At 47.9% G+C, this 142,580-nt stretch overlaps 2 protein-coding genes and 1 long non-coding RNA gene across 7 annotated transcripts; 1 reads left to right on the forward strand and 2 right to left on the reverse strand.

Moving 5' to 3' along the window:
* Positions 1-16,672: 16,672 nt before the first annotated feature.
* Positions 16,673-61,454, reverse strand: TOM1 (target of myb1 membrane trafficking protein). Of its 2 annotated transcripts, XM_061125412.1 has the most exons (16): positions 61,301-61,454; positions 44,283-44,367; positions 41,665-41,743; positions 40,368-40,517; positions 39,953-40,087; positions 39,697-39,843; positions 36,483-36,599; positions 34,160-34,293; positions 32,390-32,423; positions 31,902-31,995; positions 31,158-31,278; positions 28,573-28,648; positions 19,921-19,974; positions 18,624-18,683; positions 17,662-17,701; positions 16,673-17,582 (listed from the first exon to the last, which is right to left on the reverse strand). In XM_061125412.1, exons 1-16 carry the CDS (start codon positions 61,350-61,352, stop codon positions 17,428-17,430), a joined length of 1,533 nt encoding a protein of 510 aa, XP_060981395.1. In that variant the 5' UTR covers positions 61,353-61,454; the 3' UTR covers positions 16,673-17,427. The 2 variants fall into 2 exon arrangements, with proteins under 2 accessions (XP_060981395.1, XP_060981396.1); XM_061125413.1 differs by lacking the exon at positions 19,921-19,974.
* A 3,019-nt stretch (positions 61,455-64,473) lies between these two features.
* On the reverse strand, positions 64,474-98,491 carry HMGXB4 (HMG-box containing 4). Of its 4 annotated transcripts, XR_009689795.1 has the most exons (12): positions 98,375-98,491; positions 93,470-93,568; positions 92,672-92,820; positions 92,334-92,412; positions 90,590-91,548; positions 75,654-75,735; positions 74,651-74,715; positions 73,340-73,445; positions 72,712-72,881; positions 67,076-67,198; positions 66,472-66,604; positions 64,474-66,144 (listed from the first exon to the last, which is right to left on the reverse strand). XR_009689795.1 is itself a non-coding variant. In XM_061125409.1 (11 exons), exons 2-11 carry the CDS (start codon positions 93,498-93,500, stop codon positions 66,560-66,562), a joined length of 1,809 nt encoding a protein of 602 aa, XP_060981392.1. In that variant the 5' UTR covers positions 93,501-93,568; positions 98,375-98,491; the 3' UTR covers positions 64,474-66,559. The 4 variants fall into 4 exon arrangements, 3 of the variants coding, with proteins under 3 accessions (XP_060981392.1, XP_060981393.1, XP_060981394.1); XM_061125409.1 differs by having other exon boundaries at positions 64,474-66,604; XM_061125410.1 differs by lacking the exon at positions 93,470-93,568 and adding an exon at positions 92,112-92,226 and having other exon boundaries at positions 64,474-66,604; positions 98,375-98,488.
* Positions 98,492-98,569: 78 nt separating this feature from the next.
* On the forward strand, positions 98,570-120,158 carry LOC133043940 (uncharacterized). The gene is made up of 3 exons (XR_009689796.1): positions 98,570-98,657; positions 99,771-99,850; positions 119,637-120,158. It is a non-coding gene; the product is annotated as an uncharacterized LOC133043940 (long non-coding RNA).
* The last annotated feature ends 22,422 nt before the right edge of the window (positions 120,159-142,580 follow it).

Raw genomic sequence — 142,580 nt, forward strand, 5'->3', positions numbered from 1 at the left:
CACAAAGAGTTGGACACGACTGAAGTGTCTTAGCACGAAGCATGCACAGTGCATATCAAGGTTATATTTATACTATACCGTAACGTAAGCGTGTCATAACATTATGTCTTAAAAAAAAAAGACAGATGTATATAGCTTAATTTGAAAATTCTTTCCTTATCATACTAAGTGAAATAAGTCAGAGAAAGACAAATACCATGTGATATCACTTATATGTGGAATCTAAAATATGACACAAATAAACCTATCTATGAAACAGAAAGAGACTCACAGAGAAAATGGACTGTTGCCAAGTGGGGAGAAGGTGTACAGGAGAGATGGAGAGAAAGGTTGGTGTTAGCAAATGTAAGCTTGTACATAGAGAATGGATAAATGACCAGGCCCACTGTACAGCACAGAGAACTACATTCAATAGCCTATGACACTGACATATGTACACTACTACATATAAAATAGATCACTAGTGAGAAGCTACTGTATAGGGGAAAAAGAGGAAGGCACAATCTGTCTTTAGGACATAAATTCAGCTAACCTTAAAAATGCACTCCAGGACTTCCCTGGTGGTCTAGTGGTTAAGACTTCACCTTCCACTGCAGGGGGTGTGGGTTCAGTCCCTGGTCGGGGAGCTGAAATCTTACATGGCCAAAAACATAAAACATAAAACAGAAGCAATATCATAGCAAATTCAATAAAGACAAAAAAATTGCACTTCAATAGACACCGAAATTGAAAGAGTTAGTCGCTTAGTCGTGTCCAACCCTTTACAATGCCATGGGCTATAGCCTGTCAGGCTATAGGCTATAGGCTTCTCTGTCCAATGGATCCTCCAGGCAAGAATACTGGAGATGGTTGCCATTTCTTTCTCCTGGGGATCTTCCTGACCTGGCCTTGCAGGCAGATTTTTTTACCGTCTGAGCCACCAGTGAAGCCCACAGACATTAGGTGCAGACAAATACTGTTTGATTCCACTTCTACAAGATTCCTAGAATAGTCACATTCATAGAGTCAGAAAGTACACTGGTAAATGCGGGGGGCCAGGGGTGGGTGGGGAGGAGGGGTGGGAAGTTAGTGTTTAATGGGGACAGAGTTTCAGTTTAGGAAGGTGAAAAATCCAGGAGATGGGTGATGGCAAGAGTTTCACAACGGTGTGAATGTAGTTAGTGCCACTGAACTGTACAGTTAAATATGGTTAAACTGTATGTTTCATATTATGTGACTTTTACCACAATAAAAAAACATTAAAAAAATCCTGTGATAAACCATAATGGAAAAGAATATTTAAAAAGGAATGTATATATGTGTATATATATAATGCTAATTTCTTAGCTTTACAGAAATATATATTTAAGATATATATATATATATTCACTCTGCTGTACAGCTAAGAAATTAACACAATATTGTAAATCAACTATACTTCAATAAAAAAAAAACCTTTCTTTCTAAAAAATGCTAACCATCACCTGACAACACAGGGTTGCCACAAACCCTCAATTTGCAAAACAAGAAAAAAGAAAAAATGCCGTATCTGCATTCCCAGTGAAAAGAAGTATGCCTGTACTTTTTTCCAGCACTGTTTATAAGTAAATTGAAAATCTCATGACCCTTTATCTGTGAGAGCAAGGGCTCACAGTATCACCATCACAATGAAGTGACCACTGACTCCGTGACGTCCTTCAACATCTGTCCACATTCCATTTCCCCAGGAAGCCCCCAAAACTGTTCTTTAAATGACAGCTTCCTCCCTTCTAACCCAGTCAAGGTCCACATCTTCCTCTTGGTTGTCTTTTTAGTGTCTTTTGTGACATTAACTCACAAAGAATTGTTTTGAAGAGTCAGGTCAGTTGCCTTGAAAACGTATGTCCCATGTTTTAGATTTGTCTTTTTTTTCTTCTGATTAGATTCCGGCTAAGAATTTTGGGCATTGGCAAAAATACCATGTGGTCTTGTTAAACCCATAAGGTAAAATAAGGAAGCTGAGACCTGGCTAGTTGGTGGCAGAGTTTAGATGCATCTTATCATCAGATTTTTAATTTGCCTTTATTAGGCCTGTGATTGATTATGTAGGACTTTCAGGAAAAGTGCCTTTGTGTCAAGAGGGAGATGCTCACTAAACAAAGGAAAATAGGATTTATTACTATAAACGATGCTATTGCTTCCTTATAAAGCCTGGTGGTTAAACATATCTAGACCATATTACTAATTATGAATTCCATTAGTAATAAGCTGCATGATCTAGGCAAGTCTTTTATGTCTCTGAGCCTGGAGTATTTTTTAATCCTTAAAATGGGGATACTAATAGTGTCTACCTCCTAGCTTGTGTGAAATGAAATTATCCATGTCAGATATTCAGCATTGTGGCTGACTTGTTGCAATTGCTCAGTAAAAAGTAATTATTTCTGTGGATTTTTTTTTTATTTTTAACTATTTTCTTTTTAATAAAAAATGACATTAAAACAACTTTTTAAAAGAAGCTTTTCCATATGATGGGTCAACTCTTTTTTCCCTCAATCACCTCATTCTAGGACTTCCCTGGCAGTCCAGTGGCTAAGACTCTGCGCGCCCAATGCAGGGGACCCAAGTTTGATCCTTGGTCAGGGAATTAGATCCCATGTGCTACAACTAAGACTTGGCTAAGACAAATAAAAAAAATCACCCCATTCCTTTAAGCTATTTTTTTTAGTTTTAATATTTTTAATTGCAATATAGTTGATTTACAGGGTTGTGTTAATTTCTGCTACATAGCAAAGTGATTCAGATATATATTAATATATATATAAATACACATTCTTTTTTAAATATTGCTTTCCATTATGGTTTATCATAGGATATTGAATATAATTCTCTGTTATACAGTAGGACCTTGTTGTTTATCCATTCTATATATATGTGTGTATATATATATATATATCTAAAATGATCACATTGTACACCTTTAATACAAATGTCTATGTCAATTATATCTAAATAAAATTGGGGAAAAATAAGTAAAACAGTGGAGTGGCTGAGAGGAGGGATTGTTTCTTACCTCAGCGTCACCTGGCCCATCCTGACTGATACCCCCATAACCATCGGCACTCTTTTCCCAAGTGCCTCTTCTCCTGGCAGCCGCCTTATCTCTCCTTCCTCTGTGTCCTCGTCAGCCCACTTCTCTCCCATGGTCCTCCCCAAGTGCCTTTCAGCCTTCACACCTGCTGCTTCCTACACACTCAGGGGCTGGGACCTCAGTTCTGCCTGCCAACGAGGACTCCCATTTCACAGAAGAAGAAGCAGGGCCCACAGGGCTGGTGAGGAGAGATGGAGGCGGGAGGAGACCAGGGGAGACAGGGGTTGTGGTGAGGGGCATTCGTCTGTGTTCCCTGCAGAGGGGCACGTCTCTGACTGGACGAGGCAGCCGACTGGCCATCGCCTCAGTCTTCCCAGTGAACCGCCTGCTCCCCTCCCCACACGGGTGAGCGCATGTTGCTGCGCATCAGCAGAGCCTGTAGGGAGGTTCTTTAGAGGACTGGGGTGGGCTCTGGGTGGCACCCCTGAGATTCTAGATCTTTCTGGTCCCAGATGAGTTACTTACTGGGAAAGTCACTCACCTTTCGGGCTTCATTGAACTCCTCTGTGACACAGAGATTTTGGATTAGATGAGAAAACCTGAACTCAGAGGCCTCCAGGGGCCCAGCAGGCCGTGTGAGTAAGGGAAGCTAAGAGGTCGGGATGATTGCCTCATCCAAAGCGAGCTAGTCATGAGAGACATCCTCATTTACATATTAATTTTTCAAAGATGAATGAGAATTTTCACCTTTTCGCGTGTGTGTGGGGAACACTGACAAAAAACCCAGTTGAAAAAAAAATCCCCCGTGAGAGATGACAAGGCCTACAAACCGCCAGTGTGAACCCCCTGCGTTAGCTGGGTGTTTCCTTTCCTTCTGGTCTCCATCCGGTTTTTTGATTATTTGGTGGGTCTGTGATTCCTGGGGGATGAGGTGGGGTTGAACTTAGATGAGATTTCAGAGATGGCAATCCCTGCCTCCTGTCCTCCGGCACATCCCCAGGCTGTCCTGTCACTGAACCTTTCCAGGAGGCCACAGGTTGCACCCCACAAACATTCCAGGTGCTGAGTGTCCAGGAACCAGAGTCGTCCCGTGCTGCTGTTATCATCATCATATCAGCTAGGTGACGTCTTCAGGGACGAATCATCACGGGCCAGCCCTGCAGGCCTTTAGGGCTGGGCCAGGTTTCACTATCTGGAGGCCTGTAGCTTTGTACCTAAAAAAGAAAAAAACAAAGTCCTAGTGTTCCGTGTGTGTCGGGGACTACAAGGGCTCTGACTTATTCCTTGAGGCATCTTCAGCGCCTCAGAGCCTAGCACATAGTAAGCTCCTAGTAGGGGAGGGACACAGTGACTGTAGTCCCTTCGGGGCAGAGGCAGGACTTGAAACTGGAATTATTAAGCCCAGATTTCTTAGCTGGGGGGACAAGACTGAATGAAAACAAATCAGGATCAAAGAGGGTGAGGTGCACCCAAGGGTTTGCCTTAACTGTTAATTAGATTTTTAAGAGTAATCTTTAAATGGTTACTTTAAAAGTACTCGAAGTCACACAAGCTTATAAATTGTGAAGCCCAGAGGCAATGCACTTTTAAAAATTTGGATAAAAATACATAACATAAAATTTACCATTTTAACCATTTAAAAGTATATTTTCTTATTTGTCTGTTTTGGGTCTTAGTTGCAGCATGGGGGGATCTTTGATCTTCGTAGTGGCATGTGGGATCTAGCTCCCTGGCCAGGGACTGAACCCAGGCCCCCTGCTTTGGGAGCGAGGAGTCTTAGCCACTGGACTACCAGGGAAGTCCCTTTCAACCAATTTTAAGTGTAGCTTTTAGTGGCATTAAGTACATTCACATTCTGGAGCAACCATCACTACCATCCATCTCCGGAACATTTTCATCATCCTAAACTGAAACCTTGTTTCCATTAAAGAATAAGCCAATCAGATTTTACGGCTTAATGGTGGGTTGGTGTTGGAGGTCTGGCCAGGTGACATGGGCTTCTATGGGAAGTGGCAAGTGTCCCATCACTGGGGTGAGCAAAGACTGGGCGTCACATTAGGGCTTAGTTGATGGCAGTGGTCTATGACTCCATACTGGTATTTACCAGGATTCTGTCGGAGGATGAGACCAAAAATCTTACTCGTTGCTGAGTTGGGAGGTTTTGTTGTGTGGGGTTTTTGTGTGTTCTAGGGGACATGATTTCACCTGCAGTTACGTTGTTGTTGTTCAGTAGCTAAGTTGTGTCCAACTCTTTGAGACCCGATGGACTGTAGCATGCCAGGCTCCGCTGTCCTTCACTGTCTCCTGGAGTTTGCTCGATTTCATGTCCACTGAGTTGGTGATGTTATTTAACCATCTCATCCTCTGCTGCCCCCTTCTCCTCCTGTCTTCAATATTTTCCAGCATCAGGATCTTTCCCAATGAGCCAGATCTTTGCATCAGATAGCCAAAGTATTGGAGCTTGAGCTTCAGCGTCAGTCTTTGCAAGGAATATTCAGGACTGATTTCCTTTAGGACTGACTGGTTTGATCTCCTTGCTGTTCAAGTAACTCTCAAGAGTCTTCTCCAACACCACAGTTCAAAAGCATCAATTCTTTGGTGCTCAGCCTTCTTTGTAGTCCAACTCTCACATTTGTACCCTACTACTGGAAAAACCATAGCTTGACTATACAGACCTTTTTTGGCAAAGTGATGTCTCTGCTTTTTAATATACTATCTAGGTTTGTCATAGCTTTCCTTCCTAGAAGTGTTTTTTAATTTCATGGTTGCAGTCACTGTCTGCAGTGATTTTGGAGCCCAAGAAGACCTGCAGTTTACCCATATGAAAAACAAGCTGTCCAGTAAGGCTCCGTTATACCTTACACAACTCACAATCTCCTCAGGCCAGTCTGAGTCCAGCCCTCAGACATGGTGAGTTAATTCATGCTCCTGTATTAGAGTGGGCCATTTCCTAATCCAACGGATTTTCCCAACCCATGGATCAAACCTGAGTCTCTTGTGTCTCCTGCATTGGCAGGCAGATTCTTTACCACTGTGCCAACTGAGAAGTCTGCCCATTCCCTCCCCTTCCAGAAATAGATGCTAGCCCCCTCCACCCTGCAAGAGGGTGCATTGTATGGTAATATGGCAGACACTGTTGACCGTCTATTCAACAGCCATCAACAGCCCCCCCCCCCCCCACCGCCCCACCCCCTCAATGACAGACCTCCACTTCAGGATTCAAATGAAAACATACTCAGGGAAGGTGTGCCTAGCACCAGGACATGAATCATGATTATTCTAAGGCATGAATTCCAAGCCATCTTGTGATTATTCCATTCCTCTTTGCCAGTGTAATTGGTGTGGTAAATCTCACAATGAATGGATGACTTGGTCAGAAGTGGCTTGTCTGAGTTGAGCACTGAAGGGTGAGTGAGTTACCTGGGGGTTGGGGTGGGGTGGGGCAGTTTTAGAGAGAACAGCATGTACAAAGGCCCTGTGGTCAGTAGGGTGTGAAACTGCTGAGATGAGAAAAACTAGCCTGGGTGTCAAGAGTGCAGAGGATCTGGAGAGTGTGACAGGCCCCAGGGACCTTGCCAGTCAGGCCAGGAAGTGGGCCCTAACCTGAGAGCAAGTGGAGGGTTTCATGTTTGTGTATTGGGGTTTGGGGGTGCAGGTATTATAAAACATGGACAGATTTGCCTTTTACAATTATTTATCCTGGCTGAACATGAGGAATTCACTGGGTGGAAGGCAGAGCTGCTGGCTTTAATCCTCTAACTTTATGTCCAGTAAAAGTTCAAAATCCTCCAAAGTTTCAGAGATTCTTGGACACTTATGTTTTCACCACTTCCCCTGCCGCTCTCGCTTCTCCCTGAATTTCTGCTCTGTACGGTGCTGACTCAGACATGAAACTTGGTCCCTTCTCCATTTCCATAAAACCCCCATCTTGACAAACACTTGTGAGTGGAACATGAAGATCTTGGGGTCACAGAGAGGGGTGAAGTCACACCCAGAAGGCCCTTCACAGGGCATCTTAGATAGGTCTGTTCTGTCGGAACACTCAGGGGTATTCTGTCCCTTCCCCTCCCTCAGCCCAGGAGTTCATCTCCAGACCTTCCTCAACCCTTTGTCTGGTCACCCTGGCTCCTCTCTTCTCCTCCCCTTCTCTTCACTCTGGGCTCCCCTCCCCTCTCCAGGAGCGGGCTGTGGTCGGAATGTAGGATTCATCTTCCTCTGATACACGGAGCAGGCTGCCCTCCAAGCTTGCAGATCCCGAGTCACAGTTCACAAACCTGACTGTGACTTTTGCTCATTTTCTCCATCCCCTGCCTTTGATGGTGCCCAGCTTCCCATTTGCAGCCTTTTTGACACTTTCAGCACTTTTGTCAACTTTCTTTTTTTTTGGCCAAGCCTCTGTGGCATGTGGGATCTTAGTTCCCCAACCAGGGATGGAATCCGCCCCAGGGAGCTCGGAGTCTTAGCTACTGGACCCCCAGAGAAGTGCCTCTTGTTACTTTCAAGCATGAAAATGTTCAAAGTTAAATCTCACATCTGATTTCCACCCCACTCCTAGTCGTTTCTTAGCCCCGAGGTCCTTGCTAGAGAGATTTGGAAGGGGTGGGGTGGCTGGCTCCTTCACCCCCACTTCCCTCTGTTCTCTGGATCCCTTTCTTCTCTGGTGGGCTATTTTGGGGATGATAAAGACAGAAAGGTCCTCATCTCTTCTCAGTGGCTGCTGCCGTGGTCCTTACTGTGTGGTGTCCCTGTGTCTGTGGCCCTCACTGGGGGCCCTCGATGTCCCCTGTGTGGCAGGCATCTATGCAGTCTGGATAGACGGTGATGGAAGGAAGGAGGCTATGCTGGCATTTGTGTTGGATGAATGAATGGAGGGATGGTAGACGGACCAGTGGTGCATGGCTAGGGGGAACAGGACACTGAGAAATGGAGGCAAGGCTGGACGGCATTGGGAGTTCTCACCTGGAGGTCTCTGACCACCCTGCCTGGTCCTCAGGCACCTTGGCAGCATCTGAGAAGGCTCAGCAATGTTACTCTTGATCCTCAGTGGGTGGGCAATGGGTGGAGCTCTTGGTGGGACAGTAACTGGGGAGGGGTGAGGGGCAGAAGGGGTGGGGCTTCTCACCACAAGTCCAGGTTTAAAAGCTGAGATTCCCAAGTGTCATGGAGGGTGGGACAAATGAGACTCAAACAATTTGATAGCTTGGGTTTGCAGGTGTGATGTGTGCATGTGTGTTAAGCTGCTTGTCTGACTCTTTGTGAGCCCATGGACTAGCCCTCCAGGCTCCTCTGTTTATAGGATTCTCCACACAAAAATACTGGAGTGAGTTGCCATGCCCTCCTCTGGGGAATCTTCCTGACCCAGGGAGTGAATCAGAGTCTCTTATGTCTCCTGCATTGGCAGGAGGGTTCTTTACCACTAGTGCCACCTGGGAAGCCCCTGCAGGTGTCACAGAGAAGAACAAATCTGACTCCATATTGGATCTGTTTCTTCAATTTAACCTGTGTGTTCTATTGCTTTTGCTATAAGTTAGTCACTAAAAGAATGCTGCCTGTAGCCTGAAATATGGGATAATCCATTCTCAAGGCTCTGACCTTTAAAGGTATAACACTTTTCCATTCATATACAGATAAAAAGCTGCAGAACAGAGAATACATTTGTCTTGGGACTTCCCTGGTGATCCAGTGGCTAACACTCAATTCCAGTGTAGGTAGGTGGCCTGGATTTGATACCTAGTCAGGGAACTAGATCCCACATGCCACAACTAAGAGTTTGCATGCTGCAACAAAGGCCAGCACAGCCAAACAGATAATAGGTATTAAATATATATATATATATATTAGCAAGAGACAGGCCTGGAAAGAAGGGTCAGGAACATAGTGTCTGATGGTTGGGTCTGGAGGCAGGTGAAGGAGTACTTCCCCTAAAATACAAAACACATAAAAAACAAACAAAAAAGCATGTTTGTTTTGTTGGAGGTTTATAGGAACATCATGACCAGGTGTATAAGCTAGAACAAAGGATCCGGGCACCAACAAGTTTGCAACACTCAATCACACCCCCGTCTCTTTCACTAAAAAAGAAGTCTGAATTCTAACTCAGGTAAGATGGTTCTTTGGGATACTAGTCACCATCTTCTTGGTCTGCTGGTTTTCTTTTAATTTTTGCTTTTGTTTTTTTTCCAAATAAAGTCACTACTCTCTGTCCCGACAACTCATCTCTCAATTTATCAGCCTGTTGTGTGGTGAGCAGTACGAGCTTGGACTCAGTAACAGAATCGAGGAGGGAGGTGGGGAGCAGACTGTGTCCATGAGGGAGGGGCCAGTGCAGAAGCCAGGGGTCAAGAATGGTCATGTGTGGCAAAGGTGAAGGGCTTTGGCGCCTGTGGGCGCCTGGCACCATGCAGTAGTCCTCGGCTCCTGCCCTTTGGGTGGTGGGGCTGCCCCAAACAGTGGATGGGCCCAGAGGGGCTATTTCTGACTGGAGTGAGAAATTGCCTCACTATGTGATGCAGTCTGATTATGTCACACGAAAGGTAAAGCATTAACTCCTCAGTGCATTGCAAAATGGTTTGTAGGCAAAAAACCGAGACCAAAAAAACTTGCAAGTCAGGTCCTGGAGAAGCCGTGATAAAGGAAGTCCTTGGTGAGACGTTTACAACCTGCGGACCAGCTGGTCTCTGAGGTTTAACATTCTGTGGGAGCTGGGGTGCGGAGGGGGGCCAGGAGGTGTTTCCACGGAGGGACTCCCAACTGCTGTCCTCTCCCCACTTCCTGCCGGGCCGGATCTGTGGGCTACCTGATTTCTAATCCTGGTTGTGGCACAGATTTGTTTTGTGACTTTAGCCAAGTTTCTGCATCACTCTGGGCCCAAGAGACTCTACCTCACCCTGGCAGCCCGCTTACCGCAGGTGACCAGACACCCCTGCAGACTAAATGGTGCATCCAGCCCACTGTAGGGGCACACACACATTTATTTGTGCAAGCATGCACATGTGATGCACACACACGTGTGCACAGAGACTTGCACACGCTGACTCTGCTAGCCCCAAAGCAGCCCTAGGCATTGCCCCAGTATCAGAATAAAATGCACCTCATCTGACCCCCCCAGTAGGACGCTTTCCTCCAAGAAGAGGAGGACTCAGTGGGGCCAGTCCACTTCCCAGCGGTGTAACCTTGGATTGAGTAGTTGACCTTTCTGAGCCCACTTCTCTCCTCCACAAGATGGACATTCTTTTTTTAAAAAACAATATTTATTTATTTTTGTCTGTGCTGGGTGTGTGGGCTTCTCACTGAGGCAGCTTCTCGCCGCAGAGCACGGGCTCTCGGGCACAAGGGCTTCAGTCCTTGCAGCTTGTGGGCTCAGTAGCTGTGGCTCCCGGGCTTCAGAGCACAGGCTCAACAGTTGTGGTGCACAGGCTCAGCTGCCTGGATCAGGGATCGAACCTGTGTCTCCTGCATCAGCAGGTGGATTCTTTACCACAGAGTTGCTGGGGAAGCCGTGATTCCTTTCCTTTCCATCTCAGGAGCCCCAGGGCTGGGCCGCTCCCACCCCTACCCTGTGCAGCCCAAGGGCAGGTTGCTCTGCTGTTGCACCACTAGCTTCCTCTTTTCAGGGGCTATCCCAGGGCTGGGGCAGGGGGTGGTGAGTGCAAAGAAGTTCGCAGCTTGGGTTTCACTTCCTTTCTGCCCTTGCGGCTGCTAGCTCCCCACATGGCCCAGGGCCTCCCCTACCTGTTCTGCTGTCCTGGTCGGCAGGTATTTTCCCACTCCAGTGTGTCCCGGAGCAGGAGAAGAACCCTGAGACCCTGTGTTGCTACCTCTGTTATTAGGATTTCTAGCCTCATATACGGAGAAGGCAATGGCACCCCACTCCAGTACTCTTGCCTGGAATATCCCATGGGCGGAGGAGCCTGGTAGGCTGCAGTCCATGGGGTCCCGAAGAGTCGGATACGACTGAGCGACTTCACTTTCACTTTCATACACTGGAGAAGGAAATGGCAACCCACTGCAGTGTTCTTGCCTGGAGAATACCAGGGATGGGGGAGCCTGGTGGGCTGCCGTCTATGGGGTCGCACAGAGTCTGACACGACTGAAGCGACTTAGCAGCAGCAGCCTCATATATGTAATTTTTTCTTTCACAGGGAGGATTGTGGAGTTTGGGGGTTGAGGGAGCAGAAGAGCAGAGTGGGAGGGAGTCCCAGGATCACTTTGTCAATCTCCTTGGTTGACAGCTGGGGATACTGAGGCCCTGGGAGGGAAGGGCTTGCCTCAAACCATACTGTAAACCAGTGGCGGAGTGAGCCAGCCACTGTGTCTGCTGATTCCCTGCCAGTGCTAGGCCTGCACAGCCTCTAGCCTGACAAATAAGGCCCCCCGCCCTGGCCTTCCTGAGCTCCTGGGGTGGGCTGGGAGCTGCCTCTTCCTGGACAGGGAGGCAGGACACCTGCCCAGACAGGCCCCCTCCCCTCTCTGGGCTGCTGTTTCCCTGCCTGTGATACCACAGTGGCCCAGCCAGCTCTAACTCAGCATGAGGCCAGCTGGACTACGGGGGAAAGAGGTGCAGGCTGGCCTCTGGCAGGGGCTGGGAGAGGCCACATGAGTCCCGAGTCAGAGGGAAAGGGAGACGAAGGGGCCTGGTCCTGCTGCCCCAGGGTGGGCGGAAGGGAACCCCACCAGGTCACTCCCTTGGATCTGCTCTAAAACAGCAGGTGGCAATGGGGCCCAGGACAGCCCCTGGCCTAGGCTCTGGGTGTCTGTGGTCTCCTTGCTTCCACCTCCTTCCCGCTCTGCTCTGCCCCTGGTCCCCATGGCTGGTCTTTCCTCGACCTCCAAGCCAGATTGGCTCAAGGATGGATTAAACTGCCCTCAAACCCCTACCGGGGGCGGGGACATAGAGAGGGTGGAGGTGAGTGTGACACATGGTCACCCCTTTGCAGAACTGGTGTGGGTCATGGGTGATCCTGTTCTGGGACAGGGGCCAAAGCAGAGCAGGCATGCCCTAGGAAGATGGCCAGAGGGACTCTGTATATCTGAGCATGTGGGCTGAATTGTGTCTCCCTCAAATTCATCTGTTGAAGTCCTAGCCCCTAAGACTTCGAAACGTGACTGTATTTGCAGACAGGGTCTTTAAAGAGGTAATTAAGATAAAACGAGGTCACTAGTGAAGTGTGAGACACTGATCTGTGCCCGACTTTTTGCGACCTCACGGACTGTAGACCTCGTGGCCCTAATCCAGCACGACTGGTTTAAGAGGAAATGAGGACACAGATACACACAGAGGGAAGACGGCTGTCTGCAAACCAAGGAGAAAGGCCTCCAGACAAACAGCCCGCTGGTACTGTAACCCGCATGGCCTGGACCTATGAGATAAAACACTTCTGCTGTTTAAGCCCCCAGTCTGTGGAACCCTGTTACGGCAGTCCTATCACACAAACTCACTAAGGATTTTTGTGCTTTGTGATGTAAGTGGTAGGCAATGGTAGTTTGGAGGTGTAAATTCTAGATTTGTGCAAACCTTTGGATAGTTTGCGGGGACAACGGGACTCACACATTACCTTGGAGAGGCTTTCTCTGACCATCTTTTTTCTTTTATTAACCTTTTTGGCTGTTCTGCGTGGCAGGCAGGATCTGAGCTCCCAACCCAGGATCAAACCCAAGCCCGTTGCAGTGGAAGCAGGGAGTCTTAACCACTAGACTGCCAGGGAAGCCCCTGACCATGCTTCTTGAAGTGAAATCCCCTCTTCCTCTTCCGTCCTGAGTAATCGGTCCAGTCATGAGACAGTACCAGGCAAGGCAGGAAGCAGCCTCGGGGTGGGACTGTGCTGCGGTGGCCCCAGGTAGGCGGGGGTCTGAGCAGGGGTTCTGGTGGTCCATCCAGAGATGTCAGGACCCAAGGAAGGTGAGGACACCTTCAGGGCTGGGCCGGTGGGGGCAGAGGGTGATTGGTTACCCACGGGCCTGAGCAAATAGCTCTGTACATGAAGGGCAGCGGGAACCAGGCTCTGCAGTTAAAGGGGGTGGGCACAGAGAATGGAAAACTGGAGGGGATCTGTGGTGTTGGGCTGTGACTGTATACATTTGTGCTATCCTGCATATACAGGTAGAACTAGAAATACACACGGATCCGCACGCTGCGTCCACTGAGTGTCCCCACAGGAGTGAGTGCACGCTGTAACCTCGTGGGAGGCACTCGCAGCTTCGGGGAGCTCAGAGGGCCACTGCTCTGTGTTGCCCACCCAGGGCTCCCTTTTGCGGGTCCCTCCTCTTGTCAACTCGGAGGCGCTGGCCCCACTGGCCCTGGGACACGGGGTACTCCTGCCACCTTGTGGTCGCTGTGGGACACTGTCCTGAGCCAGAGTCACCCCTGCAGATGGTGGGGTGTGGGGGCGGGGGTGGGGTGGGGGGAGGGCTTTCCCAAGTGCCCGCCGTGACCACCCAAGGGGGTCATCCAGCAGGACCATCCAAGACCAGTGGGCAGACCCTGCTTCTCTCCCGCTGCTAGGATCAAGGCACCATGGCCCCACTCGGGCAGCAGCTCAGAACCAAGAGAGGGGCACGAGGGCCCTGTGTGGGAACCCAGGTTGTCTGGGAGGCAGCCAGCACCTTTGAGAGCTGGAAAGGCAATACTGGAGACTGAGCTGGGGTCTCTGAAATCACCCAGGATTTGACAGGGCAGTGCGCCTGGCTGAGTGTCTGATGCAGAGGCCATTCTGGATGCAGGTGGTACCATCCATGACGACGTGTTGGAACATTTCCTTGACAGGTGTTAGGCTACTGGTCCTCTTAATTAACCCTTGTAACAGTCCTATGAGGGAGTGGAGGCTCTGCCAGGGGGCTTTGAAGGCAGCTCTGGTCCGTACTTCCCCCCTCCCCACCCACCTAACTGGCTCCACTCAACCTTCCCAGGTCCCTGGTGGGGTACCATTTCCGAGGCAGTTGAACCCAGCAGGAGCCGCTGGCGCCTGGATAATCCTGCCCCTGCCTGCAGCTGGTCCTCCTATAAGTGGGGTCCCGCGGCTTCCTGCTGCTGCGACTGACCTGGGGCCTGTGGCCTCAAACACCAGTGCTGGCGGCTTCTGCCAGGGTTCCCTCACCCATCCCAGCCCCAGACGCCGTCTCTCTGGAGGAGCCCTTACGGCGGGGCTGCCCTGTGCTGCCCCCTCCAGGGGAAGCCTGGACACCTTCGAGGCCGGGCTCTCTGGGGCAGGCCCCACCTCACTGGCCTTGGGCCCTGTCTGACCTCCAGGCTCTGTTCCTTCATCAGCCTCTACTTTCTTCACGTCAGAGCAGGTGGTTCGTGTGGAACTTACACCTGTGTCTACTGCCCCCTGCCCTCCCACGGGGCCCACTGGGCCTGGCACATTCGCCTCTGGGTTCTCAGTACACAGAACCACATCTGGTTTGCCACTGGCGCTCTGGGGGTGCCCACACACAGGAAGGAACAGGCGACTTCAGCCATGCACAGGCCATGAGCCCCTGGAGCCCGCACGGAGGGTTTCCGGGCTCGCCGTCACTCACCTGGAGGAGCGGGGGGCAGAGAGGAGCAGAGGCAACAGCGCCCAGAGCACCGGGTCCCACCCTTCCCTCCCGGCTCACTGACTCCACAGGACCGTGGTGAGGTGTGGAAAGACCCAGGCCGGGGGGGGGGGGGGGGCGCCTGCAGCAGGAGTGTGGGGTGGCGAGAGCTGGGGGGCTGCAGGGAAGGAGCCTCAGTCTCCGGGGGACCCGGGTCAGAGGCCTGGAGGCTCAGTGAGCAGGCGGGACACCTGCCGGAGCTCAGCTCGTAGCTTGCCCCACCGTCTGTGTGAGCGTGCCTGGCGGCCGTCCAGTCAGGCCAAGGGTGGGGGTAACCCACCTATTATCACCACAGTCCTCTCATCTGACCACCAGAGGCTCCCAACCTCATGATACGCGTGGGTATTATGAAAAAGATGGTCACAAAACGCAGGTGCTTGGGGCTTCTCCCACACAGAATTCAGCTACAACCCCAGAGGCTGGAGGTCTGGTGCCCTGCTGCTGACCACTGGCCAGAACAGCCCAGGAAGGGGCCTCTGGAAGGTGTCTGCTGTCCTGAGTGCTGGCGGGGGCTGGCAGCCTGGTGAGCCAGGCTGCAGTCCCCAGCACCCGGCCACCTCTGGGTGACCTGAGGCAGGAGGAGATGGAGAGGTGCTGGGGACCATGGGACAGCATGGAACATCGACTCTGCCTGCTCCCCCATTCTGTCTGACCATCCTCGGGCAGGGCTGGCACGGGGGTCACTGCCAAGCAGCCAGGCAAGGCTGGACCGTGTCCAGGAGACACTTAGTTCATCTTGAGAACCAGAGCCTCCTCACTACCTGGACATTAGCGGACACAGCTAATTTATGCAGGCTGCAGGAGGGAATCTTCAAGCCCGCTGAGCTTGGTGTGACTGAAGGGTGGGCGCCTCCTTCTCCTAAAACGTTGTCAGACCAGGCTGACACTGGTTGCCCAGGGACAGGGATGCAGCTGCTCCCCAGGGGGTGGCGGGGAGAGAAAGGTGGTTCAGGTTGGGGAGACAGGTCAGAGGTCACATTCAGCCGTCTTTCTCCAGGCTGGCTTCTTGTCACGCTCCGAACCGAGGCCTGGACGATGAGCCCCCTCCTCCCTGCCTGGGGGATGGTCAAGCCTTTGGTCCCATGTACCTGCTTTGTAGCTACTCCCCTGGCCCCAGCTCCTCATGGAGGGCGGGGTGGACCTGGCCTCCTGGCACCCGGCCCCAGGCCACACCTCAGAACACACAGTCCACCTGCTGCTCTCAGGAGATGGGGGCTGCTGAGGCCCCAGACCCAGGCATTCTGACTTCTGCTCTCCTCCACAGGCTGACCTTTCAGGCGGGTCAACCGTTCCAGCCCCATACCAGCCCCCTTCCCTTCCACCACCAAGGGGCTGCTGGGTGGGGGCTCCCACGTGCCTCAAGCAGTGACTCTCGGGAGCCTGGCGTGAAGATTCCAGACCGGAAAAGGCTGTACTCTGAGACCAGGGCACCTGAGCTGCCACGGAGATGAGAGCTGACACCAGCACCTGACCTGTGGCCCAGCTCCTGAGCCGTGTGCCAAGGCCTCCACGCTGAGCCTCAGTGTTGCCATCTGAAAAATGGGGATGATGTGCTGAGGCATGAGGAAGTGCCCAGCACCTGATAAACAAGTGCATCTGGGGTGGCTCACAGGACCCAGAGTCAGAGACTCAGCCTCTGAAAATCGAGATGCAACTTTGCTCCACCCAGGGTTGTGGATCCGATGCCATGAGCTCACGGACAGCCTGGCACCTGGGCCTTCGACAGGATGGCTGCGTCCTCCCTGCAGGCTCAGTGCCCCGCCACACCCACACCTGTTCCATCTCTGTGATCACAGAGCTCCTGTTGCTGGGCAGGGGCTGAACTGAGGATGCAGACAGGTCACCCACAGACAGTAATGGGGCCGCCTGGCAGGAAAGTAGTGGCGGAGCCTGTGCTGGTGTGAGGTGTGTCTGGGTGCCCAGTCCTGCCACTGCACCTACCCCATCTGCAGATGTCGGTCTCGTGGGCAGCCCTCAGCCCAGCCCAGCCCAGCCGAGTCCCTGCCCCTGGTGAGGCCAAGTAGCTTTCTGCTGGAGACCGAACACTTCTAGTAGGGTGCTCTTCTACCTTTATTGGGGATGCGAAAGGCACCTCTCCCAGTCAAGAGGATCAACTGACAGGTGGGGGGCCCAGTGCCTGGCGGAGCCCTGTGAGGGAGGAACAGAGGAAGGAGGGCAAGGCAGTGTAGGTCACAGGGGTCCTAGGAGCCACAGGCATCGCCAGAAGCCCCCTGGCGGCCTGGGGCTGGTGAGGTCTCCCCGCATCACACGCAGCTTATCTGGACAGTGTGCTCTCAGTAGAGAGCCACAGGCCCTGCCCTCAACAGCTGGCCAACCCTTCGGGCTCCAAGGCAGGCACTGGGGAATGGGCCTGAGGCTGCGACAGAGACTTCTGCTGTCTCTAGCCCCTGGCCAGGCTTCGAGAGGCAGTGTGGGCTCTGAAGAGGACTCCTCTGGGGGCAGGTCCCGGGAGGGGATCACTCAGGACAAGGGGAGTCACGTTGGGCCACCAAGCGACCAGCCTCTCCAGCCCGGGGCCTTCCTGTCCTCAGCAAAGTCGAAGTGGTTGGTGGGGGTGGGAGGGGAGGAATGAGTGTCCAGGGCCCCAAAGTAGAACTCACTCACTCCCCCAGTTCATCCAGCTGCCTCCCACACTCCCAGGCAGCATGGCCCCAACCTCAAGGTGAAGAGAAGGACGCATGTGACAAGCCACCCCCAAGCAGCCTTAACACCAAAGGAGGGACAGGCCCCCGCCACGGGGTGTGGGAGCAGCCGGGGCTCGGGCAGCAGGGTGCCAGGCCACACACTCATAAGGCAAACAGCATGTCGTCGTCTTTCTCCTGGGTCTTCTTTCTCGGGGCAGTGCCAGGTGGGGGGCCTCGGGGCCCCTCGGTGGAGGGACTGGAGAGGTTGGGCAAACGATCGGCCACTTTGGCACGTTCTTCCAGGAACTTGTCGAATTCTAGAGCAACGAGAGGGAGGCTGGGGCTGGGCTCTGAGGCCAGAGCTGGGGAATGGTGGGCAGGGCCAGGGTCTACTACCTTCACTGGTGACGCCCTTGGGCTCCTCCACGTCATTCCCCTGACAAGGCAGAAGGAGAGAGGTTAGCTGCGGGCACAGCGGGGCGGGGCTCAGCTGCTGACCCAGAGGGTCCAGACCTCGGCCCCACCACTTTCTGAGCCACAGGGCCTTGGGTGGCACTTGACTCCTCTGAGCCTCAGTTCTCTGCCTGGGGACACTCATGGGGTTGTTGGCAAGCTAAAGTGGAGGACTTCTGGAAAGTGCCAGATGCAGGGTGTGGTGCCCTTGAGGGCACTAGTTCCTGCCCTTCCAGTGTCCAAAGGGATGGGCAGACTCGCCCACAGTGGAGAGGCTGACACCCAAGCCTGTGTCAGCTACACATGCTCAATGAGGGGCTGGGCAGGGGGTGAGCCTTCACCCACGAGGCAGAACGGATGGACCCTGGGCAGAAACACGGTCTCGGCCACTTGCAGAAGGCGGCCTTGGAGCCGGGAAGTGCCCAGGCACCTGGTCCTTGGGTGCTCAGAATAGGGGGTGGGCTGGCAGAGGCTGGGGAAGAAACCTGGAAGGGGGCCTGGACTGACTGCCCCTCCTGCACACTGGGGGTTCTGGAGGAGGCCGGGCCCCCTTCTCCTAGCACAGCACCCCTGACAGCTGCCCATCAGTCTCCGCTCCGCACAATGAGGCTCTCTCTGGGCACCACTCCCCGAGATACCGCAGGTGCTGAGCTCAGAGCTCTCACGTCCCTGCTGCCCTCGGCTGGCCTGTCTTGCCCACAGTGGGCCTTCACGTGGGCAGCAGGCTCGGGCAAGGGGAGGCCCCAGAGGCTGCGAGGAGTGCACTGGGCGCCCCCTAAGGTGAAGTACCGGGGAAGTGGCAGGGAAGGGGACACTAACCCTGCTCCCCTGCCCCCACACTGGTCACTTCCTCATGGGAAAATGAGGGCCCCAGTTGAGGTGGGTGAGGAGCGGGCCCCACTCACCACGTCCGTGGACAGCCACTTCTCGATGTCCTCCATGAGGCAGGCCTGGGTGACAGGGATCTGGAGGGGAGGGCAGGGGTGAGGCGGAAGGGCAGGGCCCCTCACCAGCTCTGGCCCTGGGGGAGGCGCCCAGCCCGAGCCCCTCACTCCTGGGACAGGGCCAGTTGACCTGCCCGGCCCCCTCAGGACAGTCCCTCCAAGACGGCTCCGGCCCAGCTCCCTGGGACTCTGAGGTCTCCCCGAGTTCTGCCCATGTGCCAGGCTGTGGGCAAGGGGGATGCGGGCCAGCAGGCCGAGCAGGGGATGGAGAGGGGCTCCTAACAGCTGACACGAGATTATTCTAAGCCCAGGAAGTGGGCAGCCAGCCAACAAGGCTGGGGCAGGGGCATGGCCGCGGGCTGTCCCCACAAGCCTCCGCAGACTCCGAGTTCCTGGTGGAAGTGGGCAGAGGAGGGCCAGTGAGGAGGCAGGGGCTGAGACGACCAGAGGAGGCCAGGCTAGTGGATCCAGAGGTGATGTATCACTGTGGCTGCCACACAGCCCTGCACAGGGCGGGGCTGAGGGCTGGTGTGGGGTCTTCCCACTTGAAAAACATCTGAAGAATCCGGAGGTTATGGGCCAGACTCCGGGGTCAGAGAGACCGGAAGCTGGCTGGGCCCCTGCACTTGGGAGCAGGTGATTTAGCTCCTCTCACCCTCACGGCTCGTCTGTCGTTAGACAGGATGACAGTACCTACCGTCCAGGTCCAGGTCGCTGTGAGGATTAAAGGGACGAGGGAGGTAAAGAGGGCAGCACCGCGCCCGGCACAGGGCAGACGCTCGGGAAATGTGAGCTACCACTCAGCTACTCTGAGAAACAGGGAGAGCGAGTCCTTCTCCAACCAAAGCCAGCCCAGGCCGCAAGCTCCGTCCTCAGCACCGAGACCCCGGAGGGGGCGGGGGCACCAGAGAAGCGGCAGAGTTGACTTCCCAGCAGCACCAGCAGCAGCAGCAAGTTCTCTGGGCTGCACCCTCCAGCTCCCTCTGCCGGCACTCGGCCCAGACCCAGATGCACCCCGGGCACCTCCCAGCTGCCAGAGGCACTGCCCAGGCCTTGCTCCGAGGCAGCACCAAGGGGCCGTGGAAGCAACAGCAGAGGGAGCGGGACTGTGCTGGGCGCCGGGTGGGGCCCACAGGCCCCTAGCCGGCCCCACAGGCCCTTGGCCCACCCCGCAGGCCCTCAGCCGACCCCACGCTCCTCTTGTGATGCCGGTACCACCTGGGCAGGCCGCCTGCGAGTGTTTCTGGCCCCTCCTCACCATGCCTTGTCTCACCATCCAGTCACTGAGGCTCTTCTCACTGCTGCCTCCCATCTGGGTGAGAGAGGGTCACGCTGAGGGTGGTGGGGAGGCCAGGCCACTGGTGTACTGGTAGCCTCCTCCAGCACAGGCCTGCTACTGCCTCAAGAGCCTGTATATGTATGTATGTATGTATGTATGTATGTATGTATGTATGTATGTATGTATGTATGTATGTGTGTGTGTGTGTGTGTGTGTGTGTGTGTATGCCCATGTTTGTGTAGATGTGGTGACCGGGGAAAGGGATCAGAAAGGTGTGGTGTGTGTGTGTGTGTGTCCATGTTTGTGTAGATGTGGTGACCGGGGAAAGGGATCAGAAAGGTGTGGTGTGTGTGTGTGTGTGTGTGTCCATGTTTGTGTAGATGTGGTGACCAGGGAAAGGGATCAGAAAGGTGTGGTGTGTGTGTGTGTGTGTGTGTCCATGTTTGTGTAGATGTGGTGACTGGGGAAAGGGATCAGGAAAGGTGTGGTGTGTATGTGTGTGTGTGTGTCCATGTTTGTGTAGATGTGGTGACCGGGGAAAGGGATCAGAAAGGTGTGGTGTGTGTGTGTGTGTGTCCATGTTTGTGTAGATGTGGTGACCGGGGAAAGGGATCAGGAAAGGTGTGGTGTGTGTGTGTGTGTGTGTGTGTCCATGTTTGTGTAGATGTGGTGACCGGGGAAAGGGATCAGGAAAGGTGTGGTGTGTGTGTGTGTCCATGTTTGTGTAGATGTGGTGACTGGGGAAAGGGATCAGGAAAGGTGTGGGGTGTGTGTGTGTGTGTGTCCATGTTTGTGTAGATGTGGTGACCGGGGAAAGGGATCAGGAAAGGTGTGGTGTGTGTGTGTGTGTGTGTGTGTGTGTCCATGTTTGTGTAGATGTGGTGACCGGGGAAAGGGATCAGGAAAGGTGTGGTGTGTGTGTGTGTGTGTGTGTGTCCATGTTTGTGTAGATGTGGTGACTGGGGAAAGGGATCAGAAAGGTGTGGTGTGTGTGTGTGTGTGTGTGTCCATGTTTGTGTAGATGTGGTGACCGGGGAAAGGGATCAGGAAAGGTGTGGTGTGTGTGTGGTGTGTGTGTGTCCATGTTTGTGTAGATGTGGTGACCGGGGAAAGGGATCAGAAAGGTGTGGTGTGTGTGTGTGTGTGTGTGTCCATGTTTGTGTAGATGTGGTGACTGGGGAAAGGGATCAGGAAAGGTGTGGTGTGTGTGTGTGTGTGTGTGTGTGTGTCCATGTTTGTGTAGATGTGGTGACCGGGGAAAGGAATCAGGAAAGGTGTGGTGTGTGTGTGTGTGTGTCCATGTTTGTGTAGATGTGGTGACCGGGGAAAGGGATCAGGAAAGGTGTGGGGTGTGTGTGTGTGTGTGTGTGTCCATGTTTGTGTAGATGTGGTGACTGGGGAAAGGGATCAGGAAAGGTGTGGTGTGTGTGTGTGTGTGTGTGTGTCCATGTTTGTGTAGATGTGGTGACTGGGGAAAGGGATCAGGAAAGGTGTGGTGTGTGTGTCTGTGTGTGTGTCCATGTTTGTGTAGATGTGGTGACCGGGGAAAGGAATCAGGAAAGGTGTGGTGTGTGTGTGTGTGTGTGTGTGTGTCCATGTTTGTGTAGATGTGGTGACTGGGGAAAGGGATCAGGAAAGGTGTGGTGTGTGTGTGTGTGTGTGTGTGTGTCCATGTTTGTGTAGATGTGGTGACCGGGGAAAGGGATCAGAAAGGTGTGGTGTGTGTGTGTGTGTGTGTCCATGTTTGTGTAGATGTGGTGACCGGGGAAAGGGATCAGGAAAGGTGTGGTGTGGTGTGTGTGTGTGTGTGTCCATGTTTGTGTAGATGTGGTGACTGGGGAAAGGGATCAGGAAAGGTGTGGTGTGTGTGTGGTGTGTGTGTGTCCATGTTTGTGTAGATGTGGTGACCGGGGAAAGGAATCAGGAAAGGTGTGGTGTGTGTGTGTGTGTGTGTGTGTGTCCATGTTTGTGTAGATGTGGTGACTGGGGAAAGGGATCAGGAAAGGTGTGGTGTGTGTGTGTGTGTGTGTGTGTCCATGTTTGTGTAGATGTGGTGACCGGGGAAAGGGATCAGAAAGGTGTGGTGTGTGTGTGTGTGTGTGTCCATGTTTGTGTAGATGTGGTGACCGGGGAAAGGGATCAGGAAAGGTGTGGTGTGTGTGTGTGTGTGTGTGTGTCCATGTTTGTGTAGATGTGGTGACCGGGGAAAGGGATCAGGAAAGGTGTGGTGTGTGTGTGTGTGTGTGTGTGTGTGTCCATGTTTGTGTAGATGTGGTGACCGGGGAAAGGGATCAGGAAAGGTGTGGTGTGTGTGTGTGTGTGTGTCCATGTTTGTGTAGATGTGGTGACCGGGGAAAGGGATCAGAAAGGTGTGGTGTGGTGTGTGTGTGTGTCCATGTTTGTGTAGATGTGGTGACCGGGGAAAGGGATCAGAAAGGTGTGGTGTGTGTGTGTGTGTGTGTCCATGTTTGTGTAGATGTGGTGACCGGGGAAAGGGATCAGGAAAGGTGTGGTGTGTGTGTGTGTGTGTGTGTGTCCATGTTTGTGTAGATGTGGTGACCGGGGAAAGGGATCAGGAAAGGTGTGGTGTGTGTGTGTGTGTGTCCATGTTTGTGTAGATGTGGTGACCGGGGAAAGGGATCAGGAAAGGTGTGGTGTGTGTGTGTGTGTGTGTGTGTCCATGTTTGTGTAGATGTGGTGACCGGGGAAAGGGATCAGGAAAGGTGTGGTGTGTGTGTGTGTGTGTGTGTGTGTGTCCATGTTTGTGTAGATGTGGTGACCGGGGAAAGGGATCAGGAAAGGTGTGGTGTGTGTGTGTGTGTGTGTGTGTCCATGTTTGTGTAGATGTGGTGACTGGGGAAAGGGATCAGAAAGGTGTGGTGTGTGTGTGTGTGTGTGTCCATGTTTGTGTAGATGTGGTGACCGGGGAAAGGGATCAGGAAAGGTGTGGGGTGTGTGTGTGTGTGTGTGTCCATGTTTGTGTAGATGTGGTGACTGGGGAAAGGGATCAGAAAGGTGTGGTGTGTGTGTGTGTGTGTGTGTCCATGTTTGTGTAGATGTGGTGACTGGGGAAAGGGATCAGGAAAGGTGTGGTGTGTGTGTGTGTGTGTGTGTGTCCATGTTTGTGTAGATGTGGTGACCGGGGAAAGGGATCAGGAAAGGTGTGGGGTGTGTGTGTGTGTGTGTGTCCATGTTTGTGTAGATGTGGTGACTGGGGAAAGGGATCAGAAAGGTGTGGTGTGTGTGTGTGTGTGTGTGTCCATGTTTGTGTAGATGTGGTGACCGGGGAAAGGGATCAGGAAAGGTGTGGTGTGTGTGTGTGTGTGTGTGTGTGTGTCCATGTTTGTGTAGATGTGGTGACTGGGGAAAGGGATCAGGAAAGGTGTGGTGTGTGTGTGTGTGTGTGTGTGTGTCCATGTTTGTGTAGATGTGGTGACCGGGGAAAGGGATCAGAAAGGTGTGGTGTGTGTGTGTGTGTGTGTCCATGTTTGTGTAGATGTGGTGACCGGGGAAAGGGATCAGGAGAGGTGTGGTGTGGTGTGTGTGTGTGTGTGTCCATGTTTGTGTAGATGTGGTGACTGGGGAAAGGGATCAGGAAAGGTGTGGTGTGTGTGTGGTGTGTGTGTGTCCATGTTTGTGTAGATGTGGTGACCGGGGAAAGGAATCAGGAAAGGTGTGGTGTGTGTGTGTGTGTGTGTGTGTGTCCATGTTTGTGTAGATGTGGTGACCGGGGAAAGGGATCAGGAAAGGTGTGGTGTGTGTGTGTGTGTGTGTGTGTCCATGTTTGTGTAGATGTGGTGACCGGGGAAAGGGATCAGGAAAGGTGTGGTGTGTGTGTGTGTGTGTGTGTGTGTGTCCATGTTTGTGTAGATGTGGTGACCGGGGAAAGGGATCAGGAAAGGTGTGGTGTGTGTGTGTGTGTGTGTCCATGTTTGTGTAGATGTGGTGACCGGGGAAAGGGATCAGGAAAGGTGTGGTGTGTGTGTGTGTGTGTCCATGTTTGTGTAGATGTGGTGACCGGGGAAAGGGATCAGAAAGGTGTGGTGTGTGTGTGTGTGTGTGTCCATGTTTGTGTAGATGTGGTGACCGGGGAAAGGGATCAGGAAAGGTGTGGTGTGTGTGTGTGTGTGTGTGTGTCCATGTTTGTGTAGATGTGGTGACCGGGGAAAGGGATCAGGAAAGGTGTGGTGTGTGTGTGTGTGTGTCCATGTTTGTGTAGATGTGGTGACCGGGGAAAGGGATCAGGAAAGGTGTGGGGTGTGTGTGTGTGTGTGTGTCCATGTTTGTGTAGATGTGGTGACCGGGGAAAGGGATCAGGAAAGGTGTGGTGTGTGTGTGTGTGTGTGTGTGTCCATGTTTGTGTAGATGTGGTGACCGGGGAAAGGGATCAGAAAGGTGTGGTGTGTGTGTGTGTGTGTGTCCATGTTTGTGTAGATGTGGTGACCGGGGAAAGGGATCAGGAAAGGTGTGGTGTGTGTGTGTGTGTGTGTCCATGTTTGTGTAGATGTGGTGACCGGGGAAAGGGATCAGGAAAGGTGTGGGGGGTGTGTGTCCATGTTTGTGTAGATGTGGTGACCGGGGAAAGGGATCAGGAAAGGTGTGGTGTGTGTGTGTGTGTGTGTGTGTGTCCATGTTTGTGTAGATGTGGTGACTGGGGAAAGGGATCAGGAAAGGTGTGGTGTGTGTGTGTGTGTGTGTGTCCATGTTTGTGTAGATGTGGTGACCGGGGAAAGGGATCAGAAAGGTGTGGTGTGTGTGTGTGTGTGTGTGTCCATGTTTGTGTAGATGTGGTGACCGGGGAAAGGAATCAGGAAAGGTGTGGTGTGTGTGTGTGTGTGTGTGTCCATGTTTGTGTAGATGTGGTGACCGGGGAAAGGGATCAGGAAAGGTGTGTGTGTGTGTGTGTGTGTGTCCATGTTTGTGTAGATGTGGTGACCGGGGAAAGGGATCAGGAAAGGTGTGGTGTGTGTGTGTGTGTGTGTGTGTGTCCATGTTTGTGTAGATGTGGTGACTGGGGAAAGGGATCAGGAAAGGTGTGGTGTGTGTGTGTGTGTGTGTGTCCATGTTTGTGTAGATGTGGTGACTGGGGAAAGGGATCAGGAAAGGTGTGGTGTGTGTGTGTGTGTGTGTGTGTGTCCATGTTTGTGTAGATGTGGTGACCGGGGAAAGGGATCAGGAAAGGTGTGGTGTGTGTGTGTGTGTGTGTGTCCATGTTTGTGTAGATGTGGTGACCGGGGAAAGGGATCAGAAAGGTGTGGTGTGTGTGTGTGTGTGTGTCCATGTTTGTGTAGATGTGGTGACCGGGGAAAGGAATCAGGAAAGGTGTGGTGTGTGTGTGTGTGTGTATGCCCATGTTTGTGTAGATGTGGTGACCGGGGAAAGGGATCAGGAAAGGTGTGGTGTGTGTGTGTGTGTGTGTGTGTGTCCATGTTTGTGTAGATGTGGTGACCAGGGAAAGGGATCAGGAAAGGTGTGGTGTGTGTGTGTGTGTGTCCATGTTTGTGTAGATGTGGTGACCGGGGAAAGGGATCAGGAAAGGTGTGGTGTGTGTGTGTGTGTGTCCATGTTTGTGTAGATGTGGTGACCGGGGAAAGGGATCAGAAAGGTGTGGTGTGTGTGTGTGTGTGTCCATGTTTGTGTAGATGTGGTGACCGGGGAAAGGGATCAGGAAAGGTGTGGTGTGTGTGTGTGTGTGTCCATGTTTGTGTAGATGTGGTGACTGGGGAAAGGGATCAGAAAGGTGTGGTGTGTGTGTGTGTGTGTGTGTCCATGTTTGTGTAGATGTGGTGACCGGGGAAAGGGATCAGAAAGGTGTGGTGTGTGTGTGTGTGTGTGTCCATGTTTGTGTAGATGTGGTGACCGGGGAAAGGAATCAGGAAAGGTGTGGTGTGTGTGTGGTGTGTGTGTGTCCATGTTTGTGTAGATGTGGTGACTGGGGAAAGGGATCAGGAAAGGTGTGGTGTGTGTGTGTGTGTGTGTGTCCATGTTTGTGTAGATGTGGTGACCGGGGAAAGGGATCAGAAAGGTGTGGTGTGTGTGTGTGTGTGTCCATGTTTGTGTAGATGTGGTGACCGGGGAAAGGGATCAGGAAAGGTGTGGTGTGTGTGTGTGTGTGTGTGTCCATGTTTGTGTAGATGTGGTGACCGGGGAAAGGGATCAGAAAGGTGTGGTGTGTGTGTGTGTGTGTGTCCATGTTTGTGTAGATGTGGTGACTGGGGAAAGGGATCAGGAAAGGTGTGGTGTGTGTGTGTGTGTGTGTGTCCATGTTTGTGTAGATGTGGTGACCGGGGAAAGGGATCAGAAAGGTGTGGTGTGTGTGTGTGTGTGTGTCCATGTTTGTGTAGATGTGGTGACCGGGGAAAGGGATCAGAAAGGTGTGGTGTGTGTGTGTGTGTGTGTGTCCATGTTTGTGTAGATGTGGTGACCGGGGAAAGGGATCAGGAAAGGTGTGGTGTGTGTGTGTGTGTGTGTCCATGTTTGTGTAGATGTGGTGACCGGGGAAAGGGATCAGGAAAGGTGTCTCCCCGTGGGGACCCCAGAGTCCTGGATGAGTGGGGCAAAGCCTCCCCCCCTTTCACCCCACAGATCCCGGGGGTGTGTGCTGAGCAATCCTAGGATGGAGTAGGCAGCCCCCCACTGGCTCTCAGGGCGTTCTGACGGGCACCCAGTGTCAGGAGCACTGCTGTACCTGTTTCCCCTCATGTTTGTCAATGGGCAAACAGGAGATGCCCAGGGCCCCAGAGAAGATGGATGGTGGAGGAAGCCTAGGGTCCTGGCTCCTGGCCCATCACCCCGTGATCGTCTTCCCAAGTCAGACAGACCCAGCCTGGGGCCTGGCACAGGCCATCCAGCATCCTTACCTCCTAGGACTCATCAACCCCTGGGGGCAAACACCAGCCGATCACCTACAGGGTTGGCACTTGATTCTTTTCTGTACTTCGCTGCCTGTTTTGACAGCTGAGAGGGAGAAAGCCTTAGCCCTCAGCCAGATTTGAGCATCTCGGGAGCAGATGTTTATGACCTGATTTGTGATTTCCTTTGGAGGAAGTCATACCCTGATTGGTGGAACTCACTTAAATCTCTCAAGTCATCAAAGATGAACTTGTCAGCATCTGCTTTTCTGCAGGCAGAGGTGTGTGTGTTTCCGCCCCAAGGCTGATGGCAGGTGGGGCAGCAGCCAGGAGACCTCGTCCCAGTGCTCGTCAGGTCCCTGAGCTGCTCTGTGCCCCTAGTGGGTGACATCTGTCCCCCATCACCCCAATTCTACAACAGGAAGGCATACTGCTGTGAGGTCAGTCTCTGCCCACGGGAGACCAGGCGGCGGGGGAGGGAAGTGCTCCCCAACTGTCCGGACTCATCTGGATTCTTGGAGCCAGAGTGATGGCCCATGGAAAAGGAAGGTTGAGCATGGGAGCAACCCTGCTCCGTGGAGCTCTGCAAGTCATCTGGGGCTCTCGTTACCAGCACTGGTTTCCATGCTGGACAGACCAACGGCTGTGAGATTGTGGGCAAATGACCTTAATTCTAAGCCCTGGTGTCTCCTCTGTAAGTGAGGACGACCACACTGCAGTGCTATGAAGTTAAAACGTTTCACTACATGCCAGGCACTGTGCAGAGGATGTGAGATCTGTGGTTTCACTCACCCTTCTCTGGGGCCTGGCTTTCTCCTGTGCAAAGGGGACACCTTCAGGGTTTGTGTGATGACTTAGTAAGTGGAGGACACAGAATGCTCACTCAGCAGGGGACACAGGGTGCAAGTGGGAGGCTCTGAGACTCGGGGCTCTCCGCGTGGTGGCAGATCTACAACACACCTAAGGGGGCATCTGAGCCACTCACTGGGCCTGCCCTGTTCTGACTTGGCAATGACTCCTGGGGCACTGGGGATGCACCTGGGAAACCCCCCCGCCGGCATCTCCTGCGCCCCCCGCCCCCCCCCCCTCCAGAGGACAGGACAGCTTCCACAGCCTCCTGACTGCTCTCCCAGCTTCCAGGCTGGGTCCTCCTAAAATGAAGCCAGATAAACGTCCCCCTTCCAACCCTTACCCCAGACTGCCCAGGGCTTCCACCTCAGGCAGGAGAAGCCAGTCCTCCCAGTTGCCCCTCAGGCTTCACCTCCCAGCGCCCAGTCCCACCTGCGCTCTGAAGCCCTGTGCTGTGACCAAGCCCCTCCTTGGCCCCGCTGTTCACTGCACCTACCTCTCTGGTGCCCGGGTCCTGAACGTCCTAACCACCTTTCTCTGCCTGAAAGGCATCCACAAACAGACTCAGAGGCACAGGAGCTGTCCTCGGAGCTCCTGCCAAGGGGGCGAGTGGCTGGCAGAGTGTGCTCAGTGTGGCGAGTGGCTTCACGTCACGCACACCAGCAGTTACATGGAATAAAAGCAGCGCCTTTGGGCGCCTCCCTGTGGTTTCAGGGTCTGTCCTCCAGTCCCTCTCTGTCCACATGCCTGCAGCTAACAGCTCTCTAGAGGGGCAGCGAGGCTGAATACCAGCTTAGATCCAAGTCAGTGCCAAGCCCCTCCCATCCACTCTCTCACATCTCCTGTCATAAACCAAGGGCACCACCAGGCAAGCACTGCCCAGCCTTCCTCTGGACAGGCCCCAGGGTGGCCGCAGGGCCCCTGTGCTTACCGCTCCAGTGCTCTGCTGCCGGGCATCCAGGGCTCCAGCCAGGCCATCTGTTGCTTGAGGGGCTTCATATTTTACCCTGAAATACAGAGGCCATCATGGCCATTACCTGCCACCCTCACTGTACCAGGCATGCCAGCTGACGTGAGGAGGGAGGGGGTTGGGTGGGCAAGGGCTGGACCCACATCCTGTGTGGACTTGGGAGGTGCCTGGGCAGGGTTTCTCGGAGGGGCACCAATCTGCAGGACTGCCTGGGGATGGAGGAAAGAGTCTCCTTTCCTGCCTTTGGGAACCTGGGTCAGACATGTGACCTGCATGACAGGCAGAGCAAGGCTGGAGAAGCGAGGGAAAGTGTTGGGGGCCAGAGACCAAGACCACCGACCTCCTGTTCCCGAATCTGGCCAGACTACAGGGATGAGCACAGCGTCCCAGACCCTGTGGTCATGGAGAGCTCATATCTAGACCCTCTCCAGAGCAGCCCCCACTGCATAATTTCAGAATCTGTGGTTCTGTGAAGGCTGCGTATGAATGGGGGAACCCCACTCTGCAGCTGAAAACAAACCTGCAGACGGTGGGTGAGGATTCTGCATGTACTTGGGGATGCCAGCCGCGGCGACTGGGAGGAAATGCTGGGGACACTGTACCCTCAGTGGTACAGTGGTACAGTGGGCAGAGGAGGACGGGGCGGGAGGTGTCTGGTGTGTCTCCAGTGAAGGCTCAGGGGGAGTGGGAGGAAAGTCCATGCTAACAAGGGGGCTGGTGTCTCCCTGGCTGCTACAGGGAGGGCATCCAGGGAGGCCTTGGGGACGTGGCCCTGCTGCTTGGGAAGAGCTGTCATTCTTGCCCTGAACTGCCGGTAGAGAGAAGGTGAGACTGGGTCAGTCTTTTTTTTTCTGGTGGTCATGCCATGATATGTGGGATCTAGTTTCCTGACAACGGATCAAACCTGTGCCCTCTGCATTGGAAATGTGGAGTCAATCACTGCACCATCCGGAAGTCCCTGGGTCAGTTGTTGAGGCGAAGATGAGACTCTTGGGATTCCAGCCTCAAAGGAAGGCCCTGCACCGTTAGGGAGGAGGGGTCTTCCTCCAGACGGGGTGGGTGGGGAGCTCCTCACACTCTGCTGGAGCTGGGCTGGACCAGCGCAAGCAGAGCACACGTAGCTCTGATAGTGCCAGCTTGCCTCCCGGGGACTGGGTAGGCTGGCACTTAAAGGGGCCTCTAGAATAAACCCCCAAATTCTCAGGCAGCCTCTCTGAAGAATGGAGGTAGCCAGGAGGGCGAGGGAATCGACGAGTTAACCGTGTCACACGGTTCACCACACAAGGGGGTTGGGGCGAACCAGAAAACTGGGTGTCTCACGCTACCCCTGCCTCTGACCCTTGGCATGAGCTGATCCACAGCCTAGCACTGCGTGGCCGTGATCCACGGGCAGGCTACCTCCCACCCCCAAGAGACTGCAGGCTCTTGAAAGCAAGCCCAGGGTGCTTTTCTCTGGCCTTCAGGGCTCCCCAGAGCAGGGACAGGACAGCGGCAAACCTCAGCCGGGCCGGGGCTCTCAGGCGGGCCGCCCTTCTGGCAGCAAGTCCCACCAGACTCATTAGCCTCCAGCCACACAGCAGCCTCACTGCGCCCCGACCTCCAAGGTGACCGTGCGCCGCTGGTCCCAGGGCACCTGGGCTTGGGAACACAGACTCCGCCCCAGACTCCCGGGTTCGGCTCACAGCGCAGGGCTGGTCGGCCAGGGGGTGGGGCTGTGAGCAGCCCTATGAGCCAGCCTGGCTACAGCCTGCCAGGTTTCACTCGCCAGTGTGGATGGGGGACCCCAGGCCCTCTGGAGGCCCCCCAACAGTCCCCAAGGGGGCCAGAATGGAGCCTGCCGAGAAGTCCCCTTAGTTCAGCACTCTCCGTGGCTGTCCATCCTGGTTGCCCCGGGGTTACAAGCAAAAGGCTGACAACAACCCCGAGCAAACCCTGTCCCCTGACCAGCCTGTACGGAGCTGGTCCTGGGAAGCTGGCCTGGTGGACACTTGGCCACGTGGCCTCCACTGCTGAAAGCATCTCCTTGAAAATGGACAGTCCTGGGAAGCATAGAGCCCCAGCTTGAGGGCAGGGTAGGCAGACTTGAGTGGGATAATGCAACTTCTCTGGAAATTAAGGCTGGTTACAGAATAGCAGAAATCACTGGACCAGCCCCGAGGGCTTGGTACATGGTGTACAGTGCAGTGGGGAGCTAGGCTGGGTTGGAGACGCTGTTTTAGAACCAGACAGTCTGGGGTTCCCAACGCTGTCAAACATTAGCAGATTGAGCCGGGGCAAATGACCAGCTTCTAAGAGCCGCTGTTTCCTCATCTGCTCAGCTGTGTAAGAGTCTGGGACCAAGCTGGTCATCACCCAGTGGGCGTCCCTCCCTCATCCACCCCAGGCTGTGTAGGGCTAGCTCGGGGGGAAGAACTCTGCCATCCTGAAGGCGTGCAGGTGGGATTGGTTGTGCCCACCCACACGGCGAGCTCAGGGACCTGAGAGAGGCCCCCGCTGACAGCGGGTGACCCAAACCGCAGGGGCCCAGGGTGGGCTTCAGCACTCACTCTTTGCGTTGGTCAGCCAGTGAGCTGCCCCGCGTCAGCGCAAACATGTCAAACTCGTCTTCCAGTCGGCCAGAGGCCTCCAGAGACTGCAGGCCAGCCCTCACGCTGCTGGAGCCCAGGTCTGTGGGGACAGAAAGACCGCATGAAGGGTCTGCCTGGCTGTCCTTGGACACTGAGTCGTGGCTAAGCTGCTTCCTGCCAGGCCCAGGTTGGTTCTGGAGAAGCTGGACAACTTGGAGTGGGGGCAGGGTGGGGCGTACGGATGGGACAGGCCACCTGCTGGCTGAGGGACACCGGGCACCTCACCTCCTCTCTCAGTTACTTCTGAGCAGGCAGCCGACAGCAGATTAAGTGACGGTGCTGATGGCTGACGTGTACCAGGAGCCCATCCTGGGCCTGGCCTGGTCTAAGCCTGCTCTGTACATAAGCTTATTCAGGAGAAAAGGGGCACAGGGTGTCCACGTGACGTGTCCAAGTTCACCAGATGATCCAGGGGCAATCACACAACAGTGGGGTTTCTCAGATCTAAGCAGGCTCAGCAGCTGTGGGGCTGCGAGGGAGAGTCCCCCATGATCTGTCCCAGCTGTGCAGCAAGATTTAGCAGGGGACCCAGGGGAAGTGGGGGCCGACATTCTGCTGTGGGCACTCCAGCTCCAACTGTGTAATGGGAGGGCACCCCAAGAGCTGCAGGGGTACCCATGCTATGTAATGTACCCCGGCCGGAGCCCCCAACACTGCACTTACTCATTTCTGCCAGCTGGGACGAGAGACTGCCGGTGGCTACAGGGTCAGGGCCCATGTCGATCAGGTCAGGGGCTGCCTCGGCCTCACTTGGGGCCTGTGGGGAGGGGAGAGGCCACTGTCACCCTCTGGCCAGAGCTGCAGCCTCATTCCCTTCTGCCCTGAAGCACGGGCACCTGCATTCTTTGCCTGAGGGTGTGTCATTAGGCTCCCTCCTCCCCTCCTCACCCCCAGCAGCTATGACTGGGAGTCAGGGAGTCTTTCTTCCTCCCCTTGGCCTATAGCTCAGCTGGACCTGCTGGGAGGTTTGCAAGGCCCTGGGGCATCAGCTGCTGGCAGAACCTTGTTTAGCCTAAAGGGACAGTGACAAAAACACTTAGAAGGAGCCTTCTCTAAGAGCCTGGCTAAGAAGACACATTCTAGCCAGGATACCGGGGGAGGGAGGTGGGCACAGCCCTTCCTGTCATTAATACGGAGAAGCTGCCTCTTACCTTGGTGGTCTGGCCTGTTCGGAGGCGTTCAAACCTATGGGACAGAAAAGACCTGGGTCAAGGAGACAAAGAGGGTCCTCAGCACAGCCAGGCCAGAGCTTTGCCCACTGCAGGGCTCGAAACCCACGGAATGGGTCACAAACAGGGTGATCACTGGCCAGGTTTGCCCTGGATGATCCAGTTTATGCTCTAGGGGAGTATTAGCAGGGTGCCTCTTTCACTGGCAAGTGTCCCAATTAGATGACCAATTATCTAGTTACCTTAGCTACAACCAGCATTAAACAAACAACAGGCACAGACTAGAGAGGAAAAGGAAAAGGGGTGCTCGCACATAGTAAAGGTGTGGATTTTTTTGGACCTTGTTTGGTAACATACTTCTGTGCATGTGGTGAATGTCTAAAGTGGTGTTAAGGAGGACACGTATCTCTTACACCACTTCACGGAGACACTTAAACCACCCTAGACAGGCCAAGTTGCTGCTGGGTGGGCTAAAGACCTCGATCTAGGATCTGCTCTTGTCCTGGTTCTGTCCCTCACTGTGTGACCCCAGCTTAATTACATCACCTCTGAACAATTAACAAGGGGGTGACAGTGCAACCTGCCTTCCAGGTGTGAGGATCAAGCAAAGACACTGAGGAGGAGTGATTATAAACCGGAAATAACCAAACATGAGGTCCGATGAGTGGGTGGCAGAGGGGTCCTGGTCACCTCGAGATTGGGCCCATGGGCCACCCCCAGCCCACACCCCTAGTGGCAGAGGCTCTTGGCTCCACCGGTCTAGTGAGCAGGAAAGGCTGGGCGGATGTTATCTGTTGCAGCCCCATCCCCTTCACCTGATTCAGAATCACTGAGCAAGTGTCTGCTGATGGATAAACATATGAAATGAACTGGGAGCCTGAGGCAGCAGGCATAATTAGCACTGGTGCAGTCAGCCTGCCTGCCGAGGCCCTTACGGGAATAACTGCACGGGCTGTCGGGTACCTACAAGGGATCACAGCTTCGCCGTACAGAGAGGAGAGTGGCGGTGTGCCGTCTCTGCAGGCCCAGCCCCTACATGCTCCTCTGGGGAGCTGCTTCCCATTTCCCATGACCCTGGTGGGACTGCCAGGATCAAGGGGGCCTCTCCCCTCCCACTCCTGTGGGCACAAGGAAGCTGAGCCAATCAGAGTGTCTCCCGGGGTGCTGACTCTTGGACAGAATGATACCCCCCAAGTGGGCAAGTGCTTGGAGCTCATGTATTCAGGGTGACACCCTGGGATCACGGTCCAGGCATTATTGTCCCGAGACCCCTGAGCCACCCTGGCATCTGCCCTTCTGCCCCCTTGGGAGGGCTCACTGTTTATTCTTCTTTGGGCTCTGAAAGCTACCCATTCAATAAAGGCTGTTCTCCTCATGACTTCTTTTTCTGCTTAAGTTAGCCAGAAGCACTTACCGAGTTTGCAATCAAGGAGCCCTAATTAAGTCATCACTTGTCCAAGGCCCCAGAGCCAGGCAGTGGGGGCAGGGTGGGGTGGGGGTGCAGGGACAGCACAGGCCTGTTTGGCCGTGGGCCCATGCGCTCAGCCACCACTGACGCCAGCCCGGAGGCGGGATGCAGGCACAGAGGTGACAGGAGAGTAGGGGCTGGGGGAGGGTGGGCACTGTGGCCTGCGCTGGATGAAGACAGTTGAGAGTGTGCACTGGGTGGCTGGCCTGGTGTTTGAGGGAGATGAAAGGTCAGAGGGTGTAAACAGAGGAGAAGGTGGGTTGGCGGGCCAGACGCGGGGCTACCGTTCGTGGCGCAGGAAGACGTTGTTGAGATTGTCATTGACGATGAGCAGCTCCTCGGTGAGCTGCTCGTTGGCTATGCGGGGGATGAGCTCCAGGACCCGCTGCTGCATGGCGCGGCACGTCCGGTTGAGCTCCTACCAGGGAAGGAAGAGAGACAACCATGGCCATGTGGAGCGAGGCTGTCCTTTCCGGACGCCCGGCCCTGGGCGCGCCATGGAGAAGCAGCGGTCTCCACACTGGACTTGAGGCTGCAGGGCACAGCTTTTGGACGAGCACCGGCGTCTCATTTCTAAGGGTGGAGCGCACTGGACACGACCAAACGGGAGCTGCGCTGTGGGTTAACCTGGCTCTGTCGACGGAGCTCCTGCCACCACCTCCAGTACGGGGAAAGGTCGACCTGGTGAGCTGGCTGTTGGAACACCTGCCACTTCTCAGGGGGCACTCAGGTTTTTTGTGACCAAAGCATAAAAAATGAACTGGATGATCCAACTATTATCCACAAACCCCGATCCTGAACTTCTGCCTCATTACTCTAATTTCTTTTTTTAATGCCTTTTATTTTGGAATAAATATGCAGAAAAGTTCCCAAGGTGAGAGAGCACAGGGGTTCCTGTAAACCCTTCACCCAGCCTCTCCTTACCTTAGTTCTGCCAAACTTAGCGTTGTCAAAACTAAGACCTTAACATGGGCACACTGCTATTAACTAAACTACAGGCTTGACTCAGGTTTCACTAGCTTTTCCACTAATGTCCTTTTCCCCTCTGTTCCACAGTCCCACACTGCATTTAGTCACCAGGTCACTGACTGACTTTTAATCAGTTAGTGTTATGTATTTAAGCTTGTTTGGGAAAAAGAAAAAAAAAAATTAGAAGCTGCAGCAATCACAGGCTTTTCATTTGTAGGACTGAGCACTTCCTTCCTCAGGGGCCCACCACCAGGTGGACGGGGACCCAGGTTAGAGTCTTGAGGTCTCAGCAAACAGCTGTTGGGCACTGTGGACTCAGCCACGAGCCAGACTTTTCTCTTGGCATCATGAAGACCACTGACTTCGGTTCTTTGCAGAGCATGTTGCCCCTCCCCAACTTAGACCCTCTCCCGGGATGTCTTCTCCCCGCTGAGCGTGGGGCAGGGCAGCCCGGACTCCTTCCAGCATCCCCTGGGCCTCTGCTCTCCTCCCCCCCATGACTAAGTACACTGCGCCTTTGTCCCCACTTCCTCGCCTGCCCCTCTCAAGAGCGGAAGAGCAGCAACTGGAGCCAGGGCCGTTAGTTCATACCCCAGCTCTGCTGATGACCAGCTCTGTGACCCTGGGCATGTCCCATGGCATCTCTTTGTCTCAGCAGTTTGCTGACCTGGGACATGGAGACAGTAAGAGTACCTACCTTACGGGGGGAAAGAGGAGGATTAAGTGAGTGAACCTGTATCACGTATCCACATCAGAACCTGGCACATGGGACATGCTCAGCACGTGTCAGTTGTCCAAGGGTCATCCCTGCCTGTCAGCCAGCCTTCTGAGGCCACAGAATCACTCACACCCGCATGGCCCTGGCATGAGACATCTGAAATTAACTGCACTACAGTAATCCTGTCGCTTCCCAACTCACTCAGGCTTTTGTCATTTACTCCTCATGTTTGTGGGTTCACTCAATGCTGAGACTCCAACTGCACTCCTGTCCCTGGCTCCTGCACTAAGGTAAGGGCCATACAACTCAGCTGGGCCCGGGGACAGAGAGATGACCCAGCTCCGCACACCAGAAACGTGAGGGTCTAGCAGGAAAGTCACCAACTGAGTTGATCACATCAAGCCCTCTGTCCCCTCACAGGTTCAGGTGACTCCTGGGCCTCGGGTGTCCCCAGGGATGACCTCCATGGGGAGGGTGCCTTTTCCCACATACAGCCCCTTCATGCCCAGCTTGGGGTGGGACCCTGGGGATATCACCTGACATACGGGAGCCCTGGCCCGTAGATCCCAGCTCACGCCTGCCTGCTAGGCTTCCTCTTATGATGGATGGAAACCTCAGCTTCCAGCTTTCCTCAAGACACTGTTTGGGAGCTATGTGGAACCAGGCATAGGAAGGGGAGTTTACATGCAAAGCCTTATTTAATTCTCACGCCAAATGGGTGCCTAAGCAATCTTACATATGAGGAAACTGAGACAACAGGGGCTTTACTGTTCACACCATCAAGTGGTAGAAGCTGAGTTCCAATGTGATGGAGCCCGAAGCCCCTGGTTTTAACCTCTCCCACTGTGACCCAGGAGCCCAGAGTCGCCATGGAAACTGCCTTGTGGGTGAGGAGCGGGGAGGCTGAGCCCGACACTCACCTGTAGCAGCTCCAGGTCCGCTGGCTCCGTCTGGGTGGGCACCAGCTCCGTCAGCATCTCTGACATCACCCTGACATTTCCGCTCACCATCTCCAGCTCGCTGTGCAGCTTCCCGATCTGGAACACACGGTTGGTCTTGCTGAGTGAGGCTAGGGTCCGGAGCCGCTGCCCCTCCCATAGCCTGGCACCATTAGCCCAACCTGCCGACACCCTCTCCAGGCTCCTGGGCCACAGCCTTGTGCCAGGAGGCCTGAGGGGGGCTTGTTCCCACCCCCACCAACCCGCTTACAGAGGTGCTACCGACCGTTACCATCTCCAAGCTGGGGTGCCCAGAGCAGGGAGAGGCCGGGAGGAAAGAAGCTGAGCACTCCAGCATCTCATGGGTGCCGGCGCCTAACGAGGCCCTGAAGGGCAGATCCCCCGAGGGGAGAGGAGGGAGGCCGTCCTCCCAGGACGGGGTTCTGTCTTGCTCCGGCCTGCTCTGGTGTCCCAGATTCTACCGAGTGTTAAGTCCCAGTGCCACCCCCCACCTGAACACGCATGTGAGAAGATTCTCAACAATCAGGGTCCCAGTCCTGGCGTGGGAAACAGCTGCACATCAGTCGCAGAGTCTCAGCACCCAGGTGAGGTGATGGAAGGGCCCTGGTGGAGCATCTCACACCGTGGGCTCTGCAGGGTGGCTCGTGTCCTCATGGACAACGCGGACACTGTGAATGTCCAGGAAGGGACCCCTGTGGATGTTGCCAAACATGACCTGGTTGGTGAACCCTTTGATCACAGGCTGTCTCATGAGTCTAAGATTTAGTGGCCTACGTTTTGGGAAATGCTGGATGTATTCTTAATTGGGTGACCCAGTTGATTTCAGAATACAAGTGTTATCATATAAATTCACGGTGCCTGTGAAGGCAGCTGCCATTCTGATCACCTCTAAGTGATAAGCATTTATCGAGTGTTGCTAGTTAACCCTGACCACAGTCTCATGAGACAGGTATCACTACTCCCACCCGTTATAGATGAAGAAGTGGGCCTGCAGACACAGTCACAGCAGTCTGCCAGCACCTTCCAGACCTGTGAAATGTTTGGTACATTTGGCCTGTTTAATGAAGGCTCTTGGTAGAAGCGAGTGGAAAAACGACTGATCACAATCCCTGTATGTCTGGGTCAGATGGGACCTAATTACAAGGAGTCTGGGAGTTACATCAACATGTCCCAAAAGACTGAAGGGCCCTCCGAAATTAAATAGACTACTCAGTCTTGTTTAGCAAGGACCTTCTTCCACTGGACATAATCAGTCTTAATTTACACAGAGGCCAGACTACAGGCAAACTGGTTAAAATTATAACCAGGTAAGATCAGTTTTGTCACCCTGCTTATTTAACTTATATGGAGAGTACATCATGAGAAATGATGGGCGGGATGAAGCACAAGGTGGAATCAAGATTGCTGGGAGAAATATCAATAACCTCAGATAAGCAGATGATACCATCCATATGGCAGAAAGCAAAGAAGAACTAAAGAGCCTCTTGATGAAAGTAAAAGAGGAGAGTGAAAAAGTTGGCTTAAAGCTCAACATTCAGAAAACTAAGATCATGGCATCTGGTCCCATCACTTCATGGCAAATAGATGTGGAAACAGTGGAAACAATGAGAGACTTTATTTTTCTGGGCTCCAAAATCACTGCAGATGGTGACTGCAGCCATGAAATTAAAAGATGCTTGCTCCTTAGAAGAAAAGTTATGACCAACCTAGACAGCATATTAAAAAGCAGAGACATTACTTTGCCAACAAAGGTCCATCTAGTCAAGGCTATGGTTTTTCCAGTGATCATGTATGGATGTGAGAGTTGGACTATAAAGAAAGCCGAGCACCGAAGAATCGACGCTTTTGAACTGTGGTGCTGGAGAAGACTCCTGAGAGTCTCTTAGACTGCAAGGAGATCCAACCAGTCCATCCGAAAGGAAATCAGTCCTGAATATTCATTGGAAGGACTGATGCTGAAGCTCAAATACCATTACTTTGGCCATCTGATGCGAAGAACTGACTCATTTGAAAAGACCCTGATGCTGGGAAAGACTGAAGGCGGTAGGAGAAGGGGATAACAGAGGATGGGATGGTTGGATAGCATCACTGACTCAATGGACATGAGTCTGAGTGGACTCCGGGAGTTGGTGATGGACAGGGAGGCCTGGCGTGCTGCAGTCTATGGGGTCGCAAAGAGTTGGACACGACTGAGCGACCGAACTGAACTGAGATCAGTTTTGGATCACAGGGTGATTTTACAACTTTTATGCACCTTTTATTATTGGGCCTATTATTTATTAGGAAAACTTTTCTAGTAATATTTGTAACTCTGGGGATTGACTTCATAACTTGCTAGAAGTACAGAATTAAATAGGTTTGGGTGTGAAGGCTATTGATAAGCTTATTTGTTTCTGAGGCTAAACAATACTGTAGACATTTGTAGAACACCTCAGAAGTGATACCCACGGTGCGCAGGCCATGACCGACTCCCATCCACAACTCAACTGACCAAACACCCAGAGATGCTGGACATGGCTGTGGATGTCCCTCGCAGGACAGAACCAATGGCGCTGGCCTCAGGGGCAGCAGGGACAAGCGGCATGGTCTGAAGAAGGAAGTCCTGCAAAGTTACTCATGGGGCGCCAGAAAACCCTGCCCAGGACTGGCCTCCAGGATCTTACGCTACACACAACCCCAATCCTCCTCTTAGGGCTTGATGGGAAGTATCATGGTGTGAGACAAGGGTTTAACAGTTTTTCTGTGCAGATGTTTGAGAACCATTATTTTAGTGAGAACCTCTATTCAAATGAAATCTTATGTGAGCACCTGAGCAAACCCTAGCAGGGAATGGAGCTGCGGTGGATGAGGGGCTGTTTGCTGAGTCTTTCCTCTTCCTGGCACTGCCCAGAAGGCTCCACAAAGGGTACAGTCTGGAGAAGGGCCTGGGTGCAGGGCGGAGCCTGCCTGGAGTCACAGACTTGGGCTTGAATCCTGGCCCTGTCTTCATTGGGCTGTGTGGCTCTGGGCAAGTTAACTGACCTCTCTAAGCCTCATCTCCCAAATAGTGAGCCCCTGTGGGGCTGCCTGAGGACTGGGTGGAGTACTTCCACACTGACAGGGCCCCCTCCCTAATGTGCGGGGAGGTGCCGGGCCTACGGCCTGACCTGCATGGCTGTGACCCAGGTCTGATTACCTGCTCAGGGGTTGGCGTTATGGGTGTGTCGCTGGGGAGGAGGGCCGAGGTGGGCAGGGGTGTGGTGTGTTGGTTGGAGTCCCCTCGATGGCTGGTGTCAGTGCCCATGGAATTCTGTCCTGACTGTGTCTCTGAGTTGAACACGGTCTAGAAGGCAACAGGCTGAATCAGCAAGGCTGGAAGGTCAGGGCCCCCCAGGAAACAGCCGCAGAACCCCTCTGGGGTGACCCCCGCCACCCCTGCCACTGCCCCTCACCCTCTGGGGCGTGTGGATGGGCGACAGCATGTCCAGGTCAGTCATGGGGAACTCCAGGCCTTTCCTCCGCAGATCCTCGTAGACGGCCACCACACCCGTCAAGTCGGGCGAGCTGCGGAACGCGTCAGCCCAGGACTGAGAGGGGACAAGGGGACAGGGTTGATAACCACTGCTCAGTGGCTCCTCTGCAAGCCTGCCTGCCACCCCCAGGGAGCAGAAATTCCCTCCTGGACTTGCTGGTCCTTTGGCAGCATCACCCGGGCAGCCAGGCCTCTGCCAACTAGGCTCCCTCATTCAGAAGTCCCGTCTGCAGATAAGCAAGACGGCCCCAGTGAGAGAAACCGAAGTGGACAGACAAGCAGCAGCATTGAGGGGGGCGCCTTCTCCCGACCTGCCCCGGGCTGCCCGCACTCACCTGGATGAGGGTGAGCACCTTGTCGTGCACGATGGTGGGCGGGTTGTTTTTGGGCAGGATGGTCCTCACTAGCACACCCTCCACAAAGTCCTGGCTGGCCACCAGCACGTGGAAGCGGTGCCCACAGTTCTTGACGCAGGTTTCCAAGACCTGGATGCCGTGTGGTGCCCATGAGCACCCGGCAGAGGAGGGGGAGCACTCAGGACCCCACCCTCACCCCCCACCCACGCCCCAGCATAGAGACCCAGCAGAGGGTGTGGTTTTCTAAAGTGAGACCCAGAACATGGAGGAGCAGGGACGATGTTGGATTCAGGGGCGGGTGGCTTGGGGGTGAGCCTGGGGTGGGCAGAGGGCTGAGTACTGGCTGGAGGTCCCAGGCTGAGTGGCCTTGGTGCCCACAGAATCCTGTTCTGAGGGCTTCTCTGAGCTGAGCACAATCTAGAGGGAGGTGGCTCTCCAGGTGGAAAGCAGAGAACTTTCACTGAAATGGTGATCCTGTGGCCTGGGAAAAAGGTGTTCAACTTCCCTCCCCACTCCTGCCCCCACTTCCTGGCAGGAGCTGCCTTTGACTTTCAGTTTAGTGGATTAATCCAGATATAAGTACTGCCTAGGGGAGGTAGAGACAGCACCCTCCCAAGCCCACTCCCCAGCCAAACCCATCCTGACTGCCAGGCTGCCAGCTCATGTCTGTCCTGCCCTGCTGTGGGCAAGGACTGGCCTTGGCCTCTGACACTTGCATTATGTTTATTTTTCAGGGCCAATTAGTCCACGTGTCAATGGGAACTCAGCTTGGGCACTGCCCCCCAGAGGCCTGTGTGCAGCGAGCTTCTGTGTCACCGGGCAGGCCCTCTGCCCATGTGCTCCATGACGGGCCCTCCATGGCCCTGCTGTGTCTGTTCCCCACACCAGCAGGCTGGAGAGAACTTTTCCAAATAGCCTCTCTTGTCACTCCATGTTGGCCAGCTGTGTAGACAGGCCAGTTTTTTGCCCACAGCCCCATAGCTCGGCCAGTAAAAAATCTGCCTGCAGTGTGGGGAACCTGGGTTCAATTCCTGGGTTGGGAAGATCCCTTGGAGAAGGAAATGGCAGCCCACTCCAGTGGGCTCCAGTTTCCTTGCCTGGAGAATCCCATGGACAGAGGAGCCTGGCGGGCTACAGTGCATGGGGTCACAAGAGTTGGGCATGACTTAGTGACTAAACTGCCACCATCTGGAAGAGGGGCCCCAGGATGGCTGGGAGTCCCGCCAGGCCCCTGGTGGACTGTGGTCCCCCATGGATGGACGGATGCGGCACTCACCGTGAGAGCTAACATCACCTCGTGGAAGTTCTTGTTCCCCACGATTCTCTTCTTCACGGCTCGGAAGGCATCTTTGGGACTGGGCAGACGGACAAAAGGAAGGATGGGTGGAGGATCACAACCTCCTTATCCAACAGGGAGGCTGCGTGCCTGACATCAGGAGGTGCTGGGAGACGGGAACGGCTCTCATCCACCCAGGGGGAGGGGGGTGGGTGGGTGTGGGAGCCAGGGAAGCCTCCTCCTTCTCCGAGGCCTGCAGCTGAGCGTGAAGGGTGGGATGGTGTCAGCTGCAAGGAGTGGGGGAAGCGGTTCAGGTAGTAGAGGCAGCAGTCTGGACCAGGCCCAGGTGGGGAGGAGATGAAAGGCCACCACGTGTGGGGCAGGTGAGGGAGGGGCTGGCGAGGCCTGTGGTCATGGTGGGGAGGGGAGCGCGGCAGCTGCTCTCCCTGCTCCACCTGCAACCCCACAGCTGTCCCCACGCCTCACCCCCGTGTCTCTGTCCCTCAGCCCTGCGCAGGGGAGATCCACAGTGTCTGGGCTACTCCGGCCTAAAAGCCTCTGTGGCCCACAACTTGCACACCTACCGAGTAAAAGCCCAGCTGAAATCCTGCTGATTCATGACCTTTTCCCAGTCCTCATCTCCCGGCTGCATTTGCCCTGGGGGCTGCCTGGCTAGAGAGGACGCCCCCTAGAGGCCGGGGTGGGGGGCGGCACTCTCCTCTGACACTGCCTTCCCAGAGCCCGGCGTGCTGCAGGAGCTCAAGCAACACTTCTAGGCTGGGGAGGGCGGGAGGGGGCTGTCAGTGCCAAATCCACCAGAGGCAGTGTAGGAGAGTCGGGAACCCTGACGGGGGCTCCCTGACAGGAGAGAAGGGGGCAGCCAAGGCTTCCCGGGAACAGACCTGCGTGGGGGGCGGTGGTGACATAGGTGACACGGGGTGAAGGACCACACGGCCCCGGCTGGGGAGGGACCCTGCCCCTGGGGTGTGAGGGCAGTTTTCAACCCAATGCCCTGGGGCAGCAACTCAGCCGCCCTTGGGGCTCCAGCCTGGAGAAGCTGGTTTCTGTTCCTGGCGTGGCCGCTCACCTGTGGCCACTTCAGTGCTCTGAAAGGGCGAGTCTCCAACTTCTTACCGAGTGAGCAGAGAAGGGGTGCAGCGCCGGGAACCAGCAGCTCTGGCCCGGGTCCTGCGGCTACGGGCCTGTGGGTCTAGTCCTAGTCTGGGGGCCCGCGGGCCTAGTTCCCCGCCAGGGCACAAAGGGGACGACAAGAAGGCCGCAACCCAAGGTGGCAGCAGACAACAGACAAAGGCTTAGATGACAAGCTCAGTGAAGTCAAGGGTCATGTCTGCCCCGCTCACTGCTGGATCCCCTGGGCCTTGGGCAGAGCCTGGAACTCAGGAGGTACTCACATCAACTGCAGCTGAACAAGTATGACCCCAGTTCTGCCAATGTCTACTGCGAGATGGGGACTTGTTTCTCTAAAGACACGGCAGTGACCTCCAGCCCCAAAATTCACGACCGGGCTCCATGAGGTTTTCTGTCTCAGTCCTTTCTCTCGGTGGACCCGCCACCTGCCCACCCCTCTCCTCCACACTTAGGAGTCCAGATGCAGGCGGGCGTGTCCTCTCCCAGCACCTTGGCGAGCCCAGGGCACACGGCCGGGGAAGTGGAAGGCTCTGGCAGCCACTGAGCGCTCCTGACTGGCCCTGACTGTGTGCCACAGATGCCCACAGCCTTCTTGGCTCCGAGGTGGGTGCTGTCCATCTGCTCCCTCCACATGGTGAGGGAGCCCTCACAGGGCAACTGGACCACCGCAGGGAGAAACAGGGGGAGCGCTGAGAGCCTGTTACAACTGCCGAGCCTCATTTTCCAGACAGAGGCCTCCTCTGGTAGCTCCTCCGGTGGTGGTCATCACACCCCTCCCACCTCATCCCTGGTTTTTCCTGAGGACAGTGACCCTGTCCCCTTCTCTGTTCCCCTCAGGGCCTTGGACAGAAAAGAGCTTTGTCTCTGAAGACAAAGACCTGGGGAGGTATACAGTGATTTGCCCAAGGTCACACGCCCGTGAGCAATGCTAGTCAGAGCCCAGGAGCTGGGACCACGGTGCCTCCCCCACACCACATGCTTCATTGGGATGCCCTGACCCCAAGCAGGAGGCCGTGCCCCACGCTCCAGAAACACTAACTCTGCCCAGCCTCTCTCGGTTCTGCTGCACATTCACTGGCCCCCCTGTGATCCCGACCTTCCGTGCTGCTTTCAGATCTTAAGGAAACAAAAGTCTGTCCCTGCTCACAGGGGAAGCTAGGCATCCCTGATGCATAGTCCCGCCCATGGCATGCAGAGGGGGCTCGGGGCCACCTCCATATTCTAAGAGCCTCTGGCTGGCTTTGTCCTGTGAAGATGCCACGCAGGTAATGTCCCTGCAAGAGGAAGTTGGCTGTGCTGCGGCCACTGGGTGGGCAGCACCCAGGGGCCAGCTGGCTGGCTGCCCACCCGGCATCTCTGGGCCTCTCACCCACCTGATGAGATGGTCAGACTAGATCACGGTTCTGAAATGTTTAAGATGATCTGCAGTGGCCGCCCCTCCTGCCTCCCTCCCCCGCCACGGTCCTCACCCTTCCTCGGTCTCATTGATGATGTCACAGATCTCCATGTTGAGCGCCCAGTCCTCGCTCTGCAGGGAGCCATCCGTGGCTTTCTCTGAGGACAAGAAATCACAGGTCACAGGGGGTGTGCAGGGGTCCCAGGTGGACAAACTCAGAGAGCGGGAGTGGGGAGGACAGCGCCTGCTCTCTGGGCACCGAGGTGGGCCAGCACCATGTATATGGAGTCACCTTCATCGTCCCATTTCGTCTCTTAATTCCTATAGTAGCCATGCGAGGCCAGAAGGGAAGCCCCGGCTGAGTCTACCATGTGGGCAAGCAGATGGATTCAGAGGCCTGGCCTCAGACTGCTTGTTTTTGACATGACAATACAGAGACAGGGTTTGGTTTTATGCTTGTAAATAAGTGTTCTTTCTTGACTTTTTAATTATCTTTGGACTTGGAAACCCTTCTTAGGTTCAAAGTGTAAAAAGTTCCAAAAAGGCATCGAATGGAGAGTCAATCCACCTGCCTCCCCTGCCCCCAGCTCCCTTTTCCTCTCTCAGTTTCCTCTCAAATCTCCCAGCGATGTTCTTTAGCTCCAGAGCCAAGGACACGGGGTTTTAAATCCTGACTCTGTTACCAAAAGACCTGTCCATGGCCTCCCGCTTTGAGTCAGCTCATCTACAGACAGGTGGACACCGAGCCGCCCCGCAGAACCGCCCAGGGGAATCTGGTAATGCAAACCAGCATCGACAGGTACTTGGTGCCAAATGGGTGCTCGTGAGTGGTGATGGGTCTTTTTCTTTTTTTTTAAATTGAGGCAAAAGTCACACAAAATAAAATTCACCATTTCAGTGGCATTTAGCATATTCACAAAGGTATACAACCACCCTGTCTGTCTGGATCTTAGGGTGAGGTCTCCAGGTAGCTGGCTACAAGATTCTCCAGGCCCAGTGAGGCTGTGTTTAGAGGGCCTTTGCTGTAAGATCTGCCAAGTGTGCTCTAGTGTGAGAGGTGCTGGGACAGCAAACAGGAAGGGAAAATCCTAGGATGTTCAAAAATATTCTTCAAGAGTGAAGTGCCAACCTTGTGTCACACTGCCTGTTTTCTCTGACCTTGCACCTTCTAGGTTCCATCCACACACAGACCTAGCTTTAAAAGAAGCTGCTAAAAAAAAAAATAAATAAATAAAAGAAGCTGCAGCAGAGCGCACATATCCTGCTCGTCTCAGGCGAGAGTCTGCCCTGCATGTTACACCTGCGCGTCTGTCAAGCACACGCATGAGTGTTAACCACTGGTTGGATCAGTGGTTAGGACACTAGTCAAGATCCCCCATCATGGCTGAGTTCTCAGCTTGAGAGCCCTGCTCCAGGCCAGGAGCACCCCTGCTTGTAGCCTCGGTGCATCCCCGGGCACTGCACAGTGGGGTGTTTCCCAGGAGCCCCGATGGACTAGGCACCTAGAGCTTATTACACACGATGGTGCAGGGGAGGTTCCCGCACCACCGTGCTCAGGGGGTGACATGCCAGGCCTGCTCTAGGCAGCGGGGATGCAATGTGGACAGATGGACATGGTCCCTGCCTTGTGGTACTCAAAGAGGCCGAGCTCTCGGGACAGATGAGTAGGCTCTGTGAGACTGGTCAGGGCTCTCCTCCAGCCAGCAGGCAGTCCTATCCTGGGGCAGAGCCTGGGCTGGGCTGGCATAGTGAGATCCCTAGAACAGTGGCTTCCATGCTCTTCGTTTGGAAACTGGCCTGACTTCAGCTCCACCCTGGGGCCCCCTTGGGTCCTGCAGGCTAGATGGAGGCCTGGGTAGCTCAGGTCATGAGCCAGACAGCTGGGCATCCAGGTATGGACCTGGCAGCAGGCAGGTTGCTTGGCTCCTGGGTTAGGGCTGTGGGAGGGAATGACAAAGGGCTCCCTTTAAAAGGGTGAAGAGGGACTTGCTCATCCCACAAGTATGTCCTGGGTGTGGCTTCTCTGGGCCACACGCCCTACCCCTGGGACTTACATGCCTACTGAACCACATATGAAGAACCAAAAGAGCTGACAAGTGACCCCGATGCAGGGGAGGGCCGGGTCTGGGGGGCAGTGGCTGATCAACCACACAGAACAGCACCTCCTTCAGAAGCCACATCTCAGTGACCCCCAGTCCCTGGGCGGGAAGGACTCATCAACCCAAGTCCTGACTGCCTCTAATGATCCACCGAGTTCTGCCAGCTCCAGCCCTGGACTCGCTCTCCATCCCAGCCTCTCCCTTCCCTGCCCTGCTCTCTGCCAGCCAGGCCACCTCCCCACCCTTGCCTCGCTCCCCTCACCCGTCCTCCATGCTAACCCAGAGTGAACTTTCTGGAACTTGAAAGTGATTGTGTCCTTCCAGTCCCAAATCCTTCAAAGGTCCCTTAGCCCCCTGCTGGACCCACAAGGCTCTTCCACAGTGGTGATATTTTCACTTCCCAAGTTATATTGCTAGGTAACACCCAGCTGTTCACATAAAGAAGGTGACTAGGCCCTGGCACCCATAACGTGGTCACTACTGCCCTCGTCTAACTAATGGGGAAGCTGAGACATGGAGAGGTCGCACGGTGCTGAGGGAGGGTGGTTATGGCTCCACCGCCCTACCCCCCATCGGGCGCCAGGGACTGGTTTTCCAGAAGGATGCGCCCAGACCACTCAGGCCATCTGCCCCCTCCTTCCGGACCCTGGCTCCACCAGCAGCCCTCAGTGGTTCCTCCATTGGTTCCTCCCTATGACTGCCCCCAGGGACTGCTGAAAACCACGGCACCTCCCTCCTCCTGGGGGAGAGAGCTGCAAAGTCTCAGAAGGGATTATGATCACTTTGGAAAGACAAGCGGATGTTGAGGGGGCAGATGGGATATTTATGAGAGAGAGAAAGCCATCCTGAGGAACCAGGGTTGGTGCAGTGGGACCCCTGGAGCGCGAGATGCCAACCTGAGCACAGGGCCAAGCTCTTTAGTCCTGAGTGCCAGCCATGGGCGGAGCCATTCAGAGGATGGAGCTTTTTGTAGGGGGTTTGGAGTAAAGGGGGTGCTGCAGTCAGTCTGAGCAGGTAGGAGGTGAGGAAGAGGCAGAAGGGAGACAAGAGACATCTGAGCAATTCCAGCAGAAGGGAGGTGTGCCCAGACCCCTCCCATCAGGACTGGGACAGTTCTAGGACTTCCTCAGTAAAGATGTCCAGAGACTTCCCTGGTGGGGTGGTCCAGTGGTTAAGACTCTGTGCTGCCAATGCAGGGGGCACCGGTTCTATTCCTGGTCAGGGAACTAAGATCCCGGATGTTGAGCAGCTTGACCAGAAGATTTAAAAAAATAATAATAAAGATAAAAGAAAAAAGAAAAGAAAAAAAGGTCCAAGGGGTAGGCATGCTCCATTAAAGGCAGAAATTTAAACCCACAGGAATCTGGGGATGTGTGTTTTGTTTTTAGTTTTAACCACAGAAGTAACTCAGCTGGCTATTTTAAGAAGGCGGAATAAAAACACTGACAATGGTTACTAGTTCCAAAAGAATGACAGCTGACTTCCCGAGCTCTCTGCTGTTGGCCGTGACCTTTGGAGGCCCTGGGGTGATCCTACCCTTGTCCCCCAGCTCCTGAGGAAGCAGGGCCCTATGAATCACCTGCTGCCGTCTGGGCGGGCAGGTGGAGGTTGGGGATCTTGGGGCGTCCGTCTGTCTGCTCAGCAGTCTGTCCTCTCTGTGAGGGGCTGGTGCCGGCACAGTCAGAGTGGTGGCACAGCTTTGGAGTGGGACAAGCCTGGCCTCACCTCGGAACTCGGAGACTCCGGGCAAGGATCTGAGCCTCAGAGTCTTGGTTTCCTCATCTGTGAAGCTGGAAGAAGACGGCCTCCCACACAGGAGATGGGACTTTTTGGCCTGACAATGTGCAGTGCGTCAGCTGAAGAGCAGCGGCAGGTCACTGCTGAGTCCCATGACCATGACCCGGGTTGAGAGCAGCAGACAGTGGCCACCACAGTCTCCAGCTGCAGGCCCCTGGAGCCAGCCTGCTCGACCCTGGGGCACCCTGGGTTTCTGGAGAGCCCACGCTCTCAGCCATGGGGGAAGCCCTGCTTCGCAGGAGGCCACTTCTGTGGGGCTCAGGGGACCTGTGGTCACCACTGTGGGTGCCCATCCCCCTGACCACCTCCTGCCAGGTCAGCCTGAGGGCAGCAGCCTAGAGCCGCCTCCCCGCCATCCTGCACGTTCCGTCTCTGGGTCCTCACGGGCCCGGCTGCTCAACGTGTCTCAGAGGTGCCCAGCTCCGTCATCACGGTCGCAGCTCTGGTTCCTGACCTGTCTCCCACCCAGCCCTGTACCATCACCTCCACACTCTCCTCTCCCAACATAAATCCAACCAGCGCTCTTCTCTGTCTAAATATTGTCCATGACACCCCACTGCCCGAGGGTTGAAAACCGGATCTCTTCAGGGGCTGAGAGGGACATCTGAGGCCGAGCTTGGCCACAATCTGCTGTGGTCTCCTCCCTCCCTCGGCTGGCCTGGTTCTTTCACGCATCAGGGCTTCTGCTTGGGGCGCCCGGCTCCCCTCCAGGTAGGCACCAGGTCACAGGTGATGGTGAGACCTCAGCCCTCACCACCACCACTTGCCGGCTTCTCAGCACAACCAAGCACAGCGCTCCACACTGCCCTCAGCACAGCCCCCGGCAGAGGGTGGGAGCACCGAGGGGCACAGAGAGGCCAGTGGCTCACCCACGGCCGTGCGGCGTGCGTGCTGCAGGGCGGAGGTTTGAACCCCAAGAGTCTCTCAGCTACTAGGTTGCGTGCCTCTCAGACATACTGAACACGTGTTATCTGGGCCCTGGGAGACACGGATGAGCAGAGCCGGCCAGGTCCTGCCTTCAGGAAGTCTGCAGCCTGGGGGGCAGCCACAGTGGCATCACAGAAGGGCAAAACGCCTGGACAGAAAAGTGCGGGTGCTGAGACAAGTGCGGGGGGTGCGGTTCAGATGTGCCAACGGGAGGGCCTGTGAGGCCCTAGCCCAGGGCTGGCCCCGCAGTGAGCCTCCAGACTCCAGCCGTGACCGGCTCATCCTGCCCCTCGGCATGACGCTGTGGACGACAGCGACCAGACCTTTCCTGCCCGTCAGCCGGGGACAAGGAGGTAAATACTGCAGTTACTGTAACGCACCCTCTACAGCCCACAGCACGTGCGGGGACAGCTCACACCCACACCCAGAAGTGGAGGGTGGGGGTGCGGAGCCGGTCCGGGAGCTCCGGACCTGTGCGCTCCCCACTGCTCTGCTCCCACCTGCCCCACTGCATGCCGAGCTCTGGGGATATCTCTGTCTCTCCGGGCCCACCCTCTGGCGGGACGGAGAGCAGAGGTCCAGCCAACGTTTGGGGAAGGACCAGCCGAGGCTCCAGGCCACCTCGCCACCCCAGGTCGTGCTGAGCACCCGCCCCACCGTGTCCTGGGGAAGATTCCTCGTGTGTCACTGACCTAAGCTCCCCTGTCCACTCTTGAGCCCCTCTGCTGCTGGGATGTGGCTTACAAATAACGACCTGTCAGAACTCAGTGGGTAGACTTTTCTTTCTAGATTCAAATGAAATATGGTTTGCAAACAGTAATGAAGTGTTTTAAAGGGTGAGGTCAACAGCTAAAGTCCCACCTTGACCATGACCAGGCCCGGGGCAGGGCTCACCGACCTGGGTAGAAGGAGAGGTAGCTGACCGTGATCAAGCAAGCAGTGACATGAGGCATCGGATCTACCCAGAGCTCCCACGGGTCCTCTTTCCAGATCTTCCTCCTATGACCAGCTCCCCTGCGAGGGTGCCCACAGATCACCTTCAGGAACTGTCACCTTTCCAGTGTAATCGGCCACCTACTCATATCGCTCAAAGGAACCATGGTGAACCCTTGAGGAGATTTCCCTTCTGGTCCTTACTGTTTTCAGGCTTTAAAAAACACACCAGCATCATTTTTTTTAAAGCGTGTAATGGTACTGTGATTATGGCTCATTTGTTTCTATGTACGATTCCTGTTCCATACCCTTAAGAGACACACAGAAATAGTTGTGAGTGAAATGAAAGGCTGTTTGGAATCCGCTGTAAGTAGTACCCACCCCTCAGCTCCCTGCTGCCTCCCACCCACTTCTGCCTCCATCCCTGGCCCAGGGCCCCTTTGCCCCTCTGTCCACCTCCCCACTGCCTCCCAGGTGCCCTCTTCCTGCCCTTCTCTTCTCCCTCCCACGACACACTCTGAGCGGCTCCCATTCGTCCAGCCCTGCGCCAGGTGCCAGAGGGGCAAAGATGAAGAACAGAATCCCTGCCCTTGGGGAGGCCGACAGCAGTCAGTGAAAACAGCTGGAGGCATGTGTTTAGTGCAAAAGGACAAGTGATGTGACTGAGGTCAGTCCAGGGCACTGGGGAGCCGGGGGTAGGGGTCAGCACCTGCAGGAGGAACCGGGAAGGTTCCAGTGAGGAGGTACTGTCTGGGCTGAGCACAGAGCATGAGCTGCTGGGCTGGAAAAGATGAAAAGGGACATTCCTGGGAGAGGAAGAGCTGAATGAAAGACTCCAAGATGAAACCTCAGGGGTGAAGAGGAGAAGAGGAGACACAAGGGGCTTGAGGGTCGGTCTGAAGGGCCCGAGGGAGGAAGACAAGGCTGTTCTGAGACCAGGAAAGATCCCGGAGTCGGAGGTGGGCTAAGGGTCCCGGAGGGAGTGGGGCAGCCAGAGGAGAAGGGCAGTGATGAAAACTGCCCGGAAGACCAGTCCTCGGAGCAGGACAGAAGGAATCGGGCATGGACACCCCTGGCCTGCCCCCTAGCAACTCCTCCCTCATCCCCACCCAAAACAACAACCCTGCTACCCACTAGCAGTGCCCAGTCCAGGAGTGGTCAAGCCACCCAGTCCTGACCCCTGGGGAGCATGGGGTGTCTGCGGGGCTCGGCTGTGTCGGCTGGGTGTCTGTCTGTCACATGCAGGCAGGGTACCCCAAAGCTTGGTGGTGGATGTGGTGTGGAGACTGGTCTTCTCCCCACTTCCTCCTCCGCTGCCCGGGCCTTCTACCTGGGCCCTGCTTCCTATGGGGCCTTGCCTCTGTGCTGGGCCAGCAGGACTCTGCGCAGACAAGACTACTAGCTCTGTTCAGTGTTACAGTGACTGCAGTATTTACTGCTTTGTTTCCGTCTCCTCCATTAGGCTGTGAGCTCCAGGGTGGAGACTGTGAGTCATGGAATTCTCTACACCAGGCTGGATGACGGGGCCTGTGAAAAACCTGCAGGACATGTTTGATGAATGACTGAATGAAGGATGAGGCCATATTCGCCAGGACAATAAGCCCTTAGAGCACTTTAACTTAAATGAACTACTCCCACCCTCTGGCCCTCGTAGACCCTTTAGTAGTGGCTGTGTAGGACTTCACTTGGCAGTCCTATGAACTTTTAATTTTTTTTTTTAACTTTTTCGGCCGTGCCGCGTGGATCTTACTTCTCTGACCCCTGCATTGGAAGTGTGCAGTCTTAACCACTGGACTGCCAGGAAGTCCCAGTCCTATGAATACTTTTAAAAACTACCTTGCGTGTGTGCTCAGTCACTTCAGTCCTATCAGACTCTGTGATCCCATGCACTGTAGCCTGCCAGACTCCTCTGTCCATGGGATTCTCCAGGCCAGGATAGTGGAGTGGGTTGCCACGTCCTCCTCCAGGGGATCTTCCCGACCCAGAGATTGAACCTGTGTCTCTTATGTCTCCTGACTTGCAGGTAGGTTCTTTACCACTAGTGCCATGTGGGAAGCCCTAAAAAGTACCACAGCCCTCTTTAACCTGACCTCCGCACCACATCCTCAGTTCCTGTGACCACTCCACTCTGACGTGACCTCCAGAGCCTTCACCATTCCCATCAGCCCCTTGGGACACTGGCCAGCTGAGCTGTCCTCCTGGAAACGCAGTGTGGAAACTCACGCACCTGTCCACATGGGAGGCGGTATCCGGGCTAACTCACCCTGTGACTACATTAGATGTTTCTTCACTCCACTGTGTGGACCTGACCCCTACAGAGTCTGTTGCTGTGAAAGACACTCTCCACTGGTGTCCTCTATTGAGGTGTTCTAATCTCCCTTGCAGTCAGAAGAGGCCCTGTGACCCAGCACTGGCCTCTGACGTTAGTGGAACTTTCTGGTGGCTCCCAGGGAAGGTTTTCCTCTCCCGGTAACAGAGGCAGTGCTGGGAGGTGCTAACTGTGCTCTGTTATGTGCAGTCCAGCAGAAGGAGGAAAGCAATATGCTAAAGGTTGGGGGTGGGTGGGTGGAGAAATGCAGAAAGAAGAATTACAAACAAACTCAAACTACATGGATTCTGGACCCACACATTTCCACTGTAAAAGAAACCCGCCAGGTCCCTGTCAATTCTAAGGGGAAGCAATGAGGTGGGAAAATTAGGAGAGTGGGATCTGGACACAGACAAATCCCAGTTCAAGTCCTGACGGGAGCACTCGCTGACTGTGTGACCGGAGTGAATTCCTTAACCTCTCTGTGCCGAGTTCCCCTCCGGCAGAACAGAGGAAAGGATAACTAAAGCACCGACCCTCAGAGGAAACGAGAGAAGGCACTTCATGTGCTCCGCGTCCCACCCAGCACAACAGTCAGCCCCCAAACACACGTTACCAACTGGAAATATCAACCCCCAAATCATTGCTTGGAAATTTCAAGCATCCCCCCAAAAATAGCTTTTCAAATCACACACATGCAGAAGCCATTCTTTCCCGCCCCAGCCAGCAAACCGTCCTGAAGCCCACTTTCCAGTGAATAGCTCTTTCCAGACCCAACATGGAAAGCTCGATCATTCTCCTAAGTTGCTGAGCCAGCCTTCCCCCAACCCTGGCTGCCTCTCCCCTGCCATTTTGTAACCACAGGCCACAAGAGGAACTCGAAAATACCTCGCAGAAGGCATAACTTTGGCAACCCACAATTTTAGAGTTGATACAGCTAACTATAGTACCTAACTGGAGAAAATTCCAATTTGCTGAAGGAGGGCTTTTGAAAAACTATTCAGGTAAGAAGGAGCAAAACTGTGAAAACAGAGGTTTGAAGGGGCTGGCCAAGGCATATATGACATTCTTTTTTCCTTCCCCCAACTCATGAATGCAAAAGATGTTACTGACATATGTAGGCATGTATGTATTTATGTACCTATCTATCTATAGAGAGATTTAAGGGATTGCTTGTGCTATTGTGGAGGCTTGGCAGGTTCAAAATCTGCAGGACAGACTAGCAGGAGACAGATGCAGTTCAAGTCCAGGGTCATCTGCTGGCAGAATCCCATCTTTTGGGGAGGCCAGTCTTTCTTCTATGCAACTGGTCAGATGAGGCCCATCCACATTATAGAGGGTAATCTGCTCTTCTCAAAGACAGACTTAAATGTTAATTTCATCTAAAAAAAATACTTTCACAGAAACATCTAGATTAATGTTTGGCTAAATATCTGTGTGGGCTTTCCTAGTGGCTCAGCCAGTGCAGGAGATGCAGGTTTGATCCCTGGGTTGGGAAGATCCCCTGGAGGAGGGCATGGCAACCCACTCCAGTCTTCTTGCTCGCAGAATCACCTAGACAGAGGAGCCTAGTGGGCTACAGTCCATGGGGTTGCAAAGGAGGTGACACAACTTAGTGACTAAACAACAACCACAAATATCTGGGTACCGCGACCTGGCCAAAACGGACACACGAAGGGAATCAACCAGGGTTTATCCTGCATCAGTGTATTCCAAGTTCCAGGTGAACAGAGGACATCTCTGCCTGGCCTTCGGTTCTCCTGGTCGCAGTCTCTGTGACTGGCTGGCTCCTCCCTCCCGATTCCCTCCTTCCCTTCTCTGCTTTCCCCGCAGGTGTGAAGCCCAATTCCTCCCCATGGCTCCTGCACAGCTGCTTGGCTCTTCATGGCACCCTGGGGTCTCTACCAGTTCTCAAATCTTCCATGTCCATGCAGGCACAATCCCCTTGGAGGTTCTGTCACTTGCCTGGGGACATAGCTGGGGAGGGGAGGAGCTGGTACTTGAACCCAAATCTTCTGATGCAGGGTCTGTGTTCTGAGCCTATTCAGATTGCTTACATCCGAGTGGCTGAAATGCACCACCTGGGATCACGAGCAAACCTGGGATCAGGTGGGCTCATGAACAAACATAAAGAAATTTTTAGAGTTGCCTATTTAATGTCGAGTAGCTTGTCAAAGTCATGATTTCAGGATGTAATTACACAGGATAAGGCCAACTTTAAAAAGGTAACTGAACAAAAGGAAAATACTACGAAAATAAAACTAAAGGTGGGACACAAAGGGCAGAAATCCGGAGAGAGCTAGCTTAGGCAGTGACTTACGTGATAAGGAGGTAAAGAGTTAACTTGTCCTGAATCCTCCTGCTTTTCATGGAGTGATGGCCCCAGGCTAATTAGAAGACTGAGAGTTTTTGTTTTTTTCTGTAACCAGAAGGGCGGAAATCCAGGACTTTACTCTTATTTCTTTGAGCTCAGGGAGGGAACAAAACCTATTTACCAGTTCCATCTGTAGGGTCAGGCAAAGGCTTTAATTCCCATGTGAGAACCGGCTCCACCCCACAGCCTGAAACCTGACCTGTCTGCGACTGTGGCTGCCACCCAGTCTGCGACTGCTCATTCCCAGTAACACCAAGACCAGACAGAGGCCGTGCTGGGGCCAGGGCCCTAAGTGGACACCCTGGCTCCCCAGCAACCTTAGACTCTGCCCCAGTAATGATGATAAGACCTGGGGAAAATCACAACAGCTGACAATTATGGACAATTACTGTCTGGTGGGCACTGGGCCAAGTGCTTCACGACGTGACCATATGAGAACCTCCCTACATGGCTGAACCTCCCAATCCTGACTGCTCCCTGCTATTATTATCCTTATTTTTTAGACAGGAAATTGGAGAACAGAGAGGTTAAGTAACTTGCTCCAGGTAACAAAGCAGATGATGGATAAACCAGGATTTGGACCACCTGGTCTGACCCAGGAACACACCCCATGCGGCCATCTGACTCAAAGCCCTTTCTAGATATTAGTCCCTGTTATCCTTAAGACCCAGATTTTGGGTTCTAACCTGGTGCCAGATCAAAGAATCGGAGCTTCAAGCTGCAAGGGCTCCCCATAGCAAAGAGTGGGAAGTGGTAGAGATTCTGACTCAGGAGGTCCAGAGTTGGAGCATTCTCAAGTATCTCTAACAGGGATGCCTTGGGACCCCATTCTGAAGCACACTGTCCTCTATCATTCTGCCTCTGGCCAAGAGGTCAGCAAACTATAAACTCATGTGCCAAAAGGAGTCTGCTTTTGCATGGCCCACAAGCTAAGAATGGTCTCTACAATTTCAAAGGGTTGAAAAAAAATTCCAAAGATCATTTCATAACATGAAAATACATGAAATTCCCACTTCAGTGTCCATAAGTGAAGTCTGATTGGAACACAGCCACGTCCCTTCACTGACATTGTCTGCTTTCGTGCTCTGAGGGCAGAGGCCAACAGATTGCAGCACAGGCCCTACAGCCCACAAAACTGAAAATATTTACTCTCTGGCCCTTTACAGAAAAAGTTTGCAAATCCTGGTCAAGTTTACCCTGCCAGCCACACAATAGCCTCCTTACAGCCTCCCCCCACTCCATACCTCCAGTGCTGGGGAGCTCACTACCAAACAACGCACCCAGTCCTGCTGTGAACCGTCCTGGCACGGAGCTCCTTGGAGTCATGGAATAGTTCCATCACCCCTCCACAGCGCCCATCCGTTTCTTTCTTCTCTCTAGTATCATCCTCCCCCCGTCCTCACTGTCCCCTCAGCTGTTCAGTCCTCTGTGAATGAGGGAGAATGTGGCCCCTAACAGAAAGCAGTGAGAAGGAAAGAGATGCAGTCAGGAGTGAACGTGAGCTGGACCCAGGTCTCCTGCCACCTAGCCTGGTGACCCCTTGACAGCACCTGAATGTCCGGTTTGGTTTCCACTCTTTGCTCCCCAAAGGGCAGCCCTCAGGGCCTGTGGTCTCCCACCCATGATGCCTTCTGGGAGCCCCCTGGCTTGGCCTTTGTAGGGCTAAGAGTGGCTCTCCCTGACTTTTCACCTCTCCCGTCCGCCCCAGGGCTCAGTCTTAGGCTCTGACCTTTCCTCCTGCTCCACAACAAGGGGGTGGTCCCTAGGCACTGCCTGTGTTTACAGTCTCTGCTGTTTGCAGCTGGCTCTCCTGGGTCAGCTGTGCCTCTAGTCAAAGTGCTGGGGTGAGCTGACAGCTGGAAGTGGAAAATTGGGTTCTTAAAACACAGCCAGCAAGAGCTGTCCTCAGAGAATACCTGGGATGGGTTTTTAAATCCTTGGAAGAAGAGGGCTGTGTCAACAGCAGCTAGTACTCACTATCTGGGGTCCTTTCAGCCACAGGCTGCTGCCCACTGGAAGCTTTCCTGATAGATAAAGCATCACCCACCATTTCAGTAAACAAAAGCACTTGTGGCCATCAAGCCTTTGGTTACAGAGGCACCCGCCCTCCACCAAAGTGCACCTTGAGCAGAGTTCAGGATGGAGAAAAAGAGTATACTGGGCCTAGATAGTGAAGATGCATACCAAAGGAATGCCTTCAAAAAGCCCAAACTCTTTCATCTTCCCACACAGAGAAAAGCACTAAAATCATTAATTTGTGATATCTGCTTTTTGTGATTAGCAGTCATCTTTTGATGTCTGACTGTGTCCACCCTCCCTCCCCCCTCCCCCCACCCCCAGCAAAAACTCATATATCTCCTGGCTCCCCACCCCCACCAAACCTGGAACAGTCCCTCGGAGCTATCTGAGAGACTGCCTCCCGGGCTGTAGTTCTCAGTGAGGGCTCCAGACAAAACATGATTCTCAACTTGTAGGTTGCGCATATTTAGTTGACAGGTGAGTGATCTGGAGGAGGAAATGGCACCCCACTCCAGTATTCTTGCCTGGGAAGTCTCATGGACAGAGCAATCTGGAGGGCTACAGTCCATGACGTCGCAGAGAGTTGGACACGACTGACCGACTGAGCACGAGAGACCTGGAAACATTCGGGGGCCCAGCGTGTGCCACAAGCAGAAAAGCAGGTCTGTGGGCCAAACAACAGCTGTGGATGCTGGAGGGCTGGGCTGCTCCAAATTTCAAACTGGCGTTGACCAGCCAGAGGCAGAGTGGTGAGGGTGCAAGAAAGGACCTCAGCTCTGCAAGCAGAGATCTGGGTCTGGGTCCCGACTCTAGAAAGCTGGGAAACCTTGGGAAGTGACACCTTCTTTCAGACTTACTTTTGGTGATTGGAAAAAAACAGCAAAACCTTGTAGGCTTGAAACCGACTCCCCCTAAAACTGAGTTCCTCTGTCAAGTTCATATTAATTTCTTTATCCAAAACTTTATTCCCTTTCTTGTCCCACACCTGTTCCCCCCAAGACTGAAGAGTATCAAAGAAAAGCGGGCTTTGAAACCCGCTGGTATTCTGCAGGGCCCGTCTGGGCATGAAAGCTTTTCAGTGCTCCCCATTTCTTGTTTATGCGGAAAAGGCTGCTGTCTCCTAAATCTTCCCTGAGTTTCAAAGGGCAGATTCAGTTACTCATTAGGGGAGGGAGGGAACCCGGAAACAAAAGAAAAGCAGTCAAGAAACAATAGTGCAACAATAAAAAAGAGTCCTAGTTCCTTCTCAAGGGATTTACTTGACAATCTGATACACATCTCTGAGTTCTACTATCAGAGCTGGGGCCCCACCCAGGTGGATGAGGGTGACTTCAAGCCTGCACAAGTTCGGACCCCGGACTGGATGGAACCAGAAAGCTGATGCCTAAGATTCCAGGAGCCCCTCCCACCAACCAATCAGAAGCAAGTTACAAACCCTGGAGTTCCACCCTCCTAATTTTGCCTTTACAAACTCCTCCCAGAAAACCAATGGGATTTTGGGTCTTTTGAGTATGCATAGCCCAATCTCCTTCCTTGGCCCCTGTAACAAACTTTTCTCTGCTCCAAACTCCCACTTTGGTTTGTTTGGCCTCACTGCACATCCAGCACACAAACCTGGGTTTGATAATAGGACTGTGATAACAAGTATGGCACCTGGTGTTTGCTCACAAACTGTTACGTTCCTTTTTTCCTTTCTTCCCTCCAGTAATGTGTCAGCACGATGCTAAGTACCTAGGGTCTGGATCAGTAAGATTTGGAATCTGTTCTCACAAAGCCTAGTCCAGCAGAGGAATCACATGCACAACTACTAACAGAATGCCTCGGTGCTTTATTAGTGTGACGTTGGTGAAAATAATAAAAATGATGACAATGTTTCCTGCAAACTGACAATGGGCCAGGCCCTCTCCGAGAGCATCTCACTTCACTCTCACAACCACTCTGAGAAATGAATGCTGCTATAACCACCATTCCACCCAGGAAGCAGAGGCTCAGAGCCCAAAGGCAGACAGGGAGTGAGCCTGAGGAGCTAGAGTGATAGGAGGGCACAAAAGCAATGGCTGGATCTGAAGGGGTCAACGAAGGCCTCATGGAATAGGTGATGATGCCTGGAGCTTTGAAGGAGGCACTGGCAGCAGGCATTCCAGGCAGAGCGAGCAGCAAGCAGAAAGGGGTGTGAATGGGTGACTGAAAACTTTCTGAGTCGAGAGACACTGAGCTCTGATTTACACCATCAGGACCTACAGTCAGCGCTGCCGACTGGACAGGGCTCTACGCTCAACAGGGGGATGAAGCTGGCAGGCGGGAGAAGAGATTATTTCAATCCTGCAGTTTATAGAAATGCAAGCAGCTCATACTAGGTCATTAGTAATTACAGCTGATCAGGGCTGTTGCTCCCCCACACCCCCGGGGGTGGAGGCGGGGGGGAGGGGCGGTGGGGAGAAAAGAAAAGGAATACTGAGGGTATTAACTCAAACAGCAGACATTATTCATTTAATTGTACTTTTAGAGCCTCTTCAGCTTTGCTTCAGATTTCAGGGACTCAGAGGGGTTCATCTCAGCTTTCTGACCATGTAACTGGGGTCTTGGGTGAGTCCTATTTTCCACCTTCCCTCTCTTGGCCTCAGTCTCCAGTGTAGAGTGAAGGGGATGGGCTAGGATGGAGGTTTTCAATCTGGTGGCCACCTCAGATCTATAGCCTTTGATGCTATAACAAGTCTTCCAGGGGATTCTGATGATAGCTCTGGATTAGAAGAGCCCCAGGATAAGGACTGTTCCTGCAGTAAAACATGGTCTGTGCTCTAAAGGAATAAGAGTTAGTAGCATGCTCTTTGGATTGAATATTTCTTGCCCAAAACAGGTAACCCTTCAGGGTAAGAAGAGAAGACTCAAGCCTGGAGTCCCAACAAGCTTTTCTAGAAAGCCTCTGGCATATTAGGCTGACTGTGAACCAGAATTTTTTTCTTTTTTGGGGGTGGGTGGGTAGGAAGTCTCAAGCTTGACATGTGATAAAAGCAGAGGTTTCTACAGTTGGAGAAATACAGACAAGAGATGAGCTGCCTTCTCTTTTCAGCTCCCAAACAATGACTCATCAGAGTGTGTGTGCGTGTGTGTGTCATCAGAGAGAGAGAGAGAGAGAGAGAGAGAGTGTGTGTGTGTGTGTGTGTGTGTGTGTAGCAGGTGGATGAGGGTCCTGAGAGAGCAGTTGCCCCTCTTAGGTCCAGGAACTTCCTGGTGTGTAAATTCTCTGCTGACAGCATCCTCTTGAATACATTTGATTACAAAACCTCAAAAGAGCCACAAACAGCCGGCGGGGGGCAATTTCAACACAGAGCTGGGTTAACAGACTTAAGTGAGGTTTGACTTCTAAGACAGCAAGAATGAAAAGAATGTCTTGTCTAAAAGATCCAGTTTTCCCAGTCTGGACTTAAGGCTAAAAATCATCAAAAAGATAGAGAGAGGCTTTTAGAGTACTTCCCTCGGTTTATTCAGGCAAGAAGGCACACCCAGACTGTTCTGGAGAAGTGTCCGGGCCATGGCCTGTGGCTTCACTGAGTTGGTGGGCAGGAGTGAGTGTCTGTGAGACCAACTGTTCAGCCATTCTCAGGATTTTGGAACCCTCATTTGGTGGTGTCTCAGTAACAATAATAAATATTACCACCTTCTTTAACAGAGCATCTGCCACGTGGAAGGCACTAAATCCTTCACACTTATGAACGAGTTTAACCTACACAACAACCCCAAGGAGGCAGGGATCATTATTATCCCCTAATCACAGGGGAGGGATCCTCTACAGACAGCCAACGCCGCACCATTAGTAAGTCTCCAGTCAACAGGTGCCAAGGGAGTCAGGAGACCTGGGCTCTGAGTGAGCCTGTGTCTCGCCCAGAGGGCTTGGCCCTCCCATCTGCTGAGAAATGAGGGAGGCCGAATCAGGTGGTTTTGAAGATCCCTTCCAGCTCCGAACCTGCGACTCCACGCGGTCCATTAGGGGCCGGTTGGTGAGGTGGCTACGGCCGGCAGTTCCTGAGCCTTTGGCCTGGTCTTCTTGTGGGGTGGACTCCCCAGCGTCTAGCCCCGGCTGGGCGGAGAAAAGGCTCCCAGCCGCCTGCCCGCAACATGCCCGCCCGGCCGCCAAGCCCCAGCCTCCTGGTCCTTGAGAATGGACTTCCAGCCCTTCTCAGGTATCCGCGTTCGCAGCTCCAGACGAGCCAGGAAGAAAATGGCAAGAGCCCAGGTGGTGCAACCCGTGCGGGGGAGGTGACGGCAGAAACCATCGAGGGACCCAAGGACTGCAAAAACCACGCAGTCCCTTTAACCCCCAAAACTTTCTGCCTGGATTCGCGACCCCAGCAGCTGCACATTGGCTGAGCCGCGACCGCCCGGGCCCGCCTCCTCTCTTTATTTATTGGCTGCCGTGGGCATCCATCACAAGCCGAGGCTTCCTAGTGGACAGCGGCTTTTGTCAATCAAAGCAGGCGGGAGGCAGGGCGGGGCCGGGTCTGGGAGAGACACGCCAGCCTCACTCCCCTCCCAGTCTCCCTCTGGCGTGTGACTCGGGACCTGGAGGTGCCCCGGGGGGCCGGGGTCGAGCGCGGAGTGCTGCGTTGGGGCTGCGCGGGGCCCCGCGGACTCACCGATGCGCTGTCCCACCGGAGAGCTGAACGGGTTCCCCAGGAGAAAGTCCATCGCCACTGCTGCTGCTGCCACCAAGCCGGGGAATCAGCTGACAGCAACCGCCAGCGCCGCGGACCCGTCACGTGACGCGCTGGACCGTCCTCGAGGAGGCGCGGCCGGGGCGGGGCAGAGGGAGTCTGGAGCCCGGAGCCCAGCCGCAGGCCCCGCCCCGGACGTGGAGTGTCGGCGCCCTGAGGCGGAGGGCGATGACCTCACTGCGGTTAACTCGGCGTCGGCGGACGTCACGCACTACATAGGGCGACTGCGGACCAGAGGGCGTGTGTTTCGTTAAGCCACGCCCTCCATGCTTCCTTAAGGATTTAGGGGCGCGGTCTTTGAACTCTTCACATCTGGAAAACCCAATCTCAGACCAGGGAAATGGCTTGGGTAAGGTTACCCAGCAAGCCGAGACCAAAGCTCTAGCTCTTAGTCTAAGCTCCTGGGACCTCAATATGACTACACACCCGCTGCTGGGGTTGACAGCCTCTCTGTCCTGCTGCCTCCCTACCCAGAGAGGACGCTTCCTGTTTGAGGCTGAGGTCTCCTGACTGCAAAATGCGTCATGTTTGCAGCCCAGATTCCCTTACCTCAAATAGGAGGCAAGGGCCAAGGTTTTTCGAGACCTTGACACCGAGACACACCTCAGTGAACTGCAGCTAGTTATTGGCTAGAGCTCAGGGTGGCAGAAAGCATGCAAATGTTATGAGTGGGTCCTAGGACACATCTCTGCCACTCATTTACTGTGTGATTCAAACAGCAGGCTTCCATTTTCTCTGAATTCTGGAATTAGATCAAGGACTTATAACCTTTATTTTTTTAGGTCACAGGTTCCTTTGAGAAATTGTACAAAGCATTGGAGCGTTTCTGAAGAAAAAGGGCGAGATAGAATTGTACCTCAGGGGGGTTCTGGGGTCCCTGAGGTACACCAGTGGACCCCAAGCTAAGAATCTCAAAGGCTTTCTCCAGCTTTGTAATTCAAATATCTTCTTCCATGTTCCCGTGTGCCATGTTTCAGCTGTGTCACTTACTCATTAGATATCTTATCGGTTATATTTTTTTGCTTCTAATGACATGTACTCCAAAAGATACAATAACCAGTGCTTTGGTAGTCTGAGCTACTGTGAGGTGCTTTAGTATTTATCGAACATATTTGTGAATTTTTAATTTGAAAGGCTAGTAAATTTCACAAATTTAGGATGATAGAAAACTTGAATTACAATTTTATCACTTCTGTATGTTAACTGAGCAATCAATAGGGTCTGACATCTTTACTGTATGATATAAAAACTTTATTGAAATCATGTACTCCTGTGCTTTGAAGTGTTTTAATAATGCTCATGAGACATGTTAATACATGCCCAGTCCCCCCAGTAGTCTATATGCTCCTTGAGGCTGGGATACTATGTCTGTTTCTCTCACTGTTGTCCAGCACTATGACTAATGCTTGAAAATTTAAATTAGTAATGGTATTTAGCCTATAAAGGGGGGATGTGCACTTATGATGATTTTCATGTCAGGTAGGTACCTTCTATGTTTTTTTTTCATTTAAGTATATTGCTTGTTAGTATGGAAAGTATTTGGCATGATTCTCCTTTGGATTCTTCCATTAATCTTTAATATCCCTATGTTAGATGACTAGAAGTTCTTGCCTTCTTGCATCATTCTGGTTTGAAGTGATTATAGGCAGATCGTGGCTTTACTACAGAGAATAGAACAGTCATAGTTTTATCCTTCATGGTAAGAAAGCAGAAACCACCCACATACCCCCAAACAGGGAGTGAAATTATATTAACTCCATGCAGACAGAAAGTTGTACAGCTATCAAATTAGAAATGGAAATGTGTAGATTTTGTCAATACAATAAATAGTAACGTAAATGGCAAACATTAAGTGCAGTATAAAACTATGTCTTCAAACTATTTCCTAACAGGGAACAAACTTGTTCAGTAAATAGTCTGTTTTAATTTTTTCTTTTAAGTATTTTAGCAATATCAATATCAAATGCCTTACTATGGATAAAAATGTTGAAGTCCCTTAAGACTGACAGTGCATAAATGTAATATAATTGATTATAACCTTTAAGTACTTTTAAACAAAAAAATTAAGATACTCTGCTTTCAAAATGTAAAGACCATAGTATGACAAGAAAAGTGAGGTCCCTATAGTAAAGTCCCGCTAGGACAAAAGAACACTTGGACAATGAAAAGGTCTGATAGTTTTCCTGCAATCACATTTGCTCAGGACTGCAGATAATGGAGGATTCTGATGAATTACATACACAATTTAAATTTGAAAGTGGCTTGGGGTAGAGGAGAGCCTCGGCTTCGGCTTCGGCCTTTGCTGTTCCAGTGTGCTTATTCTGGCTTTGCCATTTACTTAGCTGTTTAAACTCAGGGAAAGTGCTTTCCTGTATCTGTCTCATTTGTAAAAGGGGATAATGTTTATAAAGCTTTGGGGGAGGATTAAGTGTAATAAAATATGCACAACACTCTCTTCATTCAGCAATATGGTGATCTCTTTCTTGCTGCCTCTCTGTAAGAAGTGAGCCATACAGCCAATCATAATTTGCTATTTATGACTATTAACACTTTGTGTTTGCATTGAAAATTTTACCTTGAAAGGTCTAATCTCATATATTAGATGTTCACAGTATTACTAAACATACATGTCAGGCTGGCTGGCTGCAAGGCTTGGGAGACAGAGAAGTAACATTAACACTTTTATAGATGGGACTGCAGATACCTATAAAAATTAAGTGATTTATCCAATCCAGTGTAACTCAGCAAATCAGGACAGTACTGAAACACATGATTTAGCACACAAGTTGGATGCGACTCTTACACAAGACTGATAGATATCTGACTTAGGCCAACAATATAATGTGCATACAATTTCATTTGCCAGTGAATACAGCTACACTTACAGAGCCACTGGCTTTGCAGTTAGCAAAAGAGAAGATGAAAGTCCTCAATGTAAAAGTTAATAGAAACAGAGCAAGATATGTTAGGAAGATAGCTTTGATCAGACACTTGACCTCTATTCCAGATGGGCTTTTTTTGTTTAAATGTGAAAGAGGTTTAAATATTCATAGGAACTTTGGTTAGCCACAGGAAAAAGATAGCTGACACTGGACTACAAATATTAAAAATGTGATTTTTAATAATATAAGTACAAAATTTTATTTCTTTATACAACTGTAATGGGATTTGGATCAAACTGCTAGAATTTATTTAAAAAACAAAATAAAACAATGATATAAAAACTGCAAGAAGGTCTGAATCCAAAGTTTTTCCTCTAATAGTACCAAATACCACAAGGAACAGATTATCATACAAATGTGTACAAATTTTAAATACAAATACAACAGGGTTGGACTTTAAAGGAAAACAAACAAACACAAAGCAGGCTCTCGTCAGGACTTCATTAATGTGTACAAATGACGATGGCAGAACTGACTTCTTTCTGTCCTAATCCGTGTCTCCCAGGCCCCTTCCTCGATACCCTGTGTCCAACAGGAAAATGACATGGGTAGAGAGGAGGTGTGTGACAAGTGCTGACACACGAAAACAAACCAGGATTTCTGCTCTTCGTAATTTTGGTTCCCAGACATTCCTGTACCCTTCTGTTTCCCCAGTTCAATCTCAAAACTGCTCTGAGGTGAGAAAGGCATTCGGCAGCCAGAATACCTTTAACGAACACAGCCCTGTGACCACATGGATGAGAGGGAAGGAAGGAAGGATGGAAGGAGTTACACAGGATGCCGGCTGGGGGCACTATCCTCAAAGATCGACACTGATGCCTCAGTGCTCCATCCAGGCCAAGGGAAGCAAGCAGTCACCTCAGAGCTTGGTTTTGATGTGGACTCTTGCGCCAAATTTAAAAACAACCCTGAAGGGCTCAACTGTTTTCTTTGAAACTGGGAAGCAAAATCTGGTTCTTTGGAAATGAGGGCAGCTGGGAATGGTAACATTCCTTTTTATTTCACTTTCTTGACATTATTTAATTGTAAAGAACTAGAATCCCAACATAATGATTCTGTCTTGAGGCACGATACCTTAAAGTGTGGGTGATCTGGAATTTGCAGAGGAGGCCAGAGGAAGGAGGGGAGGAAGAAATGACAAATCTAGTCTCTTCCACATGCTGTTGCTGGTGGAGGCTCTTGTTTTTTAAATTATATATACAGAAATTTACAGGATAAATTAAAATCTAAGGGAGTTTAAAGAGTTAAATACACATAATTAAAACACATTCATACTCGCACATAAATAAACCTACATGAGAACACAGTACTTTTTTTTTTTTTTTTTGCAATTCGCTTATGTGTGGAATGCGAAACGCCATGTTTCTGGCCAGCAGGGGAGCCAATGAGAAGATCCCAGGAATCAGGCTGGGCAAAGCTCACCTTCCGTATCCGCCCAACAACCAGGCGGCACAACTGTGAGCTGAGCTGATGCTGCCCGTGGAAGATATCAGCTCTCAGTGCTGCAGACCAAATGCTCCGGGTCAGCTCGCAGCACAGACTGTGCAACTGGTGACTGATGGCTTGACCCACTCCAGGGCTCACAAAACTCCTTGGCCCAGACAGAGGCTGCCAGTGGTACCAATGATTACAATAAGTTTTGAGACGTGGACACCGATAGAGCAGGAATTGGAATGAACCCTCTACTAAGTTCACTTAGGCCATCACAATAACTTTCAGATGGGAACGATGTTATCGCCTCCCACCTAGGTCACTTCAAGTTGAAAAGCTTTGTATTTTCAGTTAACTGATGTCTTCCCATAATCTTTCCCATTACATTTCAGACTGTAAGACAGGTAAGGCAAATGGTCAGTGATGGGTCTGGAGGTACAACTGAGTTTGGAAAAAAATCACATTTTAGCCAACCTTACCACAATGCACTTGGCATCCAAAACTAGCCCCCAGCCCCCAAGTTACATTGATTTTTAAGGCAGATTTATCCACCACAGGAGAAGAAAGAATTCCAAGCCCATATTCATGCCAAGGTTTCTTCTTGGCTAAACCTTTGCTATTTCATAAAATTATTAAAAGCAAAGTACTTACAGTCCTATGTATATATTTTACATTTTACATATATATATATGTGCATATATATAAAAATTTAAAACCTACACCCAGAGGCCAGTGAAGGGATCTGGAACAGTCACATACACACAAGCCAGCAACAGGGCAGGATAAGGTTTCTGTCCCAAGAGTCTGCTCACAGTCCAGGCATGATGTAAGCAATGTTGTCGAGTGTGTTCGACTGCAAAACAAGGGGAAAAGTTTCAGTTGAAGAGTACTTTACCTTAGTTCCCCAAGACATATTTCTTTGTTTAGGGGAGAGAGATCAGAAAAGAAGTCTGGAGTTAGAGAGAACGGGGAGAGAAGATGGTATTCTGTTGTCTGTTATGCTGGGAGCTTTTCTGCTGACGTCTCCCATTAAGCCTAGTAAAACAGTGGCAGCAGACTCCTGTACTCTCTTCGTCTCTGGAACAGCAAATAGGAAACACAGGAGGTGCAGTACCTTAGGGGTTACACTGCTTCTCTCCAAAGGAGAGAAATCTTAGGAAATGGCGTGTTTGCGATTTCACTGAGGGTCCAGTGCACATTCAAGTCAGTGTCACGTTCCGTTGGCTGACAGCAGTGTGGTATCCAGGAAGCTTTAAGAGCTTGTGCCTGACACGGCTTCCAAGGCTCTGGCCCCTCCTAGATCCCAAGAAACAAGGAAACTTACCAAGACTTGTTTGGGACAGCCATTCAACTCAGGTAGTTGTGTGGTCAGACACGCCAAGGGGCCAAGCGCACAGATGATGGAGTCCAGAAGCACGGACAGACTGCCGGACACAGCCACCATGCCCTGAAAGGGAGAGCATGCAAGGAGGAGGGGTGCCTGCATCACACTCGCGGGGCCCCTCCCGGCCCTGGGCACTGCCTCGCACGGCTCTCTGAGTCTTGGGCAGTTCCAGGAAACTTGTGGCAGAAATGGAAGGTTTCCGCTTTGGAAACTCAATACATTCCAGGCTTCTTGTCTATATTCCTAACCCACTGTATCCTCTGGGAGACCCTGGGTTGGTCACTTAGGAAGAGTAGGGGGGGAAAAAGAAAAACAACCCTACACTTAAAAACATTAAAAAAAGCCTCACCTATTGTGGAGAACTGCTGGCAAGATTTGTAGAGGTCATGAATGCAAAAGATATTTTCTCACCAACTCCACAAATATAGTTCAAATGGGATAACCATGAGAATTCTACAAGTTAATGTTTAATATAAGCATACACACAAATTCTCCACATATGTAGCTTTTTGACAGGTGACGATACCACTTTTCTGTTCTTTTTAAAATTTAATCTCTCCTAGAATTCATATCGTTTGTTATCTCTGTGATTCAAAGAGATAAGAAATAAGATTGCTTGCTGCAAATACTGCTGCCGAGCTCTTGTGTAATCTGCTTCAACTAGGAGTACTGTGCGACTGTGTGACCTAGAAGGCAGTGTTGCAGAGTCCATCAGAGAAGGAGCTCTGGGCTTCAGACAGCTGGGTTCAGAACCTGGCTATCCCACTCACTGAAAGGCGCAAGTTGCTCTCTATGCTGTGCCTGTAAGACAGTACTAAGAGCATCTGCAGCACGGAGGGGATTAAGTGAGATAACAGATGTACAGTACTTGCGGGTGGTTCTTGCTACCTGGTAACTGCTCAGAAAGTATCCATAATGCTTACTACTATTACCAACATCTTCATCTCCAAAACTGCATTTCAGGCTTCCTGCTAGATCTTCCATTTTGGGCATTTCTCAATCTCAACACACTGTAAAGAGAAATAACCTACTGTTCCTCCTAGCATTCCTTCCTCTGCTAAAGTCATCATCACTCACACACCTGCCCAGTCTCAAGGCCTTGCCACCACTAACTTTTCTTTCCCTTCATTCGCCTCGTCCAATGTCTCCCCCTACTTCCAAGTCAGAAAATAAAGCAAAGGGTTATAAGAATGGACCCTGAGGTCATGCCACCAAACTCAAGGCTCCATTTCAGCACTTAAGGGCTAAACTCCACAGAGAGTTCCTTAATCTGAAAGTCTGTTCTTCCTTCTATAAAATAAGGGAACACAAATTCTGCTTTACAAACATGCAATGTGAATTAAATGAGAGACTCCATGTATAGCACTCCCAAAGCTACCTGGGTGAGCGTTCAATGAACGAGAGCAATTAATAGTATTGCTCCATACTTTTATAGTTAATTATAGGTAATATTTTCTGTTTCACTCTCCCAATAAGCATCCTGAGGGCAGGAACCAAGTCCTATTCTTTTTTATATCCTCCCAAAAACTACTGGGGTTCTGTATAGTGTAAGCCTCCAGTAAATATTTGAATTAAATTCAAATCTTTGTCATGTCTAGACTATTGTTATAACTTTCCCCTAATTCTGGTGTCTTCACTCTCAATCTAAAGTAGAAGATATTCTCAAAGAAAATCAAATGAGCGCTCTGATCACTCCTTCTACTCAAAACATCCCCGAAGCTCCTGAGTTGTCATTTCCTCCTGTGACTTGTACTGTGCCCTTCATATTTCAGCCTTCCCCCACCTTGTGCACTGGATGTTCCAGTTTTTCGTCATTTAAGCAATAAAACCCTTTGAAAATAAAACCTCAAGTGGAACCTTAATACATAAAACAGTTAAAAGACCTGGCGAAGGTAGGAATGGGGGTCGAGAGCCCCACTGGGTCTCTTCAGACCCATCTCTACAAAAGACGCCAGGGCTGAGAAGCACATGTGCACTGTTGTCTTGGTTTATGATGTCATCTCCATGATACAAGTCCTGCTTGTCCTTCCGGGTCCTGGTGGAACCCCACTTCCCTTTCAGAGCCTCTCCTGAACCCCTCACTGTGCTCTTGACTGCCGCTCTAACTGCTTCAGGTGGCAGAGCTCTAGAATGACAGCAGGCTGCACAGTGGGGCAAGCTGACCTTGTTCACAGTGAGTTGTGTAGACTTATAATAATGGTTATAATTTTATTAGGCTTCAGGTATTCAATTTTAAATAAGCAACTACATAAATCAATGCTCCTTGAAGTGTAGTAGTTTACTAATTTCAGATGGCATACAGGTGAACATTAATCAGTTGATAATGCACATCCATTTTTCCAATGTACATTAGTAAAAAGATTAGAATACCACACTTGTGATATCCAGGATATCATTGTGAAAGCATGGATAAATTTATTTAAATAAAAACACAGTAGATAACAGTGTAAGTGATCTGAGGAAATTGCAAAATTGTGAAGATATATGCAAATGATTAAAGTCTGGGGAAAAGTGGATTAGAAGGGGAATTACTGCTTACTGCTGACATGTTGTTTAGTCACTAAATTGTGTCCAATTCTTTGCAACCTCATGGACTGTAGCCTGCCAACCTCCTTTGTCCATGGAATTTCCCAGGCAAGAATACTGGAGTGGGTGGCCATTCCCTTCTTCAGGGGATCTTCCTGACCCAGGGACTGAGCCCTCGTCTCCTACAATGGCACGCAGCTTCTTTACCACTGAATCACCAGGGAAGTCCACTGCAGATACATATGGGGTCTCTCTTGGGGGTAGTGAAAACGATCTGGTATTAAACAGTAGTAATGGAGCCAGAAATCCGTGCATACACTAAAAGCCACTGAATTCTACATTTTAAAAGGGTAAACTTTATGGTTGTTGCTGTGTTAGTCACTCAGTTATGTTCAACTCTTTGCGAACCCATGGACTGTAGCCTGTCAGGCTCCTCTGTCCATGGAATGCTCCAGGCAGGAACACTGGAGTGGGTTGCCATTCCCTTCTCCAGGGATCTTCCCAACCCAGGGATGGAACCTGGGTCTCCTGCACTGCAGGCAGATTCTTCATAGTCTGAGCCATGAGAGTTATATCTCAATAAGACTGTTCCTTATGTTTTTTAAAAAAAGTGGAATAGAGGTGCAACATTCTTTTCCCTTTTTCTGTCAATATGGAGATGTAACCCTCCTGTGGCAACTGCTCACAGAAGCTGGCTTGTTTTATTTGCTAATTTTGTATCTATTTTATCTTTCCAGTTACATTGCAAGTTTCTTGATGATATGAAATCATGAGGAAGCTATTAGGAATTCTCCTCCCCCCAGTTTTTGGAATTATGCCTAAATACTCAGTAAGTATTTGCTAAACTAAAAGGAAACGGCAGGGAAAATGTGGAATATGGGAGGTGAATTTTATTGTTGTTCAGTCGCTCAGTCGTGTCCAACTCTGCAACCCCATGGACTGCAGGATGCCAGGCTTCCCTGTCCTTCATCATCTCCCAGAGTTTGCTCAAACTCATGTCCATTAAGTTGGTGATGCTATCCAACCATCTCTTCCTCTGTCATCCCCTTCTCTTGCCTTCAATCTTTCCCAGTATCAGGGTCTTTTCCAGTGAGTTTGGGCTCTTCGCATCAGGTGGCCAAAGAATTGGAGCTTCAGCTTCAGCATCAGTCCTTCCAATGAATATTCAGGATTGATTTCCTTTAGGATTCACTAGTTTGATCTCCTTGCAGTCCAAGGGACTCTCAAGAGTCTTCTCTGGCACCACAGTTTGAGGGCATCAGTTCTTCAGTGCTCAGCCTTTTTTACTATTCAGCTCTCACAACCATACATGACTACTGGAAAAACCATAGTACTGACTATACAGACCTTTGTTGGCAAAGTAATGTCTCTGCTTTTTAATACACTGTCTAGGTTTGACATTGCTTTTCTTCCAAGGAGCAAGTAACTTTTAATTTCATGGCTATAGTCACTGTAACTTTTTAGGAAACATAAGAACATCTCAATATGAAAAATAAGTAAGGATCCCAGAATGTTTTCTTCTAGAAATATCTATATCCATTCAAATATCTGAGCCTACCAGGAAGTGTCTGTTTTTGACAATTAACTAACTTTTGAGAAATTAGTCAAAGAACTTAGACAAAGCTTCATCTCTTGTGGCCTCTGATGTTTCATTTGTTAAATAATAATTCACCTTCCACACAAAAGCAAGTGGGTAGTTTTATATTTCTACACCGACTTCTCAGCTTAAAAATGGCTTTAGGAATGGAGACTTATTTCTTTGCTGAAATGTCCTACTAGGACCGAGCGGAAACCTGAAATCTTATACCACTGAGTTAGCCAGAGGGTAGTATGATTAGAAGTGGAATATGGTAACAGAAATGGAACATGACAGTTTTGCAGGTTAAGTGATCCTGAAACTGAAGCTTAAAAGGACGAAGATCTCCTTAGGGTACACAACATTGTATAATTCAAGTGCAGAGTAATGAAGAGCTTGGACACCTCAATCTCCCCATTTGCTACCTGTTTTCAAAGCTGTAGAGGAACTCTTACTCCCCTGGATAATCTAACCTGTCTATTCAAAACCTTGCTGGAAATGCACAGAAAAATCCTAACTCTCTTGTAAGTAAAAAAGATGAAAGTTTCCATGGGATTTGGACTCATTTTTCAAAAATAAAAGTGAGTTGTAGGGTTATATGTCAATTATCTCTCCATAAAACAGGGGGAGGGAAAGGAAGTATCAGGGTAATTTCCTTTTGTGTCATTGTTTCAATAGAAAAACAGAAAAGTATCAGTGTAAGCTTTGAGAGCCAGATTCCAAATCTTTAGGTGTTTCTATTACCATCCCTCTTCTTTAAAAAAATTTATTTATTTTTAATTGGAGGATAATGGCTTTACAATGTTGTGATGGCTTCTTCTATACAGCAATGTGAATCAGCCACAGGTATACACATCTCCCCTCCCTTTTGAACCTCCCCTCCACCCCGTACCTCATCCCACTCCTCTAGGCTGTTACAGAGCACCAGGCTGAGCTCCCTGTGTTACGCAGCAGCCTCCCACTAGAGCTATTTTATGTGTGGTAAGGTATGTATTTCAATTCTGCTTTCTCAGTTTGTCCCACCCTGTCGTTTCCCTGCTCTGTTCACAGGTCTGTTCTCTATTCTCGCCTGCAAACAGGTTCATCGGTAACATTTTTCTAGATTCCATATATATGCATTAATAAATGGTGTTTGTTTTTCTGATGTACTTCACTCTGTATAACAGGCTTTAGGTTCATCATCTCAGTACAACTGACTCAAATTCGTTCCTTTTTATGGCTGAGTAATGTTTCACTGCATATATGTACCACAACTTCTTTATCCATCCATCTGTCAATGGGCATCGAGGTTGCTTCCATGTCCTGGCTATTGTAAATAGTGCTGCAATGAACATGGCCACCCCTCTTTATCACTGGATCCCGAGCACCGGGCATAGCACAGCACACAGCAATCGCTCACTGCATGTCTGTGGAATGAGCACACGGATCCAGACTTCACCAGCAGCTGGAGGCTTGCTGCTGATGGTGCCCTTACCTCAGTTTCCTGCAGGCGGTGTCCGATGAGGCTGAGGGACTCTCCCAACAGCTGGAGGTGGGCAGCCACATCAATGGGCTCTGTCTCAGGAGCTTTGGCTGGGGAGGCAGGTAACAGCATGGCGGCGGGTGGGGATTTCTTCTGGGGTGACAGTACTCCCATAGAAGCAGCTGAGAACGGAGAAGAAAGAGAGAGATAAGCTTGCCCACGGCCTTGAACCACGAAACTGTTCTTCCCGGTTTTCCCTTTTTATGAGCTCCACCAGGCATATGCTGAAACTGTAGACTGTGGGTCGGATCTGGCTAATAACTTACTTTGTATGTCCTGTAAGCTAAGAATGATTTTAGATTTTTAAATGGTCGTTGTAGAAGAAATAAAGAAAAATATGTGACAGAGAACGCATATGGATCTCAGACCTAAAATATGTTTTCTCTGGTCCTTTACAGAAAAGTTTGCTGACTTCTGACTTAACATTTTCTAAATGTTGGGGGCAACCTTTAATACCTGGTGTCTGGATATCAAGATCTGCTTCTGATATAGGCCACTCTCCCCATTTCTTAGTAAAGAAGCAAAGTCTCACAGAGCCGTGGGGAAGAGACTGAAAAGAGGAGAAGGACATGGTCATTACCTTTCACTTTCACGGAACCTTCAGAGCTGGATGCTTTTCTTTTCACAGTTGTAGCTTCTGCTTTGTTCTGTTTGTGTTGTAGATACTGAGCTTTCTGCTTCCAAACCTGCAATCAGATCAGGGCAAAAATAAATTGCAAAGGGCAAAAAACTGAAAGAGAAAGCAGTGGAAGAACAGAATGAAGAAAAGAAAGGGAGCAGAGGAGGGGAGCAGACAGAGGGTTAGTGTTTATTTTTAAGCTGGAGGGTCAGTGCACAGGCTTTGGGCAGTAGTTACAATAGCATCTCAGGAGGACGAGGCATGTCCTTCAGTGCTAATGGTAGGATGGCAGCATTCACTCTGCGATCACTCTGACTAAGGCTGGAATGTGGAATCACAGAGGAAACCTCTGGCTCACCCTTATGTCCATCTGGTTTAAATATTTCTTCTAACCTGTCGGCTGGTGACACCAATAGTAGGATAACAATGACACAAAAAACAGAAATTAAATATAATCTACCTGGGTGAAAACTACATGTCATGTCACCTAGATGACCGGTACCTTAAATAAAGCAAAATGGAAATTCTAATTCCTAGACCACCTTCATATCATCTAACTGGAAAGTGACTGTGAGTGATTCAGGTATGACTATCACTGTCTTATTAGTGTTTTGATAGGGCAGTATATTATTTGGTAATGGTTGATGGAGATGATGACCCAGAACCTATCTTCCTAGTAAACACTGTCCCCATGTTTTTATTATTTGCTGTGACTATGGACATCTTTCCTCAGTTCTCAGACCACAGCTGTAGTCGGGGGCTCTGACTTTAGATTCTCTTTTAACGAGTTATCATTGCCCAAAGTAGGTCATCTTTTGGCTCAAATGTAAGGTTGCTGAGAAAAAAAATTGGATGAGGTTAGAAGACAGCCTCCCTGCAGCTAAATCCTCACCTAGAGTGAACTGGCACCAACTTGTTCACTGCTCTCTAAGCCATTTTCCACCAATCTGTAATTTTTCTTTTTTTTCTATTTTCAGTGTTTGGAATTTCGGGCTTCCCCAGTGGCTCAGAGGTAAAAGAATCTGCCTGCCAATGCTGGAGACATGGGTTTGATTCTTGGGTCAGGAAGATCTCCTGGAGAAGGATATGGCAACCCACTCCAGTATTCCTGCCTGGGAAATCCCATGGACAGAACAGCCTGGTGGGCTACATACAGTCCCTGGGGTTGCAAGAGTCGGACATGACTGAACAACTAAACAACAACAAAGGAGGATTACACACTTTGGAAGGCACAGAGCAATGAAAAATGTGTCTGTAATAAAGTCTGCTTACCAGTTTGTCCTTCTCTGGCAACTGCTTCCACACCTCAGCCAGTTTTTTACTCAGTTCCCCAAAATCTGGCACAAAAGAGTAAAAAATCCAGGAAAACTCAATACAGTAAAGTTTTAACCATAAACAAAACAGAATGCCAATAAGAACAAAAACTAGGAAGAGGGTTTTGAAGATCAGATTTAAATAGCCCAAGATTCTTTCAGAAAACCAAACCAAACCCCACCACTTCCCTTGGGTCTTTTATAGAAGGAAGGAGCTGTTTGGGTCGCTATGAGACAGGCTCAAAATCTCACACATCTACTCTTTAAGGATTTATGCCTGAAGCATCGTATTGGTATCTTTTAATATGATCCCATGAAACATGGCTTATCTACTTAGGTTAAAGAAAAAATGTTACGTAGAATTTGATTAGAAATGTTAAGGTTTTTATCAAATTTCTGAGAGCTCAGAAACAAAGGAGAATTTCCCTAGAGCAGCTCAGAAGCAATCTTTCAGATGTGTGATACCGTGCTCCCCACACTGCAGAGCAAGCTCACACTTTATAAAGCACATCCGAGTCTTTTCTGATGCTTCATGTGTGCCTCACAACAGCCCTGGTGAGAGGGTTGAGAAGCTAGTCCACATGCTAGGCAGATGAGATTTGTAGATGTTATCTGACTTGTTCAAGGGCTGGGGTGTAGTGTTCTCACCTTACCAACTTCTGATATAGAGACAAATAATGAACAATGTAATATGTCATCTCACTCCAACTCCATACCCAAGAGGCAGTTTAAGGAAAAAGTCAACTGTAGAATCTTGGAAAGAAACAACTGTATGTTTACATACTGTGCTTTTGGACGGGGTGTACTAAGACAAAATCTAAAGTGACTTGTACAGTTGAGAGAAATGAGATTTGTGTCCTTTCCAGACCATGGGAAGAACTTTGCCTGCTGACTGGATTAACTGCCTTGCTTCAAAGATACAAATGGAAAGTAAGAACACTAAAAATGAGAAATGTTCTCACCTATGCCTGGATGGTCAGCCACAATGGTAACACGGTACTCCTTGCAGAACACTTGGTAGGCCGACATGTTCTTCTTTTTTGGCTAGTGCCACATAAAAATAGAGCAGGGTAAGACTTAATTAGAAGCCAAGTTGAACAACTTTGCATCTATGAGAACAAAACAGAAAAGTGACCTGCACTTTTTCCTCAAGGGTCCTAAATTGCTAACCAGCTTTCCTTAAACAGGATAATTAATTTTTAAACCATGTTACTTATGACTCAGAGATGAGTATCAGTTTTACTTTTAGAAGGTAAAAACCAGATGCTGAATTATTTTTAGATTTTTCAGGTTGTTGCAGCTACTTGGTAATTGTTTGTAAAGCTCTTCATTCGTCCTACCAATGTTACCTAATTCGTTTAGAATTAAGTACTAAGCAAATCTTTACCTCTCCTGGGGTATCTATTTTTCATCTTTGAAAATAAGAACCACATAACTTTCCTTTACTTTGGGGCTAGAAAAATCAAAAGCCAAATTTATGTTCATATTGTGCCTTTGGTTTTAACTTCTTTCTTTTGGTTCTGTGGCATGTGGGATCCTAGTTCTCCAACCAGGGATTGAACCTGCACCCCCTGCATTGGATGTGCAAAGTCTTAACTACTGGATCACCAGGGAAGTCCCTGGCTTTGATTTCTAATCTTAAAATTTTCTTGATCCTGCTTTGACTGTCACCGTAGTTTACTGTTATTTTATTATTCACATTCTTGTGATCCAAGGTGAAAAGTAAATAAATAACTGAGGACAATTCTTTGGTACTCAATGTAAGATGAACCTCTTTCATGTCAACAAAGTGCTTTGTACTACTTGAAGCATGTTTATGCTTCACTGAAATATGACAATTCCAAAAGCAACACAGGATTTTTGAGAAACAAGCTTTTAAAACCAACAAAGTATATATAAAACAGAAGTTATTATACATTACTATGCATTCCATTTTACAATTATCCATAAACTTGAAAGAAAAAAGTTTTCCTACCTGAAAAGGCACATTAGATAGGACCCGTCCAAACTCCTCACTTTGAGGATGAAGAAAAGGAAACTCAGAAAAATAGTGACTTGTCTGGGTCCCACAGCTATGCTGGTTGTAACACCAGAATGGCTACAACCCAGGCACCTGACCTTTAGGTGTACTCACTGTGGGTCAAGGAAAAAAATACATTGCTTCCTTATAGAAAAAGTTACTATTTCAGAATAAAAGATTATCCCTTTATAACTTTTATCTAATACACTGAGATGTTTTCAGTGTGGCTTTCCTTACAACCTCATTTGTAAGTATCAAAGTGCAATGATTGGTCCTCCACCTCCTTCCAAGATAGTCCTTTCTGGTCCTGCAAGTTATTATAATGACATGAATGTTTGGTGCTTTAAAAGCTACTGGGGAAAAAAAAAATATACAGAAAAAAAAAAAAAAGCTGCTGGAAACTTTTGTTTGCCTCAAGAGTCAGATTTTACAACCAAAACTAAACAATAAACAACACAGTCCCTGTCTCATGACTTCAGAGCTGCACCTTGTTTAAACTGAAGTCTAATCATGCACTTTGTTCACCTGACTTAATTTTTAATGTTGTTTTCATAAAACCACTATCCTCAAAGGCCAAAGGCTAGCCAATACTTTTGCTGTTGTTCACTTGCTCAGTTGTGTCCAACTCTTTGTGACCCTATGGACTGCAGCATGTCAGGCTTCATTATCTCCTGGAGTGTGCTCAAACTCAAGTCCATTGAGTCGATGATGCCATCCAACTGTCTCATCCTCTGTCACCCCCTTCTCTTCCTGCCCTCAATCTTTCCCAGCATCAGGGTCTTTTTCAATGAGTCAGCTCTTTGCATCAAGTGGCCAAACCACTGAAGCTTCAGCTTCAGCATTAATCCTTTCAATGAATATTTAGGGTTGATTTCCTTTAGGATTGATTGGTTTGATCTCCTCACTGTCCTAGGGACTCTCAAGAGTCTTCTCTGGCATCATGGTTTGAAAGCATCAATTCTTCAGAGTTCAGCCTTCTTTATGGTCCAATTCTCACATAAATATATGATTACTAGAAAAACCATAGCTCCAACTATATGGGTCTATGTTGGCAAAGTGATGTCTCTGCTTTTTAATATGCTGTCTAGGTTTATCATAGCCAACACTTAAGACAATAAAAATAGCTGTGTGACAGCTCTGACTTGAATTCCCAAAGGAATTCTGAAACCATTTTTGAAGAATGGAAACAACCTTGAGACATCTCCCAAAGTACCTGCTTTGAATGAGATAGCACTTCTTTAGCTATAAAAATTATGGCATGTTTGTTATAAATTTACCTTCCAAAATTTCAGACCAGTCTTTTAAAAATAGCTTATTCATAGGACTGACATTTGGCCATATTATAAAACTTGTAAGGAGATTTAACAATGTTTCCTTAGACAAGTTATAAGACTGTGAAAGGTCTTATTGCCCTCTATTTCACAAGGCTATCTACAGCTATAACATAAAACTAAAATTACTTTTATAGAGTGAATCACAACTCTTACTCAATACATTAGATCCCAATCCTGAAGAAAGGAGTTCCTCTCATAGCTCTCATAAGGGCTTTATTCAATTGTGTAGAAAATAAAGCTGCATTTTTTGAGTACCTGTACTGGGTATGCTGCTGCTGCTGCTGCTAGGTTGCTTCAGTCCTGTCCGACTCTGTGCGACCCCATAGACGGCAGCCCACCAGGCTCCTCTGTCCCTGGGATTCTCCAGGCAAGAACACTGGAGTGGGTTGCCATTTCCTTCTCCAATGCATGAAAGTGAAAAGTGAAAGTGAGGTCACTCAGTCGTGCCTGACTCTTAGCGACCCCATTGATTGCAGCCCACCAGGCTCCTCCGTCCATGGGCGTTTCCAGGCAAGAGTACTGGAGTGGGGTGCCACTGCCTTCTCCGGTACTGGGTATAGTGAGTAGTTAAAAAGGATGAGCTTTTCGGGGCTGGTGCACTGGGAAGACCCAGAGGGATCAGGTGGAGAGGGAGGTGGGTGGGGGGATCGGGATGGGGAATACATGTAAACCCATGGTTGATTCATGTCAATGTAAGGCAAAAACCACTACAATATTGTAAAGTAGTTAGCCTCCAACTAATAAAAATAAACGGAAAAAAAAATCCCAGAAATCCATTTGGATAAAAAACCACGGGAAAGATTATAAATAAATTCAGAGGTGCTGAATTAAAAAGAAAAAAAAAAGATGAGCTTTTGAAGCCCAGATCTTATTCTCAGGCAGTCAAGTAGCATAAAATGGTGGAAAACTTTTGAAACATAGAGTTCGAAGGCCCACCATCTTTTCTCAGCTTCAGCTTATACTAACGATTTGATCCCCAATAAAACACAGAAGTGGATAGCTCTTCTGACATGTGATATTATAAGTATTTCAGTGGCAAAGAAGGAAAAGCAGAGACTAACAAGGAGGAGACTGCAAAGGAAACAAAGTAACCCATCAAAGTACTCTATCATTCATTTCTTAATATTTACTGAGCATCCACTATACGCTAGACATTGGGAATACAGCCAAGAACCAGACACAGAATCTAACAGAGGAGACAGATAAATGTGTCATCATAATACAATGTGACATTATAAGGGAAGTACTGGCTGCTACAAGAATATGCAATAGGACTGCCTCACCAATCAGGGAGTTGAAGAAGGTCCTCCTTTCTGGAGGAAAGGACATTTAACCTCGACCCTAAAGCTGGGTAGAATTAGCCAGGTGAAGAGTGGTACAAGTGTTCTAGGTTCTCAGCATGGTGACACTCATCAGAGAGGGAGGTAGGAGATGATGTCAGAGAAGCAGGGAGTACTCAGAGATGGATGCCATGTAAACTGTATTGAAGAGTAAGGGTTCTATCTGAAAGAGGCAATTATTTCAAGCAGGAAGTCACAAGGTCAGATTGCACTTTATGACCATGGAGAATGGACTGGAGAAGAGCAAGAGGGGAGGCAGGGAGTCCTGTGGAGGTGAGACAGCTGCTGCAAGAGCACCCAGGAGGGATGGATGAAGGCCCATGGCCAAGACAGTGGGGTTGGAGAGAAGCAGGTCAATTGAAAGGGAGGGAAAAGTTAACAGGATTTATCAGACACAATGTGGCCAAACAGAAAGACCCTAGGCTTTGGGGGCTGACAGAGCTAGGATGGAATCCTGACAGTACTAGTTGTACAAACTGCTTCATTTCCCTGAACTTTAGTTTCCCTGTAAGTAAAGCCTGGATGATACCACTGAGCTTGGATAATACTGTTTCCAGAGGTGGGAATTCATCAGCGTTTGGCACTTCAGGAGGTACTCAGTCATGTTACCTCTGTGGTAGGCAGGATCCTAAGATGGCACCCAAGATTTCTGCCCCTCTCGTGGACACGCCTTGTAAAACGCCCTCCCTTGACTGTGGACAGGACCGGTGAATACCAGAGGGTGTCACTCCCATGGATTGTATTATGTTATACGGCAAAAGGGGACTTTTTTTGATATTAATTAAGGTTCCTAAGAACCCGTTCAGATGTAATTAAGGTTCCTAAGCAAACTGAATCTGAGTGAATCAAAGAGAGATTATCCTGAGGGGGCCTGATGTTATCCAGTTCAGTTCAGTTCAGTTGCTCAGTCGTGTCCGACTCTTTGCGACCCCAAGGTGTTATCTGGTGAGACCTTAAAAGAGGTGAGACCCAACAGGAGACACTCCTCTGCTGGCCCTGAGCTTGGAGACAAGTTGCCATTAGTTCTACCACTGACAGGAACTGAACGCGGCCAACAGCCTGGCAGAGGACCTCTAGCCTCAGCTGAGAGCCCAGTTCTAGCCAACACGTGGATTTAGTCTTGTGAGGAATGAAGCAGATGGCTGAGAGGAGCCCTGGCTGGACTTCTGATCTGTAGCATGGTGAGGTGATATTAACGAATGGATACTGTAGTAATTTGCTATGCCATAATAGAAAAGTTAATTTCTATTTCCTCTATTTTTTTTTTTTTAACAATAGAGGTTATAGTATCCAAAAAGCCAGTTTGAGTTTTCTTAAAAATAGAAATTCTGGTGAAGGGGGGATAGGGTGAATCCATCTGACTTAAATCAGACAAAGAAAACAGCGGCAAGGCCTTTAAACATTTCATTTAAATAGTAAAGGTCTTAGTTTTAGTATTCTTCTGATGAAGCCAGTCCTGTTCAGAGATGCTACTGGAGTGAGTTCTGGGTGCTGTATCTCCTTTATTAATTGAGTGGCAGCCTCATATCCCCAGACACGCTAAGTGTTCCAGTCCTTTCAAATCTCCCTTTATTGGGCTTAAGGTAAAATGAAGTGGCATTACAGAGAAGATGTGAGTTCACAGTTCTATATTTGGCCATGAGAGAGAGAGGGAGCTATGGACTGATTAGTCTGGGTGATTCTGTTCTGAGAACCCAGTCCTTGGAGCGAGTTGACAGAAAGCATAAACCTGCTCTCCTCAGACAGCTCCTGTATGTCTCCCTCAGTGTGTGCGCCTCGATACTCAAGGGTGAGTCTGATGTTGGAGCTGACATAATTTAAAAAATAAAATTATGGCTTCTCAATATACATCAATGACTTCATCTGGTGAAGAATGGGCTGACATTCTGCTGGACTGAGCGTCTACTGGCCTTCAGCTTTCCTGGATTTTCAAGGGAAACTCTTAACAATTTTCACCTTATATGCTGACCTTAGAACCTAACCTTTGTGTTATAAGATGCAACTCCGGCCTAAGGATCCAAAGTTTGGAATTCAAATTGAGGGTCAAATTTTTTTCCAGGGCATAGCCATTTTTTTCTAAATTAACCATTAGAAATAACACAAATAATGGATGATCTCTAGACAGACAAAACATTTCCATATGATTCTAAACACAGGCCAGTAATTTCACCCAAGAAATGTTTTCTGCTGCGTAGCACAGTGTGTTAGAATCCTAGTTCCCCATCAGAGATGGAACCTGAGACCCCTGCACCGAAGCTCAGTCTTAACCCCTGGATCCCCAGGTAAACCCACACCCTGGACTTCTTATTTTTACAGTAGAAATAGGATTTTAATATATTCAAGTCTAGCATTTGCTATTTACAATAAATCACCACCCCTCCCCCACCCCCAAACTGGTAATGGAGAAGGAAATGGCAATCGATTCCAGAGTTCTTACCTGGGAAATCCCATGGATAGAGGAGCCTGGTGGGCTACAGTCCATGGGGTCTCAAAGAGTCAGAAATGACTTAGCAACTAAGTAACAAACCGGTAAACCTTTTTTCCCCCACTTATTATACAAATATTCAATCCTTCTCCCTACCCCCAAACTCTTGTGACTCATAGTGGTTACATCTGGAATAACTGTGGGCTCTCCTTTAACAAAATGTTAATACTTCGAAAACTTGGATACTTTATTACTAGTAGCAAATAACTACAACAAATCCACTTAAGCATGACTCAGGAGGTTGTAATTTTACAGCCAGACCTCCTTTTAAATGTCTGAAGACATGTGTCACAATATCAAGACCTTCCAAGAGCAACTTCTTCATGTGTTGTATAAAGCATTCATGCTGAACTCCTTTAGAGCACAGAACTCTTTGTGAAAGTCTGATAAAAACTGCTCTTTGAGCCCATCTAGGACTCTAGTTTAAGAACCTGTTTTTAAAGGGTAAAATATCTGGGGGTTAAGGCAAAACAGGCTCCGTCGGTAAAGAATCCATCTGCAATTCGGGAGACTGGGTTTGATCCCTGGGTTGGAAAGATCCCCTGGAAGAGGCGTGGCAACCCACTCCAGTATTCTTGCCTGGAGAATCCCCATGGACAGAGGAACACGGCAAAACATAATTTTTGAGTCTTCTAAATAAACTGGGCTTTCTTCTGCTGATGACGGAAACCAATCTCTTCACTGATGTTAGTACTGTGCAGGAGAGGAGACACAGTTACCAATGCTTTACCGGGGGAACTCTTCTACCACTCACAACAAGCCTACAAGGTAGGCGTCATCATTCCTGCCATTTTAAGATGAGAACCTGAGGCATTTACCCAGGAACTGGCAGGGCCACCATCTGATGCTCCTCTGGACTAACCTCACTGAGATCTCTAAACCTGTACTGGTCAAGGGAAAGGGTGCTGGAGCAGCCAAGTTCTCACACCAAAGCTTCTGTTCTAACCCTCTGAACGGGAATCCAATTCTGCTCTCTCTCGTATTACATCACTGAGTAGAATTTAAACATTCTTTCTGTGTCCTGTCATCAGAAAAACTTGGGGTCAAACCCTTGTACTGCCACTAAATAGGTATGCATCCGGGGGCAGGTTATTTCACTTTTTTGAGCTCCTTTCTGTGAAATGGACATGAAAATACCTACAACTCATTGGGCTCTTATGGAAATTCATCAGTACACCATAGGTAAGAAAACTCAGTGCAGTTCTTATAACATAAGAGCAACTCCATAGCAAAGTTCTTATTACCATTGTAATTTACTAATGCCTGCTTCCTGCCTTCCACATTGTTTCTTTTACCTTTTGGCTGGCTGGACTTCCTGTGGTTCTCTGAACACCCTACCACCTGTTGTGCCTTCACACGCATTCTCCACTCCTTGCCTGGAATGCCCACTCCTTTCCATCCGACAATTCCTATTTGGCCTGAAGATTTGGTTTGGGTGCTGCCTCCCTCCGAAAGCTTCCTGGTCACCCCCAGGCTCTCCTCGGCACTCGGCACTCATCTCTGCTGAGGTTCAACCCACTGGGTAGTTTCCAAGCCCTTTTACTACATCGAGAGCTCTTTGAGAGCTGACACTGTATCTGATCAGGGCCTGGCACAATGTAAGTGCAGAATAAATATGTACTTTATGCATAAACAAGTGCCAGAATTGTGTGTGAAAAGCACATTCATTTGTATTCCCTCATCTGCTTCTACGTGAAGCAGGCTGGGTGCTTGTTCGTTAAGACTGTGAAGAAAAGAATAGGGCCAGAGTGGCCTCTTGACGAATCTCCAGCTGATGTTCCCCCTTCCCCAGCGCCCATGAAGTGTTCCAAGGATCTGTTGTAAACTTGTTCTGTAACATTTGCTTTTGCTCCTTAGGGACCCTGTTTTCTTTCTGCTTCTTAACTGCTTTCCAAATAGATGCTAGTTGCAGAGGTAGCTTCCTAAAAGGTGGGTGTTAATATGAAAAAACAAAACAGAAACAAAACCATAAAAGCAGCACCCCCTTGCTTATTCTAATTTGTGAAATGAGTGGATGAAAAAAAAGTTTTGAAAACATGTTTTCAAGTATATTTTATGCTTCCAAGGAACCTGGGATGAAAACAACAGTTGCTGTAACAGCAGCTCTTGATTGAGCGACACCCTGTGCCAAGCATGTTACTCGTTTACCTGATTTACTCTAAGTAGCCCCATTTCACAAGTGAGTAGGGAAGTGAGGAAGCCATCTCCAGAGAACAAGTTGAGTAAGTAGCAACTAGAACAAGAACTCCCTGGAGTAGGAAATGGCAACCCGATCTGGTATGCTTGCCTGGGAAATGCCATGGACAGAGGAGCCTGGCAGGCCACAGTCCATGGAGCCGCAAAGACTTGGACGTGACTGAATGACTGAGCACAAGCAAGAACATGAACCGAAGTTGACTGAACTCAAGTCCAAGCTTTCAGCCACTTTATTACAACATCTGTCTGTCTCCATAGGGCCGATCTCAGACACCAGCACACTGTATCAGTCCCAGTTACCCTAGGACCTACAATTTAGCTTTGTTGAAGGCTTACTGTGGCACTGGGTAATCATCTTAAGTATCAGAAAGGCATGCACTATAGTGGAAAGAGTACAACATTAGGGTTAAAGAAACCTCTATTAAAACTCTGGCTCCAAAAAAAAAAAAAAAAAAAAAAAAAAAAACTCTGGCTCCACGCCTTGTCTTCTCAGCTTCCTCCTCTGTGAAAGGGAGCTAACCATACCTATCAGTCAAGACCCTTCTGTGTGCAAAAGGGCCTCAGAGAGCCTGGCACATGGCAGGCCCTCAGAGATGGTGCCTCCTCACTGGTACCACTTCTGGCTATTGTGACTCCTTTATGTAATACCATGACAAGACAAGTCTAGTTATCTCTCAGAATTTAGTTTATTCGTAGATCAATAGCAATGTCTGAGTGTGCCAGGCACTAGGCCAGCCTTCGTTTGCTTAGAGGAAATGAAAACACTCTGGAAACATAGAGATGAGTGAAGACATGCCTTTGAAGTGGCAATGTCACAGATCTTATTTCAAGTGGTAGTGAATGGGGTTTTCCTGATTTAGTAAAACCAAAAGTAAGGTATCTTTGGACTTCCCTGGTGGTCCTGTGGTTCAGAATCCTCCTTCCCGTGCAGGTGCCATGGGTTTGATCCCTGGTCGGGGAAGATTCCACATGCTTCAGCGCAACTAAGCCCAGGTACCTCAACTACTGAACCCACAAGCTGCCACTGCTGAAACCTGAGTGCCCAGAGCCCGTGCTTGGAAACAAGACAAGCCACCGCAATGAGAAGCCCGAGCACCGCAACTAGAGAGCCCCCACTTGCCGCAACTAGAGGAAGCCTGCACAAAACAATGAAGACCCAGCACAGCCACACACACAGCAAAGTGTCTTGGAAATGTTCCCATATCCTGCTCCTCCAGTATAAACCCAAAGACCCCCACTCCAACAGCATGATCTTAAAGGGGAAATGATGCTTCAAGGTACCACCTCACGATTTCTCTATTCCTCCTGGAAAGCAGGATTCAGTCACAAAGAAACAAGAGGCGAATAAAAAAGCGAAAAACCTCCTCCAAGATAAAACTCCACTCTGAAAGTGTCTCCATGAGGAAGACAGTCCACTCTCCCTTCTTCGTACCGACAGTCATGGTTCTTTAGGAAGAGCTCCCCCCACGTCACTTCTCCTTCCCGTGTGAACTCTGCCAACCTGGCTTCCACTCTCCCCATCACACCTGAACTTCTGTCTCCACGAGGCCCTCTCTGGTCTCTCCTCCAGCACCCACGGCCTCTTCCCTCCAGGGCCTTCATGTCTGTTGCATGATTCTGCTTTGGGCTCAATGACCTCTCATCCACTCACACGTCTCATTTACTGCCCACGAACACCCAACCCCTAACCTCAGTCTCAGGTGGTCCATCAAACTCAAAGGCCTCACTTTCCTAGTGCTCCCTGGAAAACCTACTAAGATGACGACTTGTCACTGATGACTTGTCAGTGACAACGGACAAGTATCGAATGCTCTTTGGCTAATGTGCCTAACACTGTGCAGTCAAGGGTTTCCAAACCTTGTTGGGTCACGGTGCCTGTGCAGGTCTTCAGGTAGTGTGTGTATATATATATATATATATATATATATATATATATATATATATATATATATATATATATATATGTATGTATATATAAAATATATATATATTTTAATTTCCTTGTTTAAAAAACATATTTACTTTTTTAGCTTTATGGCATGTGGGATCTCAGTTCCCCAACCTGCCTCCGACAGTACAAACCAGTGTCTTAAACACTGGACCACCAGCGAGCATATGGTTTTTATCACAGCAATCACTGAAAACCTAGCTTTGAAAAGATATGGCATTACGGAAAGGAATGGAGTATAAAAAGATGTTGAAATTGAGAATTACTTCATTCCAGTAGCTCAGAAGGTACTTGACAGATGGCAAGTATGGCTGTTTCTCCTGAAATTTTAATGTTGAAAAAAATCCCATGATACCCCTGTGAGTTTGTTGTTGGTGCCCCAGAGGGCCTTGGCACACAGAGGCCCTGAACACCTTTCCATGTATCGCCTCAATGAGCCCTTTAACGACCCTACCACGTCGGCCTATCCTCACCCCCAGCTTGTGGGTGGAGGGGTCATGCAGCGGGTCCCGCACTGCACAGCTTCTAAGCGGCAGAGCCAGGAGCGGAGCCCAGGGGCTGGCACCACTGAGCTCTGCTGCACCTCTAGATTCTTATGTCTTGGAATCTACACCTAACGTTTCTTCTTCCATATCAGACACTCTCTTGCCTCTCCACGTTTACTGCTGTCCTGGTCACAGAACCTAGGGTAGAAAGGGCACACAAGAGGCCTACCACCCTTCCACAGTGAGCTCCTCATGTGTGTTTTCTGCAGGCCAAGGGAAAGCTGTTCCTGAAGCCTTACTTTCTATCTTGAGGTGAATATTCAGATAGTTCTATTTTTTTTGGCTACACTGAGTAGCATGCAGGATCTCAGTTCTTCAACCAGGGATCAAACCTATGGACCCTGCGGTGGAGGTGCTGAGTCCTAACCACTGTACCACTGGGAAAGTCCCTCAGAGAGGCTTTCATTACTGACCTCTGACTACAGTAACTTCCTGGGTGATCTGCCTCAAGTCTCTCCTCGGTCTAAGCCACCAGGTATAGCTTCATCATTTTATTATTAAATTATCACTTACCGCATATTTAAACCTTGCTCAGAATCCAAAGTGCCATGGCCAAATCCCTCACTTTGGCATTGGAGATTCTTTACCATTTGTTTACAACCTACATTTTTGATGCTGTTTTCACCCACATATTCATTCATTTGACATGCGTCACAAAATGCCTACCAATGACATCAACAGGTTGAAAGCAATCACAGTAGGTGGCTAAAAGAGTCCCTAAGGAGCTAAGACATCCTCAAGGAGCTTACCATCTTCAATAGGGGGAATGGATCCACACAAAGACAAATCCAATATAGAGAAGAAAGTAAGTGCAGTAACTGCCCCTGGCAAAAGTGCTCTGGGGCTTCATCAGTTACTCATAACTGGAGCGTCAGGATATCTCAGAGGAGGTGGCATCTGATTGGGTCTTGAAGGGGAAGCAGAGCTTCATTATGTGAAGGAGAAAAAACAAGGGGAAGAAGGTCACTGCAAAATACAATCCAAGGAGTGGAGGTCAGACTGGGAGGAGCAAGTCTGGTTTCTGCACAGTTGCATGCAAATCAGACTACTAGCAGGTAAAGCTGAAAAGGGAGGTTTCAGGCTAAATCACCATTATGAATGCTTGGACAAGGGTTTGGACTTTGATATTTATTCATTCAACAAGCATTCATTGATTTTTGACAACGGGCCAGACTGCAGAGTATGTATTAGGGACAGAGTGGACAGCAAGACAGACATGATCTCGGTCCCCTTGGAGCTTATGGTTTAACATGAAGACAGTAAAAATTCACTGAGGATGTTGAGCGGACAACTGTCATCATCAAGTGATGCTTAAGTTCATTCTGACATCAGTGTAAGACTAATTAACTGCATGGGGAAAGACATGGAAAGAGGGCTATTTATTACATTAAGTACTGAGAGAGATGAGGCAGTGGTGATAGAGGGCATAAAAGTGTGGAAGTTATTAAAGAAGAAGAATATCAGGCTCAATCCTTAAGTGGAGGGAAATGTAAAAGTGAACTATAAGGTTGGAAAAAAACATCAGAAAAAGGGGGACTGACTGAGAAGGGGTACGAGAAATACCTCTGAGTATCTGTGACGAGGGTAGTACCTGTATCATGATAGAGGTTTGGTCACATAGGTGTGTGAACATATCAACACTCATCAGATGGTATACTTAACATTTGTGCATTTTTACCATATGTGAATTTTACCTAATAAAAACCCAGAAGACAAATATTGAGTTTAAGTTAATGATATGCAAACTCAAGTGTCTAAGGGTGAAGTGTATGATACCTACAACTTGTTTTAAGATACATTAACAAAGATAGATAAACAGATGGATGATGAAGCAAATGGCAAAATACTAACTACAGAATCTGAATGGGTGGCATATGGTGTTCACTGTACAATTCTTTAATACTTTTAGCTTGAAAAATTTCATAATAGAGTACTGAGAAAATAATAAGCATATAGATTTGAGTCTGGGTTGACTGGTAGGACATGAGGATTATAGGAGGAGATGGAGAGGGAGAGGAGGCAGGTTTAGGGGTCTGGTGATGAGCTCCATGAGTGACACATGGTCTGAGGCAGCCAACGCGTTCAGGTAGAAATATTATCAGACAATTGGAAAGACAGGACCAGAGTTCAGCTCTTTTGCTGTCCTGCTCCCTAAACATCTCTCTGCCTCCATGTGTTCCCTTCCACTGATAACCTTTTTCTCCTTTAAGCTTTCTGTGACCATCTTGCCTTCCTCACATTTACTAGGAGATTAATTAATGGCATCACTATGTATCACTAGAGTGGAAATTCTTGGAATAAACAGTATCTTACAGAGGAAATGCACTACTTCATGAAATAATTTTGGAATAAACAATGAATAAAACCTGCCCTGGAATTTGACTGTCCAGTTCTTGATGATCCTTAGATCAGAAGGTACAGTTTTTTCCTTTCTGATCTGTACATTTTCTTAAACGGCAATCTTACTAGTGGGGAAAATAACTTGTGCCTCAATTATAGGCCGAAATGAAACCACCAATCCCATATTCTTAATATAGTTGATTTTCTCTTTCTTAGTTGCTTTTCTTTTCTGAGTTTACCTGACATTTAACTTTGCAGGGGAAAGGAAGAAAATGGTTGCCCTTGGGTGGTAAAAACTGTGATTGATCTTTTTCTACTATTCTGAATTTCTAAGTTTCTAGACAAATAACATGCTACTTTGATAACTGGGGGGGGGGGGGGGGGGGGGAGTTTATCTTTTAAAGGACACAGCCATCAGCCCCCACAGTACAACTGCTAGAAAATTTCTTGAGTTGTGAGACAGAAATCAAACCAGGGAGGCTGATTTCTATTCCTCTCTTCTCAGTAAATGGTGAGCTTCCTGAGATCAAGAGCTATAGGCCCCCTGCTCCTCTTCCCACCTCTTAATTCGTATGGCAGCACTGGTCTTGGCACACAGAAAGCACTCACACGGTGAGAGCACGCATCTTTGACACTAAAAGGAACACCACACCACAGCCAGTAACAGTCAGGGGAAGCCATTACCTCATTTTGTCATTCTAATTTTAAAAATCTGTTTTTCAAGATGAATTCACAGAATGAATACCTTTTCATCTCTCTCAACTGCCTTAGGCAGACTGCTGCTGCTGCTGCTGCTAAGTCACTTCAGTCGTGTCCGACTCTGTGCGACCCCATAGACGGCAGCCCACCAGGCTCCCCCGTCCTTGGGATTCTCCAGGCAAGAACACTGGAGTAGGTTGCCATTTCCTTCTCCAATGCAGGAAAGTGAAAAGTGAAAGTGAAGTCGCTCAGTCATGTCCGACTCTTCGCGATCCCATGGACTGCAGCCTACCAGGCTCCTCTGTCCATGGGATTTTCCAGGCAAGAGTACTGGAGTGGGTTGCCATTGCCTTCTCCCTAGGCAGACTGCACTGCTGAGTAAAAGAAATTGGGTTTGGCTCCTTCTATGAATTCCAAGGGCCAGTCAGAAAAAACCTCGGTATTTCTAAACCCATGCTTGGCACAGTGGGAGAACAACTCTTTCAAGAAAACCCATGAATAATTAAGATGGCTCCTATTTTTGTACCACTGGTACTATTTTATGAGTGAACGTGTTAGTTACTCAGTCGTGTCCGACTCTTTGCAAACCAGGGAATGTAGCCTGTCAGGCTTCTCTGTCTGTGGGATTTCCAGGCCAAGAATACTGGAGTGGGTAGCCATTCTCTTATCCGGGGGATGTTCCCAACTCAGGGATTGAACCTGGATCTCCTGCACTGCAGGCATATTCTTTACTGTCTGAGCCATCAGAATTATATTTCAATAAGACTGTCGTTTCTGTTAAAAAAAAAAAAGTGGACTAGAGATTCTGCAATGTTCTTTCCTGAGCCATCAGGGAAGCCTGGCACTATTTTATACTTTGCATCATCCCAGTGGATTCATCTTGCTACATTCCCAATGGTTCACCTGCTTAATTCCAAGTCCACTTACTACAGTCAAGGAAAAAGCCTGCTTCACCTCTTGTCCTTCATCATACTTTAAAAACATGCCTTACCTTTTCTCCTCGGTCTCGCTCTCTGTCCTTCTCCTCTCTCTTCTTTTTCTTCTCGCTGTGCCCGTCTGTGTGGAGGCTGGGAAGCGGCGGGGGTGGGACGGCGGCTCCAGTGTAGGGGAGGCTGGGCGGGGGGACAGGCGGCGCGGGGCCCTCTCCCGCCACCGCCGCAGGGGGAAGCCCCAAACTCCTCTTGGACTTGGAGTGTCGCTTCTCTTTATGCTTCTCCTTGTCCTTCTTCTTTTTGCTCTTCTTTGACTTCTTTTTCTTCTTGATTTCCCGGTAAGAATCATCGATCACTAACTCCCCAGCCTCTAGCTCCCCGCCAGAGGAGGAGTCTGATTCTACCAGGATAGGTTCGAGCCCTGAAAGGTCAAGGTTAGCACTGTGGGATTCTGGGAACTGGGAGGCCTCAGAGCCACAGCCTTCGGGGCCAGGAGACGAACGTGGGTCTGAGGATGACTTGTGCTTCTTCCGGGCTGTTTTTAGAAAGCTCTGTAACTCGTGTCCTAGGAGTAAAGCACCCTGCTCATCCCGAGCTGACTTCTTAGAGGATTTTTTCACAGTCGCTTGTTGAGAGGGGTATTGAAAAGACTCCTCGTCAACGGAGCCACTCCCCTTCTCCTTGGGCGAGAGGATAAGTTTCATCTTTAAGCCGTCAGGCTCACGAAGGGTCAGTGTCTCTGTGTTCACGTAAAGCGGTTTCATTTTTTTGGATTTGTGGGAACTACCATCCTCCAGGGACAGCTCCCCACTGCTTCCGCTGACTTTCTTCCTGTGGTGTTCCTTCTTACTCTCCGAATGGCTTGAGGAACTGGACGACTTTTCTCCTGTCTTTTTGGAGGGTTTGGCACCTGTGGCCAGAGGGGAAGTGATTGCTTTCAATAGGTCCATAGCTGTATCAGCAGACTGTGGGCTGGACTTTTTCTTTTTCTTCTGTGACGGCTCCAAAGACGAAATATCTAGAAGTAATCAAGAGAAGTAATTGTCCCTATGGCAGAGTAACTTCCAACAAGTTTCCTCTCTCACCAAAAACCCCCAACTAAGATGAGGAAGAGGCTAACAGGAATGACTGGAGGGGAGGCCCTTCAACTGATTGTAAACATTCAGAGATGATGCCCACGTGCTTCTTGGCTTGGTAGATCCTGCCTCTGACCCTGGAGACAGTTTTTGCCACTCAAGATGTTTTTCTTCACTGAGTCTTCACAAGCCACCAAAGACAGCATGCTCAGAAGGATGGACCGTGGCTGCGGGGTTACGAGTAGTTACAACTTTAGATTACGCTGAAGACAAAGCATCATTTGTTTCTGGGTTCAGGACAAATCCATTCTAGCAAACAGTCGGTCTTGTCAGCTAAATACATAATATAGCTAAGAAAAGCTGGTCTTGTGAGTGGATACACGCTGGAGTGAGAAGGAACCCATAGGCGCAGGCTGGAGGGCCCAGGACTACAAATGGCAAGAGGGATGCTAATAACAATGGGCATAAGATAAGTGGATGATTGAGGGGAGAAGGAACCTGGTACCTGGTGTATCACAAATGAAGACTGTTCTTCTATGCTGAATCCTCCAAAATACCAGCCCTCCACCTCTCTCCTCCTTCACACTGGTTTATCGGCACTCAGAACAAGAACCACTGTCCTGTTAAATAGGCCACTGAGTCAGCAACATCTGGATCTCTCTCCCCTACCCCGACTCCAAGAACCAGTGAAGTGTCTGTCCCGCCTGCTGCTGCTCCCCAGCCTCACCTCCATAGTAGTAGTCATCGGAGGAGTGCTTCCTCTTTTTCCTGTGTGTGTCCGTCCCCAAGAAGTAAAGTTCACTGTCCTGGAATTCAAGAGGAAGGAGAGCTGAGCAACGAATAAGATGATGAGGCACAGGCACTTTGGAACCAATGTTGTTTTCTGACGATTTCTGACTTTGGAAAATAAAGTATCACACAGGAAATAGTAAAAAAAAAAAAAAAGATGTGAATGATGCTTATCTTTCTTTTTAAACGTTTTTCAAAGAAACATCTTTCTTCGAATACTAGGAAACACGCTATGAACTAGTTTAAACATTCCTAATTCAAATGTTTAGAATTTACCTTTAATTTCTTCTTGGAAGAATTCCTGACCTGAGCAGCGATTTCTTCCTCTTCCCTTAAAAAATCTTTGTAAGAACGTTTCTTTTCTCGTTGGCTTCGGCCAGCAGCTAGCCCTATGTCCTCAAAGCTGTGATCACCATCAAAGCAATCTGAGAAGCACAGGTTCGTTTGGGAAAGGAAACGAGAAAGTCAAGTAAGTCACGACTGCATCACCACCCATGAAATGCAACAGTCCCTCCATTTCCGAATTAGAATCATGTCATTTGGTAAGTCCACTGGAACACAGGGCTAGATCCGAGGGGATGAGCATTATGTCCTGATGAGCTGGCTGCAAATACAAGACTCAGACCTGAAGAAACAACGCTTCCATGCTATGCAAAGGCCCAAGGTGCATCCTGAGACCATGGTTTCTTAGTTGTGATTTGGCAGGTGGACACGAACTTGCAGAAGTAAGGCCGAAAAGAATAAGGATTCATGTGCTGTGCTGCTCTGTGGGCGTCCACTGTGTGATTCCTATCCCCAGGCTCCTGCACACTGGAGCTGGCAAGGACCACGAGTGCTGCTGGGGATCACCCCATAGACTACAGAGACTTATGGCTCAGACTCTTGTGTTAGAACCCTGTCCCGGTTTGCGTTTCCATGGGCCCAGTCTGGGGATGATGTGAAGTTTTACTAGTGCTCTGGGTCATCACTTGGGAGTCCAGGCTGTGATGGCCAGTCCTGGTCTCTATGTCCATGGGCTGCAAGGATTGAAGAGGACACCCCCTTTGGAATGCTTCTCAGGTTAAGGGGTCATACCTTCTTTCTTCACGGAGTCATCATAAGCCATGGCGGTCCTGCAGGGCCTTTGAGAATGGGTCCCTGTGTCCAGGCTCCTTCCCGTCTACAGGACCAGGTCTGAGAAACAAAGAAGGAAAACCCTCCTGTAATGCGAAATCACTGTGGAGAAGCAACCTTCCAGGTGGAAATGCGAAGTGATCCAAGGGCGGACTGGAAGGACAGCAAGGAATAAAGGAGGGTCTTGTCACCACCTCCTCTTTCTGTTTGTAAATATACTAGGGATGAAGCTGTAGCAAGTGCATTAGGCTTAATTTGATTTGATTCATGAATTAAAGCTGTCAGTTGGGGAAGTATATAAAATACCTCCCATTAAAAAAAAAAAAAAAACTTCAAAAATTCATAAGAACTTGTGAAATGCCAACAGGTCTAGTAACACTGAGACAGGGTGAAAGCCGACATGAAGTCAGAGGGTTAGGTTCAGTTATGGTCACAAAATGCACAGACAAAGCAGGATGCAGAGGAAGACAGATCATGCCACGCATTTGAGACCACAAGATCCTACTGGTTGAATTGGTGACAGGCTAAAATCTGTTGTATTGCAGTTTAAGCAGAAATGATAACATGACAGGGATAGTAAAAATCTTGACAGCATAATTTTTTGGTGTTTATTTTGTTGGGCTCTTTGAATTTGCTCAAAATTACAGAAGTGTAAAAGTAGGCACACTTCTTACATTAGTTGGCCATAAAACAGCTTTAATGCTATCAAGCCTTTCTTAAAGGCTACAGGTGAAAATGGGCTTCCCTTGTGGCTCAGCTGGTAAAGAATCTGACTGCAACGCAGGAGACCTGGGTTCGATCCCTGGGTTAAGATCCCCAGGAGACGGGAAAGGCTACCCACTCCAGTATTCTAGCTTGGAAAATTCCATGGACTGTATAGTCCATGGGATCGCAAAGAGTCAGACACAACTGAGCAACTTTCACTTTCACAGGTGAAAATAAGTAGGAATTGCCACCTGTCCACTGGTGATGAAATTTTTATCACTATTAAGATTTTCACTAATTTGAAGAACTATTAAAATTTAAGTGTTCTAAATACTGCTGTAAATTTGTTAAAATTACTTTTTTGGCATTCAACTTTATATGCCCATTTTGACTTTGAAGATGACGAGCCATAAACCGCACTCGAAGGTAAGGTTCTTCAAATATTTTTAGGACAGGAAATGTCACAATTCCTGCAGGAAAAGTTTTTGCAGGAAGTTTAAATTTTATATACTAAATATATTGAAAATGTCCTCATTCTGTTAGTGAAATGCTTAAAAGTTGATCTGATTATTTATTTCTTTTTTATTTTACCTTCATAACTATAGCGGGGTTTAGAAATGCTGAAGGACACTTCAATGAGATATTGACAATCCCTTTGAGGAAGGTACAGGTAATTGTGAAGTATGTAACTTTTGGGAAAGAAAAGATGAATGAACAAAGGAAACTTTCCTAAGAGTTACATTTAAAATAAACCAAAAGAAAAAAGACCTACTTGCACAAGTCAGATAAGATACAACGCACAGATAAGCTTATGTTGAAAATAGAAAAAGAAGTATTACCAGGAACTATTTACAAGTAACATTCAGAAATGTAAAAAAGCATTTCTCCAGTTCCCTAAGGAGTGGAAAGAAGAACAGACTTGGTCAAGGTAAGAGAAACTTGAGTGAAGTGAAGAAATGAAATGAACTGGGTTCTTTTACAAATAATTGGAGAACTGCTTACTCAAAGGGCTTTTCGCAGGAAATTATGGGGATATGAGGTCAGGTCTCATGTAGAAATTCATAATATAGCCAGTTTTTCATGTTCCAGTACTAAGAGTTAAACTTTCTCAAATAGAAATTACTGTTGCCCCCTGTCCACCCACACAGTGCAACTCCAGGAGGGGTCAGAGGAGGAGCATCATCATAGGGAATTACATCCATTCATTTAAAAACAGCATATCTGCTCACTGGCACTAAAGCATAGTAAGTTTATTAGAAGAGAATATGGACCCCATTCATTTTCATAGGCTGATAATGCCAAGAAATAGCACAACTTGTGACCTCAAGTTAAATGTTTTCCATGCCAAATGGATTCTGGCTAAGAACCTTCGAGAAATAATGGGCAAAAAAATCTGAAATATTCAACGCCAATGCGGCCACCAATCTGTGGTCAAGAACAAAATGCTCTTCTGTATGAAGTGAAGGCAGGTCCTGAGACTTATAACCAGGCCTTCCCTTTGGAAATATTAAAACTAACATAAAACAGAGCTGAACAACTAACAGTCAGAATAGGAGTAAGTAGCTCTGAAGACAGCTCCAGAAAGAAAACAATGATGTCACTTACTGGACTATGAAAAGGCACTCATAGTCTCTTAACTGACTGCTTTGAAAAACAACCAGTGGATGAAAAAACTGTACAAGGGAACAGAAAATTAGGAGCTGACCCTCAGAGGCACAGAAGAGCACAGAAAACACGTGCTGGTGTTGGCATTTTGTATTACAATTAGGTCTGCTACTATTTAATTTTTCTAAAGACACAGGAGGAGCATTTTGTAAATTACAAGATTAAATAACCTATAGTAAAAAATGAACGGGGCCTGAAGGCAAGTCCAACTCAGTAAAGAACTGGGACAGTCAAGAGCTTAAAAAACTAAAATTAGATACAATGGTCTCACTCACTCACAGCTTGGGCAGACTGATGGACCCTGAACTTCTAGGTTCTTTCAAGTGAGGATATTATTGCAGCCCAGGGGTTAGTTTTGGATGCTGACTCATAGAAGGAAGATGAAACCAGATAAAGAAGTCTCAAGCAACAGTGTGGAGGAAAGGCAGAGTTAGGGCAACATTTATATAAGATAACTCTCCTGATGTTCTTTCCAGGTCTTGAACATTATCCATGATAAATTCAGAGTCCCGGCTTAGGCAGCAGATTGTGAGGATTAATGAAATTGAAAAATATTAGGCTGGATATTCACATTAGAAAACAGAAGCCATAATTACATTAAATGTTGGCAAATGTAAAAACTCATTTAGATGTTAAAGCTCATTCTCTGGAACTCCATAAATTTTGGTGTGTATAGAATTCAAAATTGTCAACTTCAAGAGGCAGGATAATTTTACAATTATGTTCCTCTCAGTGGGTTAAGAAATGACAACAGAAGTAAAAGTTCATTATTTATGTTGCTTGTGGAAGTAAGAAATATGCCATCATGAAAAATGTGTACTTTTGGAAGGTGAAAATTATCAAACTTGTGGACTTCTCTTCAAGAGATGAAAAAGGAGACAGAGCGACTCTTCCACTTGTAGATAAGTATACCGTGATGTTTAGGCTTTGCTTTCGGAGTTATCAATCAGGAAAAAAGGGGAAATCATCAGGCATAGTATTTTGTTACTTTGAAAGGCCAAATTAAAAGTACTTTGGGAAGAAAAGTTTCAGAAGATGGTGTTTTGAGGTCATCTCAGCCCCAGCAATCACTAGCAAGCTTCTTCATCCCAAAATTTAAGTGTGTTTTGAAAAAGACAAAGTAAGCCTCGGAAACCCGGGCAGTAAGCGAAATCCTGAGGCGCGGGTCCAGTTCAGGAGGCAAGGCTTGTTCAAGATTTTCAAGATTCCACGTTCTCTTCTTCCAGCCTTTCTTTCAGGAACTCAAGCTGCCAGTCGGTGCAGGAAGAGGAAGATACACATACAGCTGTTGCCAGTTTCTGAATTGCTGCTGTTGTTACTTTGAGGATAAGAGCAGGGGATGCCTTCTCATTTTCGCCCAGATTTCCTCCAATCTCAGAACCCAGAGACTGGGAATTCTTGCCACTCCCTTCTCCACGAACCTACCTATGCAGCACTCACAGCCCCTGCCAGCTCTGGAAACTGCAGAGATCCCGACAGCCAGGGTTGGGGATTGAATCCTCTCATTGGGGTGCAATTGAGCGGAACCACGACCACCACACAGATCTGCTGACAACACACATTTCCAAAAAAAAAAAAACCCAGCGGTACAAATTTTGACAAGCCTTATCCAATCAACAGGCTCTACTCTAGATTCAGTGGTTTCGTTGTTGTTGTTTTTTTTTTTTTTTTAAATTCTGCTATGGGGTAATATAATCGGCCACCAACTTAGCCATCAGGTAGCAGAGAGATAAGATGGTTCTCCTCTTCTGCCCGATAGAAAAATTAAGCGAAATCTACAAGCAACAGCTTTGGGGGAAAATGGGTCTGGATGGAGCAGATCCCACTAAGGAAGGCACGTTCAAACTGGGTCGCACGCAAAGATTACATACCACACAGGTTATTGCTACAAAGAGCCCCCAAGACCACCATTTTTGTGGTCCCCGCGGCAAACCAACGGGATTCTCCTGGCAGTTTTGCAGCAACAGCTAGTTCAACAAAGCTGGGCGAAGAGGGGGAAAAAAAAGAAAGCTCGTCGCATCCACTCCTGCCAGCCGCGCCCCGGCCCTCCCGTCGCCCCGGCTCCCTTGCCCCTTGACAGCCCGGGATCCCGTGTCCCAGGTCCTGAGCCTCAAGGCGGCCGCGACCCGGGTTCCCGCGTCCCGGCGGCTCCAGGCGCCCCCGAGGGCGGAGACGGCCGGGCAGGGGGAGGGGCGGCCTCGGCCCGCGGGCCCCCGGGGCGGCCGCACGCCCCCTCCCGGCCCGCACTTTCCCGCCTTCCCCATTTGAACAGCTCCCGCCCGCCTTCCTCCTCCGGCCCGCTCCAGCCCCTTCCCGGGGGCGGACTGCGGCCGCTACTCCAGTCCCCGGCTCGGCCCCTGGGCTAGGCCGCGAAGGGCCCGGGGCGCTCTCGGGGCGGTGTCGCGGCCCGAGGCGGCGGGAGGCGGCGGGGCGGGGCCGCTGCCGCCTGGGGGTGGGGGCCTAGCTCGGCCTCGTGGGGGCTCCGCTCGCCGCTACCTTCACTAGGCTCGCCCGGATCCCGCCTCAGCGCCGCCGACCGCCGCCATCTTGGAGAAGGAGAGAAAAGCGCGAGCGACCAGGGAGCCTCAGTCGAGCGCAGAGCGCAGACTCTGCTTGGGAAGGGGAATCCCGCTGGTGCAAGAGCGCCGAGCGCATCGAATGAGACGCTGGGCTTGCTGAGCCCCGGAGCTAGTCTGTAGTAAGAATTTGTTCTGTGTCAGGCTTGGGCTAGAAGCTTTACGAATAGGACAGCATTTGATCCTCGCTGCATCGCTGTGAGGTAGGTTCTGTCACATTTTATAGATGAGAAATGGGGTTCAGAGGGAGGGGTTAAGTGACTTGCCCAAGGATACACAGGTAATTGGACTGCAAGACAGTCTACCAACCACTTATAAGACTTCTGATTCTTACTGAAGTGCTCTTTCCAAAAGACTCTGCTGTTTCCTTCGAGATATTTTTATACAATAACTCCTGTCTTTGCAAAACCGTGCAGATTAATATCAGTGCTGCTTGTCTGGAGTTTAACATCTGCATTTAGATGATTGGCGTATTTGGGATGAGGGAGGCAGAGTATATCTTTATAACAATGCACTGTAAAATAATTTGCATGGCAAGTCATCTGCATTTCTCCCCATAAATCGTTTGTATTTCAAAGTTAGAAACAGTTTACAGAGAAATGAAGAGTAAAGTGTTTTGTTTTGTTTTTTCCCCCATTTTGCTGTGGAGAATTTAGACCAATGGGTAGAAGTTACAGTGTGCAGCTCTTAGTTCAATATGAAGACGAATTAATTTTTCCAGCGCAGTTCAGTTATGTTTGACCACTTTGTAAGGTAGTGAGCTCCCTGTCACCAGAAGGAGTCCAAGCAGAAGCTAGTGTCGTAGTTTCTGTGGAGCAGGGAGTTTAGAGATATAGAATGGCTTCTAGAGTTGTGAAACCCATGAGACTCTATGCAAAATTATGTGTTTGCCCATATGTGTATTTTTCTGGGGTTTAGATCCTATCAAAGATTAGGAACCTCTATCCTAGCAGGCTGTTCATTCCAGAATTGGACAGGTGCTTGAAGACGATATAGTCATTCTTATCACTTTACAGACTTACAAATCGAGGTCAAGAGGAGCAGGGGATTTGTCTCAACCCATACTGTCAATTAGTGATCAGATTAGGATTAGATACCAGGTTATTGGACTCTTGGTTCACTGCTGTTTTCGCCATATCATGCTCTTTCTTCCTCTATGCTATGTAGAAGATCAGATTCTGTTTAATTACTACTCTTACAACTGTGAGATGCTGAGATATTAAAATACTTGAGACAGAGTTATTGAATATATCCCTCAAATGTAAACACACACACGCGCACACAAAATAACTCTAGTATAATGACCTTCTGCACAGCCCTTATCCTGCTCACCTAAAAGACTGGCAATGAGTTTCACCAAACTTCTGGGACACCTTACCTGACATTAGCATCCTTGGTAAGTATTTAAGAGTCTCAAGAATGTATTTCTCTCTTCTTCAATATTGGTCAGGATGTTTTTAGTTGTAAGTGACAGAAACCCAATTCAAAATAGCTCAGCAGAAAAGGAGAATTTATTGACTAACATTATTGAGGTGTCCAGTGCATTCAGCTGTGGCTGGATCCAGGGAGGAGCTCCAGCTGGTCTCTTGACATCTCACTTTGGTGCTTTCTTCTGAACTGGCTTTATTCTCAGGCTCCAGGTGGTGACTCCAATAGTTCCAGGCTTTATTATCTTTATTGCTAGCAACATCCCTGGAGAGAAAGTTTCTTTTTCCTGTTTGTTTTGGTAGATATCATGGGATTGACTCTTCTTTCCTGAATTGATGCATATGTCCAAACAGAAAGCAATCAGTATGAGCAAAGGCATGGGGTATGCTGATTGGTTAAATTAGGTCACATCCTCACCCAAGAGTAGGTCAGGCAGAACATTAAGGAAAATTAGAGATTGTTGTCAGAAAAACTGTAGGGAGAAACAGACAAACACAATTATATCAGATATTTCAACAACTCTCTCTCAATAACTGATAGAATACCTAAACACAAAATCAGAAATGCCACTAAAACCTTGAGCAGCATGTTAATTGGCTTCCATTCAGTTCAGTCACTCAGGCATGTCTGACTCTTTGCGACCCCATGGACTGTAGCACGCCAGGCCTCCCTGTCCATCACCAACTCCCGGAGTCCACTCAGACTCATTTCCATTGAGTCGGTGATGCCATCCAACCATCTCATCCTCTGTCGTCCCCTTCTCCTCCCGTCTTCAATCTTTCCCCACATCAGGGTCTTTTCAAATGAGTCAGCTCTTTGCATCAGGTGGCCAAAGTATTGGAGTTTCAGCTTCAACATCAGTCCTTCCAATGAATATTTAGGACTGATTTCCTTAGGATTGACTGGTTTGATCTCCTTGCAGTCCAAGGGACTCTCAAGAGTCTTCTCCAACACCACAGTTCAAAAGCATCAATTTTTCAGCACTCAGCTTTCTTTATAGTCCAACTCTCACATCTGTACATGACCACTGGAAAAACCATAGCCTTGACTAGAAGGACCTTTATTGGCAAAGTAACATCTCTGCTTCTTAATATGCTGTCTAGGTTGGTCATAACTTTTCTCCCAAGGAGTAAGCATCTTTTAATTTCGTGGCTGCAGTCACCATCTGCAGTGATTTTGGAGCCCCCAGAAAATAAAGTCTGCCGCTGTTTCCACTGTTTCTCCATCTAATTGCCATGAAGTGATGGGACCAGATGCCGTGATCTTTTTTTCTGAATGTTGATCTTTAAGCCAGCTTTTTCACTCTCTTCTTTCACTTTCATCAAGAGGCTCTTTAGTTCTTCACGTTCAGCCATAAGGGTGGTTTCGTCTGTATATCTGAGGTTATTGATATTTCTCCCAGCAATCTTGATTCCAGCTTGTGCTTCCTCCAGTCCAGTGTTTCTCATGATGTACTCTGCATGTAAGTTAAATAAGCAGGGTGACAATATACAGCCTGGACATACTGCTTTTCCTATTTGGAACCAGTCTGTTGTTCCATGTCCAGTTCAAACTGTTGCTTCCTGACCTGCATACGGATTTCTAAAGAGGCAGGTTAGGTGGTCTGGTATTCCCATCTCTTTCAGAATTTTCCACAGTTTGTTGTGATCCACACAGTCAAAGGCTTTGGCATAGTCAATAAAGCAGAAATAGATGTTTTTCTGGAACTCTCTTGCTTTTTTGATGATCCAGCGATGTTGGCAATTTGATCTCTGGTTCCTCTGCCTTTTCTAAATCCAGCTTGAACATCTGAAAGTTCATGGTTCACATATTGCTGAAACCTGGCTTGGAGAGTTTTGAGCATTACTTTACTAGCATGTGCCACCCAACAACATACATGCTTTGTAAGAGCACATGGAGCATTTACTGAGATAGAGCCATAAAAAAAGTCTTAATAAATTTAGAAAGGATTCAAGTCATGTAAAATATGTTCTCACTATAATGGAACTAAGCTAGAAATCAGTGACATAGAGATAATGTCTCTATGGAAAATTCCCAACTATCTGGAGATTAAATAGTGTACCTTCAAATCATGCAGACATCCAAAAATGAGTCAAAAGGGAAATTAGGAAGTATATTGAACTGAATGAAAACAAAAAACACAAAGCATATAAAAATGTGTGGGATGCAGTTAAAGTAGGGCTCCGAGGAAGATTTATAGTACTAAAATGTATGGTACTGAAAAGGTCAGCAAAAGACAGGTCTCAAAGTTTCAAGTCAATAACATCAACTTTCACTTTAAGAAATTATCAGTGGGTTGGTGGCTTCCCTGGTGGTCCAGTGGTTGGGACTCTGCTTCTACTGCAGGGGTACGGGTTCAATCCCTGGTTGGGGAATTAAGATCTTGCATGCTGCACAGTGCAGCCAAAAAAAAAAAAAAAAATTAGAGAAATTAATTAAAATTAAAGTCAAAATAAGCAGAAGCGAGGAAATAATAGAGGAAGGGCAGAAATCATTAAAATGGAAAGCAGACGAACGATAGAGAAAAGAAATGAAACTGAAAAACTGATTCCAGGGCTGGGGAAGAGAAAGTACAAATGAGCCTGAAGCATTCTGCAGTACCAGAAAGTAAGAGTTCTTCACAAAGAGAAATGGAGGGCGTGTGGGAGGGGGGGGGGGCGGGGCGGGGTGAGGCTATGTCAAAGGGACAGATGAATTGACCTGAAAGAGCTCCCAATGGTCAGAGCTGGAGCAATTCAAGAAACTAACTAAATGGTATCTATTGGATCATAACCAAGGTTATAAAATAAATATACAGGAGTTCGTAATGATATCAATGATTGAATAGAGAAATAAATGGGGGAAAGAGACAAATATGCATTGTAGAAAAATCCCAAGTAATATATGCAGGCACTCCTGGCCCCCACCAGGAGGTTGAGCTTAATTCCCACCTTTCCATTTGAGAGTTGGCTAGACTTAGTGACTCAGTTCTGAAGACTACAGTCGTGGAGAGAGAAGGTAGTAATTGTAGATGTCGAATTCTGACAAGCAGTACCTTAACCAAGTGATACTAGTTACCTTTGATATGACAGGATGAGAAAGACACTTTACCTTGAGGTATTCTTCCCCTGGCTTCTCAGGTGGCTTAGTGGTAGAGAATCTGCCTGTCACTGCAGGAGACGCAGATTTGATCCCTGGGTCAGGAAGATCTCCTGGAGTAGGAAATGGCAACCTGCTCTAGTATTCTTGCCTGGAAAATTCCATGGACAGAGGAACCTGATGGACTACAGTCCATGGGGTCGCAAAGAGTCAGACACAACCAAGTGACTGAGCACACATTCTTCCCTTAAATCCATCACTGCAGCCAAATCACGATAAAATACATCAGATACACCCAAATTGAGGGACAATCTCCAAAACACCTGACCAGTACTCCTCAAGGCCGTCAAGGTCGTGAAAAATGAGGGAAGGCTGAAAAACAGTCGCAGACCAGAAGACACGAACACAACAAAATGCAAAGTGGTAATCTTTACAGTGTATTGGATCCTGGAACAGAACGAGGACATTAATAGAAAACCTGGAACATCCAAAGTCTAGACTTTCATTAATAATAATGTATCATTGTTGGTTTCTTATATTTTGACAAATATACAACAGTAATGCGACATAGTAACACAAGGGGAACCTGAAACTGCAGAGTGAGGGCTGTGTGAGAACTTCCTCAACTATCTTTGCAAGTTTTCTGTAAGCCTAAAATTATTCCAAATAAAGGTTTATTTTCAAAAGGTTGTCCTTTGAGAAGATCTATAAAATGGGTAAATTTCTAGCTGGACTGATCAGAGAAAAAAAAGAAAGAAGGCATGAAATACCAAACTCAGAAACCCAGCTGCAAAGTGCGCACACACAAATTTTGCCTTCACTGTCCATCTGTGTTGATACACGTACATGAAGTGATTTATTTTCATAGCTGCTTAGTATTCTATGGTGGCAGTGTACCAGATTTTATTTTTTCATTTTCATCACTTTGGGCATTTACATTGTATCCGTTTAAAAAATTATTAGAGACTTCCCTAGTGGCCCAATGGCTAAGATTCAGAGCTCCTGATTCAGGGGGCTGATTCAATTCCTGATCGGGGAACTATATCCCACATGCTGCAACTAAGAGTTTGAGTGTTGCAACTAAAGATCCTGAATTCCGAATCTCTCACATACCACAACTAAGACCCAGCACAGCCAAATAAATAAATACTGAAAAACGGTTATAAGCAGTAGTGCAGCAATCTTGTTTGAGTGCCCTGTGCAATTGTGAGAGCTTCCTCGAGAAGTCTGCTAGGAGTGAAAATGCTATGCGTGTGTGCTAAGTCGCTTCAGTTGTGTGTGATTTTTTGCGACCTTATGGACTGTAGCCCACCAGCCTCTCTGTCCATGGGATTCTCCAGGCAAGAAACTGGAGTGGGTTGCCATGCCCTCCTCCAGGGGATCTTCCTGACCCAGGGATTGAACCCTCATTATGTCTCCTGCATTGGCAGGTGAGTTCTTTACCACTAGCAAAGTTCTTTACCACCTGGGAAGCCTGGAAATACTATAACCTAGTGCATATCATTACCTTTACCGATATCACCAGGTTACTTTCAAAGAGGTTGAATGAACTTCTGTGTTTTTCCTATACTTGGCTTCCCGAGTTCTATTCTGTCTCTGCTTGGGGGCTTCCATCTCTTTCCCTCCTCTCCATGCCTTCCACCTATGAGATGACTAATTAAGGTTAGTTTGGTCATGTATGGATGTGAGAGTTGGACTGTGAAGAAAGCTGAGCACCAAAGAATTAATGCTTTTGAACTGTGGTGTTGGAGAAGGTTCTTGAGAGTCCCTTGGACTGTAAGGAGATCCAACCAGTCCATCCTAAAGGAGATCAGTCCTGGGGATTCATTGGAAGGACTGATGCTAAAGCTGAAACTCCAGTACTTTGATCACCTCATGCGAAGAGTTGACTCATTGGAAAAAACCCTGATGCTGGGAGGGATTGGGGGCAGGAGGAGAAGGGGACGACAGAGGATGAGATGGCTGGATGGCATCACTGACTCTATGGGCATGAGTTTGAGTAAGCTCCGGGAGTTGGTGATGGACAGGGAGGCCTGGTGTGCTGCGATTCATGAGGTCTCAAAGAGTCGGACATGACTGAATGACTGAACTGAACTGAGATGATGGAAACACCCAGACCTCCTGAAATACATTAATAACCTCTTGAATTTTGCTGTTTCAAAATATGAGCAAAGCTTCAACCTCCTGGTGAAGTCCAGTGTAAGAAAAATCAACATGGTGCACATATCTGGCAATTTTATATACGACCCAATAAACTGAAGGACACTTTCACAGATACCAAATTATTTGCTTGGTCATATGAGACATACATTGTATTCTCATGAGTACTCCTTTTATACTGGCTGGCCTCATCCTACTGGTTTTTTAGATACGAGGAGTGACTTATCCAAGGTCCCACAGTAAACTGATGGCAGTACTGAGATGAGAGGGCTTCCCAGGTGGCTCAGTGGTAAAGAACCCGCCTGCTGATGTAGGAGATGCGGGTTTGATCTCTGGATTGGGAAGATCCCTTGGAGAAGGAAATGGCAACCCACTCTGGTATACTTGCCTGGAAAATCCCATGGACAGAGGAGCCTGGTGGGCTTCAATCCATGGGGTCACAGAAGAATCAGATACAACTGAGCAACTGAGTACCACCACCACCATCACCAAGATGAGAACTCACTTTCTCTCGACCCCACTAGAACTCAAGTCATTCCCCATCCCATCTTTGTGTCTGAAGGCTGATAACTCTGGTTCAGTGCCCAGGGATGCAGAGAGTGTGTCCTGACGTTCTTCATTGCATGGAGCCAAGCACAGCTGCATATATAAACCTGCTCAAATGGCAACTGCTCTGAGCCCTCAGTTTATTTAGAGGAGGGGTCCAGTTTTCCCTCAGGTCACCTAAATGCTCAGAGGTCCTGTCGCATACCCGTGATTTGGCTTTCATTCTGCCACTCCTGGTCCCCAACAGCCCTCCCTGTTCTCCCGCCATCCTGCCCCTTCCTTGTGACCCTTGCTTGGCCTTCCTCCTTCTCTCTGTGTTACGCTCAGCCGGGGAGTCACATGGGTCCCCAAGGGTCCCAGCTCTTTAGTGATGAGTTCCCAGAGGATGATGGCAGTCTTGTCTTGTCCCCCTGGCACGCCCACAGTGCCATATGGCTGGACCATCACCTCTCCTCAAGGACAGAATCTCAGTGCGGAGTCTAGGTCATTGATTCATCCTCGTGCTCCTCAGTTCCCAACCCCTCACTGGAAGGTGAACTTCCTCCCAGCAACTTCCTTTCCCGCAACCAAGCTCCAGTTGGGGCTACCCAGTCTGTAAGACATGTTTTAATAACTTTTAAACTACAGAGGGAAAGAATCAGAGTTCTCTTCCTTATTCCTGGGGCTCTTCTTGTATGTAAAACTGTGGCTACAGATAAATAAAATGCAAATGGGAGGGATGACATCCTGTTACTTTCCAGTCTGGCTCTAAATCCCAGGTGCTTGCTGAGCACTGTCTTCCTGTGACTTTAAAAATATACTTTATTCTCACTAGCCCCCAAACCCACTCATCTCCCAGTCTTTCTTACTGGCCAAATTGGTGGCACCGTTTGAGGGTGAAAATAAACAATGATAGTAGCAGATTCCCTGGAGGAGGGCATGGCAACCCACTCCAGTAGTCTTGTCTGGAGAATCCCCATGGACAGGGGAGCCTGGTGGGCTGCAGTCCATGGGGTCACAAAGAGTTGGACCCAACTGAGTGACTAAGCATAGTATGGCCCAGCATAGTAGCAAATTACAGCCCCATAATAAAGGAAGAATCACTGAGTCCACTGATAAAGGTAAATAAGTAAATTAAAAAATGGGCTGGAAGAGAAAGCTCTGCCTTATGAGAAAAATCAAATAAACAGAAAAAAGATGGCATTAGACAATCATTATTTGGCAACTATTATAGTTACAACTGAGATGAGAGTGGGCAAAGGATGCTGATATAGTGGGTAAAGTTGAGGGGTCAAAGATGTTACACAATCTCAAATTAGCTCTCCACAAGGTACTTATTATTTACAAAGGAAAACCCAGAAACATTACTGGGGCAACCTGGCAAAGGCCACTTTAGCCAGGCATCAACGTTAACATCACCAGCAAACAGACAACTTGACATCATGTGCTTCCCAACACAAGGCACTGAGAAGAAAACATCCCTCTCATGTTATTTTTACCAAAGATGCACAACCCAAATCTAATTACGAGGAAACATCAGACAAATCCAAAATGAAAAATGTTCTACAATATTAGCCTGTCCTTTTAAAAATGTCAATGCCAGGGAAATCTCTGTGCCTCCCTCTCAATTTTGTTGTAAGCATAAAACAGCTCTAAAAAAGTCTTAAAAAATGCCAGTGTTGTAAAGTATGCACGTGCATGTATGCACGTGAGATTGAGAAGCTGGCTCAAATTCGTGGGGACAAAAAGACATAATGATTGAATGTCATGCATGATCCTGGGTTTTCTTTTGTATTGCTGTTCAGTTGCTAAGTTGTGTCTGACTCTTTGCAACCCCATGGACTGCAGCAGCCAGGCTTCCCTGTCCATCACCAACTCCCGGAGCTTCCTCAAACTCATGTCCACCAAGTCGGTGATGCCATCCAACCATCTCATCCTCTGTCATCCCCTTCTCCTCCTGCCTTTAATCTTTCCCAGCATCAGGGTCTTTTTCCAGTGACTCAGTTCTTTGCATCAGGTGGCCAAAGTATTGGAGCTTCAGCATCACTCCTTCCAATGAATATTCAGGACTGATTTCTTTTATGATTGACTGGTTGGATCTCCTTGCAGTCCAGGGGACTCTCAAAAGTCTTCTCCAGCACCACAATTTGAAAGCATCAATTCTTTGATACGCAGCCTTCTTTATGGCTCAATTTTCACATCCCTACATGACCACTGGGAAAACCATAGCTTTGACTACATGCACCTTTGTCTCTGCTTTTTAATATGCTATCTAGATTTGTCATAGTTTTTTTCCAAGGAGTCTTTTAATTTCATGGCTGCAGTCACCATCTGTGGTGATTTTGGAGCCCAAGAAAGTAAAATTTGTCACAGTTTCCACTTTCCCCCCATCTATTTGACATGAAGTATTGAAACTGGATGCATGATTGGGAGAGTTGGTAAAACTGAAATAGGGTTTGCAGAGTAGATAATAATATTTATTGCATTTATGTTAATTGTCTGTTTTTGATCACTGAACTGTGATTATAGAAGAGCTTGTCCTTGTTCTTTTTTTTTTTGTTGTGCTGAGTCTTCATTGCTACGTGCACAGTTTCTCTAGCTGCAGCGAGTGGGGATTACTCTCTGGTTGTGATGCTCGGACTTATTGCGGTGGCTTCTCTTGTTGTGGAGCACAGGCTCTAGGCCTGCCGGCTCATGTTATTTAATCTTAGAACCACCCTGGAAGTAAACATTTAATTTAATCACATTCAGATGCATATTATTTACAGGAAAGGAGATTGAAACTCGGAAGTGTGAAGTTACTTGCCTCAGACTCAACAACAGGAAACTGTACATCTAGGTGCTGATCTCTGAGCCTCTAGTAATAATTACACAATTCCGGGGTCAGAAGGTGGAGGTGATCAGAAACGTCTGGGAAGCCATCGGCGAAACTGGCCTGCCTGGCTTTGTTGGTAGCAGAGTCAGAGCTTCGGGGCTCTCTGAGGCGTTTCTCCTCATGTCCACTAGAGGACACTGCTGGCCCAATTTAGAAGTATTGGTACTCTCCAGCTTAGGTGTGGTCACAGTAGAATTGCTGTTAAAGCCCAAAACGCTTAAGCTTCTGGGTCTCTCACTTGCGCAAACCTCTTCTACTTTTGTACAGTTTTACATTCATAATTTTATATTATTTTTCCATGATAGGATTCTCTCAATAATCATCAGACCACTCCAAATGTGAATTTACTCCAACTCTTGCAAATACTTTAATAATCAAGGGCTGGGAGCTTTGGGACACTGATGCTCATGAGCAGCACAGAGTCTCTCTCCATGGGACGAGGCTGTCCCCTCGGGTACTCTGCCCTATTTGACCGTGATTCCTGGTCTGCAGCACATAGTCTGTAGTTGTCTATACATGTTTGTTGAGTGAATAAACGAGGGGCAGACATCTACCAGTGCCACTGATTTTATCTTTTCCTCTTTCTCCTCTTTGGGTCTCAGTTTCTCAACTTCAGAAGCGGGAGGATGAGATCTAGAATTCATATGAGGCTCCTTCCTTCCAGGCAGAGATTTATTCTCGATTCTCTCCCTCTTCTTTCTCCTTTTTTTCTCCTCTGCTGCCTCCCATCTGACTTTTTATTTCTCTATTTCTGCCCCCTTCCACCTCTGCCCTCAGCCTCTGCCTCCTGGTGAGAGATCTCTTCCTGGTTTGCAGACAGTTGTCTTCTCTTTGTGTCCTCACATGGCAGGAAGGGAGCACTGGTGTGCCTTCCTCTTCTTATAAGGTCACTAGTCGAATCACGAGGGCTCTACCCTCATGACCTCATGTAAACTTAACTATCTCCTAAAGAGATAACTTAGGAGATAATTAAAGGTGTCAGCTTCAAGCATCATCACATTGGTTCAACATAGGAATTTTAGGGGGGCATGATTCAGTTCTTAGCAGCTTGTTAAATGGTGATGATTTATCTCTGTCCACTAAAATCTGTTTCTACTTCTCTATTCCTTATCTAGGGAAAAACAGTCACTCTTTTCATCCCTAATTCCCTCCTCCTCTCATGTCCAGTCAGGTGTCAAGTCTTATTAATTACATCTCCTAAGCGTCTCCCACATTTTCCCTTTCTGTCTCTGTACAGCTTCTCTATGTCAAACCCTCATCATTCATATCAGCTAGGATTGAGTACCAGGAAACTCTGCTGCAGTGGCTTTAAAAAGTAAAGGGTATGTTTCTCATGTGCAAAAGGAAGTTTGGGACAGGCAGTTCAGGATTGGAACAGAAGCCCAAGGATGTCACCCGGGACCCTGGCTCCTCCTGCTTTTTCTCTTCTGCCCTCTTCAGTGTTGGTATTGGTTCTCATGATCACAACACAGTTGCTGCTTCTCCAAGCATCACATCCACATTCTGGGCTATCACTTCTAATTGAAAGCCTTTGTCTTTTTATTTAGGAAGGGAATCCCTCTCTTCCATCTATGTCTCATTGGCCAGAACTGTGTCAAGTAACACCCCCTGGCTGCAGGGGGAATCTGAGGAAGTGAGTGTTTCACTTTCCAGGCTCTATAGGAGAGGGAAGCAGGGGAAAGGGGGATGCAAATGGCTTCAGGTAGCCAATCTTGGCATCTGCTATGTCATCCCTCAGCCCAGCAGCCTCTAAATTGATCTTTCTGTCTCCATTCTCACAGAGTGTTCCCATTGATGGTATGTCTGTCTTAAGGGCATAAGAAACCATTATATCCAGCAAATCAATTACAGTACAAATGCAACAGTAATACTTATGGTAAATGTCTATTAGATGTGTCCTGGTGTGTCAAATGGGCTTCCCTGATAGCTCAGTTGGTAAAGAATCCACCTGCAATGCAGGAGATCCCTGTTCAATTCAGGACCCCAGCTCAAACATTCAGGACTTGTGAGGTGTAGTCCTAAAAGTCATTTTATTATTGTCTCTCCCCATCCCTCTAAATTTGACTTTGTCCCTTCCCTGCCCTGGAGGAAAACTCTGGCGGTCCCTTATGGCTCTGCAGGTCAGCTGAGGCAAGGGAGACCCTATGGTCCCTTTAAGGTACAAAATAGAGCCTTGGTTCAGAAATTGGAACATGCAGTCTGGGCTTCCCAGGTGGCTGAGCGGTTAAGAATCTGCCTGCCAGTGCAGGAGCTACAGGAGACCTGGGCTTGACCCCTGGGTTGAGAAGATCCCCAGGAGAAGGAAATGGCAACCCACTCCAGTATTCTGGAGAATCCAATGGACAGAGGAGCCTGGCGGGCTAAAGTCCATGGGGTTCCAAAGAGCTGGGCACAACTGAGCATGCATTCACTTACATACATCCAATCTAGATCTATTCAATATTAGCACTTCAGTGGGTTTCCAAGGTAAGTCACCTCCCTCTGCCTCCCCCATCCAGCTGGATTGACTGCAGACAGGGCTGTGGCTTTGGGAAGGGAATGGTCCTTCTCTTTTCTTCTTATGGATAACTGCTATTTCTGGCTCCTCTGAGGCTGTGGAGCATTAGGTAGGGGAATGTGAAGGGAAGAAGGAAAGGGGAGTCAGGAAAGGTCTATTTGCCTGGTAGCATCATCACATGCCTTCCTGACCTTTGGACTGGCTGATGGAGCTGACCCTCTGCCAGACACTGGATAGATTTTCCAGGGATCCCCCTGCTGCCCTCCACTCCTATTCTGTTCCCCTGGACATTGCTGCCCCATCAGCTCCTGGCTTTCCCATGATCCACTGCCACAGACCCTCGTGGTTGGTAGAAGGCTCCTGACTGCAAACCCTGGGTCCTTTCCCAGAGGCAGACACTGAGACCAGCCTTTGTATCCACGTGGTTTATTAAGGAGATGAAACCTGTAAGCTTATAGGGGAAAAGTGGACAGGGAAGGGGAAGAAGCCAGGGTGCAGGCGAGAGACATCGGGAGAAACCCCAGCATCAGTCTGGTTCCGTGGGAAGCTCTGGAGTCGATATGAAACCTGAGAGCACTTCCCCACTCAGAGCAAGATGCTGGTCTTTCATAGTGTCACACCAGAGAGCAGCCCCTGGTCCCGGGTGGGAGGCTGCAGAGCTGCAAAGCTACCTCAGTAGCCCAAGAGTGGGCTTCCAAAGAGAGTTTGCACGTGTCGCTTTTGTAATCAAGGCATCTCGCAACGGAGGGATGGGCACACGGGATAGGTAGGAGCTATCTCTGTGTTTGTGTTAGTTGCTTCAGTCATGCCCGACTCTTTGCCACCCTGTGGACTGCAGCCTGCCAGGCTCCTCTTGTCTATGGTTATTTCCCAGGCAGGAATCCTGGAGTGGGTAACCATTCCCTCTTCCAGGGGATCTTTCTGACCCGGAGTAGGGCACCAACAGTGTCCCCAGTACCATCCCTACTTGGATGGTTTTATTTTATTTCCCAAGTTGGTTTGTCCACCCATCAGCCCCCTTGTTTATCTTCATACCTCAGCCCTTCCTGGCAGTTTACCTTCAAAACCCCTCGCTAGAGGCTGAACCCAGTTGCACTGGAGGAAAAGCCTGTCATGAGCCTGAGGCCACCCCCCACCCCCACCCTTCTCCCAACATCCGTCACAACTCATCACCTTCCCCGTAAACTCAGGCGTACACTTTGTGTATTTCCATAATGTTGTCAGCTGCCCATATAGCATCGAGAATATATTTCCCCATTTTAGAGTGCTGGTAACTCAATTTATAGCGATTTATTCCACAAAAGCAGACAGTAACTCAACTGATGATGGGGGGGGGGGCAACCCTACCTACCTACCACCGTCTCTCTGTGCTGGAAATCAAAATGGTAATTCATGGAATAGATTACGGCAAGTAATAGGCTTGGTCTGCAGACGTGTGAGCTGAGTTAAATGCCTTTTAAGTAAATCTCAGCGTGAGTTATCTGTTCACTCAGACGTGCCTGCATGGAGACAGAGGGAGGCTGTGTGGACAGACGGGCACACGCTGTAACTTTCATTATCACACACTGAGGTTCTTTGTTAATAACCACAGTCAGAGGGACTGCACATTTTCTGATCACTGTGACAGGTGGCTACCAGTGTGAGGTTGAGGCATTCATTCGTTCATTTGATCATTCATTCCCCAAGCCTCTGTGAGGCCCAATATGCACCAGGCATTGTGCTGGGCCTTGGAGGCACAGAGATGCAGAGATGGATCGACAAGGTCCAGCCCCTGCAGAGCTTACAGTCCGGTGGGAGGAGATGAAATAATAAACAGGTCAGGTGACCAGATATTCATGTGCTATGAGATTTGGCAAGGTCACAGGCTCTGGCGTCAGACTGCTAAGATTCGAATCTGGCTCCTGCCATTTACTTGGGGAAGATACTTACCTTCAGTTTCCTCATCTGTAAAGTGGATAGAAATAGTGCCTATTTGATAAAGTGGATAGAAATACAGGATGGGAGGTTTAAAGGACACATGCATGGCAGAATGCCTGGTGACACTTAATTTTCTGGCTGTCATGATTGCTGACATCTGTGTAGGGCCAGCATCAGAAGGGTTAAGAATGGTTTGATGGAGTGGGTGATGCTTGTTCGGAGATTTGAGTGGTTCTCGTGCATCTAAGCCGGGAAAAGGAGCTAAGAGCAGGGAAGCAGGATGAACAAAGTTCCGAGTGAAGGGTGGGTGGTGGGGCGCTTTAGGAAGGTGCTGGTGTCTGTCTGGGTCTGCTCGGGATGTCAGAACAATGGACCACAGACTGGTGACTTTAACAACAATTATTTTCTCACAGGTCTGGAAGCTAGAAGTCAATGACCAAGGTTCTGGCTGATTTTGTTTCTTAATGAGCACTCTCTTCCTGGCTTGCAGATGGCTGCCTTCTTGCTGTATCCTCGTATGGCCTTTTCTCTGAGCAGGTGGGGAGACAGAGGAAGAGACTGATGTCTCTTTCTCTTCTTATAAAGGATACCATGCCTGTTGGATTAGGGCTTCACCCTTACGACCTAATTTAACCTTAATTACTTCCCTCAAGGCCCCACCTCTGAATACGGTCACACTGGGGATTAGGGCTTCCACATATAAGTTTTGGAGAACACAAACATTCAGTCCATAACAGAGCCGTTGGAAAACTGGGCCTAAGAACCATGTTTCTCCACTTATTAGAGGTGTGGGCTTAGGTCAATTATGGCTAACTCTTGGGATTTTTGCGTGAATTAATTCAGGTAATATTTTGTGTTGAAGTGGCAGAAAATGTTGAAGGCTGTGGTTTCTTAGTTGGAATGGTGGAGATACGGCTCTCAGCAGCAGAAGAACCATTCAAGGGCAAGAGTGTTTTCCATGCCCACTGGTGGCGAGGTCACTCAACCCAGTGGCCCACTGACCCAGTGTGGAGTCTGAGCCCAGGTGTCTGCAGCAAATCTAACTTCTGTTGCAGGATTTCCCAGGTGGTCCAGTGGCTAAAATTCTGTGTTCCCAATGCAGGGGGTCTGAGTTTGATCCCTGGTCGGGGAACTAGATCCCACATGCTGCAACTAAGGTGCAGAACAGTCAAATAAATAAATAAAATATTTTTAAAAATCTAACTTCTGCTGTAAATCCATCCAAGACTTCGTCTCCTGATGCTTTGGATAATGTGTGCTGCATGAACTCTTGGAGCCTTCTGTATCACAAGATACTGTAGAATGTCACTGCCGATCAAAACCACACACAACAAATCTCGTTGGTGCTGTCTCCACTCTGTACATCCCGTCTTACTGCCTGTCAGTAAGTATGTCCTTCCTTAGCTAGGTCATGAATAAAACACAAAAAGGAATTTTGGACACTCTAACAAGACCAGACAACAAGCTGCCTGGGGATCAATGAATCTCGGGGATGACTTTTAAGTTTGCAGTGTGTCAAGCTAATTCTGCGCATTTTCATTTTACATAAGACTGGCATCTCAAAAATATCATTGGCGATTGACTAACGCTTTGGCCTCCGATGAGGTTAAAAACATCGTCACTCATATAAATTGTAGACCACTTTTCCTCTGTTCTCAACGGGAATCCCATGCAAAGAATGATCAGCCCAGAATCCAAAAGTAATTGAACAGGCAATTTAATTTTTTATTGCAATCCTCTTGAGAAAATGACAAAAAAAAAAAAAAAACACCTGGCATCAAAAGGCATAGCATAAAACTTCTTAAAGCTCCTTTCTCCTTATTTCTTATACTCTTCCTGTCTTTCATATACATAACGCTCCCCTCACCCCAATCCTCCCTGCTGTAATGACCCTGTCACTTTTGTCCCCTGCCATCCACTTCCATTACTATTTATTTATTCAGTTTTGCATTGAGTCTCTCTTATGTGCCAATTTCTAAGTATAATGGCAGAACAAAGGCACATGGCTCTTGCCTTCTCAAGTTTGCGTTGCTTTCCCCAGCTTTTTCCAGGTCTACATCCACCACTCACTGTCGTCTCTCACCTGACTGACACCAGTGACCTTAATTTCTGGCCTCTTCCATCCTTGCCCTGTGGATCTGCTGTTCAGACTGCCTGTCTGAGTTCTTGTTCCCAAAGTTCTCCCTTCTTTCCTTCTCTCACTTTGTTGCATTTCCCTCCCTCCATCTCCCTTTGTTGAGAAATGATAAAGTTTGCATTCTTTTTTTAAAAATTTTAATTAAAAAAATTGTTTTGGCTGTGCCACATGTGGGATCTTAGTTCCCTGACTAGGGATCAAACCTGCACCCCTTGCGTTGGAAGCACAGAGTCTTAACCACTGGACAAACAGGGAAGTCTTAAGTTTGCATTCTTTGATAGAAGACATGTAGTTCCTTTTCCAGTCTCCCTAGATGATCCCTGGAAGCCTGTAGTCCTACATGAAATTTGTAACTGGGAAAGGAGCATCAGGACAAGAAAAACAGATCTGCTATTTGGAAGGAACTTTAGAGATTAACTGGTCCAATTGGAAGGGGTCCTTTCAATCTAGACCCTTTCTGCAGTATTCTTGGAATCATCCAGACTTTGCCTTGGCTTATCCAGCATATATTTCCAAGGGTAGTTAACTTTCTATAGTGTTCCTTAGAGTAATGCAACACCTGGAGCTGTAGGTGCCTGGTAAATAATCATTGGCTTTTGGATAAATGGGGAACTTCTTTAGAAAATGGAGAACTTCCCTCAAGAAAGTTCTTCCTAATTGTTGTTGTTCAGTTGCTAAGTCATGTTGGACTCTTTGTGACTCCAGGGACTGCAGCACACCAGGCTTCCCTGTCCTTCACTATCTCCCAGAGTTGCTCAAACTCATGTCCATTGAGTGGGTGATGTCATCTAACCATCTCATCCTCTGTCATTCCCTTCTCCTCCTGCCTTCAATCTTTCCAAGCATCAGGGTCTTTTCAAATGAGTCAGTTTTTTTCCAGGCTCTTTGCATCAGGTGGTCAAAGTATTGGAGCTTCTGCTTCAGCATCAGTCTTCTAATGAATATTCAGGGTTGATTTCCTATAGGATTTACTGGTTTGATTTCCTTACTGTCCAAGGGACTCTCAACAGTCTTCTCCAGCACCACAGTTCAAAAGCACCAATTCTTTGGTGCTCAGCCTTCTTTATGACATTGAGCCTAAATCCTCCTTCCTATCCCATAGCTCTATTATTCTGAGCCCTTTCCTGCACAGAATAGTAGCTGCCAATGAAGCTGTGCATTCCAAGATCAATTCTAAGACAATTTCTGCAGTTCCTCTTGAAAAATGGTTTTTGGTGCTTATTTCTGAGTCATATGAAGGAATGACACTTGGTGCTTTATCTTAATATCAGCATCTTGGAGTCTTTCCTTTATTGGGATTTGCAATGATCCTGTATTTAGACCGAGGGAGACTCAGATGGTGGGAGGAGGGCAAGGCTGGGTTGCAGAAATCACTTAGTGAGCTGACTCTTTTCCAGGGCTCATCTCTTTCTGATCAACACATTGAAATTGGATGTATAGATTTTTTTCACTCATTTATTTATTCAATAAACATTAATTTAACCCTGACTGTGTGCCAAACCCTGTGTTAATCACTGGATACAGAGATGAATGAGAAATCTTATTTTCTCCAGAAGCTGTTAGCCTGGTGGGGAAATCAGATAGGGAGACAATTCTGATACATTGTGATACATACTAGAATAGTCAATATGGTGCAGAAGACTCAGTGGGAGCTCTAGAGAGGAAGGGTACGTTCTACAAAGCAAATGGGGTCAGGGAAATCCTCACTGAAGACCTGGCACTTGAGCTGAAGTTTGGAGGTAGACCAGATAGACGGCTTCAAGGATGGTGTTGGATGAAACTATCAGGTAAATGTGCAGGAAATGCAAAAAGTTTGTTGAGGTGGGGCATGAAGGAGTGTGGTCTGTTTGGGGAACTAGGTATGCTTGAGGATGGCAGACTCAGAGCAGATGCGTAGGAAAGGATGGAGAGGGAAGCTGGGACAAACCTTCGGGGAAACCCCCCTCAGCTCAGAACTGCTTGAATTTTCAACACAGTCTTGCTCAATCTTGTATGTTTAATGTGGGGTTCTTGGCTTTATGGAGGTCATAAAAGGGTAGCCAGGTTTAAGAAAATAATTACAAAACGTTTGAATGGGAACTTCCTCGGTGGTCCAGTGGTTTAAGAGTCTATGCTTCTGCTGCAAGGGGCGATGGTTTGATTACTGTTTGGAGAACTGGGATGCCATATGCCACAAGGCAAAAAAAAAAAAGGAAATATCCTGCTTGAACATACTAAAAAGTAGAGATACAGTACAATGACTTCTCATATATTCATCATAATTACTTTGTTTTTGCTGCATTTGCTTTATCCGTGTTTTTTCCTTTTGCCCTGCTGAAATACCTGAAAGCAAACCTCAGATGCTATGGCATTTCATCCCAACATACTTTAATATGTATTACTAAAAACTGGTCATTTTTAGGAATTCTCTGACAGTCTAGTCATTAGGACTCCACAATTTCATTCCCAGGCCCTGGTTGGGGAACTAAGATCCTGCAAGCCATGTGTTGAGGCCAAAGGAAAAAAAAAGAGGTCATTTTCGTATCAGTTCAGTTCAGTTCAGTTCCTCAGTCATGTCCAACTCTGCGACCCCGTGAAGTGCAATACACCAGGCCTCCCTGTCCATCACCAATTCCCGGAGTTTACTCAAACTCATGTCCATAGAGTTGGTGATGCCATCCAACCATCTCATCCTCTGTCATCCCCTTCTCCTCCTGCCTTCAATCTTTCCCAGAATCAGGATCTTTTCCAATGAATTAGTTCTTTGCATCAGGTGGTCAAAGTATTGGAGTTTCAGCTTCAGCATTAGTACTTCCAGTGAATATTCAGTACTGATTTCCTTTAGGATGGATTGGTTTGATTTCCTTGCTGTCCAAGGGACTCTTAAGAGTCTTCTCCAACACCACAGTTTGAAAGCATCAAGTCTTCAGTGCTCAACTTTCTTTATAGTCCAACTCTCACATCCATATATGACTACTGGAAAAACCATAGCTTTGACTAGACAGACCTTTGCTGACAAAGTAATGTCTCTGCTTCTTAATATGCTATCTAAGTTGGTCATAACTTTTCTTCCAAGGAGCAAGCATCTTTTGATTTCATGGCTGCAGTCACTATCTGCAATGATTTTGGAGCCCCAAAAAATAAAATCTCTCACTATTTCCACTGTTTCCCCATCTACTTGCCATGAAGTGATGGGATCAGATGCCACGATCTTAGTTTTTTGAATGTTGAGTTTTAAAGCCAATTTTTTCACTCTCCTCTTTCACTTTCATCAAGAGGCTCTATAGTTCTTCTTTGCTTTCTGCCATAAGGGTGGTGTCATCTGCCTACCTGAGGTTACTGATATTTCTCCCTGCAATCTTGATTCCAGCCTGTGCTTCATCCAGCCCAGCATTTCTCATGATGTACTCTGCATATAAATTAAATAAGCATGATGACAATATACAGCCTTGATGTACTCCTTTCCAGATTTGAAACCAGCATGTTGTTCCATGTCCAGTTCTAACTGTTGCTTCTTGACCTGCATTCAGATTTCTCAGGAGGCAGGGCAGGTGGTCTGGTATTCCCATCTCTTTCAGAATTTTCCACAGTTTTTTGTGATCCACACAGTCAAAGGCTTTCGCATAGTCAATAAAGCAGAAATAGGTGTTTTTCTTGAACTCTCTTGTTTTTCCGATGATCCGATGGATGTTGGCAATTTGATCTCTGGTTCCTCTTCCTTTTCTAAATCCAACTTGAACATCTGCAAGTTTGCGGTTCACGTTCTGTTGAAGCCTGGCTTGGAGAATTTTGAGTATTACTTTGCTAGCATGTGAGATGAGTGCAATTGTGTGGCAGTTTGAGCATTCTTTGACATTGCCTTTCTTTGGGATTGGAATGAAAACTGACCTTTTCTAGTTTTTTATTTAGAATCACAATTCCGTTAGCACACCTAATAAAGTTAACACTTCCTATTATCCAGTTTATAGTTTATATTCAGAATTTCCCAAGTACCTTAAACATCTTTTGTAGGAGTTGGGTTGTTTGACTCAGGAGCGAGGTGGGCGGAGAGGATTTTCATCAGAATTCTATCAATAGATGTATCAATAAGGATGTAGTGTGGGCGAGTTGAGGGGTGGCTCCAGTAACGCCCACCCCCTGGGAGTCGTGCCTGCATCTAAATCCTTCTATGTAAGTGGGCAGGACCTGTGACTTGGTTCTGCTGATGGAATATGGTAAAGGAGCAGACTTTTGTGACTGGGTTGTGAAGGATGCTGTCTTCTGTTGTATGCAAGGAATCTCTCTTTTGCTATTATTATTATGTTTTGATATTTACTTATTTATTTGGCCATGCTGGGTCTTAGTTGAGACATGCAGGATTTTCTGTCTTCTTTGTGGCATTCAGAGTCTTTAGCTGCAACATAAGAATTCTTAGATGTGGCATGTGGGATCTAGTTCCCTGATCAGGGATGGAACCCTGGCCCCCCTGCATTGGGAGCATGGAGTCTTAGCCACTGGACCATCAGGGAAGTCAGGAGAGAAATAGAAAGCAGAAGCACTTGGTTGTCTTCTCTGAGCACCCTTTTTTTTTTTTCTTTCATTTCCAGAACTGGATCAAATGCCCATTTTTGGACTTAGTACCTGGCAAAGAAATTGAAGATTGCACAATAGTTTGGATCAATCAATCATGGTTTATCTCCTGGACTGGGCACTTTGTCACCTGAATGAAACTGACGTTTTATTAACAAGGGAGAAGGGAGGAGTGACCCCTAGGGAGGCTGTGGTCGGTGTCTGTTAGAGCAATACTGCACGCCAGCAGGGATGCATGTGACCTTTCCACACTGAACCTGCTCATCAGGGCTCTTCCCTCGGCCTCGTAGGAGCCAGAAGGAGCCTTCTCTCCCTCTGGCTGACGGCTGTAGATAGCAGCGTATTGTTCCATAATGGATCTGAAGATGCAGGCATCCGGTGATCAGAGCTGGGACCTTTGGGAACATGGCCGCAGCTAACTCAAAGGAAACAAAAAGGTGCACTTGCGTTAGAAGACTGTGCATTACAATGTGGCAAGTCAGTAGGTGTCAAAATCTGGTTCTGTCATTATCTGTGATATAAAATTTGACGATAACCTCTGTGAGTTTCAGAGCCCATTTGATTTTTTTCCCCTAACATTTCTCCTTCTGAAGTTCTCTAAAGGACTATGCAAGTGTTTTAAACAGGGGACTCCTAGGGACTTTAATTGGAGCCCAGTGTCAAGGGCCTCTATACATGCATTTGGACAGTGAGGCCTGAAAATTCACTTCCTTTTACCAGTAATTCTCTTTTCTTTATTTCTAGGAAGGGCAATTCACATGTTTTCAGGAACACATTTTGTTGTGTGGCTTCATGCCATGGCAATCTAGACAGCAGTTCCTCTCTCAGTGGGGTGGGGGCAGGGTGCACATTTTTGCAAATTGAATGAAGTTTAGCTGGGAAGGGGTGGTGGAGGTTTAGTCGCTAAGTTGTGTCCGACTCTTTGTGACCCCGTGGACTGTAGCCTGCCAGACTCCTCTGTCCATGGGATTCTCCAGGCAAGAAAACTGGAGTGGGTTGCCATTTCCTTCTTCAGGGGATCTTCCCCACCGAGGGATCAAACTCTGCATTGCAGTGTCTCCTGCATTGCAGGCAGATTCTTTACCAACTGAGCTACGAGGTGGGAATGTCCATATTATTGCAAATGAGCATGTGAAGCCGGACATATCGAAAGGATCAGAAACTCCTCCAAAATCCTGCCCTGGGAGAGGGCACATTTCAGGACCTAACTGTCTGTCTTGTTTAAAGCAACTGATAAAAAACTGAAGCCTAGTTCTTCTGGAAGCAGAGTCCAGCTAAAGTGAAGGATGTCACAATGTGAGGAGTGGCCCAGCTGCAGGGCTGGGTGGGGAGAGTTGTCCAGGAGACTACATTTCTCAATTCCCTATGATTCTGCACAGTAGCATCATCTGGGAAGTGTGTAAAAAGACTGGAGGCCTAGGCTGAACCCTGTAACAGTTGCATTATAATTTCTAGGAGTAGGATCAGTTCTTATTTATTTTTTAATATATTTTTTAAAAATTGTGGACTGTTTTATGCCTTGCAAATTAGTAATCACTGCTTCTTGTCTCTTTTTACATATACTGGCATTCCCTCATTCCTTTTTTAAAAAAATTTTTTTTTATTTATTTATAGCTGCCCTGGGTCTTCATGCAAAGGCAGGCACAATAAAGGACAGAAATGGTATCAACCTAACAGAAGCAGAAGATATTAAGAAGAGGTGGCAAGAATACACAGAAGAACTGCACGAAAAAGATCTTCATGACCTAGATAACCACGATGGTGTGATCACTCACCTAAAGCCAGACATCCTGGAATGTGAAGTCAAATGGGCCTTAGGAAGCATCACTACGAACAAAGCTAGCGGAGGTGATGGAATTCCAGTTGAGCTATTTCAAATCCTAAAAGATGATGCTATGAAAGTGCTGCACTCAATATGCCAGCAAATTTGGAAAACACAGCAGTGGCCACAGGACTGGAAAAGGTCAGCTTTCATTCTAATCCCAAAGAAAGACAATGCCAAAGAGTGTTTAAACTACTGCACAACTGCACTCATCTCACAGGCTAGCAAAGTAATGCTCAAAATTTTCCAAGCCAGGCTTCAACAGTACATGAACGGTGAACTTCCAGTTGTTCAAGCTGTATTTAGGAAAGACAGAGGAACCAGAGATCAAATTGCCAACAACCGTTGGCATCAAAAAAGCAAGAAATCATTGAAAAAGCAAGAGAGTTCCAGAAAAACATCTATTTCTGCTTTACTGATTACACCAAAGCCTCTGACTATGTGGATCACAACAAACTGTGGAAAATTCTGAAAGAGATGGGGATACCAGACCACCTGACCTGCCTCCTGGGAAATTTGAATGCAGGTCAAGAAGCAACAGTTAGAACTGGACATGGAACAACAAACTGGTTTCAAATCCGGAAAGGAGTACATCAAGGCTGTATATTGTCACCATGCTTATTTAACTTATATGCAGAACACATCATGCGAAATGCTGGGTTAGGTGAAGCACAAGCTGGAATCAAGATTGCTGGGAGAAGCATCAATAAACTCAGATAGGCAGATGACACCACCCTTATGGCAGAAAGCAAAGAAGAACTATAGAGCCTCTTGATGAAAGTGAAAGAGGAGAGTGAAAAAATTGGCTTTAAAACTCAACATTCAGAAAACTAAGATCATGGCATCTAATCCCATCACTTCATGGCAAGTAGATGGGGAAACAATGGAAATAGTGAGAAACTTTATTTTTTGGGGCTCCAAAATCACTGCAGATGTGACTGCAGCCATAAAATTAAAAGATGCTTGCTCCTTGGAAGAAAAGCTATGACAAACCTAGACAGCATATTGAGAAGCAGAGACATTTTGCCAACAAAGGTCTGTCTAGTCATGGCTATGGTTTTTCCAGTAGTCATGTATGGATGTGAGAGTTGGACTATAAAGAAAGCTGAACCCCGAAGAATTGATGCTTTCGAACTGTGGTGTTGGAGAAGACTCTTGAAAGTCTCTTGGACTGCAAGGAGATAAAACCAGTCCATCCTAAAGGATATCAGTCCTGAATATTCTTTGGAAGGACTGATGCTGAAGCTGAAGCTCCAATACTTTGGCCACCTGATGCAAAGAACTAACTCATTAGAAAAGACCCTGATGCTGGGAAAGATTGAAGGAGGGAGGAGAAGGGGATGACAGAGGATGAGATGGTTGGATGGCATCACCAACTTGATGGACATGAGTTTGAACAAGTTCTGGGAGTTGGTGATGGACAGGGAGGCCTGGCGTGCTTCAGTCCATGGCATCGCAAAGAGTTGGACATGACTGAGTTGAACTGGGTCTTCCTTGCTATGTGCGGGCTTTCTCTAGTAGTGGCAAGTGGGGGCTATTCTCTGGTTGTAGTACGCCGGCTTCTCATTGCAGTGGCTTATCTTGTTGCAGAGCACAGGCTTCCGGGTGTGCAGGCTTCAGTAGTAGTGGTGTATTGGCTTCCTTGCCCCATGGCATGTGGAATCTTCCCAGGCCAGGATCGAACCCATACCCCTGGATTGGCAGGCAGATTCTTAATCACTGGACCACCAGGGAAGTCTAGGATCAGTAACTCCTAAAACTTCAAAACTGATTCCAATATACAGCTAAGTTTGAGAACCAGTGATCATTCTAGCCCAGGGGTCTGCAAACTTTTCTGCTCAAGGACCAGATAGTGAAAATTTTTGGCTTTGCTGGCCATGTGGTCTCTATTGCAACCACTCATCTCTGCCACTGTTGCAAGATAGCCATAGCCAAGGTGTAAATAAATGAGTGAGATGGGGTTCTAATAAAACTTTATTTAACCAAAACAGGGAGTGGGCTGTGTTTGGCCCATGCGCCCTAGTTTGTGGATCCCTGTTCTAGGCCCTATAATGCAGTTCAGGCTGTAAGCATCACGTGGGATCTTGTTGCAAATACAGGCTCCTGGGCCTCATTCTAGACCTACTGGATCTGCATCTACATTTAAACAAGATTCTCTAAGTGATTCACATGCACATTGAAATTTAAAAAGCCATAGAGAGCTGGGTTGGTAAGCAGGGTTCCCCCCACAAAGCATTCATTTGTGGGGGACAATGAAGAAGTATAGTTATCATAAGTGGAATGTCGGTAGGAGTGTCTTGGAAATGAGGCAAAACTCTAGTTGGAGAATTGAGGCACAAGGTGGGAGGGTCAGGCCAAAAGCGTGGTTGGTCGCTCAGTCGTGCCTGACGCTTTGTGACCCCATGGACTGTAGCCTGCCAGGCTCCTCTGTCCGTGGAATTCTCCAGGCAAGAATACTGGAGTGGGTTACCTTGCCCTTCCTCCAGGGGATCTTCCCAACCCAGGGATCGAACTCACTTCTCTTATGTCTCCTGCATTGGCAAGCGGGTTCTTAAACCACAAGTGCCACCTGAGGTGCCCGACTCAGCACACACACATGCACAAATAGATTCCTCTTTTTAAAAAATTTCATGAGACACTTCAAGTAAGGATTTAAGTTGCTATTTATTTTTATTTTTAAAAAATTGGTGAGTAAAGTTTTTAAATTGATTCACTGATAGATTTTTGGCTGTGCTGGGTCTTCACGGCCGCTCGGGCTTTTCTCTAGTTGTGGCAAGTGGGGGGCTCCTCTCCAATTGTGGTGCGTGCTCTTCATATTGCAGTGGCTTCTCCTTTTGTGAAGCATGGGCTCTTGAGTGCATGGGCTTCACTAGCTGTTGCACACGGACTTAGTTGCCCTGTGGCTGTCATGAGGTGGTGAGTACTGGGCGAGGGAGAGGGAGGCAGGGGTCTCACTGGGAGCCTTCCTTGTTTGGGGGCCCCTTTTAACTTGTTGTAGTGAAGGGGATTTGAGGACTTAAGGAAGTGGGAGTATTGACGTGATGCGATCTTCTGAGCTTCCTTTTAATTCCTGATGGCAGCCCGATGATACTGCATCCTTGCAAGAAGTGACACTCTCCTCTGCACCTTGGAACTGAGTATGGCCAGGATATGGTCTGCTGTGGGATTTAAGGGGAGGCTGGTGGGGCCCCATGTTCATGGGGGTATCTGCACACTTGTTTAGTGGCTAAACAACTAACCCTAACCCTAACCCTAACCCTTGTTCATGGGGGGATCTGCACACTTGTTTAGTTGCTCAGTCATGTCCGACTCTTTGTGACCCCATGGACTGCAGCATGCCAGGCTTCCCTGTCCTTCACTGTCTCCTGGAGGTTGCTCAAACTCATGTCCATTGAGTCAGTGATGCTGTCCAACCATCTCATCCTCTGTCACCCCCTTCTCCTCCTGCCTTCAATCTTTCCCAGCGTCAGGGTCTTTTCTAATGAGTTGGCTCTCTGCATCAGGTGGTCAAAGTAGTGAAGCTTCGGCTTCGGCATCAGTCCTTCCAATGGATATTCAGGGTTGATTTCCTTTCAGATTGACTGGTTTGATTATCGGCATTCTGCACAGCTGTAAATGGTGGCCCTGAGGGTCAGGCTTCCAGAACCCCTCAGAGCAGCATGCCGGGTTTATCTTCGCAGCAGGCACAGCTGTTATCTGATTTGTCTTCTGCTTCTTCAGGGACTGAGGGTCAGAGAGGGGGACTGTGGGGCTTGACATCACCCCTTCTGTACCCCATCACCAGCCTCGTAAGTCCCAGGATGACCAGCTGAGGAGGAGGTTGAGCAGTGGTGTTTGTCAACCTCTGGGGCATGGCACAGCTCTTTCAACATCCCTGGCTGTCACAGGGACCCCCAAAAGAGCAAGGCCACTAAGGATGCCCGTCCTTGGGCTATGACTGGCAATGCAGATTCCAGAATTAGCAGGAATTAGCAAATTCCAGCGGGTCAGCTAAGTAGGGTCAGCAATGATTGGCTTTCTGGCAGAAGAGCCTTGAAGGGCCTCCTTCCTACATGCATGCCCACACAGCATGGCATAGTGGCAAGAGTAAGACTCAGGGCGAGTGCTCTGTTCCCATTTGCCCTCTAGCGCTTACCAGCTGGTCATTTTGGGTCACTCAAGTAATGTCTTGGAGACTCACTTTTCTTATCTGTAGAAGACGGAACAAAGCATCCCCATAGGGTTGCCATGGGAATGGTGATAAATAGGATAAAGGATGGGTAGAGGATAAAAGTTAGGTTTTGTTAAGAACCTGGGTGGTAGGTACGAGTCCCTGGGTCTGAATTCCAGCTCCTCCACTTTGTAGCTGTGTGGAGTTGGACAAAGGCATGACTTGGAGCTTGCTTACTCATCTATTGAATGGGTGTGTTAATAACACCTACATTATGGGATGGCTAGGATTTGATGAGACAATGCATGGGAAACTCTTAGCACAGTGTCTGATACACAGTAAAGTTTCAATGTCCGATATTATTATAGGTTATCTGCTATTATTTCAGGTTATCTGACTTTCAGTCGGAAGGTTCTATACTGCACTGGGCGGAGAAGGCAATGGCACCCCACTCCGGTACTCTTGCCTGGAAAATCCCATGGACAGAGGAGCCTGGTGGGCTGTAGTCTATGAGGTCGCCAAGAGTCGGACATGACTGAGCGACTTCACTTTCACTTTTCACTTTCATGCTTTAGAGAAGGAAATGGCAACCACTCCAGCATTCTTGCCTGGAGAATCCCAGGGACCGGGGAGCCTGGTGGGCTGCCGTGTCAGCGACCTGGTGGGTCGCACAGAGTCAGACACGACTGAAGGGACTTAGCAGCAGCAGCATACTGTACTGGGCACACCCAAATCCTTGGGAAGTTAGTATGAACAAGGAAAGGGAACACAGGAGTCTTTGTTTTATTTTGCTTATTTTTGGCTACCTTGGGTCTTTGTTGCTTTTAGGGCTTTCTCTAGTTGCGGCAAGGGGGGCTACTCTTCATTACAGTGCGCAGGCTTCTCATTGCAGTGGCTTTTCTTGATGCGGAGCACAGGTTCTGGGCATGCAGGCTTCAGTAGTTGTAGCAGTCGGGCTCAGTAGTTGCAGCTTTCAGGCCCTAGAGCCTGGGGTCAGTACTTGTGGTGCATGGGCTTAGTTGCCCGAAGGCATGTGGAATCTTCTGGAATCAGGAATCGAACCTGTGTCTCCTGTGTTGGCAGGTGGATTCTTATCCACTACACAACCAGGGAAGTCCAACACAGGAGTCCTGACCCTCCAGTCACTCTGATTTCCCCCTGGCTGTAATTCCTTTACTCCTAGAGTAGGCTCCAGTGCCCAAGGCTACAATTGCAGGGTAGAGTAAGGAGCAGGGGATTGCAGTCTGTTGCCTCTTTCTATGTCAGCTCCAGTGTTCCTGTAGAAGTCATAAACTGACTCAGTGTCAGAGGTATGGATCTTCTGGTTCAATACTTCCCATTTTACAGGTGAGGAAACTGCCATCTAGATGGCAGAAGAGACTGATCATCTGACTACTGGGTCTGAGCTCTTTCCACTACCCTACACTGCTAGCTGATTAATTCTGCACTCACTCCGAACATTTTCTCCCTTGACTAGTCAATCTAGAGTACAGCTAGGTGTTTTAATGTGATCCTATTTTAGCCAATGAAGTATAAGTGGAAATTTGCTGGGGGCGAGGTGAGGCTTCAAGAAAGCTTTTGCGTTACTAGTAAAAAGGGCTAGATAGACTTGTCTTTGTGCTTCTCTTTCATCCTGCGTGGAATGTGGGCATGATGCCTGGAGCTGTAGCAACCATTTTATAACCATGAGGGAACAGACAGTAGAATTGCAGAGACACAGCCCTGACATCATTGAGCTAATGAATAGATTCTGACAGCCCCTTGTTTGTTTGTGTTAGTCAGATGTCCTGTTACGAGGAGCAGAAAGCGTTCCTAACCCCCTTTTCTCTTGTTGAGCCCATCATAGAGGTGGAGGCACTGAGATCTTCAGCTAGGAGGAAGGGCCTGTGTGGATGGTGGGGGACAAGGAAATGCTGGCTGCTCTTATGAGCACTAACCCTTGGATCTAGCCATTTTTAGACATAGCTTTCAGTTCTCACTGGCCTCTGGGGCTTCATTCCAGCCTATGACTAAGGGCTCAGAGTCCAGTTACCGGTTAATAATACTGCAGGATGATGTTTACAGGCACTCCCTGATGCATAGCAGTCTATGGATAGTTCAGTTCAGTTCAGTCGCTCAGTCGTGTCCGACTCTTTGTGACCCCATGAATCGCAGCATACTAGGACTCCCTGTCCATCACAAACTCCTGGAGTTTACTCAAACTCATGCCCATCGAGTTGGTGATGCCATCCAGCCATCTCATCGTCTGTTGTCCCCTTCTCATCCTGCCCCCAATCCCTCCAAGCACAGGGTCTTTTCCAATGAGTCAACTCTTCGCATCAGGTGGCCAGAGTATTGGAATTTCAGCTTCAGCATCAGTCCTTCCAATGAACACCCAGGACTTGTCTCCTTCAGGATGAACTGGTTGGATCTCCTTGCAGTCCAAGGGACTCTCAAGAACCTTCTCCAACACCACAGTTCAAAAGCATCAATTTTTCGGCGCTCAGCTTTCTTCACAGTCCAACTCTCACATCCATACATGAACACTGGAAAAACCATAACCTTGACCAGATGGACCTTTGTTGGCAAAGTAATGTCTCTGCTTTTTAATATGCTATCTAGGTTGGTCATAACTTTCCTTCCAAGGAGTAAGTGTCTTTTAATTTCATGGCTGCAGTCACCATCTGCAATGATTCTGGAGCCCCCCAAAATAATAAATAAATGTAGTATTATTATTATTCTTAACCGTCCCCTGGCCCCCCCTGAGCCTCCAGGAGCCAATGAAAGTGAACCGTCCTATCTGTCTGAGAGACAGAGCGAGAAAGGTAATTTTGGTTTAATTCTTGGCTTCTCTGAAATGTGCCTGTATATTGCTAAGGGGTGGGAGGGGGAGGGACCACAGAGCTAGAAGATTCTCATGGATGGAGGGGAGAAAAATGGCAGCATGAAGGCACGTCACTCTCCATTTAAAGGGCCATTTTCTATGTGACACCTTAGAAATTATTTCAAATATAATCTTTTAAAATTGATTGTATTATTTATTTGGCCACACTGCAGCATGTGAGATCCTAGTTCCCCAACCAGGGATGGAACCTGGGCCCTCTGCATTGGAAGTGTGGAGTCTTAACCACTGGACTGCCAGGGAAGTTGCTCAGATATAATCTTGAATATAATCAACAGCCACTCTTCTGCCTACCTCCCTGTGCTCCATCTCCTCCCTCACTGGTCTTCGAAGGAAAAGATCTCAGGTAAATCTACCCTTCCATCAATTCCTCTAGAATGGATAAAAGCTGGAATTATGGCTTAAATGATCGCTCAGCTTTAACAAAGGTAAATCTGTGCTGACCATCGAAAAGAGAGTAACTTTGGCTTCCATGACTCAGAATATCTCCTCTACCCACAAATGCAATGTCAGTCAGTTCAGTTGCTCAGTCTTGTCTGACTCTGCAATCCCATGAACTGCAGCACGACAGGCCTCCCTGTTCATCACCAACTCCTGGAGTCCACCCAAACCCATGTCCATTGAGTCGGTGATGCCATCCAACCATCTCATCTTCTGTCATTCCCCTTCTCCTCCTGCCCTCAATCTTTCCCAGCATCAGGGTCTTTTCCAATGAGTCAGCTCTTCGTATCAGGTGGCCAAAGTATTGGAGTTTCAGCTTCAGCATCAGTCCTTCCAATGAATACCCAGGACTGATCTCCTTTAGGATGGACTGGTTGGATCTCCATGCTGTCCAAGGGACTCTGAAGAGTCTTCTCCAACACCACAGTTCAAAAGCATCAATTCTTCAGTGCTCAGCTTTCTTTATAGTCCAACTCTCACATCCATACATGACCACTGGAAAAACCATAGCCTTGACTAGATGGACCTTTGTTAACAAAGTGATGTCTCTGCTTTTTAATATGCTGTCGAGGTTGGTCATAACTTTCCTTCCAAGGAGCAAGCATCTTTTAATTTCATGGCTGCAGTCACCATCTGCAGTGATTTTGAAGCCCAGAAAAATAAAGTCAGCCACTGTTTCCACTGTTTCCCCATCTATTTGCCATGAAGTGATGGGACCAGATGCCATGATCTTAGTTTTCAGAATGTTGAGCTTTAAGCCGATTTTTCCACTCTCCTCTTTCACTTTCATCAAGAGGCCCTTTAGTTCTTCTTCACTTTCTGCCATAAGGGTGGTGTCATCTGCATGTCTGAGGTTATTGATATTTCTCCCAGCAATCTTGATTCTAGCTTGTGCTTCATCCAGCCCAGCATTTCTCATGATGTACTCTGCATATAAGTTAAATAAGCAGGGTGACAATATACAGCCTTGACTTACTCCTTTTCCTATTTGGAACCAGTCTGTTGTTCCATGTCCTGTTCTAACTGTTGCTTCCTGACCTGCGTATAGGTTTCTCAAGAGGCAGGTCAGGTGGTCTGGTATTCCCATCTCTTTAAGAATTTTCCAGTTTATAGTGATCCACACAGTGAAAGGCTTTGGTGTAGTCAATAAAGCAGAAATAGATGTTTTTCTGGCACTCTCTTGCTTTTTCAATGATCCAGCGGATGTTGGCAATTTGATCTCTGGTTCCTCTACATTTTCTAAAACCAGCTTGAACATCTGGAAGTTCATGGTTCATGTATTATTGAAGCCTGGCTTGGAGAATTTTGAGCATTACTTTACTAGTGTGTGAGATGAGTGCAATTGTGCGGTAGTTTGAGCATTCTTTGACGTTGCCTTTCTTTGGGATTGGGATGAAAACTGACCTTTTCCAGTCCTGTGGCCACTGCTGAGTTTTCCGAATTTGCTGACATATTGAGTGCAGCACTTTCACAGCATCATCTTTCAGGAATTGAAATAGCTCAACTGGAATTCCATCACCTCCACTAGCTTTGTTCATAGTGATGCTTCCTAAGGCCCACTTGACTTCACATTCTAGGATGTCTGGCTCTAGGTGAGTGATCACACCATCGTGGTTATCTGGGTCATGAAGATATTTTTTGTACAGTTCTTCTGTGTATTCTTGCCACTTCTTAATATTTTCTGCTTCTGTTACGTCCCTACCATTTCTGTCCTTTACTGAGCCCAAAACCGTTCAATATCATGGTAATCCAAGTCTATGCCCCGACCAGTAATGCTGAAGAAGCTGAAGTTGAACAATTCTGTGAAGACCTACAAGACCTTCTAGAACTAACACCCCCAAAAGGTGTCCTTTTCATTATAGGGGACTGGAATGCAAAAGTATGAAGTCAAGAAACACCTGGAGTAACAGGGAAATTTGGCCTTGGAGTACAGAATGAAACAGGGCAAAGGCTAATAGAGTTCTGCCAAGAGAACACACTGGTCATAGCAAACAGCCTCTTCCAACAACACAAGATAAGACTACACATGGACATCACCAGATGGTTAACACCAAAATCAGATTGATTATATTCTTTGCAGCCAAAGATGGAGAAGCTCTATACAGTCAGCAAAAGCAAGACCAGGAGCTGACTGTGGCTCAGATCATGAACTCCTTATTGCCAAATTCAGACTGAAATTGAAGAAAGTGGGGAAAACCACTAGACCATTCAGGTATGACCTAGATCAAATCCCTTATGACTATACAGTGGAAGTGAGAAATAGATTTAAGGGACTAGATCTGATAGAGTGCCCGATGAACTATGGATGGAAGTTCATGACATTGTACAAGAGACAGGAATCAAGACCATCCCCAAGAAAAAGAAATGCAAAAAAGCAAAATGGCTGTCTGAGGAGGCCTTACAAATAGCTGTGAAAGGAAGAGAAGCAAAAAGCAAGGGAGAAAAGGAAAGATATACCCATTTGAATGCAGAGTTCCAAAGAATAGCAAGGAGAGATAAGAAAGTGATCAATGCAAAGAAATAGAGGAAAACAATAGAATGGGAAAGACTAGAGATCTCTTCAAGAAAATTAGAGATACCAAGGGAATATTTCATGCAAAGATGGGCTCAATAAAGGATAAATGCAATGAATTAGTAATAAATAAACCAGTTGTGTGTGTGGGTAGCACTGACTTTTTTTCATGTATCTGGCCATTATCTGGGAGCAGAGACTCTGTCTTACTTATTTCCACAAGATAAGAGCTGTCTAATTGTGATGACATGACGGATGCTGATATCACATTTCCTGGGTTCCAACCCTGATTCCACCAATGCTGCATAGCTGTGTGACCTTATGCATGTTAATTTACCTCTCTGTGCTTCAGCTTCTTATCTGTAAACTGGGGGTGATAGTAATACCTACCTCCTGGGGTGGTTGTGAAGCTAAGGGAAAAGAGTGGGTGTAAAGCTCTCAGCTATCGCTCTGAATGTGTTAACAGTCTCACAGTGCCTGGCACAAGGCCAGGCGTGGTTAGCACAGAGGAAGAATCACCTCAGTGTAAGTGATGGTCACACACTCACTTTCTGACTGGTTATCAGATGCTGCACTTTCCAGGCACTGGGTATGTGGTGGAAAACCCAAGACACAAGATCCCTGCTTCATGCAAGTTATATGCATTTACATTCTCATGGGGAGACAAGACAGGAAACTAACAAAAACATCATCTACAGTAAAATGTTATGAAGGGATGAGAGAGATGCTCTGAGGAGAAGCCACGTGACCTGGGAAGTAGGGCATTATGGGAAGAACTGTTTTAGGCAGAGTGGTCAAAGGAGATCTCTTCATGGAGATTGCCTTTGTGGAGACCCCAGAGTTGGAAGGGAATGGGCTATACTCCTCACTGGATTGGAGGGTTTAGGCAGGCATCCAGCTCTCATGGGACTTCTGTTTTGGTGGGAGAGTCAGATGGGACATCTTAGACCCACAAGCAAGCATGACAAGAGTTATCACAGGAAAAATGTGAGGCACTCTGAGGACACCACCTATCCAGTGTCTCTCCTCTGGAAGTGACAGAAATCCCTCTTAACTGGATTAATGAAAAGAGGGACCTTCTAACTCAGGCAAGTTAAAGGTTGGGGTATGTTGGCTTCAGGCATGGCTGAATCCAGGTGTTCTAATGGTGGCTTTAGGACAGAGTGATTTGGTTGTATATATCTTTGTGTGTATACCTATATTCTTTTTTTATTCTTTTTTCCATTATAGTTTGATACAAGATATTGAATATAGTTCCCTGTGCTGTACAATAAATCCTTTTTGTGTACCTATTTTATATTTAGTAGTGTGTATCTGTTAATTTCATTTTGTCTCTCCCCCTACCTCCCCTTGGATAACTATAAGTTTGATTTCTGTTTCTATAAATCTGTTTTTGTTTGCTAAATAAGTTCCTTTGTGTCATATTTTAGATTTACATATAAGTGATATCATATAAATTTGTCTTTCTCTGTCTGACTTCACTTAGTATGATAATCTTTAGGTCTGTCCATGTTTCTGCAAATGACATTATTTCATTTTTTATGACCGACTAATATTCCATTATGTATATTGGGTTGACCAAAAAGTTCGGTTTTTTCCCCCATAATATGGCTCTAGTAGCACTTTAACCTCATTTGAAACTAGTCCTTAACCTCATTTGAAACAATTTTGTTAGATTGTATTTTCACAGTTGTTATATCAGTGTTCATTTAAAAACTTATAAAATTTGGTGAATTTTTAATTTTAATATTGAAGATGGAAGGAAAAGAGCAACTTTTCAGCATATTATGCTTTATGATTTCAAGAAAGGTAAAAAATTGCACCCCTTGTGGCTCAGCTGGTAAAGAATCCACCTGCAATGCGGGAGACACCTGGGTTTGATTCCTGGGTTGGGAAGATACCTTGGAGAAGGGAACAGCTACCCACTCCAGTATGCTGGACTGGAGAATTCCATGGACTGTATAGTCCATGAGGTCGCAAAGAGTCGGACATGACTGAGCAACTTTCACTTTCACTTTCAAAATGCAACTGAAATTTAAAAAAAGATTGTGCAGTGTATGGAGAAGGTGCTGTGACTAGCAGAACTTGTCAAGAGTGGTTTGCAAAGTTTCAGGCTGAAGATTTCTCACTGGACGACACTCCAAGGTCACGTAGATGAGATGAAGTTGATAGCAATCAAATTGAGACAGTAATTGAGAACAATCAATGTTAGAACACGTGGGAGATAGCTCACATACTCAAAATACCCAAATCAAGCATTGACAATTATTTGCACCAGCTTGGTTATGTTAATCACTTTCATGTTTGGGTTTCACATAAGTTAAGGGAAAAAAAACCTTGACCGTATTTCCACATGCAATTCTCTACTTAAACGGAACAAAAATGTTCCATTTTTAAAACAAATTGTGACAGGTGATGAAAAATGGATACTGTACAGTGATGTGGAATGGAAGAGATCTTGGGGCAAGTGAAATGAACCACCACCAACCATACCAAAGAAAGTCTTCATCCACAGAAGGTGGTGTTGTATATATGGTGGGACTGAAAGGGAGTCCTCCATTATGAGCAAGTCCTCTGTTGTAACCAAGACCGCATGCTTTTTTGATGACCAGCAAAAACTGTTACAGCTTGACTGGGAAGTCCTGACTCACCTGCTGTATTCACTAGATACTGCACCTTCGGATTTCCCTTTATTTTGGTCTTTTCAAAATTCTCTTAATAGAAAAATTTCAATTCCCTGGAAGAGTGTAAAAGACATCTGGGACAATTCTTTGCTCAAAAAGATAAAAATTTTGGGAAGTTGGCATTATGAAGTTGCCCCAAGGTGGCAGGAGGCAGTAGAACAAAACAGTGAGTATTTTGTTCAATGAAGGTTTCGGTGAAAGTGAAAAATGAGTCTTTTATTTTTATTTGAAAACGGAAAGAACTTTCGGGTCAACCCTCCACACCCACACACACACACATATATGTTACTGTTGTTTAGTCGCCAAGTCATGTCTGACTCTTTGCAACCCCATGAACTGCACCACACCAGGTCTCCCTGTCCCTCACTATCTCCTGGAGTTTGCCCAAGTTCATGTCCATTGAATTGGTGATGCCATCCAACTATCTCATCCTGTCGCCCCTTTCTCCTTCTGCTTTCAATATTTCCCAGCATCAGGGTCTTTTCCAATGAGTTGGCGGTTCCCATCAGGTGGTCAAAGTATCCATTCATCTGTTGATGGACACCTAGCTTGTTTCCTTGTCTTAGTTATTGTAAATAGTGCTGCTATGAACATTGGGGCCCATGCGTCTTTTCAAATTTGAGTTTTCGCCAAAAGACAGAATAACTACTGAGCAACACAGCCAGTGTTTGAACTTGCTGCCTCACTCTGGTATGCAGCACAGCCTCCAAGGCTTTTAATTAGAAAAATGTGTATTTGCATCCCAGCTTTGCACATGCCCACTGTGCACTTGGACACATTGTTTCGTATCTCCGAGCCTTAGTCCTCTCACCTATAAAATGGATTAACAGCTACAACCTCCAGGAGGACTGCTGTGAGTATCATAGCTGAAGAGGCTGTTTGCAGAGTTCCATAAAATTCTTCAGCTTCCACCACTGCCTTTTTGATAGGCCTCGAAGAGCTGAGACAGTTGAGAAATTGGCCCCGGTGCCAAGCCTTAATGTCTTTACATTGACCATTGTGCATAACAGATTGATTTGTTCCTGTTGCTCTGAAGAGAAAAACCAGCTCTGGAGGGGATTGGCCTTGGGGAGGATGGGAGCTGGGTTCTGAGTGTGTGTCTAAGCCTCGAGGGAAGTATTTTCCAGAAGTTTTCTCTGAAGAACCTGCACACAGACTAGCCATTTCCCTTGCCATAAATAAAGGTGGCCCCACCGGCTCTGCGGTTGGAAGGAAATATCAATAACACGACTAATTATGGAAATTGCATAATGCATCATTAGTTAGTGATTATGACTTTGTCAAACGCCTGTTAATTTTTATGTAAGAATCACTCAGTGTATGACATGGACATATGAGCTTGTCATCCGACTTTTCCTTTCTGGTGGGGGAGAGAGATCGTGAATGTTTAGGTTAATAATGTGTCGGGTTGAAGGATGAGGAGGCAGGGTAGGGGGGTGGAGCAGGAGGAAAGAAAGGGTGGGGAGAGGACTTGAAGGAGGAAGACAACAGAGGAGCCTGTGGCAGGACAAGTAATGTCATGCTTGGGGAGACGCCCAAGTGAGGAGCCAGGAGCCGGCCTCGGAAGGTGACTGCTGTCAGATGGGACTCCCCCTTCTATCCCAGAACCCGAGTTTGCATGGGGTGTTGACACATTTTCCTAATAAGATGGCTTTATCATTTTACAGCCTCCCCGGAGATTCCTGGCATGTCTCATCTTGCTTGAATAAATTATTAATTTGGTCTAATTAGGTTCATCGAGCAGCTGGGAGGCAGGTTGAGCTAATTCGGGCTTCCTGTGTGGGTCTGTATGGATGCTTGGCTCCGTGGAGATGGTGGATGGAGTGGAAGGCTCTTGGAGGGTTTGAGGAAGGGGGAGATAAGGTTTCGTGTCATTTCATCTGCTTCTGTGACTATTTCTTCTCAGGCACCTGACAACTGAGAAACAAGTGCTAAAAACCTCAGTCTTTCCTGGGACACCTGGATCCTTAATTTTGTCAGCAGAGTTGCTTAGGTCAGAAGAGGACATGGTTTGAAAAAGTGGATTCTGTCAAGGTGTCTTCCAGCCTGGCGTTCAAGGAGCTCCACAGTCAGGCACGTATCTACCAAGTTCATTGCCTCGGAGTTCTAGACTGTCAAAGACAGCTTCAGCTGATGGTCTTTAAAGCAAGACAGGTCTGGCCTCAGAATATGGCTCCACCCCATGTAGCCCTTTGAATTCAGGAAGTTATGTCAACTCTCTCTGTGGCCTTTATTACACTGAGATAATAATGACTGGCCTTTGCACTCACTGTCAAGATGAATGGAGTTGATCAATGCCTGATCCTAGGATGGTGTCTGGCGTTGTGTTCAGTAAACAGTACCCATGAAGTTCATGGGAGAAGCAGGGCAGAAACAGTTATAGCTGCTTTATGTACGGGGAAATGAAAATTCACGCATTTACTCGGGCCAGATGAAATAAAATCTCTATCCATTGTTCCTCCAGCCCCATTAGGTCACCTCTCAAGTTTGACATGGGCATTTAACTATTTATCTTTTTGGATAAAAGTTTATGTTTTCATAGGTGATGTAAACAATGCGCTTCAGAGCCCTGATTGTGTTTTAATGGTACTCAAATCCCCCTAACACTTCTCCCCAAGTAATAAGGTTTCAAGCTTTAACTTGCTGTGGGGAAAACAAAGCCCTCTTCACGGTGCTTCAAGTGCTGCTGCTATTTCTAAGCAGCAGCACCGGAATCCATCACACATTCCCCTGAGCCTTGGAGCCTGGGTGGGAGCTCAGGCAGCACTTCTAGGCTGGGTCTTCGGTGGTTCTCTCTGGGTTTGTCTCCTAGGCTGGGCTTCAACCACATGGAAGAGATGCTTCCTCCCCCGGGTTAGGAGCTGCAGACTGCATGCTCTTCTAGACTAGGAGCTCTATGTGTTATATCAGGGCCCCAGCTCAGTGTACGGCATCTCTCGGCATTTCTAAAAAGTCTTGGTGGGTAAAGAAAAGAAGCTTAATGACAGAGCTGCAGCGGCTGTCATTTAATCGTTCCTCAGGGTTCAGAAGGCCCCAGAGCACCTCAAGGTCATCCGTTTAAATCAATCAGCACGCATAATAAATTTCACTCACTATTGCACTGCTTCTGTGCCCACGTGCCCGCTCACATAATCAGGGGATCAGAGACTCCCTTGTTGACAGACAGGAGACCAAGGGCAGAAGAAGAAAACTTGTGCAAGGTCACCTGTATTTAACTCTTCCCTCTCTACGGCCCTTTTCATCACAACATTATTGACTCTTCTGATTATACTTGTGTGTGTATGCTAAGTCACTTCAGTCATGTCCGACTCTTTGCAGCGCTGTGGACTGTAGCCCGCCAGGCTGCCCTGTGCATGGGATTTCCCAGGCAAGAATACTGGAGTGGGTTACCATTTTCCTCTCTGACTAGATACAGATATAGATATAACAGATGATCTATGTATGTCTGTATATATATGTGTGGGTATTTTTTCTCTACCACTTTACGCCAAGATTGCTGCAACCCCTCCTCACTGATCTTCCTGTCTTTGTCTCTTCCATCTCAGTCTACTTAGCTTCAGAGAAAGAAAGATTCTCCTGAAAGAGGGTTTGTCTTATTCCATTTCATTTTTTTTTCTCTTTAAGAAAATTTTTATTGAATCAATATACCTGAGATACAACCTTGTGTAAATTTGAGGCATACAGAATGTCAATTTGATATATTTTATACTGTAGTATGGCTGTAGTGATAATTAGCCCCTCTATCTTGTTTCATAACTATCATTTCTTTTTAGTGATTGGTTATTCCGTTTCTTAAAAGAAGCTACTGTGATGTTTTCCTACTGCTTGTCCAAGGAAAGAAAATCTATACAAACTTGCTCAAGAAGAGTGTATGTGCATGTGGGTAGGGAGGGGCTACAAAATTTGTCTGAGTGCTTAAAAAAGTGCTTAATACATGGTATTATAACCATTTGTGCTGTTGTTGATATTATTGCTTATATTTTTAAATTAATATTAATCTCTAATAGAATTCTAGGGTAACAAACAAATCAGTGCAGCAGTACCTCAAGGGAATTGGAACTGAGACTCAACAAAAGTATTACTTCTTCTAGGAAATGTTCCTGACACCCCAGTGCTTTAAATGGATTCCCCAAATGGCCCACAAATCCAAAACAGTCAAGAACCATTATCCCAGTTCTTATTAATTTTGTCCTTGGATCAAGTCAGACATCAAGGAGCTATGGATTTGGACTTTATTGTCTTGGCCCTTGTAGAGTTGGTTTCATATAGACCTTCATTGAAGGACATTATAAAAAAGCAGGGCAAAAACAGGTTCTTGGGTTTGTTACAGGAATATCCAGAAACTGGTGTCCATTACCTCTATAAATTCCCCTTTACTGGGGACAAACTCTCTCAGGTCTCTGGACCAGGGAAAGTTGTCATTGTTCTGCTGGTTTGTATTTGCAATAATGTCCATGTTTCCCTCTTCGCTTTTGCTGCTAGGAATCCTCAGAGTTACCTCGCCAGCTCACCTCTGGCAAGGATTTATGGATGCATTTTGTGTGTTAATATCACTTCATCTTATGTTATTCTCTACCTATTTTCTTTTACTTTGATTTCATGATAAAGATTCTGTTTTACTATACGCATCCCTGTAACCCACATTGATTCTTTTGGATATCAAGTAGTGTATCAGTGAACAAGTATTCCTCCCTATCCTTGTCCTCCTCATCCTGACCCCAAAGGCTGCATGAGAACAGAAAACCCCTAGAGGCTGCCAGGCAGAACCCATTCCCAGATAGCTGAATTTTTAACCCACTGTTAAAATCTCAGCCTTTTAACTGGAGAATTTAGTCCGTTCATATAAATTATAATTTATATATTTAGACTCATTTCTGACATCCAGTTCTGATTTTTTATGCATTGCACTTTTTCTAGCCTTTTCCCCTTTCCTTTCATACTTTCTTTTGCCTTGACTGAGACATTTTTAGCCTTATTTCATTTTTACCTCTATGTTGAGAAGTTGTGCTAAACCCATGTTTCTATTTTTTGTGGTTTTCCTAAAAATATATATGATAATAATATTAATACTATATGTTACAATAAAGCAACATATATAATCAGGGCTTCCCTGGTGGCTCAGATGGTACAGAATCTGCTTGCGATGCAGCAGACCTGGGCTCGATCCTTGGGTTGGGAAGATCCCCTGGAGAAGGGAATGTCTACCCACTTCAGTATTCTTGCCTGGAGAATTCCATGGACAGAGGAACCTGGTGGACATGGGGTCGCAAAGATTTGGACACAACTGAGAGACTAACACACACGTTAAAATTATATAAAACATACTAAAAAAATACTGAAATAACATATAGTATAAGAATATAACACATACATAGAAAATATATGTCGCATATACACACGTATGACAATGTCCTAAAATTAGTATCTTTACCTTCCTCCTGAGCAAAGCCAGGGTCTGAGAATGCTTTATTATTATCTGACTCCAGGCTTATTTCTCATTGATCAGTGTTTTAATTCTTTTTTTTTTTAACCTCATATACTGGTCATTGTTGTGAGTGTTTCATTAAATCAATTTTTATTTAAATTTATCCATATATTTACCATTTATTTATTCCTGTTTCTTCTTTCATGTGAAACGTTCTCTGGGACCATTTTCATTCCCTGTGAAGCATATCCTTTAAGAGTTTCCTTTGTGAAAGTCTGTTGGTTAATAATCACTTCTTTCTCTCCTCTCCTACTGTCCTCCTTCCACAAATGCCTTTTTGTCATCTTGGTGCAGAATTCTAGGTTGATGATTATTTTTAGCACTCTGAAGAAGTTATGCACTTTCTGTTGGTATGAAGTCAGTTGTCTTCCATTGTTGCTATGAAGTCAGTTGTCAATCTTATTATTTCTTTGTATGTAGCAGATGCCTTTCTCTGATTTCTTTTAAGATTGCCTATTTAATCCTTTCACTGCACAAGTATTATTGATGGTTATTAGGTACTTGGTGCTCCTTCCAGTCATGGAGCCTTGAATCTTGAATCTTTGGCATTCTGAAATTTGCCTTTAACATATCAAGATAGGAATTTCTTTTCAGTTTATCTTGCTTGGAACTTTCTTGGGTTCTTTGACTTTTTAGTTTCATGTCTTTCATCAGTTCTGGTAAAATCTTAGTCTTTTTCTTTTTATCTCTGTAAATACAGTGTATTCATTATTTTCTCTCTTTGAATTCTAATTAGACATTGTTGGATATTTCATTCTGTTCTCTATTTCTCTTCACTTTTCTTACCTTTATTTTTATCTCATGGACATTTTAAATACTTTTTTAAAAGTTATTTTCTGTTTTGATAATTTTCACCTTAGCTGGTTCTAATTTAATCTATCCACTGAGTTTTACATTTTAATTAATTTTTAGTTCTGTAATTCTATTTTAAACATATGCCTGGTAATCTTGATTGTTTCTTATTTTTCTGTAATACTTTAAGTTCCCTCTAATCCTTGCCTTGTACTGATACCACACTGTCTTTGTTACTGTAGCTTTATGGTAAACCTTGGAATCACATAGTGAAAGTTCTTTAACTTTCTTTCTCAAGGCTTTTCTGGCCATCTTAGGTCTTTTATATGTTCCTTTGTTTTAGAGTCAGTTTATCAGTTTCAGAAAGTCTTGTGGGGGCTTCCCTGGTGGCTCAGTAGTAAAGAATCCACCTGCCAATGTAGGTTAGATTGTAGGATCTAACGGGTTAGATCCCTGGCCCAGGAAAATCCTACATGCCACAGAGCAACTAAGCTCATGTGCCACAACTACTGAGCCCATGGTCTACAACCTGTGCTCCACAACAGAAGTCCTGCAATGAGAAGCCCATACACCACAACTAGAGAGCAGCCTCTGCTCGCCACATCTATAGAAAAGCCCACACAGCATTGAAGACCCAGCACAGCCAAGAATAAATAAATAAAATTAATTTTGGCGTTTTAACCAAGATTGCATGGAATGATACATAAATTTGAAGAGAATGGACAGAGTATCTCCCCATTTATTTAGATCTTTAATTTTAAATAGAGTGGTCTTGCATGTTTTTTTGTTAGAGTCATTATTTTGTAATTAATTTTTAATGCTATTTTTAATTAGGTTGTTTTAAAAAATTTAATCTTTCAACTGTTCCTTTCTGGTATACAGAAATACAATTAATTTTTATGTGTTGTTTAGTTGCTAAGTTGTCTTTTGCAACCCCATGGACTGTGGCCTGCCAGGCTCCTCTGTCCATGGGATTTTCCAGGCAAGAATATTGAAGTGGGTTGCCATTTCCTTCTCCAGGGAATCTTCCAAGTCAGGGATCCAACCCAAGTCTCCTGCACTGAAGGTAGATTCTTTATCACTGAGTCACCTGGGACCCAGTTTTTATGTGCCAGCCTTATATTCTGTGAACTTGCTAAATTCACCTATTAGTCTTGTTGGTGTTTTTGTAGATTCCTTAGAGTTTTCTATGTAAACAATTTTTTCATTAAGGAATAAAGATATCTGTATTTTTCCTTGATAATATTTATGCTGTTGTTTCATTTTATCACTTCATTGCACTGGATAGGACTTCCTATATCATGCTAAATAGAAGTAGAAAGAAAATACATCTTTGACTTCTTCCAGATTTTAGACAGATTCAGTGTTTCACTGTTAAGAAGGATGTTGTGCGTGTGTTCATGCTAAGTCACTTCAGTCATGTTCAACTCTTTGTGACCCTATGGACTGTAGCCCTCCAGGCTTCTTTGTCCGTGGGATTCTCCAGACAAGAACACTGGAGTGGGTTGCTCTGCTGTCCTGCAGGGGATGTCCCCAATTCGGGGATCCATCCCCCATCTGCCTGCATCTCCTGCATTGCAGGTGGATTCTTTACCCACTGGCCCCCCTAGGAAGCCCAAATAGGATGTTAGCTGTAGATACTTCACGTGCTGTGCTGTGCTTAGTCGCTCAGTCGTGTCTGACTCTTTGTGACCCCGTGGACTGTAGCCTGCCAGGATAGTCTGTCCATAGGGATTCTCCAGGCAAGAATATCGGAGTGAATTGCCATGTCCTTCTCCAGGAGATCTTCCCAACTCAGGGATCAAACCCAGGTCTCCCGCGTTGAAGGCAGATTCTTTACTGTCTGAGCCACCAGGGAAGATATTTTGAAGATGTTCTTTATTGGATTGAGGAAGCTCCTTCCTAGTTCTAGTTTTCTGAGAATTTAAAAAACGAATTGGAACCGAGTTTTGTCAAAAGCCCTTTTTTTTTTCCTCTTTTGCGTCTTTTGACATGAGTGTGTGACTTTTATCCTTTATCCTGTTTATTTACTTATTTATTTTTGACTGTGCTGGGTCTTCATTGTTGTGAGTGTGCTTACTCTAGGTGCCGTGAGCAGGGGCTACTCTCTAGCTGCTGTGTAGGGGCTTCTCATTGCATCGCTTCTCTTATTGCAGAGCACGGGCTCTAGAGCGTGCAGGCTCCAGTAATTGTG

The sequence above is a fragment of the Dama dama genome, chromosome 22 (assembly GCF_033118175.1).
Source record: "Dama dama isolate Ldn47 chromosome 22, ASM3311817v1, whole genome shotgun sequence".
Taxonomy (NCBI): Eukaryota; Metazoa; Chordata; class Mammalia; order Artiodactyla; family Cervidae; genus Dama; species Dama dama.

Excerpts from the sequence above, each read along its gene's own strand:
- TOM1 (XM_061125412.1), bottom strand. The coding sequence starts at position 61,352 with ATGGACTTTCTCCTGGGGAACCCGTTCAGCTCTCCGGTGGGACAGCGC. Across the intron at positions 32,424-34,159 it reads GTCTTCCTGCGCCACGAACG|GTTTGAACGCCTCCGAACAG; the intron begins GTAGCCCCGCGT and ends TCTGTCCCATAG. Across the intron at positions 19,975-28,572 it reads GGCAGCAGAGCACTGGAGCG|ATGGGAGGCAGCAGTGAGAA; the intron begins GTAAGCACAGGG and ends TCTCTCACCCAG.
- HMGXB4 (XM_061125409.1), bottom strand. The coding sequence starts at position 93,500 with ATGGCTTATGATGACTCCGTGAAGAAAGAAG. Across the intron at positions 92,821-93,469 it reads TGACTCCGTGAAGAAAGAAG|ATTGCTTTGATGGTGATCAC; the intron begins GTATGACCCCTT and ends TGTGCTTCTCAG. Across the intron at positions 75,736-90,589 it reads AGCGAGACCGAGGAGAAAAG|CCAAAAAAGAAGAACATGTC; the intron begins GTAAGGCATGTT and ends ATGTGGCACTAG.